The sequence below is a fragment of the Zootoca vivipara genome, chromosome 2, assembly GCF_965207765.1.
Source record: "Zootoca vivipara chromosome 2, rZooViv2.hap1.1, whole genome shotgun sequence".
Classification (NCBI taxonomy): Eukaryota; Metazoa; Chordata; class Lepidosauria; order Squamata; family Lacertidae; genus Zootoca; species Zootoca vivipara.
The window spans coordinates 66,320,817-66,455,826 of NC_142584.1; the positions used below are offsets into that span (position 1 = coordinate 66,320,817).

The 135,010-nt window shown below is 47.7% G+C and overlaps 5 protein-coding genes and 1 long non-coding RNA gene across 19 annotated transcripts; 4 read left to right on the forward strand and 2 right to left on the reverse strand.

Moving 5' to 3' along the window:
* Positions 1-224: 224 nt before the first annotated feature.
* DBN1 (drebrin 1) lies at positions 225-40,379 on the forward strand. Of its 6 annotated transcripts, XM_088662105.1 has the most exons (15): positions 225-432; positions 24,212-24,267; positions 25,229-25,341; positions 27,035-27,109; positions 28,108-28,254; positions 29,003-29,080; positions 29,346-29,497; positions 32,574-32,637; positions 32,925-32,984; positions 33,569-33,680; positions 35,878-36,021; positions 37,442-37,576; positions 37,692-38,437; positions 39,108-39,210; positions 39,382-40,379. In XM_088662105.1, the coding sequence occupies exons 1-15, from the start codon at positions 347-349 to the stop codon at positions 39,450-39,452; spliced, it is 2,142 nt and encodes a 713-aa protein (XP_088518231.1). In that variant the 5' UTR covers positions 225-346; the 3' UTR covers positions 39,453-40,379. The 6 variants fall into 6 exon arrangements, with proteins under 6 accessions (XP_088518231.1, XP_034961750.1, XP_088518229.1 ...); XM_035105859.3 differs by lacking the exon at positions 35,878-36,021; XM_088662100.1 differs by lacking the exons at positions 225-432; positions 35,878-36,021 and adding an exon at positions 11,706-11,908.
* A 501-nt stretch (positions 40,380-40,880) lies between these two features.
* On the reverse strand, positions 40,881-52,060 carry PRR7 (proline rich 7, synaptic). 6 transcript variants are annotated; one of them, XM_088662117.1, is made up of 3 exons: positions 51,782-52,060; positions 42,893-43,128; positions 40,881-41,614 (listed from the first exon to the last, which is right to left on the reverse strand). In XM_088662117.1, the coding sequence occupies exons 2-3, from the start codon at positions 43,110-43,112 to the stop codon at positions 41,226-41,228; spliced, it is 609 nt and encodes a 202-aa protein (XP_088518243.1). In that variant the 5' UTR covers positions 43,113-43,128; positions 51,782-52,060; the 3' UTR covers positions 40,881-41,225. The 6 variants fall into 6 exon arrangements, with proteins under 6 accessions (XP_088518243.1, XP_060127575.1, XP_034961754.1 ...); XM_060271592.2 differs by having other exon boundaries at positions 42,815-43,128; XM_035105863.3 differs by having other exon boundaries at positions 42,893-43,903.
* Positions 52,061-52,571: 511 nt separating this feature from the next.
* On the forward strand, positions 52,572-60,694 carry LOC148686897 (uncharacterized). The gene is made up of 3 exons (XR_015948207.1): positions 52,572-52,705; positions 52,923-53,001; positions 60,561-60,694. It is a non-coding gene; the product is annotated as an uncharacterized LOC148686897 (long non-coding RNA).
* Positions 60,695-67,366: 6,672 nt separating this feature from the next.
* Positions 67,367-100,374, reverse strand: GRK6 (G protein-coupled receptor kinase 6). Of its 2 annotated transcripts, none has more exons than XM_035105865.3 (16): positions 100,106-100,374; positions 91,319-91,414; positions 84,535-84,647; positions 84,158-84,235; positions 83,079-83,179; positions 81,886-81,978; positions 81,299-81,362; positions 80,609-80,749; positions 79,323-79,513; positions 78,845-78,882; positions 78,627-78,716; positions 76,712-76,920; positions 74,699-74,836; positions 74,455-74,592; positions 74,107-74,241; positions 67,367-71,780 (listed from the first exon to the last, which is right to left on the reverse strand). In XM_035105865.3, the coding sequence occupies exons 1-16, from the start codon at positions 100,155-100,157 to the stop codon at positions 71,730-71,732; spliced, it is 1,728 nt and encodes a 575-aa protein (XP_034961756.1). In that variant the 5' UTR covers positions 100,158-100,374; the 3' UTR covers positions 67,367-71,729. The 2 variants fall into 2 exon arrangements, with proteins under 2 accessions (XP_034961756.1, XP_088518232.1); XM_088662106.1 differs by having other exon boundaries at positions 71,315-72,722.
* An 11,372-nt stretch (positions 100,375-111,746) lies between these two features.
* On the forward strand, positions 111,747-113,279 carry LOC118080038 (lysophosphatidic acid receptor 6-like). Its single transcript, XM_035104969.3, has one exon. It carries the CDS (start codon positions 112,077-112,079, stop codon positions 113,103-113,105), a length of 1,029 nt encoding a protein of 342 aa, XP_034960860.2. The 5' UTR covers positions 111,747-112,076; the 3' UTR covers positions 113,106-113,279.
* Positions 113,280-116,532: 3,253 nt separating this feature from the next.
* Positions 116,533-130,331, forward strand: F12 (coagulation factor XII). 3 transcript variants are annotated; one of them, XM_035105868.3, is made up of 14 exons: positions 116,533-116,742; positions 119,293-119,332; positions 120,460-120,562; positions 120,762-120,832; positions 121,652-121,759; positions 122,230-122,361; positions 124,291-124,395; positions 124,858-125,029; positions 125,677-125,777; positions 125,861-126,170; positions 126,697-126,833; positions 127,449-127,592; positions 128,034-128,182; positions 129,438-130,331. In XM_035105868.3, exons 1-14 carry the CDS (start codon positions 116,677-116,679, stop codon positions 129,549-129,551), a joined length of 1,752 nt encoding a protein of 583 aa, XP_034961759.2. In that variant the 5' UTR covers positions 116,533-116,676; the 3' UTR covers positions 129,552-130,331. The 3 variants fall into 3 exon arrangements, with proteins under 3 accessions (XP_034961759.2, XP_034961758.2, XP_034961760.2); XM_035105867.3 differs by lacking the exon at positions 129,438-130,331 and adding an exon at positions 128,855-129,258 and having other exon boundaries at positions 116,535-116,742; XM_035105869.3 differs by lacking the exons at positions 121,652-121,759; positions 129,438-130,331 and adding an exon at positions 128,855-129,258 and having other exon boundaries at positions 116,535-116,742.
* Positions 130,332-135,010: the final 4,679 nt, after the last annotated feature.

A 135,010-nucleotide genomic window follows, 5' to 3' on the forward strand; every position in this document is an offset into this window, starting at 1 on the left:
CCGCCGTCGCACATACGTGTGGTGTCTGAAGTGATCCAGCTCAAGATGGCTGATCCCAGGCAACCCACATGTGGACAAATCGAGAGGAGGTGGGCGGCGGCGGCGCTGGAGAGGCGGCCGAGGGGCGGGAGGGGGATGCTGAGCCACGGCAGGCGCTAGGACCGGGTGCGCCAGCAGGCGGAGCCTCCTCTCCTCTCCGCGCCGCCCGGCTCCCTCCCTCGGCTGCTACTGCTGCAGTGTCTCCGAGGCAAGCAGGCAGGCGGCCTGTCTCCATCCAAGCGCGGCTCCCTCGCTGCCCCTCCGCCGACGTCCCGGAAAGCAGCATCCCTCCTTCTCCGCCGCCGACATGGCTGGCGTGAGCTTCGGCGCCAACCGCCTGGAGCTGCTGGCCTCGTACCAGGAGGTGATCGGCGAGGACAGCCCCACCGACTGGTAAGCCCCCCCCGGGGGAGCGGGCTCTTTGTCCCCGCGGTGGGGAGGGGGGCGCTGGCTGCCGCCACTGCTTTGTGCAGGGGGGCGTGGGCGGTGTCTGCCCGCCCGCTTTTCTATGGCAAGTCACTAACAGAGCTCCCCACCCCCGCCCCCCATAGAGGCGATCCGGGAGATTCCTCGCCTCCCAGACCTGGGACATGGCGGGGGGGCGGGGGGGGCAAAGAAGCCATTAGCAACCCAAAATGGTGCATTGGCAACGCGCGGCCAGGCCCGGGAGTTGGGGCGAGGCCTTTTTATGTGGGGCACAAGGAGGGCACAGCCCGAGGATGCTCCGGCAGCCTCTTCAGAGTCCGGGGCGGAGAGCGGCGTCCCGCCCTGCAGCCCCACGGAGCTCTTTTGAGGAGGGGAGCAGTTCAGAGAAGTCCCGACGGCGTTTTCCACCCCTAAAATTGGAGGGTCGGAGGTGTGCCCCAGCCCTGTGGGAGCCACCTCGGTGCCAGGACGCGCCCCCTTTCTTTTCCCTCTACCCTCCCGCAGCATCCTTCCCCGCACCCCATTCCCGGGCGCATCGCTTCGGATGCGGCGGGGGCGGGTCCGCGCGGTGCCTCTTCCACCTGCTCCTCCGCCTGCGACGCCCTCCGGAGCCGGCCCGGGCCGTCCAGCTCGGCGCCCGGTGCCCATCTGCGCTTATCCCGCGCCTCCGGGTACCAGCCTCTCTTCTCCTCCAGTTTTGGGGTGAAAGTTATCTGATAGAGACGCGCTACACAAAGGAAGGTGGGGCTGGCGAGGGGGAGGGGGAGGAGGGGGTCTGGAGGCTGGAGGGGAGGGGCTGGTGGCTGTGAGGAGGAGAAGAGGAGGTGGGGTTGGAGGGGAGGAGAAGGAGAGAGGCAGAGAGGAGCCAAGGGGGCCCTCCGCAGGCAGCCATCCCCACGCAAGGAGGAGGCGTCCAGGGCCCCCAAGTGTCGCATCCTTTTCTTTTGGGCTGCCAAGGCCTGGCTGTGCACAAGGCCGCCTGTCTCTTTGGCAAATGGGCTCTCCTTTCTCTTTGGAGATGGTGGTGGCAGCAGCAGCAGCGAAGGCCCATCCCTGGGACTCTTCCCAGAATAGATTTGGGGAATGTTTTCAGCATGACCCTTTATTTGCAGTTTTCTGGGCCTGCTGCTATGGGGAAGCCTTGATTTGAAGGCTGCCTCCCGAGATGGAATTGCACAGAGGGCTCGAGTGATGCTCCCTAAACATAAGATAGCAGGACTCAGTTGCCAGGAAGCTCCTATAAGATTAATTCACCCTGCAATTATGGAGCACTTAATCTGGTCCTTAATATGCACCACAAGGGGAACTAATTATTTACAAGTGCTTAGACCTAGGTTCAAAACAGTGGCCACCTATAGCCTCTGCGGGATGCTTTTGAACAAGTGACTTTCTTTCAGCATCCGTTCTCCATTTGTAAAATGGGAATCGGAGACCGCCCATATCTTGTTATGCAGATGAGCTGCTTAAATAATACTGTAATGGAAATCACTTTGTACTGTACATGTGCTTGTGTGTGACTGATAATAATTGGAGTCACTGTAGGCTTCCTGGCCTGTTCCAGAACAGCTCTTAGGAAATGTTTTTGCTTTTTAAAAACCTAAATGGCAAGTACTTTATGCTTCTTAAAGAAACCAAGTCCATAGTGTGCTTGGAGAATTGTTGTTGTTTTTCCCCTTCTCCTTCCAGAGTTGCTAACCCAGAATTTGAAATCCTGTGAGATTTCTGCCCTGATCCTCACTTTCTCAGTGTGCACTGACACGCAGTGTTTTCTCTCTCTGCAAATAGTTCCTTGCATCTCCTGGGTCCACTTCATACTATCCCTACCACACCCTGCCCTTTCTGTCTGCCAGGAGCTCTGCTCTCTGTATCGGCTGTTGTGGTTTTTCTCTTCCCACTCAGGTTGCTGAAAGCTCATTTGTCTCCGGAAGGCCAAGATGAAAAAAATGAAAAAGCGCCCTGTGGATGTGAAAGTGCTGTTCTCCCTGTGAGCCACCACTTTCACTTCCAAGGGCCATTTCTGACCTCCTTCCCTGCTAACCTGGGGTGTGCAGGTGTGTAGCATCCTTCTGAGGCAAGGTCTTTTCAAACGATAGTGGCCTTTGGGCGGCATAAAGCTTCTGGTTCAGGAGCTGAAACCCATCACAACTGCTTTCCTTTCAGCCTCTCCTTTCACAATGTGGCTGGAGCTGTCCACATCAGCAGCACATAGATTACAGGGGGACAGAGGAACGAGGCAGTGGTCCTGGTATGCCACTTACTAGCTCCATATCAGCTTGTGGGGAGTCATAGAGCTTGGTTGTGCTCTTTAGATAAAGCTTCATCAGTACTCTTACCTGCTGCAGCTTGACAATTTATAACTTTGCTAGTGCAAATGGAGTAAACTCTGCACTGCTATCTGTTTTCCTCCCCTCCTCCCCGGTGCTTTATTTCGCAGTTGAGGTCCCCTGCTTCTTTGTAGTTTGCTCTTCCCCACCCAGTTTTTCCTCTTCCTTCTAGACCAGAAGGTCTCCAGCTGCTCCTCTTTGCTTGCTTCCGTCTCTTTCAAAGGCCAGGCACTTCAGACAACCCTCTCTTGTTTCCAGCTTGGAAGCCAGGCCTCTTGGTCTGTTCAGCTGGAGACGCATCCCACAAATGATACACACACACACATGAGATGACAATGTGGGTGGAGGGGGTGCAGTTGTGTGCTCAGAAAGGCATGAATTTGAGAGGTGGGAGGACAGGTCACCCTCAAAGACAAAGGCAAGCTAAGGAAGGCAGAGAGTGAAGAGGAAGGAATCTCCCCACTTTCAGACTTAACCTATTGAAAATGCCTAGAAGCAGGGGGCTGTCTTTCCTCCCTGCCCCCCTCCCCACTGTAAAATTGTCAGTATGTCAGGCATATATCTGTGGCCCTCCAGATATTGTCGGACTACAACTCCCATCACCCCTGGCTATAATGGCAATGCTGGCTGGAGCTGATGGGATCTGGAGTCCAAAAATGTATGGAGGGCCGCAGGAGTACAATAATGGTTTGGTTATCAATGATGGTGCATAGGAGATTATTGGGGAAGATTGAGAAGGAAGAGCCAAGCAAAATTAGTGGCACCCATGCTGAGGCACCCGGATCTCCAGGACAATGGACTGTCATTGTGGGATGATGGACAGCGAGTGGCAGATGTCGGCCACAGGTGATGGGGAAAATAATCAGTACTGCTGGCAGGGCCTCAAACGGGGGTGGGGTGGGGGAATCTCTTGAATGGAAAATGGGGTCACTTCAGCAGTGTTGTCTAGTGCTCTGAGTGGGCTGAGTGCTCTGGATGTGCTAATGGATCTGTCTCCCGGGCAATGTTTTCTTGCCTTAAGGAGAAGAGAGCACAAAGAGAATCCAGCCCGAGTGGAACCTAGTGCCCCCTTGGTGAACTGCTCACCAGAGGGCTGTCCTCAACTCACCTGAATCTGATCCTTTCTGAAAAGATGGTGTCTGTCTGGCAATTGCCAGGATGAGAATCTAGCCTTGCAGCCAATAAGATTCTGCGGAGTAAAGGTCCCCAGCGGTTTAGCAATTGGTCTACTAGCCTTTTATGTCTTATTTAGTCTCCAGCCCCAGTTTCTGAGCGGCTTGTGAAAGAGATCTTCCAAGTGAGCAGAGAAAGGTTTAGAGGTTCAGCATATCTTGGATCAGAGTCAAAACATATTCCTGCCAGGGAGCTCTATAGCAGCACTCTGATTTTAGTGCTCTGCCCTCTGTCAGTCTGAAGTGGAAGAAGCTAAACCACCCCCACCGCCTCCACAGATGCAGGATATAAATTACTATGCTGCAAGCTGGCCAGAGACTGGATAGAGAATCTAGCCCCCTAACCAGCTTTGACTGTTCAGACTCACTGCACTAGCTGACTTTACACCTCCCTCATGAAAATATTACTAAAATCTCTCCTACTATGGATCCCAGATTCCCACCTTCCTATAATTATCATTCCTTTTTATGACTTTTCCCCTGCTCCCACTGTTGTGCGAGCTATCTCTATTTTAATCATATTCAAGCTATTTTATTCCATGCTTCCTCCAAGAAGCTTTCTGTGGCATCCTTGGTTTTCCTTCCTCATTTTATCCTCACCACAACCCTATAAGGTGGGGAGAAGGAGAGAGAGGGACTGGCCCAATGGCCTAGCTTTGTGGCTGGGCAGGGATTCCAATCCCGAGCTCCTTGTCCTATCCTGACCCAGGGAGTCAGCATGGTGCCCCCAGATGTTGCTGGACTTCTGCTGCCATCATTCCTGCCCATTGATGGTGCTGGCCGAGTCTGATGAGAGTTGGAGCAATATCTGGAGAGGACCACGTCGGCTTCCCCTCCTCTGACCGCTACACCGAATTGGTTCTTGCCTCCTACTGGAGTCTTTCTCTGCCTTCCTGACACCTTGAAATAAATGAATAAATAAAAATTAAAAGTTATGTGCATGCACACGAAAGCTTATATCCAGAACAAACTTAGTTGGTCTCTAAGTGCTACTGGACAATTTTTAATTTTTTAATTTGTTTCGACTGTGTCAGACCAACACTGCTACCTACCTGAATCTGGATTCCTGCACCTTGTGTACATGTATTTTTGCAACTCAGCTACCCTGCCACAGGATTCCACCTCTGCTGGCTGGCCTTGCTGTATCTGCTTCTGCTTCTTGAGCAGCAGAAGTGCTTGCATCAAGCTGGCCTTGGGAGAGAAAGGAAGTCCCTTCCATCTGGTGGGGGGTTGAAGGTGCTTCCCGTCCCCCTCCCATGCAATGTGCTCTTCTAAGGAGTTTTCTCTCTTGTTGTGGTTAGAGGCTGTCCCCACTTTGGGAGCCCAGGGCAGGCCTCTGATCAATTAGCTGTGCCCAGATCTCTCTGTGTGAAAATCATCGATGGCAAAGAGAGAGGGGAACTCATCAGCGAGGGCCAGAGCAGAAGAACGCTGAACTCTCAGCAGGAGAGGGTTGGGAAGGTATTCAATGGGACCGAGAGATGTGGACTATGGAAGAGGGAAGATTGGGCTGCCCTTTGGAGCAGGCCAAGTCACTGGGTGGGGTTTGGGAAGCCATGCAGCTGAGGAAATGTGTAGAGGGGACCACTGGGATTTGAGCCTAGAGTTGGGAGAACAGGATTTGAAGGTAACAAATATCAAAGGCAAACCTTGTGCAGCCGCCAGTGTCCCACTCCTGCTCTCTGAAGCATTGCAAGAGAACCCCCACTACCTTGTCCTTAAAACCGTCTTGTAAGTGGAGATTCCTGGCTCCCTCTGAATCTCATTTCTGGGAGAGTTTTCCCCAGCTCCAGCGTGGTTTGAGCTCACAAGAGCTGTGGCACGTGGGTGGTCTCTGTAGGTCTAGGGTGCAATGTATGGGGGCGGGCAGCTCTGCTACTTTGGAGAATAAAAAATATCCAGACCATCAAAGTGGCTAACTAAGATCAGACTGTGCAGAGACATAGCATGAAAAAGCCCCGCCCTGCATTTGCCCTGTACTTAATTTATAATAATCCAAAGCCATGCTGCTTCACTCTAAATGTGTTGTTGGGCCGAGTAGGGCATAGGGACGACACATGGCATACGCACAGAGGCATGTTCCAGGATTCAGCCTTGGCACTTAAAAATGAACTTTGGCACAAAGGAAACCCTGCCCGGGCTTCTAGGAAATGGGGTGAAGGAGCCAGCTCATCCCTTCTTCTGGGTCATGTTCCCTGGCAGGAGCTGTGAGAGGCAGCTGGGGGTGAAGGGGTGGGGCGGGGCTGAACAATAACTTCTTTATGCGGGGAGCCCCACCCTGGTGGGCCAGCAGCTGTCAATGCACCAGCGCATGTGGTCTGAGAAATCCAGGCTCCAGAGAAATCCAGTGGGGAGGAGGAGGGGGGGCACCTGGCCAGCTCCTGTAGCTCAAGGTCATTGGGGTGAGACAGCCTGCCTACCTTTGTGGGGAGCAGTAAATCCCCAGACAGGCAGTGCTTGCTTACTGGGCTGTGGGGCATCCATTCAATCACCTGGCAGGAGCGACTCCTGATTGAGAGCCACCAAAAGTGCTGAACATGGTAGAAAAGAAAAACAGCTGGTGGAGGAAGGACAAAGGCCTCTCTCCCTCTCTGCACTGGGTGGGTGGGGTGGAAAGTGCTGGCTCGGCTCTGGCGCTGCTGCCACCTCCCATCCACCTGTGACCTTCTACAGGGCTGGCCCACCAGGGCGGTGGCGAAAAGGCAGGCCACTGGCAGCCCTTGAGGAAGCAGCCCAGTCCGAATTGTGCTTTCTGGAATCGCCAGCCGTAGGGATCACACATGGGGGCCTGCTTGGAAGCTGGTGCCCAGAGAGCTAGCAGGGAGGGGGGAGGTCCTGGGCTACCATGGAGGAAGTGGGGGGGGGTGCTTAGATGTGGACCTTGGATGAGAGGCAGTTGCCCACATTTTGGTTTTCCATTGCCTTGGGATTAAATTAGCCCATGTGCTCTTTGTAAGGCATGCTCCCTGTTACGCAGGTGCGGATTGCATTGGAGCGCACGCCTGCAGAGGCTGCTGCCTAATACTGGGGAATCCAGAGCAAGTTGCGCGCACCGGGGGGGGGGGATGGATGGACGGAAGGAAGGACCCAGAGCTGCAATCCGCCTGATGACAGATAGTCCTTGCATTGCTTTCTCTGAGAATCCCTACATGCGCTCCCCATCCTCAGGCCAAGCTTTGTTTTCCGGCCTTGCCCCTTCCACAAAAGGAGGAGGTTCCATGTGCTTCTTTCCTCCCTCCCTCCCCCTCCCCTTTGCCGAGGGTCTGATGGTCCAAGCTGCCCCTCCCCCACGCGGAGGCTGCTGGGGCCCATTACTCGATCAGAAAGGAATTTGGTGCCGTTTTTCTGCACACGGGTTCCCTGGGGCTCGTGATGCATTAGAAACACATGTGCATGGGCCAGGGGCTGCACAAGGGGGGTGGCGCTGAGGGTGGGGGTCTACTCCTCTCCCTTTCCACTCTAGGGGTGGGGGTGGGGGGTAGGCAGCAGGGATTGGTGTCTTGTTCCTGCTCTGTCTGCAGAAACCTGGTGCTATTGGTGGGCTATGCAGCAGATGCTTGCAGTGGCCCTGGCTGCAGACAGATACTTGGTTGGTGGTTAAAACATTTTTGTTGCCTGATGATTAATCCCTCCCTTAACTGCAGGGACTTGGGATAAGCCATAAGCCATGAGTACAGAAGGCATCCTTTTTGAATTGTGGCCTGGTGGGAGAAGGTGTAGCGAGGGTGTCTCTTTAAACACAAGCTGGTCATGTTTTGAGTATTGTGTGCATGTGTGGTTTATTTTTACTCAGAGACAGAAAAGTAAAATTGATGACGGCCGTGGAATAGGTGAGCTCCCCCTCCTAAGTGGGTGTGGGCGGGTGTAACTTATCTCCTTTTAGTAGAATTGCCTTCCCCCTTTCACATTGCAGGCGTTAGGAAACTCTGGCGTCAGTAAGGATCCAGATGCTCTTGGGTGGGGTTGGGTGGAAGTTCTTCTCTGCTGCCGCCACCTCTCATTTCAGAACATCTGGCTTGGGCAGCCCCTCGTTGCCCCACACTCCTCTCCTTTTGACTAGCCCATGGTGGGGTGGTCCAGAGCAGAGGGTTAGGGCCAGCCTTGCAGCTTCACTCAGTACTAAGAAGCATGCTGCTGCAACCCACCAGCTCTGCAGGAGGAGTGAGGATCAACACACGGATCATTGGACAAGATCCTGGCACTACAAACTACAGAGCTGGCTGGGAGTGCAAGAAAAAAGGCAGCCAGGGTGGTGTAGTGGTTAGAGTGTCAGGCTAGGACAGGCATCCCCAAACTGCGGCCCTCCAGATGTTTTCGCCTACAATTCCCATGATCCCTAGCTAAGAGGACCAGTGGTCAGGGATGATGGGAATTATAGTTCAAAACATCTAGAGGGCTGAAGTTTGGGTATGCCTGGGCTAGGACCTAGGAGACAAGGGTTTGAATCTCCCACTTGGCCACAATGCTCACTGGGTAGCCTTAGGAGGGCCAACCACCAACTCTTAAGCCTAACCTACCTCAGAGGGTTGTTGTGAGGATGATAAGGGGAGAGCCATGTACATCACCTTAGGCTCCTTGCAAAGGTGGGGTATAAACACAATAATAAATAGCGGGAAGGGAAGCCCAGGCTCACCCACCGCTTGCTGGTGGCAATGGTACGTTGTGCTGCTGGGAGGACCTCAGTGGGGCTCTGTTTAGTGAAAGTAAAACAGCTGCTGCTGATCTCCTTCCATTCCCACCCGTGGGGAGCGATTATATTCCGGGGAGAAGTTGTATGCAGCCCCTGCTAGCAGCCTAATTGCTCAGTTTGGAGCCAGGGAATTGAGGGCTTTTCTGCCCCACTCGCATGATAGGGCTGCCAGACATCCCTGTCATTTGTGAAAGGCTCTATCTCTTCCTGTCCACTCAAGTTCAGATGCCAGCTGCTAGCTTGGGGCTTGCTGCGGGGCTGGTGGGGGGGGGGCAAACTAGCAGTGGCTAAAGACTACTAAAATTAGCTACCCATTGTTCGAACGGAGGTGAGTGTGGGTGACTCTGCTTTTAGTGCTAGGCTTGGCTGCTCCACAAGGTCACCTGGGAAAAGGGGACACAGTACCGCTCTGGATTCACACAGATAGCTAGCCAGTTATCCGCCCCATTCATTCCAAAGGTACCAATCATGTTATGCGGTTTCTCTGCTCAATGCAAGGCAGCCCCCTTTCCCCACCAGAGGCCATAGCTGAACAGTTCAGGCAGGAACATGACATTTTGCAGTGTGGTGGGAAGGTTAGAGACCCAGATCTTCGCTTGACTGTGATACTTTCCAGGCCGTGTTCAAAATTCACCAAGCGCATTTTGCTAGTGGTGTGGGTCCAGTTGCAACTACAGTACGTGGAGATTTCTGGGCCCCAGTTTAAAATCCTCTGCCATAGTCCATAGTCAATTCCATTTCCACTGTTTGTGTTTCTCCTTCTTGCATAGCGGGACGAGCAAATTCTTGTAAGAGCAGAAGCTACTGTCAAACGATGTGGTTGAGATCATGGAATCGTAGCGTTGGAAGGGATCCCAAGGGTCATCTAGTCCAGCCCGCTTGCGAACAGACATTCCATTGCGGCAACCATAGCCTACATTTAAGGTGCAATTTGGTGCCTAGCTTATATATCTGAGTTTCAAACACTGTTTCCAGGTGACTTTGGGCCGGCTTCTAGCCATCAGCCCAAAGTGGGAAGGAAGGGGCACATACCCCAAGCTCATTGTTAAAGGAAGGGCTGCATAAAAACACATTAGCTAAACTTCTACTGACTTTTTGTTGGATGCTGTGATGTAGAGCTCAAAGCATCCTTCCTTCCCCCCTCCCCTTCACTTGCTTTTCTGACTTGGGCCATATTTCTCACCGTTTTGTTTTTTAACTGCTTCCCCTGCCCCCATCTCCTTAGTGGGAGCATTGTGGCCATCCTTAATGCTGCTGTTATAGCATGACAAACCCCACTGCCGAGGATATAGACATTTCGTTACATTCCAGAAAGTCTATTTGTGGCTCTTCCTATTTTTATTTGCTTTTAAAAAAAACCACACACACAAAGCATAAGGGTGCACATGCATTTCAGCCCTTACCAGAGGCAGTGTGCAGTGGTCGTATCTTAAAGTGAGAAGGGGTGGGGGTTAAATAAAAAGACAAAACCATTCAGTTGGGAATGGTGGGTAATGTCTGCAATGGAGAAGAGAGAAGGGATGCAGGTTTCCTGTTTCCTTCCTCCCAGACTGTAAAAGTATAGCAAGCACTCCCTGCTGCATTGGCACGGGGCGTTTTGCATCTGCAAAAGTAAAAAAAAATAAATAAAACAAGTCATTTGTTTTTAAAAAATAGAATACCAAGTGTTCTTGCTTGGGCTCTGAGGATGTCTCATGGTCCTGTGAGCTGGTTTTTTTACTTCCCTGCCTCCTGTGTCAAGAAAACCCCTTTCCCCAGCTACTTAGAGGGACACCAGTTCTATAAGTAGTAAGGTCCTCCAAAATTGATAAGCCCATGTCAGCCCCCCCCCCAAACAAGCAAAAGTTTCAAGAATGAATGTTTACTGTTTCTCTGCTAGACAGAACACTAGGCCAGATACCAGCTGGGTGAGACCATTTCTAGAAAGCAGAACTGGATAATGCCATTTTTAGAAAGTAAGCCCAGTTCAAACACTAGGCTCTGTCCTAAAAAGCTAATGCCTTCTCTGTGTCCTCATCCTCAAGCTAATTCAAGATGAAGGAGACCAGAACCTGCCTTTGTTCCAGCACAACCCTTCTGTTTTGTCCATTCTTCTGAAGTTTTGATGGTTCTACCAAATTTTAGTTTCTAAACTGTTTGCCTCGCTGTGTGCTACGGTAATCTTCCTCCTGCTTCTCCTCCAATACACATTTCAGCCCTTAGCCCAAGGTAAAGGGGGTCGGTTGTTAGCCCCAGCCCTTCTGCCCCTAGATGTCTTTCTTGGCACTGAGATTTCTTGGATAAGGAAATAACTCATTTAATCCAGTTTTCCAAACTGGGTTTGCTGCCTGGATAACAGGGTTGGGTTTTTTCATTTGTTTTTTGGAGGATGACACAGGTGCACGATGTGGAGTCCAGCCTATAATGAGGCGCGCAATAGATCATGTCATAGGCGGCAATGAATAACTTCCCCCGCTACTCCTGCAACAGCCACCAAACCCACAGTACTTTCCAATGCAGCCGGTGTGCTTCCCTGGGAAAAGAATCTCAGATTCCTAGCAGTTGAACTGAGTGGGTTGAGTTCTGGGGAACTACGATTCTTCCCTACCTTCGGCAAGAGATAACTCGCTGGGGCGACATCATCTGGCAGGAGCCCAGTAAATTAGTAAGCAGAACTCGTTACCCTTCTGAAAGCCACATTGTCTGGAAAGCCCCTAAATCCCCTTGCTTTCTGATGCGCTCCCACCCCGAGCTGCCCTGCCAGCCCCTGGTCCGTTGTTTCTTCGTTCTGCAATGCCACATGCGCCGACGTGCTCTTTGTCGGTGTTTAGCTGCCCTTTGGTGGTTCAGCCTCATTGTTACCATCAAAACGGCAGCGACTTCACGGCTGCGAGGACATTCCGCCCAACTAATCTCTGGCTTTTGATTCCATGTTTGTGTGTGTGTAATATATAGTATAATTTGCGGGCTATATATATATCTCATTTGTAAGCTGGAAGCCAACATGAAATAAGACGGCCCAGGCTGACGTTGAAGGTGTTCTTTCCCCCGATTGCTGTGAACTGTCTTTCACAGTGATGGACCTTCTGTGAGCCGTGGAACCACAATCACATAATTTCCTTAAGGAAGCTGCTTTCACAGGGAGTGTGTCCAGTTTCCATGAGGAATCAGCAATGTGCATGCGAGCTAATGAATTCTCCAGCGACAGAATAATTCAAACTGATAAACCCGGAGCACAGATTGATGTGGTCCCCATCTCCTAAGCCATATAAATCTAGGTAAGAACCCCACAGCCACTTTCTCACTTGCTATTGACCCTGGTGAATATCCACACAGGACCCCCATTAGGATGCTAGAGGTTCCTGAGCATCAGAATACCCCTATAGTTCCTTAACCAGTGAGATATAACTATACAGGACAGATATTATACAGGAAAGCAAGGACACCCTTGTTGCCTTTTCCTAGCTTCCTCAGCCCTTGTTGGCCTCCATCTTGCCACCTTCTGGAGCTGGCTTTGAGTATCCTGGCATATTTGCTGGCACTGCCTAATTGCCCTCGTGGGCTGGGCCAGTAAGACATGTGCCCACAAAGGGGCCTCGAGTTCACATCCTGCCTTTGTCGCTTGCTGGGCCCAGAGGTGTGCCTGATCACGGTCTTCTCCGAAAGCAGCTGCAGCTACATTCCCGGAAAGAGCCTGGCCATGAGCTGCCAATTAGCGGATTTGGCTTTTTGGATTAGAGTCAATCTCATTTGTGCCATTATCTGCATCCGGCTCCCTGCAGTGTGGCTGTTGCCTTGCCTAGCCAGCCATGGGAAGGGTGCTACATGGCACCATGCCTTCCCACTATGGGGATGGTGGCTGTACGACCCTTGCAGGACAAATTGGGTTTGGTGTGAGCCAGAAGCTTAGCATCCCACTATTAAGCTGCTTTTTATGTTGACACCTCTTCTTCAGTCCTCTGCTATTCCCACCTTGGACAGCTTAGTTGCTCCTTTTCCATGCCAATCCCTGCCCCTGTTGTGCCACCCACAGCTCTCTCCCCAGAGTTCTTCCAGAGAGGCATGAGCTTTGCAGAGGCTGAAAAGGATGGCCATGAGTGTGTTAGGTTCTCTTGCCAGTGGTTAACTCATTAGATTTTCTTCTTTTCATACATGAGGGGCTGAGAAGGGATTGTCCATAGCTTGTTTCCCTTCTCTCCTGGCTTGGGCTGGGTGCAGTGCCCACCTAACGCAGAAATGCTTAGCCAGCACATTCTCCTTCCAGTGCGCTAGTTGGTGCTGCTGCAGCTCTTCTGGTGCATTCACTGAAGGTGGGGAGAAGAGCAATGGAGTGTTGCACCTTTTCCAACTGCACTAGCACATGCTTGTTCCTGGATGTGGGGGAAGGACCCACCAACTCTGAAGGCTTTGGATCATGGATGGGGAACATGAGGGCCTTCCAAATGTTGCTGGACTCCAACTCCCATCAGCCTCAGCCAGCGTCACCAATGGTCATGGTTGATGAGAGTTGGAGTCGAGGAACATCTAGGCAGCCACAGGGTGCCACCCTATGATGGTTCAGTTGCTACAGTTTGGGGGTAGGTCTTCTATAGCCCTCTCTCCATACAGGTTGCGCCTGGAGGTTTCCCTCTGAATCTGGTCAAAGGTGGAGCTTACGGACACCACACATTACTTCAACAAAAACCTGTTTCTCAGATGTGGATTTGCAAAGGTCATGCAGAGGGAGCTATTTGTAAGGGAGAAACAGCTGGGGGTGGGGGTGCCTAACGCTACCTGAAGATGCTGATTTCTACCTATATGTACCCTGGGGTGCAGGATGGGTTGTTTTTCTTCCAGCTGGTTTTCTAGCCTCTGGTGTGGAGTAAAAAGCAGGGGGGAACTGTTGGGGGTTTGCGTCGAGTTGGCACTGAAACACCAGTTTGCAATGGAGAAGTGATGTTGGCTGGAAGGGGTAGTCAGCCCCTACCAATTCTTCCCTGAAAATGCCCCTACCTCCTGAAAATGAATGTTACAGGGCAGAGACCCCTGTGTTTGCATTGCAGTGGGTAGTTTCGCCCTAAATTGCTTCGCAGCGTCTCGCGACGGATGGTGCTATGTGCGCTTGATACCAAAGAGGCATAAATTATATTGCGTGGAAAATAATTTATGCAAATCAAACTATTTGCATTCTTCTATTTTGCATATTTCCCCTTCTGCAATGAACAAGTTCTGAAAAGGATTTAGAGTCCTCGGGCAAGAGCTCGGGTGGCAGAAAAGAGAAGTGGGAAGGGATCTGAGAGAAGGGGGAAGAGGGGGCTTGGAGCGGGTGGGCAGAGCACAAGGAGGTAGGTGGCGCCATTTTGATATCCTGTACACACCACTAATCAGCAGAAGTGCAGCCTATGAATATCAGACTGCCGACGTCATTCCAAATGCGTGCCTGCAATCATGAGAGCTAGAATCTTTTGTTATTCTTAAAAAGCAGCTTGCTAGCAAATTCTGCATATGTGCAGAATGCGCATTATGCTCTTGTACACAGAGCTTACAAAACCCAGTATACCTTCTGAAGCACACCCAGTGATGGGGTGGTTTTGCTACATGAAGCAGAGCCAAGTGCTGTGCGCATACATATGCCTTCTTTGTTTCGGGTCTAACATCTTAAAATGTCCTGCTGATGAACCATTCATCAGTTCCTGCTTTCACCAGCCATCACCACCATGCCAGAAGCTGATCACCCTGCTGCATAGCAGGGTCTGCCTTGGGTACATAGATGCAGGAATGTTGAAGGGCAATCCAGAGTGCTATATAGCTCCTGGTGCATTTCCTGTTTTTTTCCGACAGGTCTGAACTCACTTGCAACAGTAATCATAAGCAGGAGAGAAATTCTGACAAAACCATTTAAAGCTGGGTTAGGGAACCAGACTCCTGGGAATGGCATGTGGTCCTTGCCCTGATTTCAGGCAGCCTTCAGCATCCTCCAGCCCTTCTGCTTCCTGAAGCCCCTCTTCTGTTCTCCAGCACACCGTCCATCTGTCCGCCCCCCATGGCATAAAAACCTTGGCATTGCTTCTGCTTTGGGAAAGGTAGAGTGGGAATGGGGTGGTAAAAAAAGAGTGCTATGCCTTCCTGCAGACCCCACCCTGCTCTTGATGATGGCTCTCCCCACCATTGACTGTGGCCCCTGTTTGACTTCTCATGTGACCCAATGAACCTTCATCAGAAGAAGGTTCCCCACCTCTGATTTAAAGTAATACACTGGGCAGGAAAAGCATATTGGATCTCTGCTCTCCATGTCCCCATTGCAGATGTTCCACACTGTTTGTACTATGCAAGAAACTGGTAAAGTTTCCAGAAGGCAGACTATTGACATTCTGGCACAGGATCTAGTCAAACAGACATGCAAAATTAGGGCACTTTCTGTTTAGAAAACAAAAAGGGTTTGTTTGTTTTTTTAAAAAAATTGCTGACAGTTGTATAATTTATCAAGTTTTTGTGTCCCAGTTTTCCTCCAAGGAACTTTGTGTACAGTAGAGGCTGGTCCATAAGAATGAATAGGGCTTTGCCCCACTAATCTCAGTCTGGCCTCAGCCAAACCCCAAAGCTCTGGTTCCATCTACTATTGACCTCCTGTCCTTTGCCCTACCCATCTCAATGGGCATCAGCCTCCATTGTCAGTGTGGTACCATATATGGAAGGTTATCCTATTTAATCCCCTGTCGTGTATAAACAGTGGCAAACCCCAATTTGCTTAGGATAATATGGTGATAAATAACAGAACAGTTTAGTTCAGCCTTGCCAACCCTGGCGCCCTCCAGATGTTTTGTACTACAATTCCCATCAGCTCAAGCCACAGTGACTGATGGGAGTTGTAGTCCAAAACATCTGGAGGGTGCCAGGGTTGGCAAGGCTTGTATAGTCTCTTCTGTTTCTGAAATTCTTGTTATCTGAGGGTATAAAGTGAAAGCCAGTGTGGTAGCATAGGGGGTTGAGTGCTGGGCTTGGATAAAGGAAATCTGGGTTCTGATCCATATCCAGCCAAGCAGCTCATTGGATGACCTTTAGCCAATCATCCTTACTTGGTCTGCAGTGTCTCCACAAATTCATTAATGAGGATAACACCAGATAGCTCACATATAGGCTGCACGAGCTCCTTAGAGCAGAGTTGTGGAACCTCTGACCATTCTTGACACACCAAGGGTTCCATTTTGATGCCAAGTCAATCAGCAGATACCACTCATTGACACCAACTGATAAGCAGAAGGATAGGGTTTTAATTCTGCAATGGCTGAGCAGTTGCCCCTGCATGGCTGAGTTTGCCTTTAAATCCCTGCTAAAACAAAAAGAGGATAGTGAATTAGCTACATGTTGCTGCTTCCAAGGCAAAATCCTGACTTGGGTACTTCAAAGCACCAAATGACATACAATTGACAGGTGGGCAGCCCCATAGAGCCAAAAAGGTTATCCAGCTCTGCCTTGGAGCAGAGCTTTTCAACCTTTTTGAGTCCACGGCTCCCTTGACCAACTACATTTTTTTCTGCAGCACCCCTGTGGGGCTCAGGAGCCCAGTGATGTCACCTCTGCAGAGCTGGTGGTCTCTTGCTCTTTTTTGAACACCCTTCCTTGTGGAGTGTTTCCTCAGCCTCCTCCCCTCTCCTTGGGAGTCCTCTGAGCAGCTGCTGCTGCTGCTGCCCCTGGTCTCTGAGCTGCCACCTCAAAGAGAGGTGCCTCCTCACACTGCCCCACAGGGGCCTGGGAAGATGATGCCCCCAGCCTTACAGGCCCAACGGAGACTGGCCAAAGGTGAATGTGAGGCCAGAACCTCACCTTTGCCTGGCGGAAAGGCTCCCCTTCAGCATTGGGTACTCAGCTCTCAGGCAGGCCTTGCAAACAGCAAGCACAAGAAAGGCCAGCACAGCGTCTGCCTGCCACTAGTCTGTCCATTTCCAACAGCAAGGGCTGGCTGGGCTCCCTCATCCGCTTGCTTGCTTAACTCCAAGGCCACCTCAGCACCTTGCAACCAGCACCCCCTGGCCAGCCTCAGAGGCACCATTCACCTGGGAAGTTTGTAGCCAGGGCTGCTGCAACGAACAGCTGTGCAAGCCTTTGGGAGGCAGAGACGTGAGAGGGCATCAGAGGAAGGATGGAAGGAAAGAAGGACAGAGGCCAGTGTTGCCCACGGCACCCCTGACAATCATTCAAGGCACCCCCAGGGTGCCACGGCACACTGGTTGAAAGCCACTTGCCTTAGAGGAAGGGCAGGCATAAGAAGCTCCCTCTATATAACGTCTCTCTATTTGTCCTTCCAGCTCAGTATGTGTTTACTTTGACTGGCAATGGCTCTTTAGGGGCTTCTCCAGGCAGACTTCTATCACCTGCTATCTGACTCCTGGAGAAGCCAGGAGTTCAACCTGGGATCATCTGTGTGCAAAGCATGTACTCTACAGGAGTGTCCTCCAACCTTGGGTGCCCACATGTTATTGGACTACAACTCCCATCATCCCTGGCCATTGGCTCAGCTATCTGGGGATGGTGGGAGTTGGAGTCCAACAACAAATAGGCACCCAAGGTTGAAGAACACTGCTCTATATCACAAAGCCATGGCCCCGCCTGTCGCAATTAGACAGATAGATAAATAAATTCAGTGTATGCTTCATGTGACTCCATGTCTGCATAAGCCATAGTTACCAGACGTCCTTTGTTTCAAGAGATGACCTTTATATCAGAGCATCAGAGCTGTATTGAACAGCATAGAATTGGCACCACAGTCCCCAAGTCTCTTCCCTTGCCCCTTAAAAAAAAATCCTTTGGCAAATCAATTGCAATACTGTTTATAACATCATTCTCATTTAATCTCATCCAAACATTTGAGTGTCCCTTCAGGTTGTTTGGATAAAAATATGCTATTCTAAGAACCAACAGGCAGCTTACTTTTGGCTGACGTGGGTGCTTTCAGCACACAGATGAACTGTCTAACCATTTGCTGCAGCAATAGCCAGTAAACTCTGCTTATAATGCTATGAAATGCTGATGGCTTTGGAAGGCTAAAAAAGACCCATAGGCAAATATTCCTTCCCAATTTTATGAAATCCATGGGTGCCCTCTTTCATCCAGTTCCATAGATGTGTAGAAAAAGCTTAATAATTGGGATTCTTTTTCTATAGGTTTCTTTTCCAACACTTCCTTAATATACATGTAGTAGGAGCTTAAGAATAGTATTGTTCCTCCTCCCTTCCCCTCCCCCCAATCAATTTGGCTGAAGGTACAGTCAAACAACAGATGTCATGTTTTTCCCCCAGTTTGGTCACAGTAAAAAGTAAAGGACCCTTGGATGGATAAGTCCAGTCAAAGGCGACTATGGGGTTGCGGTGCTCATCTTGCTTTCAGACCGAGGGAGCCGGTGTTTGTCCACAGACAGCTTTCTAGATCATGTGGCCAGCATGACTAAACCGCTTCTGGCGCAACGGAACACCGTGATGGAAGCCAGAGCACACGGAAACGCCATTTACCTTCCTGTAGCAGCGATACCTATTTATCTACTTGCACTGGTGTGCTTTCGAACTGATAGGTTGGCAGGAGTTGGGACAGAGCAACACAAGAGCACACCCCATTGCAGGGATTTGAACTGCCAAGCTTCTGATTGGCAAGCCCCAGAGGCTCAGTGGTTTAGACCACAGCGCCACCCGCGTCACAGTAACCCTCCCCGAGTCATGAAATAAAAATGCTAAGCATCCTCTACCAAGACCTACCAATCAGAAACCTCAGCCCAGGTACAATACCAGATTTAATCAATGGGGAAAGCCCCAAGGAGGGGCAAAGCTTACCCCAAGCTACACCTCTTGCCATATTCCTTCAAGGAACATGGCAACATCGTGCACAGTGATCGGGGGGAAAGGAGTATGAAGGCAGGCTTGTAGTTCCAACATTACTGAATCAGGCCACAGGCCTATCTGGACCAGCATCCTATTCCCCACAGTGGCCAACCAGATGCCTCTGGGAACCCCTTAAGCAGCGCATGAACACAACAGCCTTTTCCTACCCATTTTCCTCAGCAACTTTAGAGTCAACTTAGCATTAGAAATCAGGATAGAAAAGCTAGGAGCCAAATGGCTCCTGGATCCTGGGTTGTGGGCGCCAAAACAGAATATCTAGTCACCTTTGGGGGGTGGGGGGAGTTTGCAACACCTTTTATTTATTATTTTGATAAGCATTATCAAGTGACACCTTGTTAATATCATATGTCTAACATAAATTGTTAATACGTGTCTAATTTGGTGTTTAAATAAAAATATCGGTACCATACTTCAGTTTTCAAAATATTCTACTCTTTATTGTTAAACTCCTTAACATATTGTCTATCCTTAATATATGCTTCAAAGCACATACATTTCAGTAATCCTTGAGTGTCAGCCAGGCGCAAAAAATAAAATGAAAAAAAATGGCACCCAGACTTTTTGAGGTGCTCTCAAATGGAGAATCTTTAGGTGCAAAATGCGCCTGGCTCCCTGCTAATTTCACACCCTGAGAGTCATACTGCCTCTAATCATAGCTGCCAAGTTATCCCTTTTTTTAAGGGATTTTCCCTTATGCTGAATAGGCTTCCTCGTGAGAAAAGGGAAAACTTGGCAGCTATGCCTCTAATACTGGATCCCATTGATAGCCTTATCACCCATGAATTTGTCTAATCCCCTTTCAAAGTTGGTGGTTGTCACCACATACTGTGGGAGTGAATCCCAGTGGCTGGGGAGACCCGGCCAGATGGGCAGGGTATAAATAATAATAATAATAATAATATATTATTATTATTATTATTATTATTATTATTATTATTATTATTATTACCTATGCGCTGTGTGAATCACAACTTCGCTTTTGTCTACCTGAGCCGCCTACCCTTCTGCTTCATTGGGTGGCCCCGAGTTCTAATATTACGAGAGATGGAGATGCTCTTTCTCCACAGCATGCATGATTGTATGCCCCTTCATCCTGTTACACACCCACCCTCTGCTTACTCCCTTGATCTAGCCAAAATGCGTGTGCACGTGAGATGGGGAGATTCGGGGCAGAGCTCTAGCCTCCCTTGGCAACTGTTCACACCCCACTATCGAAGGCAGTCATGTGCTCTGAACGATGTGTCATCTGGTGGGGTCTCTCTTCTGTCAGTGGGTTGGAGGTGGGGGCCTTGCTTGGTTGCGGCGGGCAGCCCAAGAGCTGCATTCTTTTCTGTGGAGCCTTCCAAGGCCTACATGCCAGCAGTAGGAAGTTTATTGTGTGGAAACTACAAAAGTAAACACACCTGACTTTATTCTCCATCCAGGCAAGCAGGAGGCGTTATCACACAAGGACACATCTCTGCCAGGCAAAACACACACTGCGGGTGCAGAAGGACCAGAAGGAGAGGTCTAGAGGGCTGCATTTGGCCCACAGGCCTGAAGTTCACCACCCCTCCTCACACCTACTAATAGGTTGAGGGTGCTGTGGAAAACTAAAAAGGTGCTTGGTGCTGAGCCTGGTAATCTTTAAGGTGAGGGCTCATAAGCAGTAATCAGGATGAGGCCTTACCAGGCCGCTAGACCCTGGCAGGATGCCAGGTGCTGATGGCAGCCTTGCTCCCTCCGATATCAAAGGACCTGACTTATCACAGAGAAACAAAGAGATAACCGATGGTGTAAGCAACTTCTGCTAAAGCCAATATTGTGATGAGATGCGGCTGTGGAAAGTTTGGGGCCAGGGAGTAAAGGCAACCAGTTCATGTTGGGAGTTGAGAACATGTGCCAGGCCTGCTGGATGAGGCCAACAGGCCCATCTAGTCCAGCACCCTGTCCTTGCATGCCTGCGAGTGGGACTTCCATACAAGAGCCCTCTGCCCACCTGCGATTCCCGGCAACCAGCCTCCTTCCTCCTGCCGGCGGAGTTCACCTTCCGACTCTAGCAGGATTCTGGCCCAAGGAACCGAAGTCATATGGCGCCCTGGCCTTTACTGGAATGCAATACAGCCAAAGAATTTGGCAGGTCAGCAAATGGAGCACATGATGCCCAGGAAGAGACACAACTCAGCAAACTCCCACTGTAAGCTGTGGAAAGGCCGGGCAGGGATGGCACCTCCCGATTTGCCATGAGAGGATGGCGGTGGGTGCGCACGGGAGGAACGGCATTTGGGGCCAGCTGCCAGCGAATACCTCCCCCCTCCCTCCCTCCCACCACCCCCCCCAGCCTCCCCTGTAAATCACCTCCTTCCTCCTCATATGAACTGTGTCCCAGCTGGATGGCAGTGTGGTTGCCATGGTGACACAAAGATGCTCGTTCCTTTGATAAGCTGAGGGAATTTGCCCCCCTTTCGGTCTCTTCGCCTACACAACCTGGACCAATTCTCTGTGCTCCATCCTTCCCCCTTCGCATGAGGTCTCGAAATGAGGTTGCAAAGAGAACAGAACCCCCGTGTGCTCTCTCGGCTAGGGTGTGAAAGCCTTTGGTTCTGATTTCTGCTGGCTGATTGGCAAAGGATGGAGGGAGTGGCTATACCCCGGCAGAGATGGAAGAGAGGGTGGTATCTTGGAGACGGTTTCCATGGAGGCCCCTTCACACAAGCCCTGATGGCTCATTGATATGCTGCTACTGCTGCTTTAATTTCACTATTTCTCCCTCTCCGCCTCTTAACACCCCACCCCACTCCACCCCTCACATTCTTATTGGGCAGCAGGCAGTTCACTGCCAGAAAGCGTGAGTGGGTCTTACTCCCCAGGTGGGCAACAATTACACCATCCTGGAGGGGTGAGGCCTCTGCTGCAGCGCATTCATTTCTCCCCATTTAGCAGAAGCTCCTCCCTCATCCTTTTGCATGTGGCCTGCAGGCACATGCAACGTTAAGGAGACAAGGGGATATGGGCGGAGGGGCTCTCTCTCACTTTAGCACAAAGCACCTGGAACTGATACCCACGAAGCTTCTTTCTTGAGCACGGCCTCTGGCGCATCAGCGAAAGGGAGGACAAAGGCAGGTGCTGATTTGCATTTTTAAAAGCCGTGTTCTAATAGTTTTGTAGGGAAGCAAATTTAGAAGTAATTCACTATAATTTAAATAGAAATACAATACAGGCAACTCCCCATTTACGCAGGGGTTACGTTCTGAGGTACCACGCATTTAAGTGCAATTGTGTAATGAGAACACAAATGAAAAAGCTTGCAAACGCCACATAGGCTCCCGCCAAACCTTGCTCAAGCTCCCCACAGGCCTCGATGCAAAGGCTAGTGGGGTTGCTAAGCACTGTTTTGTGCCATTTTTGTGCTTCTTTGGGGCTATTTTTGCCCCTTTTGTGCCACTTCTCTGTTTGCAGCAATTGTGCCTGCCCAGAGGCATAGCTCAGGGGGCGTGGTGGCACACTGGGCACCACACTGCGGGGAGTAGCACTTACCATGGGGCCTGCAGCGCGCCCGAGCCACACATCTCCTGGGAGTGACGCGGTGGCTCAGGCGCCTGCAGGCTCCGTGCTGCCCGAAAAAGCAACACGGGCCTGCTGGGCACAGGAGCAGAACATGGCTCGGGCTCTGGGATTCTGGCGCGCCCTGCCCCGTCCCGTCCCACAGGCACCACACCCACCCACACACCATCTTGGGGTTCTTTTGTCTTTCAATCATACCTAGACCTTAGCAGAGGATCCCCTCAAACAGAAGACTGTCCCCCGTAACGTAGGAGATGTAGCACACCCTCTCTTCATCGCTCTTCCCTGCTGTTCCTCTTCTGGAAGTGAAGTTGGGGCGGATGTACCAGCTGAAACCTTGGGGAGCGCTTCTCCTTATCACGGTATTGCCAGGCAGAATGTGAAACAAAAAGGGCGGGCAGGATGGGATGGGGGCTTTGTTCTGGGCCGGCTGGAGCAGCAGCCGCGTTCTAGAAATGCTTGCTCTACATCATGTTGTGGGGGGCTGGACATTGCAGCGCATGCTGCAATAACCCACATGGGGCCGCTTGTCTGTGGAGACTGAGCCACCAGTGTAGGGAATTTGCCTGCCTTGGTGATATCAAATATGGCAGCCTGCTTGCTTTACCTATCACAAGTTGACAGGAGGAACCGAGAGCCCAGCTGGATCATTCCTGCATGCACAGGCCAGTCCTGGGTTGGGTGAGGAACTTTAGACTCCATGGCTGAATGCAACTCTTCTAGGCTTCTGTATGTGGCCCTCATAGCTCCCTACGCCCTCACTGGCCATCCTTCCCACCCAAGTGCTTTTGCCTGGCTGGAATGAGTCATTGGAGCCTGAGAATGCCCTCTTGCTAGTCGGGGATGAGTGTGTAGAAACAGGCAACCAAAGTGACCAGGAGGCTGGAGCAACTCCCAAATAAGGAAAGATTACAACATTTGGGTCTGGGGCTCTTTAGCGGCAGAAAGTTCAGAACAGACAAAAGGTCTGATTCAGCAGAGCTTTTCTTAGGAAATCTACTGAAAATAGTTTAATTCAAATGACTCTACGTCTGTGCATGCACACAAACCAAATATAGCCCATCTGGGAATCCCACATGAGATAGGCAGTTTGCTGTTGCTCAAGGGCATTTTTAATTTATCTGCTCCAGGCGTGCTCCAGGAGGCCTGGTCCTCTGAGGGTGCCTGCTGTCCAATATATTTGGTGCTTTCTATAAATAATTCTCAAATTTGTGGAGTGTGCCTCTTTGGGGGGACAAGTGGAAGGAGGAGCAAAGTTCCAGGGGTGATAGAATAGGACATGCTGCAGATCTTTCCCCACTAACCAAGACACCGGTAGGTGTATCACCCTATGACAGTGAACATCATCTTGGATTTGTGTGGGTGACCCCATCATTACTTCTCCATGACTCCATGATTTGGAAGGAAGCAAGTTTGGAAATATCTGTTGCTTTCTTTGTGTTTCCTGGGGCACGGTTTTCAGAGGGGTTGAAATATATTATGTTGCAATGCAAGATCTAGGCTTTCTCTGGAATGAGGGGCATTCTCTGGACAAGCCATTGTTGTCCTTTACTCGTTGTTGTTTAGTCGTTTAGTCGTGTCCGACTCTTCGTGACCCCACGGACCAGAGCACGCCAGGCACTCCTGTCTTGCACTGCCTCCCGCAGTTTGGTCAAACTCATGTTGGTAGCTTCGAGAACACTGTCCAATACTCAGGACTGTGTTTATTGTGCATCATGTGCAAGCACCACACAAATACAGAATTCAGCATCCTGAGGGTCAACTTTCATTTTATTAAAATAGTATTTATTGTGTTGGTCCATCGACCATACCAGGAAACTTACGTTTTGTTTTAGAAATCATGTTTGTAGACTTTGGGGGCTAAGAAGAGTGTGTATCTATCCCACCAGGATCTCTGAAGCCCCACAACCGCAGTGACTACGTAGTTGGGCTTTGTGGTTCTGTGCTGTTCCTCTCCCTGCTACTCGAGGGCTACAGGAGCAGGAGCAGTTCGGCAAAATAAGCCAACATGTGCAAATCTGCTTAATCCAAGCCCTAGCCTCCAATTTTTACCTAGCACTATATCTGCATTTCCTCGGTGCAGGAATTGGATAGTGAAGGATGTGCGCAGTCCTGCCCTTATCTGTACATGCCTCTCCTAACCTGTTTGTGTGATTCTCTGACTTGCAGGGCTTTGTACACTTATGAAGATGACTCCGATAACCTGAAACTGGCTGCTTCGGGAAGTGAGTATTCCTGCCCCTGCCCTCTCCTCCTTGCTGGGCAACCTTATGCTGCTTAGCCGATCCAGTCCTGGCAGTTCTCAGTGCTCCACCAAACTTCCCTCTCCTAAAACAAAAATCCCCCCTTTTCTTTTTAAAATATGTTTTTATTTAAGTTTTACATAACAAATTTAAATTCAAACACATCATTCACCTCTTCAATAAGGATTTTCTGAATCCCTTGACTTCCCTCCGCCCTTCCATGGTTACCATTATCAATCTCCCCCCCCCCCTCTTCTGCTTATCTTATTTTCTCTGATTTGTTAAAAAAAGTAGTAATTGTACATTACAAGCATTACTCAAATCGTGCCAAAGTTTTTAGTTGTTTACAGTGTTCTCTTAAATACATTGTAAATTTTTCCCATTCCTTCTTAAAATTCTTCTCTTCCTGGTTTCTGATTTTCCTAGTCAGTTTCGCCATTTCGGCATAGTCCATCATCTTCATCAGCCATTCCTCTCTGATTGGAACTTTGTCTTCTTTCCATCTCTGAGCCAGTAGTATCTTCGCTGCTGTCATTGCATACATGAATAGACGACTAAAAATCCCATTTTTTCCAACAGGGTTAGAGTAGAAGTCGCAAGCGGTGGGGAGATAAATGCCCATGGTCTGAGGCAAGGGCACACCCAGAAAGTTGAGAGATTAGTCCCTTTTATCATGTGTCCCTCTGTCTACTCACTTGAAGGGCCGAAGTTCAGTGCTATATCATCTGCTCTGCATGCAGAGGTCTGTGGTCCAGTCGCTGGCATCTCCAGATACAAAGATTCCCTGCTTGAAACCCCAGAAAGCCTTCTCCAATCTGCGCAGACTGGACCAAGATAGATAAACCAATGCCCTGGCTCTGTGAAAGGCAGTGCCCTATCATGTCCCTAAGGGGAAGAGCAGTGTGGTCTGTGTCCCATAAAATCTGTCTCTTTGCTTCCTCAGCTGGCGGCCTACAAGAACTCTCCAGCCATTTTGAGAACCAGAAAGTGATGTACGGATTCTGCAGTGTCAAAGACCCTCAGGCCACCCTCCCTAAATATGTCCTCATTAACTGGGTAAGTCCAAGAAGAGTCTGGGAGGCAGCTTGCTCTGTGCTGAAGAGGCGCAATATTAAAGTTGACTAGGCCACACAAAAAGACCTTGGTACTGCATAGGAAGGGAAAGTTCCACCAGTTACAGCTTTCCTTCCCACCATGGCGATAAAAGCCAGACAAGGAGAAATTCAGCCTTCTTTATGCACAGGAATCCTCTCAGCGTGTGGAGCTGGCAGTCCTGTACAAACTAGGGTGGAGAGTGAGCCGGGTTGAATTATCTGAAACAGCCAAGTGTTTCTGAAACCTGGGTCTCCAGCTGTTGTTGGACTACAACTCCCATCATCACTAGCTAGCAGGACCAGTGGTCACTGATGATGTGAGTTGTAGTCCAACAACAGCTGGAGACCCAGGTTTGAGAATCACTGAATGGCGAAGACATAGCTGCCAAGTTATCCCTTTTTTTAAGGGAAATTCCCTTATGCTGAATAGGCTTCCTCGTGAGAAAAGGGAAAACTTGGCAGCTATGGGCGAAGGCTGGTGGCAGTTCCCTGGTGTCTCAACCATAGGGCCTAATCGTGCACAGTCTTTTTCTACCTAAAGATAATCTCTGTGTAGGAAAAAGCACCAGGACATCATTTGTGAAGGCTGGCACAAGTGCTATTTGGGCTGTGAATACAGGGGCACATAAAGCTGGCAGGCTCTGAGGAGGCCTGTAATGTGGAGGTTGATCTTTGTAGCTCTAGCAGAACCCTTGCTGACTGCTGGGTTTCCATTGATTTGTCTGCACTGCCCTCTAGTGGAACAAATTTTCCTTAATGAATCTGAAAGGGTCGACCACTCTCACACATTGGGATGGCTCCTTCTCCTTCCTACTTTCTGTCCAGACTTGCTTCCTATCCTACCCGACATATCCCAGCTTGTGACAATCTTTAAATACTGCTTTTGTGGAAAGTTCCTTTCAGTAGGCCTTTTAAAAAATGTCTTTGTAGAAATATGGGTTTAACAGTCTGAAACAGCTTCCTGAATGATCCCCTCCACTACCATTTCCAGCATCCCTGTGTATTGGCCATGGTGGCTAAGGCTGATGGGACTTGTAGTCCAAAAGCATCTGGAGAGAACCAGGTTGGGGAAGGGTGACCTAAAAGAAGAAACACACCACGAAGTGCTGCCCAGGGGTAGAAATGAACAACAAATATCCAGCCATTTGGAAACCGCTGAATATCCCTAGCAAGACCCCCTTCGTTCCCTTGCAAGGGTGAGATCTACTGTGAAGGAGTAGAAGATGTACTCTCTGTGTCATTTGCCAGTCCTTAACAAAAAGACAGCAAAAAAACTCCTGCCAAGCATTGATGCTTGATGCTCCAGGACTTAGAAGAAGCTCTGCAGATTTAGGCATGTGGGGTACTGTTGCTTCCCTACCTTGTTGGCGCAGTGATATGTTTGGTCTACATCTCATCCAAAATTATCGAGGAACATCTTTCTGCAAAGAAAATCCTTGCTGCTCTTGCTTTCCATTCAAAAATCCAGAGGAATGTCGCGTTCTCTTGTGTGCTGGTGCCACCCTTGTCCTCCTCCTGCTGAGCTCTCCAGATGCTCTCCCAAGTAGCCTGTGTCTCTATGTGTGTAGAATAAGATGCTGTCTGCTGCTGTCTCGTGAGAGTGGCGTCTCCCAGCACTAACCTTCCCCGTCCCTGTGCACCTTTATGCCTGGCAGGTGGGAGAGGATGTAGCTGATGCCCGCAAGTGTGCCTGCGCCAGCCATGTGGCCAAAGTTGCGGAATTCTTCCAGGTCAGTGGCAAACTGTTTGGGGAAGGGTGCGCGGGTGGGAGTGCCTAAGCAACAGTCCATTCCCATCTTGTGTCAAAGGGATTTGGACTTTGTGCAAGAGGGAACATGGTTCTCCAGCAATGCAGGGGTGGAAAGACCTGTGGCCCTCCAGATGTGGACAGAGAGTGCAGCCCAATAACATCTGGAAGGGCACGGGTTCTGGTATGGGCAAGGAGTATTGATCACGAGCTGTTGGCAGGAGACCTGTGCCAGCTGCTGGGTCTCCGCTGTTGTCTTCCAGGGCAGCTGCCTTAAATTCTCATCTGACTTCCTGCTCAATGCAAAATGCAGCTTCAAGTGGAGTGGCGAACCTGAGGTCAGGGGGGCCAGATGTGGCCCTCCAGGCCTCTCCGCCCAGCCCTTGAAACTCTTCTTAGTCCTTGCCCCTCATCGGCCTTGTTTGGCTTTTGTCTGGCTGGTATATGTCCTTGAGCCATGACCATGCCTCCTGCTTGCCCAGTTTAGGTAGGCAGGTAGTGGGTGCACAGGTGGGTCTAGGCCCCTGGCTTTTGTGTGGCTGGAGTAGAGCCTGCTCTACAAAGGTAAACGTCACACATCCTTTGCCCTGCTTGCTTTTGCCTCTGGCCCTGCCCGTCACAGGCAAGCAGCCACCCAGAAACCTACCCAAGAGGGACTGCAGGCTCTCTCTGAAAGGGGTTCCCCGCCTTTGAAGCTACAGTATCCCTGACAAATATGCTCATCCAGGCTCCGCTTAAATAGCTCCATTGGAGGAGAGCCCACCTCCTCCCAACACAGTCTTTGTCTATTGTCTTGCAGCTCTCTTACCAATAAATAGGAAGTGTCTTCTGGTGCTGAGCTGAAATATCATTTCCTGTAATTTCCACTCATTGGCCTTAGTCTTGCTCCCTGGAGCCACAGAGGGCAGACAGGTCTATTCCATCTTCTCCAGCTTGGTAGCCAGACCCTCATTTTTCAGTGTGGTTTGAATGTCTCAACAGGGTGTGGATGTCATTGTCAACGCTAGCAGTGTGGAAGACATCGACCCAGGAGCCATTGGGCAGCGGCTCTCCAACGGCCTCGCCCGCATTGCCAGCCCCGTGCTGCACCGTCTCCGCCTGCGTGAGGATGAGAATGCGCAGCCGGTGGTAATGCTCCTTCTTTGCCATGCCCCCTTTCCCCCTGCTGGAGAGAAGCAGCACCAGCCACTTCTGGGCTTGGGTGTGGCTGGTCTGCTGAAAGCAGTTTCTACTTAGGGCACATAGGGCAGCCTTCCCCAGATTTGGACTACAGCTCCCATCAGACCCTGCCAGCATGGCCCAGGGACTAGGGGAAGATGGGAGCTGTAGTCCAACACCATCTGGAGGGCACCAGGTTGGGGAAGGCTGTTGACGCAGGGTAAGAAAGATGGTTACAGTGGAGTGGATGTTTCAGTTAGCAATAATCGCACCTCAGATTAACCTCACTGGCTACGATGGGTGCACTGCAAATCCTCTAGTATATGTTATAATCTTCCTTGAAGAATATTCTGGTCAGTTACCCCCATGCTGTTATAATGAATTGTGAAACACACCAGGGCAGTGAGAACCTGGCAAGTTGTCTTGTTATCTGTGTGTCCTCATTCACACATGTACAGTGGTACCTCGACTTACGAAGGCGATCCGTTTCGCGGCACTCTTTGTAAGTCGAAACCTTCGGATGTCAAAGCGTCCATTTTGCGCATGCGCGAAGCACGATTTTGCGCTTCTGCGCATGCGCATACCACGTGCGCGGTGAAAATACTTCCGGGTTTGCTGACTTTGTAAGTCGAAACCTTTGTAAGTCGAGGCATTCGGGTGTCGAGGTACCACTGTACACATCTCTCTCTCCTGACCTGATTTGATTTCTTTGTTCCAGGGCACCACCTATCAGAAGACTGATGCTGCTGTGGAGATGAAGCGACTCAACCGGGAGCAGTTCTGGGAGCAGGCCAAGGTAGAGAGGCTTTACCAAGGAAGCCCTGTGATTAGCTAGTCTGTGATTAGCTATGACTATCTATCTATCTATCTATCTATCTATCTATCTATCTATCATCTATCATCTCTCTCTCTCTCTCCTCTCTCTCTCTCTCTCTCTCTCTCTCTCTCTCTCTCTCACACACACACACACACACACACGTTTTTCCTTACCTTCATCCCTGTTCCGGCCCTTCTGTGTGAGGTGCAGCACCTACCCTCTCCCTCTTTCCTGTCCCTTGCAGAAAGAGGAGGAGCTGCGCAAGGAGGAGGAGCGGAAGAAGGCCCTGGACGAGCGGCTGCGTTTTGAGCAAGAGCGCATGGAGCAGGAGAGGCAGGAGCAGGAGGAGCGAGAGAAGCGCTACCGGGAGCGCGAGGAGCAGATTGAGGAACACAGGCAAGGGGCGGCCGGGAGGGTCTGGCCGTGGTGTTGTCCGTGTGCAAAGGGAGCCAAGGAGGCAATGCGGGTGGTTGGGCAAATATCGGTTCATCCCACGGGAGGGAGAGGGCTCTTGTGCTCTAATCCTGCTTGCAGGGTTCCCATCAGCATCTGGTTGGTCCCTGTGAAAACAAGATGCAGGACTAGATGGGCCTTTGGCCTGATCCAGCAGGCAGTGTTGGGTTTGGTTGTCCACTACATTCCAGCAGTGTCACATGCTGGGTTTGGGATGTTATGAGGTCTTCCATCCATCTTCCCACTCATGATAGTGTAGCAGGGTGGTTGTCTGTGTTATTCCCCCTTCTCCTAAGGTGAGGCATCCTTTCTTGGATTGGTCATACAAGGGCGCCTCTTCCGCGTTGCTTCCTTGTTGGAAGCAAAAGTGGCCCTGTTTGATTGGCTGCCCTGTTGCTCCTCCCTCTGTTTGGATAGGCCTAAGTGCCTCTCGGTCCTTCCTGAATGTTATGCCACCAGTACTGATGGTGCTGAGAGTCTGCTTGAACTCGCCATAATTATTTAGTGCGGTTGGAGGTATATATCAGCCTCATCTCTTGCTGTTTTGAATTTAATTGCTCGTGTAGCCATACACATGTTTACTGAATGTATTGCGCTGGTAATAGCTGTTTCCTCCAAAACATTCCTAGGAGGTAGGTTCAGCTGGGAGGTAGCGGCTGACCTAAAGTCATTCAGAGCGCTTCATGGGTGAGTGGGGATTGGAACCTCCCCAATCCACATTCTACTTCCTCTCCACCATACCAGTGGTTTTCAAGCTGTGTTTCATGGGATCTTGGGGTTCTTTGAAGACCATGAATGGCAGGCAATTCTCCCTGAAAAATGGCTTGCCCACAGCTGCTGATTGTTCTCTGCCATGTTATGTTGGAGCACAGTCTTGCACTTCACACAGAGTAGATGAGACCCCAAAGTCCTGGCAGAAGCCTGAGTGTGTTCTTCGGGAGGATTTCATGGCAGATTGTGGGGGTGGGGTGTCTAAGCAGTTGAGTTTGGAAAGAGCTCTCCCCTGGAGTCGAGTGCGGGGGAAAGCCACTGGACAGCAGCACCCTGGCACAGTGCCCTTTCCCAGTTGTCCCTTCTTGTTGTAGGTTCATCCAAAGCTTTCAATTTACAACAACAACAAATTATTATTTATACCCTATGCATCTGTCTGGGTTTCCCCAGCCACTCTAGGTGGCTTCCAACAAAATATTAAAATACAATAGTCTGTTAAACATTAAAAGCTTCCCTAAACAGGGCTGCCTTCAGATGTCTTCGAAAAGTCTGGTAGTTGTTTTTCTCTTTGACATCTGGTGGGAGGGTGTTCCACAGGGTGGGTGCCACTACCGAGAAGGCCCTCTGCAACTTGGCTTCTCGCAGCGAGGGAACCGCCAGAAGGCCCTCGGCGCTGGACCTCAGTGTCCGGGCAGAAGAATGTTTACTACTTCTGATGACAGAAGGATTGGCTGCTTTGGTCAAAGCCATACCACTTGCCCTGTGTCCTCCAGAATAGATTGAAGAAACATCAGAAATTATAGGTCTTTGCCACCTCCTGCATATTCATTTGGGGGCAGAAGGAACCATGCAACAGTAGCCAATGTGGCTTTAATGGTTTCATATTCCACGTGTGCAATAAACAGTCCCCGTTCTGTGATTTCCTAGGTTTATCAGGACTCCTGCAGCTCTTTGGAGAGCTGTGTGTCTCGGATGGCAGTGCTGTTTCATAACTGCTGAATGATGACGGTCTCTGAAGTGAAGCACTTAAATCATTTTGCATTTGCATAAGTGGCAGTGATGAAATTTTAATAGAGATATAGACTGGACCCAGCCTGGGTAGGACATATTTGTGCATATTTTCTCATGTTGTGGTTTATATCCGAAGAGCTATGGTAGGCTGGATTAAGAGTACAAACACGCCGTCACTCTCATACACAACAGTGGTTCCTAGGTAGGTGAACAGGCAGAAGACAGAATGCCAAATGGTAGGATAAGAAATTGGAACACCTTGGTGAGCGGACAAGATATGGAATGCAATAGGCGAACATGTAAAGTGTAACACCTAAGAAAGGAAGCTCAGAAGATAACCATTTAAAGGTGGGAGGCAGAAACTGGATGTGATTTGCAACTGGACACACTTGCAAAACATGGAGTTACAGAGGAGGCAGGGCAGCTCCCAGAACACAAGGCATAATAGCCGCCCCAAACATCCTTTTTATCACACAATCATGATGATCTGACCTCAAGATGGTATCAGGGCAGCTACATGTGATCCCGCTTTCAATGTTGTTTGGGCCTGAGAAAGTTCAGAGGTGGACATGCTGCTTCATTTCCAGCTGGTGCATGCCCCATCGCTTCCTGCTGAAATCCTGCAACTTCCGGGATGGGTGGGTTGTCCTGCTTTGGTTGTGCTATAGCAAAAGGGTGCCCCTCCTGATGGCAATAATGCAGTAGCACTGCCAAACAACTAATAAAGCGGAATGATGTGTGGACGGTCCAGTGTAAATCCACGGCTAATGCGTTATTATTGCATCAAAGACACGTTGCAGAAAATACCCGAAGGAAACAAAAAAAAGGCCATGCTATCTAGAGGCGCCCAAGAGATTTTCCTGGTTGCTGGCAAAATAGGCACAGAGCAAGCTTTAGAGTGGGCTCTAGAGACCAGTGAAAATGATTTAAGAGGCTTTGAAATAAGAGCTAATGGGGAAATGGTGCATAAAAAGGATTAAGTGAGGGTGCAACAGAAAATTTCAAATGTACACAAGTTTGGAATAAAGCTGGAGGTCAGATGGTTCTCCATGGTTCCTGAATGGATAAGGCTATCTTTTGACTGTTTGGCTGCTTCCTGCTGCTTTGTGAGGAAGGGTGGGGTATTATTATTATTATTATTATTATTATTATTATTATTATTATTATTAATGTTAAATTTTGGAAAGCCAAGTCCGCCTGCAGTCTGTCCTGCCCAGGCCCCTGCATTCCAGTCCTGGGATCTCTCAAGCCTTCTTTTCCTCCTTCTTCTCCTTCTCCTCCTTTCCCTTCCCACCAGGCGGAAGCAGCAGACCCTGGAGGCGGAGGAAGCCAAGCAGCGGTTGAAGGAGCAGTCCATCTTTGTAAGTGATGCTTCAAGAGCTTGGGGGAGGATTGCCCAGTTGTGCCACTGGCTCCCCCAAGGAGGTTGGCAGAGGTAGGGATTCAGCACCAAGGCTGGCTGGTGACATTGGGGACCCACTCTGCAGCCAGGGTGAGGACGCCTTGCTGCCCAAGAGCTCTTCCTCTCTCCAGCTTTATGCTAGGTCAGGAGAATAACAGTAAAGCAAGCAAACAGACAGACAGACAAATGTAGGGTCTTCTGGTGTGGTTGAGGTGCCCTGGGGCTGACGCTGACCTCTCTCCCTAGGGGGAGCAGGAGGACGACGAAGACAGGCAGCAGCCCAAAAAGTCTGAGTCAGAGGTGGAGGTGAGTGCGGCCCCGGGGCACAGCATGCGTTGTGTAGGCAGCAGGACCTCCAGGCACCCTACAGGGCTGTTGCTGCATGAGGGTTGTCGTGTTTGTGTGTGGAGAGTTTTGGCGGGGAGGGGGAGGCCTTCAATTCTGGCGACTGTTGTCCTGTGGAGAAGCTGGAGTGTGCTGTTGATGAGCGGAAGTCTGTGCTTAAGCAAGGCTGGGCATCAGTTCTCTCTCTGGGGAGCAAGGCGGGATCCCGGCTGTCCTCGTCTCTCCTCCTTTGCTTACATACATGTTCCATTTTGTCAGAAGAGGAAGACAGATTGTGGTGCTGTCATTTTTCTTTTTTTCCCGTCACTGTGTGCCATTGCTGTTGCTGTTGGGGTGGGGGGGTGGGGAGGGGGCATGGGGTCAGGAACACTGTTTGTGTGTGGCACGTATCATGTTTTGTCACTGTTGCCCTGGCAACTGCATGGGGAGGGGCGGCGCTGGGTGTGAGGGGGTCCGGGCTGGGTTTATGACGGGGTCTGTGTAGGCCTGTGGACTAGGCTGCCCTTGACCATCCTCTCTCGCCTCTTACCCTCGCATCCTGACAGGAGGCGGCTGCCATCATTGCTCAGAGGGCCGAGAACCCCCGCGAGTTCTTCAGGCAGCAAGAGCGAGTGGCTTCGGCCAGTTCAGAGACACCCCCGCCCATCAACAGAACAGGTAGAGAGCCCTCACCAACGCTGCTTCAGGCAGGGAGTACAGAAAATGGGGGAATGAGGGTTGGTGGGGAAGCGGGTAGGGAAATTTCAGCAACCTGGTTTTGGTTTTGAATGGAAGGCGGGGCAGTACACATCTCAGGGCAAGGCAGTGGGAGCATCTAGACACTTGGGAATTTCTGCTACGGATGATACGAGCATTGTTTTAAGTTCCTTGTTTAAGGAAGCAAAAGCAAAGTGCAAAAACCTCAAAAACATGACCAGAGGTCAGTTGAACACAGAATGAGGTGCAGAGAAGAGAGATTCCCTGCTGCTGAGTCTCACCATCAGAAAAACAGCCAGCATCCTATGAAAGCCTGAAAAGTAGCAAATGCCTAACTATAACAAAAGACGTATGTCCTTTCATATTACATATAACCAAGTTTTGCGTCCAATAATTTGATTGGGTGTTGTTGTTGGATGGATGGATATATATTCTCTAGTTCATATCTATTTCGTTGTCCAAAACGGCAACAGTTTTGCCAGTTTTGGAGAACAGTAGAAATGAGATCTTCAGGTTTATACTAAGTCATTATCTAGCACATGGGGCTTAGAGTGAGACATCTGTGGCCTTTCTCTTGCACAAGGCTCACAATATCGCTCCTGGATCAGGGGTTGCTGCTGATGCCAACTGTGGATCAAACCTAGCATAGCTTGATTTTCAAGACAGGGTCTGGGGGATCATCTGTCTTTGAGGATGTGATAGTGAACCTCTCACCCTTTGAGAATTTATCGTGGAAGCAAAAGATCATTTCACATGTAGTCATTGATGTAGAAAACGTTCCATTCTGGGCTAAGTCTGTATTGGCAGCCCGTCATCACCACACCCTGCTTTCACGGTGCCTGGATCCGGCAGACAATTGGCTTCCCTTCTGGGAAGTTTCCAAGTGGTGTCCATGATGCAGCAAAGTGGTCCTCCATCACCACAGTTGCATCATCCCAGTATACAAGTGGGTCTGGTGTTAGCTAGGCAGCAGGAGCTCTCAGTGTTATTTATAGAATTGGCCAGCCTTGCTCAGGCCTAGCAGCCTGTTTCTGCCCTTGACAGTGCTGTCTGAAGAATGGTACTGCTGGGGTGGGCAGGTGAGCAGAGGGACGCTAGGAATAAGCCAGTGTAAACAATCCTGCCACAGTTTCCATTGCATCAAGCGAGTCTGTGTCTCTGTAGCCAGGAGGGAGAACCTGTGGCCCTCCGGGAGGTGTTGGGCTCCTTCAGCCTCAGCCAGCGTGGCTGATGATCAGAAGGGATGGGATATGTAGCCTGATATTGTCTGGGAGGCCACAGGTTTCCCTATGGAAGGAACCGGACAAAAATAAAGCAGGGGCAGCAGCAGCGGGTGAGATTTTCTCTTGTACTCTCTCTCACCCCAATTCCTGGCTGCTGCTTAGGACACACTTCCTTGGCTCTTTGTGAGTTTTGTACTGCCCGCGAGACCTGAGTAGGTCGCAGAACCTCCAGGCATTGTTTTGGCAAGAAGCGCAGAGACTCGATGCTTTGTTTGCAGCAGCCTCCACGGGTGGTTCATGCTGGAGAACTCCTTTGCACCTCTGCTGTGGCTTCTTCTGGCTCCTTGGGCTGCCCACTGCAGAGGATGGAGGAGTCGTGACTATCCCTGCCTCAGGGCTAAGGCATGAACTCTGCTCTCTGGAGCCCTCTGCATTACGCCTTTGGGTTCACACTTCTGTTTGATAGTTTGTGTCAGCTCTCTACTGGGGACCAGGTTGCCTGTTGACGTAGGGACCTTGGCATGAACTCGTCTTCCCCAGCACCACTTGCGTATCCTGCCTCCAAGCTTCCTCTTTCTCTCCCGCTTCACTTTCTTGCACCGCCCAGCCTTCCTGATGCCATCCTGTCCCCTCCACCCTGCTCTAGCCTGGCCCTCGTGACCCACCCCCACCCCCAGCCGCTGCCTTTGCTTTTCCCCAGCCTCCCACCCTGCACTGCTGCCCCCAGGAGCCTCCTCCCACCCTCCTCCTTGCCTCTGCAGAGACCCACCTCCCTCACAGTCTTCCCCTGCCTCCACAGCCCCTCACGTGGGCCTTGCTTGCCCAGTGGCATGAGCAGGGGGGCGGGCGGGAGATGGAGCGGGCAGCTGGAGGGGAGACTGATCATTCTCTTCTGCTTTCTCTGTCTCCGTCCGTCTGTCTTGTCTTTCTCTCAGCAGGTCGTCTGCACTGTCCTTTCATAAAGACACCTGACAGTGGGCCGCCTTCCTTCTCCTCCTCCTCCTCCTCCTCCCCTCCACGGACTCCCTTCCCCTATATCTCTTGCCACCGCACACCAAACCTCTCCTCCTTCTTCCCATGTAGGTAGCCAGGCCCCGACCGGGCTTTGGGGAGTCGGTTGGGGAGGCAACTGCTTTGGGGGCCTTGCCAACCCCACCCCCCGCACCTTCTACCTTTGGCCACGTCCAATCTCACTCCGCAGGCATCTCTGAAAGGAAGGACTAAGAGTCCATGAGTGTCCGAGAAACACTGGCCCCACAGACTGGACCAGGGAAGACTCAGGGTGCGGCCTGCTCTCTCTCGTGCTCACTGCATGGCAGGAGTGTAGCCCCAGAAGAGTGGAGAGGGACCACCCTCAGGAGGGCTGGCTTTGTATATAAGATGAAAACTTCCCCTTTGGCGCCCCACATCTATGCCCTCACCCATTCACCTTTTAAAAAAAACAGCTTCGGTTAGGTAGGTCGCAACAGGGACTTCTCAACATCAGTAGCTACACCGTAAATCCAAGCATGGATTTGCAGGCCAGTGTATTGATGCCCTATAGGCAGGGTGGAGGCAGTGAACAGAAAGCCTCAAATGAAAACTAGTTAGGCCAATTGTGACTGTAGAACAGAGCATCCGTTTCCCCAGATTAGAAAAGGGGGAGCCTAAATCTATGCAAACAGAAGATGAACCACACACACATATACACACACAGAGAGACAAACAGTATGCACACAGGCACACATAAACACACACACCATCCTGCAGGGGGGCATGTTTCTGCTGGACCAGTTGCACTGCAGCAGAACAGGGGATATCTCTGAACCAGGGTGTAGGATGGATATACTAGGCGATCTGGGTTGGGGATGGGAATACTAAGTCTGGGACACAGATGACCTTCTAAAGTTGTCCCTGCACCTGATGTTTGCAGTGGGGAGTGGTGTTGTTTTTTCCTGTAGACTCTGCTTCCAAAGATAGTAAAAAGGGGAGGACACGTCCTATTCTATAAAGGAGGGGGTGGCGAAACTGGCCTCCCAGTGTTGCTGGATTACAACTCCCATCATTCCTGACCGTTGGCCATGATGGCTGTGGACAATGGGAGCTGGAAGAGCCACGGTTTCCTCATTCCTAATTTTAAGTGCCATTTAACATAGAGAACTTCAGAGCCCCCATGGTTGTACATGACACAAGAGTTCTGCCTCCACCCACCGCAAAAGAGGGCTTTTTTTTCCTTCTTCACTCCTTCAGTTTCCAGCACATTTGTCAGCAAAAGCATCTAACTTGCTATAGGATTGGGGTCGCTTAAGGGCAGCCAGTTAATTTTGTCGACTGGGTAAGTTGGGGAAATGACACATTTCAGGAGGAGTCGGATCTTGATGCCTTGTTGCCGTTGCTGTTGTTCAAACGAAGCTGCCCTGCGTGCTTGGGAGCGCAGCTGGTGGGCCCTGTGGCTAGGGGGGTGTCATGGCCTTTGACTTGTGGGCTCCCCACCTGAGTGCCCGTGTGGCTCCTTCACAGGCAGCCAGTCGGAAACACACAGAAAGGTCTCTGCCTCCGCCAGTAGCCCCTGCGACTCCAGCACAGCCTCGACGCCTATTGGGGAGCAGATTGAGCGGGCCCTGGATGAGGTAACGCAGCAGGGTCCATTGAAAGGTACGAGCAGCCCCCTCGCCCCTATGGCTTGCCCCTCTCCCGGGTCCTCAGGCTGTGGACTCCCTCCCTCCAGGTCTGCTGAGGAACCTCCTCTCTCGCTTCCTCCCTGCTGCAGACTCCTCCAGCCCCAGCAGCGACGAGACAGCGGTGGCATCCGCAATGAGCTGGGCCCCTGCCAGCGTGGAGCCTCCGGTGGAGAAGGCCGAGGAGCCCCCTGTGGGGGCAACAGCCTGGCAGGCAGCGGACTGGGCAGAGCCGCAGCAAGGCGGGGCTGGCCCCACGGAAGACCTGGTGTTTCCAGAGCCCAAAGACGAGCCTCTGTTCCCAGATGCCCCGCCTCCCAAAGAAGAGCCTCTGTTCCCAGCAGCCCCTCTGCCCATGCAGAGCGAAGGTGCCCTGGATCTGGGCGAGGCCTTTGGCTTCTCCCAGCCCCCCGCCCCGCCATCAGAGAACATCCTTGACCTGTGGCAGAACGACAGCGCCGCTGCCGAGCCCACCCCTCCTGACGCCTGGGAGCTCCAGGGTGGCGGGCCCCCCACCCCAGCCCCGTGGGACCTTCATGATGGGCCTCCCGCCGCCGCGCCCATGCTGGTCGAGGTGGATGCCCCTCCAGGGGCAGTGGAGCCCCCGCCCTCCGCCAGCCTCATGGAAGATAACCTGTTGAACTTCAACGACCTGCCCGAGCCCCCGGCCACCTTCTGCGACGCTGAGCAGGACGAAGAGCCGGCCAGCATCATTGCCATCGAGGGGCTGCACCAGATGACCCTCAGCTACCAGCACGCCCTGCAGGAAGCTTCCGGGGTGCACCAAGAGCCCCAGCTGCTCACCAATGGAGAGACAGCCCAAAAGGAAAGCACGCAGGTGAGGAGGGGGGCCCTCAGGCTGGCAGCAGGGCCTGGGGAGCGCTTCTGAAAGTTCCTGGCCCTGCCTTGCAGATCAGAACTGGGCCCAGAGGATCGTGAGGTACCACAGCTTGCCGCTGTGTGCTCAGTCAAAGTGTGTCTCCTTTGGGCCCTGCCACTAGAGAATAATAATAATAATAATAATAATAATAATAATAATAATAATAATAATAATAATAATTTTGTTACTTATATGCTGCCCAACAGACTGGGTTGCCCCAGCCACCCTGGGTGGCTTCCAACAAATTAAAACACCAAGCACAGTAAAACATCAAACATTAAAAACTTCCCTATTCAGGACACATCATCTTTCATGTCTTATTTATACACACAGAGACAAAATATTTGTTTATTAATGTTGAAGAAGAATGATGGTGAACAACTTAATATATGCACCTTGCTGCAGTCTTTAGACCATGCCTGTTCCACAGGCATGGAACTTTTTGACCACTTTTTGACCCTTTCACACGTGCTAGCTCATGGGTAGCTTGAGCAGTTTACTCCTCAGGCCTTTGTTGTCTGAGAGTACAAAACCAGAAAGTGATTGTTGCTCTGGGTTAACTGGGAAGGAAAGAATAGGGACACCTTCCAAAGCACAGCACATGCCACGTTTTGCTTTTCTCTTCCAGACCAGCGAGGGTTATTTCAGCCAATCACAAGATGAAGACTTTAACCAATCAGAAGAACCATCTGCTAAAGCTCCTCCTCCAGTGTTCTACAATAAGCCCCCAGGTGAGGATCAGGGATGGATGGGCAGGTGGGAGAGAGGATGGGAAGATCCACCTTTGTGCTTCCTCTTATGGGGACCCCTAGAAGAGCGGGCTTTGGGGACCAACCCTTTTCAAAGGGGGGAAAGAGCCAGCCACCCTCCCTCACGGGTCATGCATTTGATTCCCCCCTCAGAGATTGATATCACTTGTTGGGATGCGGACCCAGTGCCAGAAGACGAGGAGAACTTTGGGGGCAGCGTTTAAGGCCAGCTCCCCTGCCCGACTCCTGTATCCTGCACCCAGCGAGCCCAGCGAGTGCAAGCCTGGAGCAACCGCAGTGAAGGCCTGGTGCCTGCTTGCTCCGTATTGTAGGCCTGCGGTCCAGGGCCTAAGATTGTGCCCCAGCCAGACAGGATATTCTCCATGGTACTCCGGGGTTACTTTTTCCAGCTCTCTTTCTCTTTCTCTCTCTCTCTTCTCTCCCTGTTTTTCTAATGTTGTCAAATAGGAAATGTGTAAATCTGCCTGGTCCCCCTCTTTGTTGGTAGCTTCCCTGCAATTCCTTCCCCCTCCCAATTGCCTCTGCCCATTGGGTATTTTCTGACACACACACCCAATTCCATGTATACCATCTGGGTTGATCTCCTGCGAGTGCTGCTCTTGGGGGTGGGTGGGGAGGGTCGCTTCCTCCTCTCAGACTCTGCCCAGAGTTTTGAGTATTTTGCACGAATTTAAAATAAAATATGGCAATAAAATGGCCCTTGTGTGGGCAAGGCTCTGGCTCCCATCCCCCCACTTCTCTGTTTGGTCCCCCCAACACACACCTGAGGCACCCAGGGAAGCAAAGGAGAGCCCCGTCCATCTCTGGGCTCTAGCAGCAAGGAAGTTCCCCCCACCCTCCAGAGTTCTGCGCCCAAATGCCCCTCTTGTTTCAGAAATAAGCCCATTTCAGACCCTTCTCCTTAGGCCTTTATTTGCCCTGAGAGCCTGGGACAAGGGGAGACTCTGGGTGGGCTCTTCCCGCCCCCTCCAAAAAAAAACCCCTTTCCTCTTTCCCCACCCTCTTTCCTCTTTCATTCCATGCTTGGTTTCCTTTCTCTCACGTACAGTAATTGTTTTTTTGAAAGCACAAATTCTGTAACAGCAATGTGCTTATGTATGTTAATAAATAAATTGATTCCAAGCAGGGCAGCTGGCTTTGTAGTACAGGGTGCCTTCTTTTGCTTTCAAAGGTGGGGGAGGGAGATTAATGAGGCAACGCAAGACCACCGGCGGGGGGGGGGCATATTCCACGGACACAAAACGGCTGGTCTCTTATTCAGAGTTTTTTCAGTAGCTGCTTTTAAGGGCCAAAAATGTACTTTGATTTGGTAGGGGTATGAAAGCTGAGAGGAATTATTATTTTAAGCAATTGGAACACTTTGAACATGGCATTGTGTGGTCTGTGGTGGGCCCTGCCTGCATGAAGTCATAGCCTGAGCAGGAGAACTCACCACTAGATGTCGCTGCCAACAAAGGAATGTGTTTCTGGAACATGCCTAGGCCTCCATCCTCCTAATTCTGTGGGATTATTTAGGAATGGGATTGCTTCACTTCCTGCCACAGTGCACACGGGACTCTTTAAAAGCACAGCACAGCCACCATTTCCGTGGCACCCACTCATCAACCACCCAGCACCAGGTTTGTAATAAATCAGGTTCCACAAACTTTTATTATTTTCAAAATGTAACAAACAAAAAATAGGAAACGAACCCAAAGGCCCCCTTGCAGTCAGCACCAACAGAGCCTGTAGCGGGCCCAGAAAAAGGGAAGTGGGCGAGATGGGGAGACCAGCCCCAATCTCACCCTGGCCAGGAGGTCAAAGAGCAACTGGGGGGGTGGATCTTTGCACTGCGAGGGCTCATGGCCCAGACATGGCTGGAAGGCTCGGACTGAGAGGCTTGGTGGCTCCCACAGACCAAGGGAACAAACAGGCTGCTGGGATCCTCCAGCTTGTGTGCAGCAGCAGCAGCAGCCACAGTCCCACCCAGGGCGCAGCTAAACTGCCGTAGTCCTGCCAAACAAAGGCATTGAGACCGGCAGGTGCCAGGGGCCTGGCTCATAGCTGTCTCTGGCGCTGAATTCTGAGTCTGTCCAGCTGGGGAAGATGCGCTGCGAGTGCTCAGCCTCCAAGTAGAGGTTGGTGCAGGTGGGGCCCCGGCTGGCTGTGCTGGGCAGGTGGAGCGCTGAGCTGTAGCCCCGGTCCAGGAAGAGGGGCTTGTAGCTGGGCGGCTGCTCCTGCTTCTCCGGCTGCTCGTGGCTCAGGAAGGGGGTGGTGATCTTGCGGTACAAGCCGCGCGTGTCCGTCAGCACTTCGCTGTAAGGCGGTGGCGGCTCAGCCATCAGCACTGCTTCCTCGTAGCAAGGTGGCTTGGATGGATCTGGCTCTGCAAGCAAAGCAATCACAGTGACCGAGTGCAAGGAACTGATACAGTTAAGCGTGCCATCCCACCATTGCTTGCTCTCTTCCCCCAGGCATACAAAATACAAGCTCCCCTGTCCCGAGCAAGGTTTGGGGAGAGACAGAGACACAAACACCCTAAGCTCTATTATCACAACCCAAGAGCTGGCTACAACCACAGACCTACACTTCACAGGCAAGCAAATGGGATCGGGGATGGTGCAAGACTTTGGATACACGGAATGGGCATTCTGACCCCACCTTCCCCTTAAATAAACCTCCTGAGATCCTGCCCACTTCAGCAGGGGCGTAGGAATGGGGTGGTGGTGGAGGGGGCGGGCCACCCTGGGTGCCACTCTGGGAGGGGTGGCAAGATGGCCTCTCACTCCCCCCAGCTGTAGAGCGGTCGAGGGCGCACGCAGTCCGTATAGACTGCACATGTGCAGCATCCCGTACAGTTGCCGCACATGCACAGTCTATGGGATGCCGCTCACGCAGCATCCCGTACGGAGTGCGCATGTGCGGCATCCCGTACGAAGTGCACATGCACAGGGTGCCACATATGCACACTCCGTATGGGCTGCGCCACCCTGGGTGCCGGAGAGGGTTCCTCCGCCACTGCACTTCAGCCCTGCGTACCTAAAAGAGCTTCTGCAGCCCTATCATACAGCCCAGACACAGGTCTAGCTCTAAGGGCCTTCTGGCAGTTCCCTCACTGCGAGATGTGAACAGGGAACCAGAGAGAGGGCCATTTCTGCAGTGGCACCCACCCTGCGGAAGACTCTAGTGTCAGATGTCAAGGAAATAAACAACTATCTGACTTTTAGAAGACTTCTGAAGGCAGCCCAAAGCAATGTTTTGTTTCATTCCTTTATATTTTGTTGGATGCTGTCATTAAGGGAGCTGAAGCTTTGCAAGCTCTGGGTGAATACCGTAGCAGCTCGGTCTGAAGGCTGAACCCTTTCAGCCTGCTGGAGGCAGCTTTGGCTCCCTTAACTGTAGCTCAGTGGTGGGGCATATGCCTTGCATGCAGAAGGTTGCAGGTTCAATCCCCAGCATCTCCAGAGAGGGAGGGGAGAGACTCCTGTGTGAAACCCTGGGGAGCCCCTGCCAGCCACTGCAGCCTGACCTATGCTAGATGGACCAATGACTTGACTTCCTCTGTTCTCGCCGGCCAGCTACCCACCTGCAGAAGCAGCGCTCCTCCCAAATGCGACCGTATTCTGCACCAGGAGTGGGCTCAGTCCCCTTCGGGTGCCCTTACCATGCCTGCAGCTCCAGGGCCTCGGGGGTGGGAGGTGAGGGCGATGGGGCTCGATCCGGAGTCGGTGAGGTACCGCAATGCCCGGTGGGTTCCTGATGTACCCGCCCCCGTAGCCGGAGCCCCCGTAAGCAGGGCCCCCATAGCCTTCGTAGTGGAGGGGCTCCATCTCCAGGGTGCGCAGGTGCTGCTCTCGCAGCCGCTCCTCCTGCCGCCGCTTCATGCGCCGCCGCAGGTAGCTGCAGAAGCAACATAGCAACACAATGAGCCCCCAGATCAGCCAGAAGCCAGCAAAGCAGGTGAGGAAGGTGTAGGTGCCGTGGGACATCACCATCTTCGCTCTGGAGGACTGGCAGAGGTTTTGCCCTACGAGCTTTGAAGCCAAGGATTCAGTTCCAGCTGGGGGGGGGCAGGAGACTCTTCTCTCTTTCCCCCACTTTTGGGTGTTCTGCAAAGAGGCAGGGACTAGGCTTAGTTCTGCAGGTGCCTTTGCCTGTTCTGCTTCCTCCCTTGCTGCCCAGTCATATTGATGGGATCACAAGCCTCCCCTCTGCTCTCCTTGTACGTCCAGTTTCGCCTTTCCCCCAAAGATTGTGCAGGGTACTCTCTTTCAGCTGCAGTACAATCCAGGGCCACCACCAACAGGGCCCTGCTTCAGTCAAGGCAGTGGAAGCGGGAAGCAGGGTCTGCAGCAGCTCAGCCCCTTGTGAGTTATGCGGCCTCCTAGAAGTGCTCTGCAACTGCTGCCATGGAAGAGGTTGGCCGGAGACCGGGGGTGGCAGGCTTGAGCCTTTCACAGAGAGGGGGAAGTTCTGGCTCCTAAAGGAGCCCAAGGGAGGAAAGGAGAGTGCTGGGAAGGCTCATGGGCACGGCCTCTGCTCTCTTCTTCAAACGCCCGAGTTCTTGGATACTTGGGGTAACACGACCAGTAACACCAGCACCCGGCCCAACTTCTTCCCATCGCTGGCTTGGGGCTTTGCAGGGCCAACAGCACTTCCGACAGGAGCTCGCTCCCTGCAAACAGACAGACAATACCATTGATTGTAGGAGGCGACAGACAAGCGCTATTTTGCAGAACCCACCCTGCCTGCTCTAAGCCCTTCCCCAGCTAACAAGAGCACAAGCCACTGGTGGTCCAATGGAGGAGTGTAGAGCTTAGAGACCCTGACTGCAAACACTGCCTTCCCCGTGGACATACAAGCCTGCGGCTTGGCTTGGCTTCCCTCCAGTTGCAACTGCAAAGTAGAGGGGAGGAAAGCTTTTGGTTAAATGGGTGTATTGTACAGCCTCCATCCCCTGTCCATCACTCTAAGCCTGTGACTACCAAGTGGGCATGTGCCCCCTTTCATGCAGCCACAGTACTGCCCACACACCACCACATGCGCCCACTCTCATTCATGCACTGAACACTCGCAGACCAGGCTGGGCTTATGGCATTCAGGCATGCTCTTTGCACATGTTGCAACCAAAGCTGTGGGCCCCCATCACCATGGCCATTTCCAACCGAGGTGATAAACTGCCTGGGATGGAGCGAACCCAAATTCCAGACCTGCTGCTGCTGTGGCATTGAAGGGGAGGACTCACAAAAGAAGCAGGGCACAAAAGCACCGGGAGAGGTCGAGAGAAGACAGCGAAGCACAAGTGCCAGAGCACTACCTCACTTCTCCTCCTGATGGCACTGCTAGCCCAACAGCACTCCTCTGCTCATCCACAAATCATTGCAGAAGTCTCCTGCCCACACATGTCACAGCTTCACCCCTCAAGGGACTGCTCTCCACATGGCGCATCACACGCCAGTGCCAAGATGTGTGTTGATTCCTCCTTCTCTGCCTTCGCTTGCCCCCTACCTCCAGGTTATGGATGCCAACCAACAACCTCCCATTCATATCAAAGCTGTTTCTGATGCAGCTTAGGGACCACTAAGTGTGGAGCAGGTCGCCCTGAGCTGAAACTGAACTTTGACACTTGCATCAGGTAAAGGCCCCACCATCAGCTACATCTCCACCCTCCTCCTGCCTGCTTAGTTCATTGCTTGTTAGTTCTGATCCTTGCCAGTAGCTACACCACCATAATCTAAGGCAAGGAAGTATGATTCCCAGGATATTTCATAAATGGACTGATCCTAGAACCCCATTTCAGGAAATCACAATCACTCCAGAGGGAGAATTCCTCCTGGATGTATACTGCAGCAGATCACAAGCTGTGGGGATGCTGTCACTGGGCACACCTTAGTCCTTGGCACATGCTACGCATGAGGCTAAGGCAGGAGGTGGCATGCATGAGGTGGGTGGGGCCAGAGGCAAAAGTGGGCGAGGCTATGATCTGAGTCTTGCCTTTGTACACTTAGTCTGCATTCTACTGTAGGCAGGCAGAAGCCAGGCACAGACGCAGCAAGAGGTATTCCACATTCCCACCCAAGCAAACACACTTGAGGAGGCTGCAGAACAGGGCAGCAGGGGGCGTGGCCTAGGTAGCGAGGGTGCAACCAAGGGCCAGGTAGAGAGGCCTGCCTGTTGTTGCCCACTTTGGGCTAGTGTGCACCCTATTTAACTTTGGAATCTCTGTAAGCACCGTTCATAGAATGGCCTTTCAAAATGTCATCAAAGCTTCCCCAAATGTTAACAGGACCTATTTGGGATTAGACCTTTCTGAGGAACTCTGTACTGAGGAACAACTCCATTTCCCCTTACTGGGGAGCCTTTAAGTATCTCACTGTCACCTCAAACACAGCTGAGAGGGTATTCCCCACTGTATCAAGGCATTAAGAGATAAGCCTGCAAGCTTTTATTATTGCTTATGCTAAGCCAGCCTTGTTATCAGAGCCCAAACCCAGCCGCTAAAACTTAAGAAGTGGGCTGAGCTTCAGCCTTGTGGGGATCTCCACGTTACTGAGAGTCCCTGTCAGCTGCCAACCCATGTGTTTTAAATGTACAGAGCCAGACTCAGAGTGCATGATTAGCAGCCATTAATAGTTAGGATTAACAGCTAGCAACTAAGCTGTGTTCCTGGATCTGGTCTCTTGCTTCACATCAGGTCAGATCAAGGTCAAGTGTTCTTTGTAAGAAGCCCATCAGTCAACAAGCACTGAGTGGTCTGTCAGAAATGGACCCTGGCCTGAGTAGGCTGCTGTTTACCTTCCACCTGTCTGCCATACATCATAAGGCAGGTGCAAATCAATACCAGTAAGCATTATACTATTTAGTCAAAAGAGATACCACAGGCCAGCCAATCACAGAAAATGCCTGAAATGTCAATACAGTTGACCACTGCTTTACGTCTTCCTCATAATGGCCCTATAATAAAGTTTTGGGTTTGAATGGACTCTTTTGCCACCTGTGTGGTGCTTGTCTGGATCCTTTCCTTTGTTCTTATCCATAGTCTAAGGCAGTAGCCCCAAAATATTCCATCTGGGACTCAGCCAGGGCTAAACTAAACTATATATTCCCTTGAGCTATAGGCCTTCTGAATCTTTGACAAGGCACATAAGTAAGCCTTTCTACTTACTGGTATTTATGTGCAGGCCCATTATTAAAAACACACATTACATTAAGACTAGTTACAGGCAGGTAGCTGTGTTGGTCTGACATAGTCAAAACAACATTAAAAAATTCCTTCTAGTAGCACCTTAGAGACCAACTAAGTTTGTCATTGGTATGAGCTTTCATGTGCATGCATTCTTGTGTGCATTCTTCAGATATACTTCGTGTATCTGAAGAAGTGTGCATGCGTACGAAAGCTCATGCCAATGACAAACTTAGCTGGTCTCTAAGGTGCTACTAGAAGGAATTTTTTAAATTTTGTTTCGACTACATTAAGACTGTCAAGTTTACATTCAGAAGTGGTGGCCACAAGTTAGAAGAGAAAAGGAAGTGTTACTGGGAAAGCAGGTGGGTGGCTGAATCCACACAGGAAATGAAGCAGCCCGTGAAACATGGGTTGAGTGGGAATGTCCTTTGTCCCTTCTTTGAATGCACTTGTCCCAGTTGGTGGCTCCATCAAGGAAGTGTGATTGAGCTAAAACAAGCCCAGGAAGAACAACTTTGCAGCTGCCAATATGGCAGCAACAGGGGAGATTGCCAAGATGAAGTCAAGCTCTCCCTGCCCCCCCCCTGCTCCTCCTGGTTTACGCTTCCCCAAAATCTGCTAATTAAAAACAGGATTTTCTAAGGAACTACAAAATTTCAGCATGATTAGGTCAACAGCAAGCTGACATTTACTAAATGCCCACAAAAAGGCTGCAAATGATCACGTACAAGGGTGAAATTTGTTAATAGGCACTGAATTCAGCTTTCCGGGAAGACCAGATTTTATGTTTAAAGTATGTTTCTAACCTTTATTGCTGTGAAGGCAGGCTTGTAAGGTTAAGCAATGTGTCATGATAGACTGGTTAATTGGTTAGAGTACTGGGATAGGACCAGAGAAATCAGGGTTCAAATCTACGCTCAGTCATGAAACTCGCTGAGTGATCTTGGTTCAATTACTATTCAATTACTAGTAGCCTATCAATAGCCTAGCCTAGCCCACGGGTTGTTGTGAAGAAAAAATAGCAGAGGGGCAAGGTATGTGGCCCTGAGTAACGCGGAGTAAAGCAGGGGCATAAATGTAATGAATAGAAGGGGGGGGGGAATCCATGAAATTTCAAAAGCCACAGTGGGAGATGAACAAGATATTCAGTTGCCAGGGAGAAGATTTACAGGGTTGTGCACAGCTCTCTGCACCTTCCCATTGGTTAGAAGAAAGTATAATGCAAAATGACCCAAAAATCTCCCGAGAGATCTAAAAAAAGAAAAACGGCAATAAGAAAACCACTGACAATTTGGTTCCCCTTGATGGTACCTCAAAATATGCCAGCTGAGAGAGCCTACCTCATCTTATCCAATTTTGGCTCAACCGGGTGCTTGCTTTGATTTGCATAATTGTACAAAGATTCAGCTTTCCTAGAATTAACAAAAACATACACACACACACACACCCTGCTTCCGAAGAAGTATAGAATTGCAGACACTTTCTAAATGCAGAGCACAGAGAACTCTGTAACAAAGACAAGGTTGCAGTGCCAGACCTCCACCTGGGACAACCTTGGTACTCAGTGAGATTGCTGGTTGCTGGCCAGAAGGAAGAGGTCACAGAGCTGCCTAGATCTCCCTGAATATTCTGCTGTACATGAGAACAGTATAATCCCAGCAGAGACCAGTGCAATATTCATACACCTGCAGGACAAAAAAAGCTCTAGTTATAGGTGGCCATAAACCAGTGACCAATATATGCCTCTGCTGGGAGGCAACAGCGGGCATTGCCCTGATGTCCAGCTTGTGAGCTTCCCAAAAGCAACTGGGTGGCTACTGTGAGAACAGGAAGCTAGAGTTGATAGGCCTCTGGTCTGATCCAGCAGGGATCTACTTGTGTTCCAAGTGAACCTACTAAATGACCCTGTCTTATTGAGCCCATGGTCCTCAGTGCCAAGGTATTCTCAAGGCAATGCCACCACCAGTGGCCTTAACATCCTGTTTAAGATACCAAATAAAAATCATGCATTCCAGCAGAGAAGGCCAGGATGGTTCTTCCAAATGTAGCTCATCTTTACCTTCTTCCAAATGTAGCTCATCATCCAATGACTTGGATGATGGGCTTGAGAGCATCCTGAGCAAGTTTGCAGACGACACCAAATTGGGAGGGGTGGCTAATACCCCAGAGGACAGGATCACACTTCAAAATGACCTTAACAGATTAGACAACTGGGCCAAAGCAAACAAGATGAATTTTAACAAGGAGAAATGTAAAGTACTACACTTGGGCAAAAAAAATGAAAGGCACAAATGCAGGATGGGAGACACCCGGCTTGAGAGCAGTACATGTGAAAAGGATCTAGGAGTCTTGGTAGACCACAAACTTGACATGAGTCAACAGTGTGATGCAGCAGCTAAAAAAGCCAATGCAATTCAGGGCTGCATCAATAGGGGTATAGCATCTAGATCAAGGGAAGTAATAGTACCACTCTATTCTGCTCTGGTCAGACCTCACCTGGAGTACTGTGTCCAGTTCTGGGCACCACAGTTCAAGAAGGATACTGACAAGCTGGAACGTGTCCAGAAGAGGGCAACCAAAATGGTCAAAGGCCTGGAAACGATGCCTTATGAGGAACGGCTTAGGGAGCTGGGTATGTTTAGCCTGGAGAAGAGAAGGTTAAGGGGTGATATGATAGCCATGTTCAAATATATAAAAGGATGTCATATAGAGGAGGGAGAAAGGTTGTTTTCTGCTGCTCCAGAGAAGCGGACACGGAGCAATGAATTCAAACTACAAGAAAGAAGATTCCACCTAAACATTAGGAAGAACTTCCTGACAGTAAGAGCTGTTCGGCAGTGGAATTTGCTACCAAGGAGTGTGGTGGAGTCTCCTTCTTTGGAGGTCTTTAAGCAGAGGCTTGACAGCCATCTGTCAGGAATGCTTTGATGGTGTTTCCTGCTTGGCAGGGGGTTGGACTGGATGGCCCTTGTGGTCTCTTCCAACTCTATGATTCTATGATTCTACCTAATAAATATCCTTTCTGTGTGTGTTTTTAGAAGTCCCTAATAAGATGAGGATGGGTATGGATACATGCACCTCAGTGTGTTATTAAGGGTTTCTGCATAGAAAGCATTGCAACTGGCGATGTGGGAGGGAATTGCAACAGGGCCTGTGCACAGCTCCCAGAGACTCCAGTACCTCCCCTCCTCCTCAAATAGGAAAGAACAGCTACGCCTGTGCTGGGCAATGCAGATCCCAGCCTCAAATCACGACAATAAATGTCAAAGTAAAGACTTAGCAGCACCTTGGCAAGGACTCCTCCACAGCATGAATCTGGCCTCGTGCAAGGCTGGCATCTACGGGACACTGAGATGACTGGTGTGCTGTGTTGGCTGCGGCTGCTGGAGGGGTGGGGGTTGGGAGGAAGGAGCATTGCATCAAAAGGACTAGTCCACCTTAAAAGCACAGGCTGCCATCCATCCAGAACAGAGACCTCTGGTGATTCTGGAGCACTGGGCTTCCTTGCCTCTCCAACGTCAGATCCACCATTTGTGGTCATGAGGCCTGCCCTTCCCCGTTCATCTTCAGACATATGCTCAGGACACATGTTGGCTTCTGAAGATAGGGTGCCTTTACAGGTAATATATGTCCCTACCAGGACTGTGACAGGCTGTAGCTTCTTCTTGCACACCAGCTTTGCTCATCCATGCAGATGACACCAATAGCCCTTGTGCACAAGTAGGTTACATACATTCCTATGCAGCAGTTTGTGTGTGTGTGTGTGTCCACACTGAATGGGAAACTGAACAAGCTCTCAATTATTTTCTCTGATAGCACAGAAGGCACCTCAGATTCAATGCAAGCACTTCTTACAAAGACATTTTCCTACCTAGCCACCACTACAGAAGCTCCCAGCCTTAATTTAAATTAAAGCTGATACACATGAAGTCAAACAGACCACTGAGCATGTCCATCTGACCCTCTGGCAATCCACAGCCAGGCATGCATCCACTCCTAAAGTGGGCATCCAGGAACCACTATGGCTTTCAGGGGCACTTAATTTCTGCTGTCTCCTGCCTGATAAGCTTTACAGGTTGCCCTAAAAGTCCTGACTCCTGATCGTGACCACGTGAGGCAGCCTGCAAAGGTTAATGGTGTCCTGCTTTTCCAACTTATGGTCCAGGATCAAGATGCAGCCTAGAAAGCAAATTCCAGGGCTGAGCCCGGGCATAAATTAAACCCTGGAGGTCAAGTTTAACAGACTGACATCTTTTTAGCCACTGCCTGTCACTCAAAGGAAGCTGCCTTATACTAAAATCAGACCACTGATCTGGCTCAGTGTTGCCTTCGCAGACTGACAGTAGCCAAAGTTCCTTGGCCCAGTGTTTTGGTGGGGCACAGAAATTAGTATCAGAGCAAGAATAACTGGGGAACAAGGACCGTGGCCTGATCTCTCAACTGAGCTGTGGTGCCTCCTTCTCTCGAAGGATTGGGGGGGGGCATTTGTCTGTTTTGTTTTTTTAGAAGGCCGATTAACCCTGCCCACTCAAAACACTAAAGCAACCTTCTGCCACTGCTTGCATTCCGGGAAACCCAGTGGGCCTATGCAAGGCCCTCCGACTCTCCCCCCGTCTTGGGGCATGAGGATCTCCGGTGCTTACAGCTAGCTTAAGATGCTTCCCACCTCTCCGAATAGCGTCTCTACCGTGGGAGTGCCCATTATCGATGCTGGGGCAGCAGCTCGTCCCGCCGCCATCCACTCTACCCCGCAAAACACAGCAGCTCCAGCCAACATGAGAGGCACCGATCCTGAGCTGAATCCACCTACCAAGCTGGCGCTGCGAAGAGGCGGCTTTTGCGCGCGCACAGACACACCAAACGCACGCACGCACACCCCACAACGCAGAGATGGGTGCGCGCTCAACCCAGGCAGGCGAGAGCGCGCAGGACTTCTCTCCTGCCCCCCCCCCCCGCGTTCCTTCCCCAACCTGCCAACCGCCTCCTAGCAAGTCCATTGCCAGCGCCGGGTGATGCCGCCACGTCCCCCAGCTATGCCAAGCCCCCAGGTCCCCAAGCAACAGGAGGCGCCGAAGCTGCAACCCCGGGGGTCTTACCTGGGGTCGCCCCGCTCGCTTGGGGGCGAGCAGACCATCAGTCCTCCTATCTGCTGGCACCTTAAGGGGTAGCTGCACGTGGGGAAGGGGCGGCCAGCCGGGGCCCTTCCACCAGTTGTGGGCAGCTGAGGGGTGGGGGAGAAGAGAGCAGGAGACAGGCAGCTAGCTAAGCACAGAGGAGCCTCGGTTGGCAGGTCGCTGGTGCTGCCGCCGCCGCCTCGATGGGCCCCCGGTGACTCCCAACAGGGTCTCTCGCCTTTTTCGTTCTCACCGTCACTTCCAGCGTCGAGATCAGGGATCGCCCGCAGGAGCCCCATCTCGGGAAGCCGGCAGAGCCATCCCCTTCAGCTTCGGTGTGGGGTGGAGCGGGGCTGGGGCTGAGGCAGGCGCGGCCAGGAGAGCGGGGCGTCAGGCGTGTGGGCTGCCTCTCGCCTTGCCCATTGCCCGACGCGGCAGCTCCACGCGGGCGGTGCCGGGCTCTCCCTTTGTCTACTCCGCCGCAAGCGCTCGCGCGTCTCTTCCTTTCTTCTTTCTTCTCTCTCCAGCTCCTGCCTCACTCGCTCCCTCGCTTGCTCTGCCGGCCCCGCCCTCTGGCTCCTCCCTCCGGCGGCGGTGGCCCTCGCCAGCCTCTTCCTGCCCACTTCGGGGGGCTTGCAGCCTCGTGGGGAAGGCGCGCGAGTCTTTCCTGGGAGAAACCCCGGGACTCCAAGGCCGTCCGGAGTGGGGTGCGGTGGGTTGCCGGGAGGGGGACCTAACTAGCGCCAAACAGCAGTGGCAGCAGTGCCTGGGGCTCGCTGATCTTGGGGGCTCCTTTGCTTGCTTGCTTTTTTTTTTTTTCCTCCTCGTTGGAATTTCCTGCCGGGATTTGCTTGGCTCCCTCGCTTTCCTTTCCGATCCGGGCGGGCTTCTCCCTCTCCTTCCGACGTCACGACTGTAGCCTCGGCACGTCAGGGCCAAAGCGGGGGGCGCAGAGGTGGGGAGAACGCCAGGCAGCAGGGAAAGTCCGGCAAAAGCACCTCCGAGGCCTGGTCCCTCCCAGCCCCCCTAAGAGAAAGACGTGATGTCTCCCTCCTCGCTTCCCGAGCCAAGAATAGTCCCTGGAACCTAGGCCTTGATTCATAGCCTGCTTCCCCCACCTCCGCCACCCTAACGCACACAGACGCAAGAGGAAATCTATTCCTAGGCTCTTGTCTTGGTGAGCAGCAGCACAGCAAAGCCTCAAGAAAGCAGAAAAGGCTTGGGTTGGGGGAGACCCCCGGGTTACCTAAAACCGCACGTGCCGCTCTGATGTGTGTGCTGGGAAGACGCGCATGCTGCAGGTCCCCCGCTATTCTCAGATCTGGGTTCTGGAGGCCCCCTGTAGATAGACAGATGCCGTCTTAATGTGGCATGGCCTTTCCTTCCTCTTCTAGAATGCCCAGTGCAGGTGTCCACCAGGGGACCCAGTTAAGTGAATCATAGGTTGAAAGTCTCTCCTTAAAATCGTGCAAGGTAAGGGTTAACAATGGAAAGCCCATGCCCAAATTTGCCCTTCCCCTACCAGGCCCCCTCTCCTTCCTAACCCAAATGTGAAGGGTGAGTATGAAAGGAGGGGTGCGTGTAGCAAAGGGAAGCCTCCAGTGGGATGTGGCATGGCTTGGCCAGCAATCAGACACCTTGTTCAGGAGAGGGTGCTTCCCAAGTGCTGCCGTTGTGCTGTGGGATAGTCATACCCTGTACTGGCACAAATCCCAGGTCATGCAGTTAAAGCTGGAGATCTTGTGCAACAGATCCACTCCCCCCAAAGATGGTGACTTATTGCTATAAAGAACAAGTCAGGAATTTCAATAACCCTTGCTTTGTGGTTTTCAGCCACCATTTCTGCCCATTGTCAAACCTCCCTGCAGATCGTCTGGGAGGTGTGAGGGATATTTACTAACTAGGGGTTGTAAAGTCTTTCTTCACCCCTTACAAATACCCAACCTACCAGCACGGCAGAGCCTGGCCTACTTGCACACCATCAAGCGCAGACTTTTTTAATGTTTCGTTTGTAAAGACCCAAATAGCTGTTTGGAAGGGTCACTGCACCACACTCCCTGGGTGCTCTGTTCCTCATTGATGACGCCGGCTGTGTTTTATGCTAGGCCCTTTCACCCCATGGACCAGAGAGGGCTGGCAATACGGTAGTGCCTGGAAGGGCTGCCTGGGTCATTGTTACTGGAGGATTTGCAAGGAGCCCTGTGGAAGAGCCTGGGGCTGGTCAGCAATGCCTCCTCCCCTCAGCCATGTGCTCTCTGCAGAGAGCTGACAGTTGTCATTCCTGACTGCAGAGAAGCAAGCAGGGTGGGGTGTGGGGGGTGCGCACACACCATGGCAGCAATAATGCAGCCTGCAGGCCTCTCTGTGCTGCTGTCATGGTGACAGAGCCGGGAGAAACACACGAAGCTGCCACTCAGTAGTAGTTAATGAAAAGTGTCGTGCCTGCCTGGCGAAGCCTGGGGAAGGGGAGCTGTGAGGAGTCCTGTCAGGGAAATGGAAGTGGACAGATAACCTTGTCACCTCACCACAGGGCAGGGGCAAAGCAAGGGTATTGGGACTTGGGTATGGATCACCCTAAGGAAATGGCGAGGAAGGGAGACAGTGGACACACATAGGAAGCTGGCTTGAAACCTGAGTCAGGCTATTGGTCCCTCTAGCTCAGTGTTGACTGGCAGTGGCTCTCCAGGCTTTTAGATGAGGGACAGTCCCTCAGGGTGCTAGGAATTGAACCTGGGGCATTCTGCATGCACAGCAGATGCTCTTCCACTGAGCTGCATCCTCAAAAAGGCACGACCACTTGATAGACCCACAGGATGTGCCTAGGCAAGCATGCTGTCACATCACCCAGGTGTCCACATTATCCCAGTCTTGAGAGAGCTCATCCCAGGGCACCAATATGAAATCTCTCTAAAGTCCTGCTTTCTGGTGCTGAGAATGTTACCACCTCCCTGCTGCCTAAGGTGTCTGGACAACATGGGTGTGATATATTTAAAAAATCCCTTGCCACCTAGCAAGACAGCATTGGCAAGCAGCTTACCAAGTGGTTACATGCAGCATACCAGGCAAAGTCAGCAGCCATGTTGGGCATGGGGAGCTGTGTGATGCAAGAAATAGATGTCAAGTGTTCTCAGTTGCTAAGGGTCCTGATGTACCTACCTGACTGCTGCCTTTGCTACAGAAGAATGAACACTCCTTGTCATCACCGAGTTGTCCAGGAATCTTCACTTGCACCATGGGATAGACTCTGAGAGAGCAAACAGTTACATGTCATGAGTCAGCTCTGTTGTGCTGTGGCTGTTGCCCCCTGTGGAATGTGACCCAGAATGGCACTTCCTGTGTGTGGGTAGGAACTGGGACTTACTCAGCGTTGTGCATGGAACATTGTATTCCTACTGGAACAGGCCACTTGCGGATGCCCATTCTTCAGCAAAAATCTACTGAACATTAGAGCCTTCTAGCCTTTTCCCCTGGTTTTACTAGCATACTTTAGTTATGTTAGACCCTGCCTCATATCGGAATCGAGAATAAAATTGCCAGTATCATCATGCCGTTATACAAATCTATGGTGTGACCATACAGTATTTGGAATAATGTGTACAGTTCTGGTTGCCTCACCTCAAAAAGGATATTGTAGAACTGGAAACAGTTGAAAAAAAGGGCAAACCATATGATCAAGGGAATGAAATGGGGGGAGGGCATGACAAAGGTTGCAGCATTTGGGACTTTTTAGTTGAGTGAAAAAGTGAGTAAGAGGCTACAGGACAGAAGTTTATAAAATTATGCATGGCTTAGAGAAAGTGGATAGAGAAAAAAAAATTTCTCCCTCTTTCACAATACTAAAAGTCATGCACATCCAGTAAAGCTGGATGGTTTGACAATTCAGGACAGATAAAAGAAATTACTTCTTTACACATCGCAGACCACCAATTTGGATGGTTTAAAAAGAGGACTGGACAAATTCATGGAGGAGAAGGCTATCAATGGCTACTTCTCAGTCAGAGGCAGTAATGCAACTAAATACCAGTTGCCGAAAGCCACTGGAAGGGAGAGCGCTCTTGTGTTCCGGTCTTGCTTGTAGCTTTCCCACAGGTATCTGGGTGGCCACGGTGGGAATAGGATGCTCTCCACACACACACCCCATGCCTCTCAAAATATTTTCATTCATCTCCTGCAATTTCTTCCCTGTTACACTTGTACTATATCTTCCACCCAAGCTGCCACTATCTTTCATTCCTCGTCCTTCTTCCCTCATAACAGTTTCTTGTGTCCCCTTTCTTTCTACCCCCCATTTCGTATTATTCTTAAACAAAGATTAACCTTTTATTTCTCCAATTTTGTTCAACAACATCTCTGGCCTTCACCCCTTAAAAGAGGGGCCCTCACACCCTCACCTCTACACAATATGTGGGGGAATCTGCTGGTGCTCATCTTGCTCCAGGCCTCCAGCCAAAATATTACACCACCGTGAAGGGGTGGTATGGGCAAGTGAGGGAGGCACTGAGTAAATTGTGGCACTGAGGCCTATCTGGAAGTGGGCAGATCTCCACTTGGCTCTGGCCTACTGTTTGAGAAACACTGACACTGAAGGAAGATCACACTAAGGGAAACTCGATTTTTACCACTCATTCGGAGCAAATGTCAATCAGGTTTTCTGTGGAATGACATTTGCTCAAATTCAGCACCAAAGAATGGATTTTAATGGGGAAACAGAAAACTGCTTGGATGGACCCATCCATGCTTCCTAGAAGGGTGCACAACTCCCAAGACTCTGGGGGCCTGCAGATGTGCCGTACTGTAGGATGACACAGTCTCAAAATACTCTGGACTTTGGCACTTTGGAACACGACACTTGCGACTGCAACTCCACCACAACCCAGTTAAAAAATCAGGTTTGCTGGCTAGATTCTTAACTGCACAGGTCATGGCTAGAATCGAGAGAAAGGAGGGAGTATCCAAAAAAGCTGCTGCCATCAGCCGCGTGTTGTGCGGGGTGAGGAGCTGTTTCCTAGCAACAGCTAAGAGCGCTGCTCACCCTGAAAAGAAGCCTCCCACAGTTCATCCCAGGAAAAGAAGCAGGACATCAGGTTGCTGCAGGGATAAGAGGGCAGCATAGGCCCAGTTTAATTGAGAGTCAAGGGAAGGGGAGCTCAGTTTTGAAATACCTTTATGGGAGTCACATTGCCAGGCCAGCAGTGAACAGTTGGTGGGGGGCAGTCCATTGGCTGGGCTTGGAATAAAGCAGATTTGGGATCTGGGGGACATTTTGAACTCTGTCCAGATTTCCAGTTTTAGCATTGGGATTCTAACTGCAGTATTCTGCCTCAACATTTAAAGCGTGGCAGATTGTAAGAACTTTCGACTGCTGAGCAGTCTCTTTAAATGGTTGTTGTCAGACATTTAATAGGCTATGTTGGAAGTGGCAATCTAATCAATAAATGGTAAACCCTCTGGCTGTAGATGTGGAGGGGCTTGCATGTACCACCCTGTCAGTGGTAAAGAGAGGTGTAGCCGTTTCTATGCTTTGCCATCATGTTTACACCTATGGCTGTGACAATAAAAAGAGGCTTCTCCACATTTGGTGCATTCAGTTAAGAAGTAGCTTGTTCCCAAACAGCGCCAACCTACCCATGAGGCAAGGTGAGGAGACCGCATCAGGTGGCAGGATCCACCAGGACAGCAGATCCTGATGTAGATCTTTATTCCTCTTTGTTCCCGATGCCGATCTTCACTCCCTGTTTCTTCCCTGGTGGGGAGCAGGGTGCCATTTTGTGGTTCACCTCAGGTACAAAAATGTCTGGGGCTGGCCCTCTTTCAAAATTACCACTGCTATGTTGACAGCACATTGTTCCTCATAGGGCAGGGATGGGCAACCTGTGGCTCACAGCCTAATTTCAAATGCCCTTTGCAAGTGAACACTTCAGACCTCAGCTGCATGACAAAGGGGTGACAGAAATAAAAGGGGCTGCTCAGTTGTGGCTCTGTCCCTAGCCACAAATTATCTCTGATGGAATGTGTCTTGTGTCCTAGGGCTTTTGAGTGAGACTTGTACTTATTCCATTTTCAGGCAGTTTTAATTTTCTAAGTGTACTGTGTCAAGAGCTTGTTTCACCTTTGCCCAGGTGTCTTGTTAAAGAGAAAGCTGTTACAGCACTCCAACCCAGGTCATTAAAATATCTATTTAATTGTTTATTAAATTTATATCCCACCCTTCCTACCAAAGAAGTTCAGATAATTTTTTTTCCTCCATAGTGAACTACTGTATATATTTTGGACAGAAAAAGTATGCTATCTGCATGGAACTGCCTGGGAGAATAGCAACTTAAGGGGCAATTATATCATGTTGGGACTTTCTAGCGCCCGCTAAGGACAAATTTACTTTTATTCCTCTCTTTGTTTTCTTGATCAGTCATTTGCCGTTATGAATTCATGAAAATCTATCTTAGTAAACAATTATTGTCAAGAACAGATAAAAAATGATTGCAATATTGCAAAGAATTAACTGAAGTCCTTTGGAGTGTAGATTTTAAACATGAACATATGTAGATAATTGTCAACTGATGTTGACTATCAGCTATCAAATGATGAACATATAGATATATTAATAGTGGAGAAAATTATACAAGATTTTTATATAGAGAGAACATCAGATACCACTGATAATGTCATATAGACTATTTCAGTGAAATATTAAGCAGTCGTCTGCAATGTGTCCAATAGTTGGAATCAACTATATTGCCAAACCCTGACATCCAATGTTAGTTATCAAAAATCTAGTGGATATCAAAAGACACCGAGTTGCTTCTTAGGACAGTTTATTAGGACAATTTTATTTTAGCTCTAGCCTTTCACCTCTGTTAGACTGGTCCTCGTTAGGTTCATGTATGAGAGCTGAAGGATAGTTTCCTCTAGAATTAGGAGCAAGTAGTTAATGCAATATCACACTTGGCTATTCTTTTCAGGATTCACTGCTAGATGCTGCCCTCTTTTCATCTCATAGGCTAACAGTGATCCCCAGTGTTTCTGATCATCATTTTGAGACCTTCTGAGGAGGGACTGTTCCATTCAAAAAGATAGTAGAAACCTCTTTAGGGAATGATTTACCTAAATAAACTCACTTGGTTAGTTGACTGAGTCAATTTAAACCATTTAAGAGGATGACATTTGGATGAATCGCCCATTGGATAAATGGTCCATTGCTACTTCTGTGACTTCCTTTTATTGCTATCAAGGTTTTGTGATTCTTGTGTGTTATTTACGCTGAAATTTATTTGTATTTTAACTTGGTGTCTATTAGCTGACACAAGAGCCTTTTGCCTGAGTAGCAACATTTGTTGGAAAAAAATGACCAGTTCAATGCATACTTGACATCATTTGTAGAACTGGGATCAAAAAGAGAAGAACAAGGCTTGGGGAGGAGGGGAGATGTGACCCTGTCAAAGGCCATAGAGAACTGCCAGTCAAGGTACACAATATCAGTCCTACTGGTCTGCATCAGTACAAAGCAGCTTCAAATATTTTACCCCATCAAGTATTAAGGCTAGTGCAGGTGTGATATTATGGGTGTCCAGGGAGTGGGAATAAGTTCATAGGGAATGGATAACAATAACATATGGAACACAAAGATTGCTGTGACCCCATTTGCAGGCAACTCCCTTCCCTATTTTTGTTCCTGCTGTGGATGCATTGTACTTCTCCAGGAGACCAAATATCCCGTGTTGGACCTCCTCTCTGGGACTGAGAGTTTGGTTCTGCTGAGTCTCCACAGTTAAAATATTCGAAGGGATTTTAGCCTAAAATGCCCCCTTTTCTTGCTGGCTGGGGGAAAAAATCCATCCACCTCCGCCTGTTTCTATGGCAACTGTTCCCAAGATAACAAACTGCACTCACCAGTCTCATGCAAAGCACTGCAGAAAATGTAGCTGGGACATGGTTCTTAGACTTGGGATCAATCCCCCCTCACCCAATCTCAAACAATTGTTTGCAAGGAGTGTCAGAACTTCATACAATAATGCTCAATGGCCCCATCCTCAAAAGGAAGCCCAGTTCAGTTGTCAGTTCATAAAACACACTCCAGCAAAAGTTCAGCTCATCTAAACCCAATTGTGTTGAACTCAGCTGTTTCTCTCCCATTAACTGCAGTGGAACTAATATCTTGACCTGCTCTGTTCCTTGAGCAAAGTGCATGTTTTTGGGGTGACATCCTTGCAATTTGAAAAAAAAATGTGTACTCATGTGAGGTAGATACCAGATAAGAACTCTGGCAGAAGTAAAATCAGCTAGGTGAGAAGTTGTTGGGGTGTATTTGAGGGGCAGGGGGGAAGACAGTGGACAGCAGAAGGATTAAGCACTCCCTGCCATTCCCATTGCAAAGCATCTCCTCCTGAAGCTGCTTTGGAATGCAGAAGATGCCTTAGAACAGTGTTTCCCAACCAGTGTGCCTCCAGATGTTTTGGGACTACAACTCCCATCATTGCTTGCTAGCTCTTGCTAGCTAGGGATGATGGGAGTTGTAGTCCCAAAACATCTGGAGGCACACTGGTTGGGAAACACTGCCTTAGAAAAGCTTCTTTAGCTGTACCCTGCAGTGAATGAGGTACCACCATGAACATTGACAGCCTAAATCATTGGACCTACAGCCCTCAAGTGTCCTTACACCTGTGCCTTTTTGAAGCTCATCAAATTTTGGTACCCCCTTTAAAATGGCAATCTGAAACCAAAATTCCCACTTAACAATGCTCAATGAAAAGGGAGGTGACAGGATCAGAGCTTCTGTTTTGTTGAGAAATATTTGTGAGTGAAAACACCATGCTATTTTCCCCCTCCCTGCCCCCAGCACTCCTCTAGAGCAGAAGGAGGCAACTACAGCTCCCCTCATCCCTGACCACTGACCATGCTGGCTGGTTAGCTATTCCTACCTTAGAGGTTCAAGTACCCTTCACTCAGCTATAAAAGGGAGCTGTATTTTGCCTTTGTGTAAATTACAAAGCAATAATGGCAAAGGGGCCTTCATCTTTTTCTCTTCTCTCCCACAGCCCTCCCCCTCCCCGTTCTTTTGGAGCCGCAGTTGGCAGATCTGAAGTCAGTGTAAATGATTCCAGAGTTAGGCAGACAGCCTTCCACCCCACATACTGTTCCCGATCGGAGAGGCGGAGCTGTCACTGGGAAGGAAGCGGAGTTGCTAAGCGCCGAGGTAGAGAGATGTGTTCAAATGACCCAGCCAGCGCCAGCCTCTTCCTCCTCCTCTTCCTAACCTCACTTCACCCTCCACTTTCCCTTACAGCAGGGGCAATCCACAATCAGCACGTATAAAGGTACAGTTAAGGAAAAGACAAGCAACACCGAGAGACATTCTCCAAAGAAGCAAAAAGGAAAAATAAAAAGGCTCTTCCTGTTCCATCCTGGTTGGATAGCTCAGGGGTGGAGTGGGGGGAAGAAACACAATGGTTTTTATCACCGTTTCCAAAAGACAGGAAGCTAGATTCTGAGTCAAGATTAGGAAGAACTTCGTCAGGACAAGGGCATTTCAACAATGGAACAACAACGGCCTTTGTGAGCTTGCGAAATGCCCTTCTTTGGAGATTTCCAAGACAAGGCTGGGCGGGCGTCGACCGTGTGGAGCCACGTCCGTTGGAGGTACAGGACGTCCCGTCGTCAAGGCAGGGGGCGGGTCTAGAAAGGGGAAGGAGCCCCCCCCCATTCGGGAGTGGAGCGCCTTGCGCTTTTCGATCCAATCGGGAAGGAGGAAAGCACTCCTCCGCATGCGAGGCTGCTTCCTCTCCTCCTTTTTAACGCATTTCAGCCTCCCACGTGTTTACTTCCCACCCTTCGCGTTGTGCAAGCAAAACCCACCTCGGTTGAGGCGAGTTAAGGGGCCTGTCATGTCGAGACGACGAATCTCGTGTAAACAAGATGAGCCTCTGAAAGAGCAGACAGAGACAGAGCTGCGCACGTGCTGGAAGTGCCGCCTTCAAGCATTTGAGGGGGAAAGACTGGGTGGCTGTGCGTGTTAAAGCAGATTTTCCAAAGGCACCAATTCCCCCCTCCCACCGGCACTGCACAATAAAAGCAACAAAAAATGAACACAAAGCATGCTTTGCTCCGGGCTTATGCCCTCTTTTCAGCGGTCGTTTTCTCCACAGGAGTTAGAAGATCATTCTGAAAGATCCATTCCTGCCCCCTCATCAAACTTGTGCTGCCAGAATTGGCACCTCTCAAACACTGGGCTTCTTCAGCAACACTGCCTGCTAAGCACAACTCAGCTTGTACTGGTCCGTTTCACACCGTGGTCAGTAGTGCCTGCAGTGCAGACTTTCAGTATGGACTGCAGTTAGCTCAGGGTGGAAGCAGGACACCACATGCTATTATTGTTTGAGTGTTTGTGGTCTCAGGGATGAGGGGCATATATATGGGGGGGGGAGCAGGATATATCCCCCTGGTAAATATGTCCCCATACCTTAACAAGTTTCAAACCTTGGTTTGAGCATATCCTAGCCAGCAAGGAACTCCAAAATCTCCAGCAGCTACAGTTCCCCTCTGCCCTTGAGGCCTTTCTTGCTCAGCTCTTCAGGCCAGGCTCTGCTAAGTTCTAAGAGAGACCATTAACTGTTGGTTCTCTCAGTTTTTTAAAAATATATAAACTCTTTACAGGGCCCAACTCTTTCTTCAGGCCTGCAGATTCCTCCTCCCGCCTCCTCTCAATTTACAGCAGCTGCAGCACCCCCATATTGACAGCTACTAGGCCCAACAGACTGAACTAGATAGGCCGAGACACACAGAGCCTCCAAAACAAAGGATATAGCAGGCACCCCCAAACTTCGGCCCTCCAGACGTTTTGGACTACAATTCCCATCATCCCTGACCACTGATCCTGTTAGCTAGGGATCATGGGAGTTGTAGGCCAAAACATCTGGAGGGCCGCAGTTTGGGGATGCCTGGGATATAGCTACTGTAACTTTATTGCCACCTCTGCTGAAACCTCAACAGATCTACTGAAACATAGGCCGACCTGCTGTTTGAAAAACACCTTCAAATGAGACAAATCTACTGATAGCTGATCTTACATGACTCTTTTAAAATGATATAATCCACAACAATGTAGCAAATCTCTTAAAAAACTGAGATGTGTGGCCAAAAAGTAAAGCAACCCCTTTTTTGTTCCATTCGATCCCAGACACAAAGGAAACCTAAGCATGTTCCAGGCATAGAGACGTAGAATAGGACGCACGCTGCCGAAGCCCTCAGGAATCCCACGTGCCATCCGACCACCTCGTGCGCTGCGCACCACCGACCTCCTTTCCCCCTCAAAATATCCCTCAGCCGCAGTTTCCGCTCAACCCCCATCTGCCTCCATCCGCGGTGCAACCCTTGCAAGCAACAGGAGGCTCGAGCGGGAAAGAATCACGCGCCCCCTAGCGAGAGCGCCGACTGCTTCTGCTTGCTCAGCTCATTCTCATCGCCTTGGAAACGTCGTCGGGGAGAAACAGCAGCACGGAGATCGTGTCTCGCTCCTTCTTGGCAGGGTGAAAGAACAGGGAAGAGATCTCTCTCTCCCTCCCCGCCACTTACAGTGAGGATTCTTGATAACAGCTGTCAGCTATTTAACCAAGCCTTGGGCTGAGAAGGGCCATCCTTGGTCTCTTCTGGAAAGAGCTCCCACCTCCAAGAACTGTCAAGACCAGGGCCCTCAACCAATAGTTGTCTGACATACATGCCCTGGAAAGACTTTTTTGCCCCCCCCTAATTAGACAGCTGCATAAACCTCCTCCTATCTCATTATCTGTACTCCATTGCCCACCCCATCCCTGCCAATCCCCCTTTTGCCAAATTAATCTGAACCTTGCATATACCAAAAATAGTGCAAAACTGACATTATGCAAATTAATTAGTTTCAGGATTGACGTAATTTGTTTTAAGCACAAAATGCAAGTTTCCCTGGCACAGAATGTTGATTTTTCTCTTCTTATTTTTAGCTACAGTCAGCCCAACAGAGAGCACTATTACACACCCTCACAATGACTTGTTTTAACATAAACTAAATGTTACCCTGTTAAGCGATTGTGTTATATATGGCAGCAGGCTTACATGCCCATCAACCTCTCTTCTGAAGCTGAAATGTCAAAAGGTAGGCCTGTCGGGGAAATATGGTGTAAGATGTTTTACCTGCTAATCCAGGTGTGAGGGTGGGATGACACAGAACAAGCATCTGTTGCAGCATAGCTGTACAGACACCCAATGACATTAGATGCTAAACTCTGCAGAGGATTGGAAAATGTAAAGCGAACCCAGACTTTAAACACAATAAATGTAGACAAATTATGCAGTGATTCCAGGAGGCAGGTTATGTTCATCAAGAGCACAGGCTATCCAGGCTGAATTTGAGAACATTCAAACTCGGGGTACTATTGATTAAAGGAACCGCAGACTCATTCATACAAATCACAATTTTAGCAGTTTAGTCTGCAAAAGATTGGTTCTGAGAAAGAATAGTTCTGCAGAAAAGATTAGCTTGTTTTTAGATGTGTCGCAGGAGGCATCATCTTAAAAGAAGCAGTTCATTTTCTCTCACCTACGAGGCAATACCTCTTCTAAAGTGTTGCTTGCCATATGCAGCTTCAATTAACACTCTTAGAAACTTATATATATATATATATATAAAGAAATTTCTAACATCTGCCAACTGATTAAATGGGGATCTCATTTTAAGCCATCAAAATGGTTTCCTTCTGATCAATTGGCTAAACATTGCAGCCCTAATTAGAAGTTATGCTCCTGCAGCTGTATTGAGTGAATAAACTATCTTGGGCAGAAAGGGCCTGGGTATTAAAAACCTATCTATTGTGGGTGTCTTTCAGCTCCAAAGCTGCTGCTTTCTCAACAGCTTGCTACTCCTTCAGTTGCAGCCTGGAGATATTTCCAATGTATCCTTTTTGCTAGTTAAACAAAGAAAGCTGAATCAACATGTATGATTTATCCAATTGTAATTTCAGAGAACCTTATAAGTTCAGTGGCTCACTCTTACCAAGAAGAGTGACAACACACCATAAATCGCATGGGCCCCGATTCAATTAAACCTGTGTCTGTGCAAGGAATCCTGCTAGTGAAGAGCATAGCTGCCAAGTTTTCCCTTTTCTCACGAGGAAGCCTATTCAGCATAATGGAATTTCCCTTAAAAAAAAGGGATAACTTGGCAGCTATGGTGAAGAGTGTGATGCTGAATTCCCACCCTGGATTAGTGCTGTTAAATGCAAAACACCAGTTTTTCCGTTAGGCAAGAACTGGTTTTGAGCAGTTTCAGCTCCTTTAAGAGTTATTTCACACCTTCTATGCTGACCCAAGTAAGATGCTCAAATAGGTGCCTCCAAGTCAGGGGCAGCAACCTTTTCCAGCCCATGGGCCAGTCCACCGACCCTCAGGCCATGTGGTGGGCCGGACTATATTTTGAAAAAAATAATGAACAAATTCCTATGCCCCACAAATAACACAGAGATGCATTTTAAATAAAAGGACACAGTCTACTCATGTAAAATCACGCTGATTCCCAGACCATCCGCGGGCCGGATTGAGAAGGCAAATGGGGCTGCATCCGGCCCCTGGGCCTTAGGTTACCTAGCCCTGCTCCAAGTAGTGAAGGGCTGGATGAGGGCCACAAAGCACATGCAAGTCCTTGGCTGCAGCAAGTGGGCCTGCTTGCCTGCATTACATTACAAAGGATTCAGGGGCTGCTCAGGGCCAGCCCACCAGAGGCCCAAAGAAGCGACCACAAGGGCAACGAATCCCAACGTTGATCTTTATTCCCTCCTCCGCTTGTTCCTGATGTCATGCTTCTTCCCTGGTGAGGAGGGGCACCACTTTGTGGTTTGCCTGAGGTGCTATAAAATATATTGGGTCAGCTATGGGGATTCCCCTTGTGGTTGAGCAACAGATTCCCACGCATCCTGATGGTAGGGCTAACAAATCAAAGCACAGCTCAAAGAAAGACTGGTTGTGAGTAATTGATCTGACATTGATTAGATGCTTACCCTGTTCAAGGTCAGCTCAGACTTCCAAGAGTTAGCTTGCTGCCTGCTGTACTTTGTTACTGACACAAACAGGGCAGTTACAATTTAGCCACCATAATAATCTCTGGATTAGGTTACTGAAATGTGTTCTACATAGGGCTGTCTCTGAAAAGTATTCACTAGTGCAAACTGTGACTGTTCCCAACAGCTGTTGTTAGCAGAGGCTGCATATAGTATACAGTGGTACCTTGCAAGACGATTTTTTTGCAAGACGAATGCATCTTGCGATCTGATGGTGACTCGCAAGACGAATTCGTTTTGCGAAAAATTTGTCTTGCGAATCGCGGTTTCCCATAGGAATGCATTGAAATTTAATTAATGCGCTCCTATGGGCAAAAAAAGAAATTTCAATGCATTCCTATGGGAAACCGCGATTCGCAAGACAAATTTTTCGCAAAACGAATTGACTCATGGAACGAATTAAATTCGTCTTGCGAGGCACCACTGTATTTTGTAATATTTGCCTTGGGTGTCTGTGTCTTCTGGTTTGAGTCCCAAACCAAAGTGTCTGGGACCATAGTAGTTGGAGGAATCCCTGATCTTAAATGTGCACCCCTCTTGTCTCTTTAACTAATCAAATCTCCAGAGTTAAGCCAATACCATCTTTCTTAGGAAGGCCTTTCAGCCGTAGCAACAAATGGCAAACTCTTTTTCAACCAGCTTGATTTTGGTTTTCTAATTAGCATAATCCAGAGTATATCCTTTTATATTTTTACTGTTTAAGTATTTTATGTGAATCTGAGAAATTCAGAAGCCTCCGGGTTAAGTGCTTCACAAGCAGCAGGGATGTTTTCTTCTATCCTTACTGTTTATTGAATTTTAAGGCATTGGGTTTTAAGGAAAGTTAAGCCAACCCTAATTTTAATACACAACAATAAATTGATACTGTATCAAACTTACTCCATTTAGTGCCTTAAAAAGAAGGAAAGGTAAAAAAAATATTACTAGGGCTATCCCCTCAATAATAGCCTGTCACCCCCCCCCCAATTTTCTGAATAGTGTACACTGCTCTTCTCCAGCTCATATGTTGTTTAAGAGATGAGGGAAGGCCAGCAACAAGTTATTCCTCCACATGCACTACGACTTCCCTTCCTGGCCCACTGCCAATAGAAAAACTACTTCCACCCAGGCATTTTTCATAGGAAATGCAATAGTGTGCTTACTGAAGAGGGCCAGGGCTCAAGAAGTCCTACAAGGCTAAATATTTGGGGGGCAGGGGGTAGCCCTGTTCAGGGAAGTTTTTAATGTGTGACATTTTAATGTATTTTAATTTTTTGTCAGAAGCCGCCCAGAGTGGCTGGGGAAACCCAGCCAGATGGGCGGGGTACACATAATAATAATAATAATAATAATAATAATAATAATAATAATAATAATAATATATTATTATTATGCAGATGCCAACTTGCACTGGAATGGCAACACTGTGTAAAACTGTTCTAATGTGTTCTACAGGCTTCAGCAACGCAAAGCACATTCAGTGCTATCTTTAATCTACAGCTTCTAAAATATGTGTGGTCGCATAAAATGTGGCAGTTGAACTCTTGTGCATTTCACACATACATATCTGTGAAGTTTTATCTTACAGATGAAGGAAAGATATCAGACCCCCCTGATACAGCTACATCTCAGTTAAGATGGCATATACACTAGAAAACCCTGGAGGTGATGCATTTCTACAACAAATACCATGGGATGAAAGTCGAAATAGTACATTTTGAGCCATATTCACAAATCATGTTTCTAAATGCTACTGCAATTATGAATGGGGCACACAGCAGTAATTTTGAAGGAGGTCCTTTTATTCCTGGATTTCCATTGGGTGAGGGGAGACAGAGACACCCCGCTAAAAAAACAATCAATTCCAGAAACACTCTTGCCTAGGCAATGACAGTAGATAGTAGCATGTCCAATTTCCAATTCTTTTAGTGGGCATATCTCCAGCATATACATTTTATAATATCACAATTTCATATCTTTCATACATAAGTTCACTGCTGCTATGGAAAGACAAATCAGACCGGAGTTAGGCTAGAGAAGATTTGCTAACAAACTGCAGCACAGACCTGTTAAGACAGAAGAGAAACAAGCAAAGGTACAAACTTAAAATTTTAAAGGGATGGGGTGGAAGAAAAAGTCAAGGCAGAAGCCTATCCTCAAGAGGCAGGGAGAATGGAGAAGAGACCCAGGCCAACAAGTCCAGGGTTTTGGCAGACACAAAGGACAATTCTGAAGTGCTCATAGAACTGAGCCCAGATGCTCCTGACCTTAGAAGAATATTGCTACAGGAACACTCAGTTCTTGCACATAAAACTAGGGGTGAAAGTCACCTAATGAGTCCCATAAGCATAACAGGGCTTTCCCCTCTGCCCTCTTCCCATGCTCCTCAAAATTGGCTTGGGAGTTGGGAGAACCCCCACAGCAGCACTGGTGTGCGGGACAAGAGGTGGAATTGTTCTGTCTCACAAGCTACAATACTTGCACTGATGAGACATTCACCATAGTGCAACCCTGAATTCCACCCTAGTCCTCAAGCTTTGATTTAGGCTGCAATCTTCATCCTACTTACCTGGGAATAAGCTCCATTAAATAGGACTTACTTCTGAGTAGACATGATTAGAATTGCACTGCTAATCAAGCAAGCTTTTAAAATACGGGGGGGGGGGGGGAAGATTCCTAATTAGAGAGGCTGCCAACAAGGGAATATCTTTTTCTAATTGGTATTCTGGAAGTCCAAGGCCCATGAAAAACAACTGAGTAGCAGGTGCTGGGAAGTTCAGAGACACCTTCCTCTGCCTGAGAACCTAAGAAAGTCACTAGCCAATCAGAGTAGATAATACTGGTCTGGATGGACCATAATCTTACCTGACGCAAGGCAACTTCCTAACAGGCACCTACCACCACACAGATAATTGGAGACAATTAATTCCTCCTTCCAGATTTGATGAAGAAAGACACTTGAAACTTAATTTCTTTCTCTCCACTACTTCAGTTCAAAAACCAGAACACAAAATGTGCCACTGTGTTTTAACACCAATAACTACACTTAAATATTTATAATACTGATGGAACATTAACTTTTATTTCTTTTTTTTAAAGGGTGTTTTTTTTGTTAAGGAGGGAATATTCTATATTTCCAAATTAGATTAAATGTAAAATATTAAGATGGCATTTCCTACTGGCCATAGATTTTATTAAATCATGTAATCTTGCACTTAAGGGAATCTGAGCTTTTTATTATTCTTTTGCATTATGTACCTTTAACAAGTCTTAGGGATGTCACACTTAAACATTACCAAAAGGACTCAAGTTTAAATGACAGAACTACAGGTTTCCCTATCAATTGTGAACAGCACACAGGAGTTTAAAAAACATGGATTCCCTGCAGTAACATCTGGAACTGGGACTGACATCCATATTTATTGGACTGAAATCTGCCCATGTTCTATTTACAGTTGCAGTCCACTTTCCATTTTTAAACTCTGCCTTTCAGGTTGCGTCTACAAATGTACATCAGCTCTAAGATATGATGTGGGATGAAGTGACTAATGATATTCTCAGACAATTTTTCAGATGATCAGAAATATTTTCAAAAGTATTTGAAAGAGGCAGAATAAAATTAAAAGATAGGGAAGACAGGGAAAAGACACAATGAAGAAGTCTGTAAATAAAATATCACATTCAACTGGAGTTTCTAAGGAAAGAAATGAGAAAGCCTTACTGAATTGCTAGCTGGATGTTAACTGACAGGCTGCAAGAGGTATGTGAGAGTGTGCAGAGCAGACAAGGATGGAAGGCAGTAACAAAAGATCTATTTGCTACACAGAAAACAATGAAGAGAAGCTGCTCTTTTCTAATTCAGGGACATGCTGACTGATGCTCCACATTCAGGAGCATCAGCATGAAACTGCCCAGCACCTGGCAATGTGTTCACTGCATCCACTTCTGTACCACAGCAATGAATCATCAGGACACACAGTTAGCAAACAAGTTCAAAATAGTTCCAATATTATCAAGAACAGTGCAACACTAGCATGAGATACCATAGGTGAACTGGCAGATGAGGTTAACTGCCCAGGAGCAAGGCAGATCACACACACACCACTCACACACAATCTCCAGGTTAGAAATAACTGCTGGGAGACTGAAGAAGTGCACACTAGATATAGAATAAGGGGAATTATTTGAGATTGGAAATCTTTAGTCCAGGCAATAAATAGGTCTACTCATCAGAGCTTCATGAAGGCACAAATGCAGCTCTGTGGGTGCCTTGGGCTCCCAGCCATGGAAGACTGTAGAAGAGATTCCTATGGAGAAAGATGACCAGGACTTTCAGCCTAGCTACACCAGACAGAGAAAATCTAAACTAATGTTTTCTGAGCTCTTCACCAAAAGAGCCAAGCTTTACCTGGACAGAGCTGCTATTTTTCTACTCTAAGGCTAACAAGCAGCTTTGTGGTGCGATGTGATTAGGAAAATTGTGCAAGGGAAAAGGGTGAACCCTACACTTTCAATGCTGCTGTTCCAAAGTCAGAGAACTAGCACCTGCTTTACATTAAAAATGAAGACACCAGGAGGTTTTATTAGAGACCTCTCACTTTTCATGAAGTTTAACCCTTTGAAAAAAGTGCAGAGGGCTCAAGATTCTAGGCTCTAATCCATGCATGCTCCCACATTGGCACAGTTGGCAGGTGAACTCTGTAGAAAACATTACTAGGACAAACAATAGAATCACATCATTTCTTGGGGGAGAAAAATAGGGCACAGTAGTCCAGAAAATAAAATAAATAAAAATACAGACTCAACTTTTATAAGGTTCCCAAGGTAAATGTCAAAGCCTCCCCAGCTTTCCTTGTCAACTCATACTGGCGTTATTGAAGTTTCAATAAAGAAATTAAAGCTAGAAACCAGTTTGCTGCCACCAGCTTCCATTTAACCTGTGTGATCACAAGCTTTATGTGCTTGGCCGAAGAAAAGGGAGCAGCAGGGATAAATGGCAGAAGGTGGTGGAGAGGAAACATTGGCAATCCCACCAACCATTGCACTCACCCTGGGAGATTGTTTGGAGGTGCAGGGAGAGTCTGTAGCAACCTTGAGAGGGAGTGTGCAGCCTTCGGATAGAATGTAGAGGTGGTTGGAGAGTGCTGGGATATGCCTTTTACTGTTTTTAAAGGGATGTTTTGATTATACATTATTTTGGCTTTATGCGCTATCCCTGGAATGAAACCCCTGTGTAAGTTGAGAGTCAACTGTAATGCTATTCTAGTGTTTGAAAACTTCCTTACTTTAATTAAGCCATGTTAAAAACCAACCAACCAAAAACCCACAGACTGTCATCTCAGAAAAACCTGCAGGTATTATTTTGACATGTCTACGAGCCTTAGCATCTCTCCATCACTCTCATTGTGCATTACGGTAACAAAGCAAGTCATCTGGGGGAAGTCTTGGACACACACAGGTTATCCCAATTGTGTCCCTGCAAACTAGATATGCCAGTGGAGGCTGCTCTTGCATTGCAGCTGCCATTCCTGAGCTTCTCCTACTACCCATTTCCACCGGCAGAACAGAATGGTGGCTATTCCACAGGGAACTTAAAAGGGCCAGGATCCATTGCTTGGGGAACAGAGCCGCTTACTTGTTTCTTAGAAGTTACTGGTGCACAGTGTTCACTAGGGTGAAGCATGGACGCTGGGGTGAGGAAGAGAGAGAGATGCAGAAGGACCTCCATCCCCAACAATTAAAAATTTACATATGCTATATACATACATTCATAGATATATCAATATAAATATATAAAACAAACTCCAGCAGGTGAGCAGATGGGAGGCCAAAGGCCAGGATCAGGGCCAGCCCTGGAATGTTTCACTAGCTCCTGCCATCATCTCTCCGCTATGGAAAAGGTTTGGCAGGATGATCCCTTGGCAGTACACTGAAGACCTTTGCAGAGGTGTCTACTTTCCCCCGTCCTGGAGCATTTCCTCTGTAGGGTGGAGTCTGCTGCCACCCCGAAACGATGATCCCACACTTATACAGCTAGCATGTGCGCTAGATTGTAAGCCAAGCCAGTGCTAGGCCAGTACCATCTCTTTTGTTGAGTCAGCTGGTTGCTTGGCCAGGCTCATAGAAATAATAGGCTGGCGGGACCTATAGGCGAGTGGGTTCCTCTTCACTTTCACTGCAGTTCCCACAACAGTCCTGGAGAATGAAGGAAGGAGGAGGCGGCAGGAGGAGGAGGGAAGGGTGGGGGAAAGCAAGGGGAAAAGGGAGAGCACACAGCAAGCACAGAGTGAGTACAGTTATTATTCAACACGCAGACATGCCACAGGATTCTATTCCCAGTCCCCACAGAAAAAGAAACCATTGCTTAGAAAAGAACTTTGGGACTCAGCACCAAAACGAAATCTGCTAGTGGAGCTGCAGCCAACCTGCAGGACTAGAGAGGGAGAGAGAGAATATCATGCTGGACCTCCTACCACACTCCCTTATTCACAACCAGACTGTGCCTCTTCCATACCCTTTCAATGCCTATTTATGGGCTGTGAGGAATCTAATTGTACTTGGCCATGGCCAAGTACAGAAGCAGGAACGGAAATTATTCTACATTAGTGAGCCCAGGACAACAGTGGGGTCTTACGTAGGCTTAGTAAAACCACAGCAGGAAACAGATAAACACAGAAAGATGAACCATTACTTCAATGGAACAACTGCAATAAGAGAGGAGCATGACCTAACTGTAGAAAGCAGGACATGTCTAGAACACCAGCAAGCTCTCAAAAAGTGTGCAGGGTTCTTGGGTACATGAGGGAGAGAGAGAAAACTTCCATTCTTAATAGCAAGGCTACATAAAGAAGCCATGGGAGCTGGAGAAAATGGATGTTTAAATAATAATCCAGCTGCTTCCATGGCAAGGGAAGAAGGCAAGACATTCACGATGCTTTGCAGGAAGCAGGATTAGTGGCTTGAAGAACTATTAATGAACAAACAGCATATTTTTGAGAGGGGAGAGAGGGGGAGGGAGAGGGAGGCACTGAAGAGGTAGAGTCCTCATCCCCTTGTCTTGTCATGTCCGCCAGGGGAGTTTGGGGCACCAGGTAGTCATTTTCCTGAGCAGAGCAGCAGAGAAGAGGTTGCTCACCTCTGGAAAGAGAAAACATGCTGTGAGAGCCCCGGCCAGAAATAGCCATGCCCTCTCCTAAGGCCTCTCCTGGCCTACAGGGATAACTACCACCAAACAGAGCAGCCAGAACAAGACCCAGAGGAAGTGCCAGGTGAGGGATACTGGAAAATGATGAGCCCACAGAAAGGAGGGAAGGTGCCAATTCAAATGGGCTCTCATTCACACAACACACCAAAATAAGGTCAGGCTCCTAACACTGGGAGTGAACACTTTTTTCTAAGCAAAAAGCACCGCAAACACATGTGCTGTGCAAGAAGCTATATTTCTAAATCATGAAGACATAAGGGGGTTAAGGGACTATGGTAGTTTCTGAGAAGAACAAATGACACTATCAAGTGTTTCTCTCCCACAGCTGCCTTACGACGTTTTGGGATGGGAAACAGCCAGGCTGGACTGGCCATGACAAGAGGCATTTAGGTGCATGGGGGACTACATTGCTTTCCAACTATCTGTCCAGAGCCAAAAGGAGCAAGGCTGCCTAAAGCCAATAATTATTAGACTATGCTTCCAGCCACCCACAAATCCATGTCAAGTACCAAACCCCAAGACGTCCTTCCGGTTATTCAGAGAGAAAGTTGCTCTGGTAGTGGGAAGTCACATCTGGATAGTTTATGGAGCTTATAATAGTAAACTGAACTAGCTGAGCTCAAGTGCCACTACAGCAGCCGGCCTGCTAATGGGTCTGAGGTGTATAGGTACAGAAAGATCTGTGGTGCTAGGAGTGGCATAAGACATGGTACCACTTGAGGAAAGCTGCTACCCTCTCCTCTCACACCTTCACCCCCTCCTCCTCTACCACCTCTTCTCCTCTTCTCTTTTTATGTTTTGCTGGTGTTAATGCAGCAGCAGCAGCAGCATGCCTCCACCTCCTCTCTGCCTCAGGAAAATAAGGGGGTTCTTCCCCAGAGCAAGACATACTGAGAGAGGTGGAAAGTGCCTATACTACTGCTGTGTTTAAACTTTTAAATAATGTTAAAAGACCACCCCAGGAAAGTGGCAGTGGTACAGGCACTCTCCTGGGTTGCTCGGAGGAAGGACACCCCTACCCTTCCTAAATGCAAGGCAGAGAGGATGGAGACGCTGAGCATGCTGCCACCGTGTAAGGAACAGCAAAACATGGAAAGCCTGGGAAGTAGGGACAGAGAAAGAAGGGCAGATGAAGCAAGCAGGCGGCACTCATTTACTGCCCCATCATCAGACAATGCTTCCCAAGAAAATTCCTTCATTTTGCCCCATGGATGGGCCAGCCCTGTGCAGTGCAAAGAGAGGGCAGAGAGCATTCCAGAACTGGTTTCTGACCCCCATGTCAAAACAAAGCTGCTTCCCACATTTCAGGCAAGTTACCTGTCTGCTGAAGAGACGCTGGAGGAGACCCTTTTTGGGCTGGATGGGTTGTTGTCCCTTCCAGTCCAGATCAGGCGGTATGGCTCCATCTGAACCAAAAACATTCAGCTCTTTGAAACACTCTGTGTCTATCATCTAGGGGAGAATAAAAAGACTATTGGTCTTCCCTGCTCAGGTCCTCATTGACAGGGTGTCTCCATGACACTTGTCCCAAATTAGCTACTTATACAATACCTCAGCCAGTCATTTATGGAACAGCTTTGCACCCCACCCCCAGCAAGTGCAGATGACTCAGCGTGTCTTCCCTTCAGAAGCAGAAATTCTCCTAAAGAGTAGAAGAGCACCTACCTCATTCTGCCAGGGAATAGGGACGCTTCCTGTTGCAAACTTATGGTAGAAGTCATGGTCGGTGGGCTCCAGCTCTACCCCCTTGACTGTAGAGAACTGTTCAATGTCCAATACATCCTTGCAATAAATAGCCTGGGGCTAAGAAGAATGCAGAAAAAGGAGCACAATGAAAGGGCTATTCTCCTACACCTGAACACAGATGATAAGAGGAAGACTCTGCTACACACGTGCATTCTGAACTCACATCGGGTTTGAATGGTGGGTCGAGCATCCCTGCTTCCAACCGCTTGAAATTCAAGTGTTTAAAGAGAGGGTGCTCTTTCACTTCCTGAGCACCAGCACCTCGACATCCCAGCCGTTCCAGTGGGTCTTTACACAGGAGCTGTAACACAGCACAGGGGGTCACACGAAAGCCTCTGTACTGCCAGACAGGCACGTAGCAAGGGAGGGGCATAGAGGGTGGGCTGCCTCTAGCTCCAGTCTGGCAGGGGCAGCGCAGGGGTAGCACCGCCAGCCCCTCGGCCGCGCATGCCGCTGCCCTTGCCTGAGCACACCGCCCTTGCCCAAGCGCGCCGCCGCCCAAACGCCACCATGGACGGACTGTGCATGTGCGGACATGCTCAGTCCGTCCTGGTGCATTGTGACGTTACTACGCATGCGCTAGGACAGACTGCGTATGTGCCGCCCCGGGCAGCCAAGCGGCACCGTTCACCACTGCTGCCAGAAGGCTTTAGTTACAAAGGGCAACAGCCCCAGCCTCCAGGAAGATGAAACAAAACCTAAGCTGAAAATTGCTTTAAATGTTATTTTTGAACAATATTCTGGAACAGAACTTGAACCATCATTGGTAGAATGGTGTTTTTTTCCAACTGAACCCAAAACACAGCTTACGTTACTGGTTCTGAATAACTGAATAAAAGCTGATAGGATATCAGCTCTTGACTGCACTGTGGCCTTCTAAATCCCCACATATGACAACTCTAAAGTAAAAAGACATCAAAATCATCTGGGAGGATTTTATTTTAATATTATGCTCTTTTTTGCTCAGATTTCTCAGTCCTCTTAAAAGGCAGTAAACAGCAAGAAGGATCCCTGTTGCTTTATTTCTGAGACGTATACCCTGTCCTCCACTAGCCAATCAGAAATCCCATGGCTTTAAGACAACAATCCACAGAAGTTACAATACAGAATGAATGTATCTTGTACACTGAGAGACAAAAAGAAGGCTGCTGGAGGGGAAGGGTCTAGTCCAATAGCTGCATTCTAGGGTATCCTGGATAATCACAGGAAGCATGGATTATCGTACATATCAATCTGCATATTGAAGGACATAAAAGTTTCTTACATGAGCAAGCAACCTCCCTCCCAACCAACCATTGCTTATTCAAGCCTCTTGCAAAATGTGAAAACTCTTAGCTATGTAAAGTGAGTTATAGTGTGGAGGAAAGAAGTAAATAAGGCTTGCTAATTCTTCCAAACATCTGAGACTGTTATGTATGCAACAAGATTGATGACTGGGACACAGAGCACTCACATGATTTCATACCCCACCCTCAGTTCTTCTACCAATCTCTTTACATTTACTAAAAAATGAGAAGGGATTTTTGAAAATATTGATGTGTATTTAATTGGTAAGTGACACTTCGGAGACCTCCTGCTTGAATGGAACCCTCTGCATTGGTTATGACTGAGGTTTCCTTTAATTGTTTAAGCTCCCATAAGCTAACTGAGAGAATAAATTAACAGGATGAGACAAGGGAAAGCTTAAAATATTTAACTGCTTGATGCCAGGTAGGTAGGTATTCTAGGAAGGGATCTAGGATCATGTCACAGTTGCTGCTAGGCCATATTGCACCATACCCTACTCTTATTGCAAATAAAAATGTTCCAGGAGCCAGGTTGAAGAGGGATGAAGAACTATTGAGTACAGATGAGATGGAAGTTTTCTGAGTCCGACTCTAAACTTCTACCGAGCTACAACTGCCCTGAACAGAAGTATTTTTACAATTTTTGTTCATATCACAAAGGTACACTGCCTTAATTTCCTGGCTGCACCTGGCTCTGGAGATGTCATATACACAAAATGAGATCTAGTACCAAAACAAAAGTTATGGTGTACTGCACTACTCTGAAGTTAGTGTCCAGTGAGCAGGTACAGCTTTCTCAACGTACCCAGAGCCCTCTCAGAAGTGAGCAGGCACCCCCTTTAAATGCTAAAAGGAGGGTAACTAGCTGAAGGATGAGACAATATATGTACCATGGAACAGAGAGAACGGGAAGCAGGTGAGAACTTCTCAGAATACTCTTCCTGCACATCCTTCACCAGGCGTTCCACTTCTTCACGCTTAATCTTCTTCCTGCGCTGCTGAAATGGAGACTGGCCCTCAATCATCTCATATAGCAAGCATCCTAAGGCCCACCAGTCAGGGCTGAATGTGTACCGCTCATTCTTCACAACTTCAGGAGCTGCAAAAGTAAGAACCATTTGAACAGGCCTGTGGATATTCTTCAAATGCATGGTACTGAGTGTTAAGGGAAAGTTTGTAGCTCAGTGAAGGGGAACATGATTTGCACACAACAGGTCCCAGATTCAGATCCTAGTATCTCCATGTACAGCTGGGAAAATCTGTAACCCTAGTGAGCCATTGCCCATCAACATAGATAGCATTGAGGCAATGTTCAGGCAGCTAGCCATGAGCTCAATAGAACTGGTCAAACTTATGCTTGTGTTGCCAAGCACAATTCCAAATCTCATGTTTAATGTAGTGGCAGTGTAAGTACAGCACTTGCAACTGCTTTAAGAAGCAGCAGCAGACGACAGGAAATGGAATGCTTAACAGTCCCCCAGCTAGGGTTCAGTGATGTGCCACAAAGAGGAGCCATCTCATCCTGTACACCTTTGTGATGTACTTTAGTCCTTGGCAGGATTCACCTAATGATTCCCCATCAGCAGAAGCCCTGTGCAAGGTGCCCCCCCCCCAAAATCCAGAGCCATAGCTATGGTGTGGTGGTGGCGGCTAGCCAGGTTTTTGCCCCAGGTGAAGCTGCCAGAGGGGCACCGTTGAGGCTTCCAGTCTCTCTCTCTCTCTCTCTCTCTCTCTCTCTCTCTCTGTGTGTGTGTGTGTGTGTGTGTGTGTGTATGCAAATGCGTGTGCTTGTGCCAAACTGGGTCTTTGACCTGAGTGAAATAAAGCCTAGTTTCGTCCCTGCCTAGGCACTCCTCAAACTTGGTGGGAGGAGGAGATGGGAGAACCCCCAGAACAGAGGGGGTTGTTCCATCTGGCAAACTTAAAAGGTTGTGCAGATGGAAAGTTCAACAGAGCATGATGTTTAATTCCTCCCTTCATCCTTCCACATTGCCCAACAATGTCTCAAATACCATCCTTTCCCCCCCCTCCTAACAGCCTAACAATGCAAGGAAGAGTCAATGTCTGTAGAACATCTACCAAGATATACTAATTAAGAGAACGTAGGCTAACTGGCACCATACCAATACTGTATTTTCCCCACCACCATGTTTTTGGCTTGCAGTAACTGGAAAGAATTTGTACAGAACATGGCACCACAAGTCAACAGCAACACCGAACTCCACTTGCTTTGCCAGTTCTCCCTAATCCAATGCATCCTTGTTCTGACACTCGAAAGGGGTGCCAATTCTTGCACAATTTTGTTATCTAGACTGCTGCTGTTTGGACATGAGGAAAATGTTAGTCCCAAAGTGTACAAAATTACAGCTTTGCAGAAACAAAGGAGCTTGTTTGTTTTATAAGCACTGTAAAAAGAATTAATTCACCTCCATCTAATTTCCTACAAAACTTAGGGCCCAAATGTAATTGAAGAGAAGGAATGCTTAGGATCAAGTAAGGTATTGCCAAAATAGAAGTAGTGAAATGGATTACACAGCAATGAAGACAAATGCACTTTCTGAGTCAAACTTAAAGATTTAACTGATAATTTATCTTCTTAGGAAACTAATATCTTACCAGAATGTCGAACCTAAGCTTAGGGTTTAAGTTTCACTGGATTTCCAACATACTACAGTAGCACCCACTATTGTTCTGAACTGCAAACTTTGACAAGATGTTGCTTTTACCCAGTGTCCTTAGCTGCTGCGCTTCATGGTCTCCACGTTGACCCCAGTCAATTCAATAGGGCATTTCTTGCATACTCACCCATGTAGCCAACTGTTCCCACCCGACCTTTTATCGTCTGTCCCTCCGGAACATAAACTGCGAGGCCCAGGTCAGAAATGCGGATGTGACCTTATCAAAGGAAAGTGAATCATGCAAGTGTGCAGTTTGCAGATTTCCCTCAACCCAGAACAAAATCTGATATAAAAACTGCAGAGATAGCAGTGAAGCCAGAGTGTTTAGAACAGACATTTACTCACCATGGTCATCCAACAATATATTTTCTGGCTTCAGGTCCCTGATGGAGGAAAATAGATTGTGTAAGACCTCAATGGGTTGCTTCTCCAGGACAAGCAGAGAAGAAGCATCATAAAACATATAAGCAAGAATTAGTGATGCCAATATCACAGGAAAATATGAGCTATATAGCCATACCTTTCACATATGGAAAATTTGTGAGGCAGAGCCACTTTCCCAGTACAATTCCCCCCCCCTTCTTTCTTCCTCTTGAGCATTAATGAGAGTCTGATATGTTTTGGATTCTCAGCTTGGAAGGAGAATGAAAACCTGTGCTGGTGAGTTCTGGGAAACTAGTCCTGCCTCACAGATTTCCTCGCTAAATTCTGAACAACTGCTTTTACAATATAGTAGCAGTGCTTAAGATTTTGCACAAATCCTTGTTAACATAAAACCCCAGTGTGACCCCCAGCTGCACCTGGGAGAAAAGACTGTTCTCACCTGTAAACTATCCTTTCATGGTGGAGGTCTTCCAAGCCACAGCAGATTTCAGCAGCATAGAAAACAGCCCGTGGCTCCTCAAAACCGGCTTCTCCCATGTGGTAAATGTGGAACTTCAGGTCCCCTCCATTCATGAGAGTCAGGACCAAGCACAAGGCATCTTTTGTTTCATATGCATAGGCCAGACTCACCTACAAAACAAGCAGGCCAGTCAACCACTAGAAAAGCAGAACAGCCTTGCACAGCATAGCACCTACATACAACTGGCACAATTCTGCACCAGCTATACACAACAAAATAGATGCTCAAAACAAGATGCAGGATAATTTACGCATCCTGTACACAGGAAGAGTTAACTTTGCATAAAGCTTTTTGGGTAAGAGGTGAGGAGGAGCTGAAAAGTATGGAGGGAGTAGGGTTAATAGCAATGGGTCTCTACATGATAGTAAGTTGCAGATGGAGAGAACAAAAAGAGTAGCCGAGCTACAATTGCTGCCAGGGCACTTTTCAGCCACTGGAGCAGCCTTCCCCAACTCAGTACCCTTCAAATATTTAGGGCTACAACTCCCAGCATTCCTGATTAGCAAAGAGCTGATGGGAGTTGTAGTTGAAAAAATATGGAGGCCACCAGGCTGGGGGGGAATGCACTAAATGAAGCACTATTCCCTTATCACTCTTGTCCCCTTCAGTAAGACAGATAAATCCAGCCAGACCCCAGAGTAATGTACCTTTATTATATCATCACAATTCTTCAAAAAGCCAACTGTGTAGGTTCCTCCCTCCTGATATTTGCCTGGCTAGAAGAGGCAGACAACTGAGTGGGAAAGGCCCACAAAACTGGCCCTGTTCATATGACCATAACTTTCAAGTGTTGCAGTGGCAGTGAGAGACGAAGCCATGGAAAAGCAGCCATGGCACATTTGTGGTCATGCATTAAAGCTTAAAAGGGAGGGAAAGTTTTCTGCATAATATTGTATGAAAAATAATGATTCTCTGTATCTTCCCCACAACATCTCTGGTAAGTGAAGAACCTGCATGAGCTGGCTATTACTAAAGGGATCTCTATACAGCCAGATCCTAGTTTGCAAATGCAGTAATGCAGACTTATGGCCCAGAAATGTAAGTCCAACAGCCTTATCCTTTTCTTGCCATCTGGGTAAGATTCCACATATTGCAGTCCTCCCCTGAATTAGTCACAATTGTTTCACCAGGGTGAGAGAGTCAAAGACATGGCCACGTCCTGTCTCAGCCTCAGTGCAGAAGTAAAGCAGTTCCTATGTACTTACTACAAACCTACTGTTCACTTTCTCCAGTATTTGCTTCTCATTCAAAGCCATGGCTTCCCCCTTCCGCTTTTTTATCCGCTTTTTCTCAAGCTTCTTGCAGGCGTACATCTTCCCGGTGGCCCGCACCTGGCAAGCACACACCTTGAGGGAAGAAGAAAAACAAATAAATTATAATAGGGCAGGTAACTCTTGGAGTATATAGGCTCTGATAAGGGGGTTATTGGATCCCAAAATCATTACTCTCACTTTGAGATACTGAAAGCAAAAGTGATGTGGTACCATAGAGATTAAGTAAATGGTTTATTGTGGCACACCATGAAAGCCCAAACTTTCACTGGAAAAATTGGTTCACAATTGTGTTGCTGTAACAAGAATGTGACAAACTCAGAGCTCAGAATCAAATCCAAAATGAATGGTTGAAGGACTCAGTCCTGTTGAATCACTCCCAAGTCACACCTAGTATTCTTCTGCTTGTGAAGTGCTGCATGTAAAAGGAGCATAAAAGATACTTAACAGTCAGCAAAATGCCACCCAACATTCAGCTAAATAATTCTAGGTATCAGCATCTTAGGTGACCAAGAGTCCCTTCATATAGGACTCTTATTCTGTGTGAGAGAAAATTTTTCCATGCCCTATAGATTCTTGAAGCAGACATGGGGCTACCTTCTCTACATTGCTCAGACTACATACCTCTCCAAAGCCTCCCTTTCCTAGTACGCGATACTGGCGGAAAGTGTTCTTGGTCACATGCTGCCTGAAAAGAGAACAGAGGAAACGAGATGAACTGAAAGTAGTTCACTAAAAACAGTAAAATGGTTATCCTGATCCCCCATGGTGCAAAACTGCTTTGGGGCAGAATCCAACGTGGTGTGAGCAGACTTCTGTCAGCCCTCTGGAGCAGATTCTGGGGTCTGCAAAGGAGAGGAGTCATGAAAGAGCAGAGGAAAGTGAAGTCTCACTACACAAGCATACATGTTTCACTCACACATGGAAAGTGCTGGATTCAGCCCGTTGTTCTGCAGTTTATGCAAGGCATAGTATACACACAAGCTTGACGAACTAGAATATAGCATGGATTAAGACTACATGGTTAGCAAGTTTCAAGGCTGACAAAATGAAAAGCAAAAAGTGATATTGAAGAGGACTTGTTCTCACTATATGACCAGGAGTCACCAGCTAGCATTTTCTCTTTCACTTATCAGTGAAAGTATCAAGGGCATTAGATTGAAAAGCAAAGCTACACTTATCTCTGACCCCATAGCAAAGTGGAGGTTTACCTTTCCAGATATTTCCATTGCAGGAAACGGTTGAAGTAGATGCTGTCAAGGTAGTCAGCAAAAGGCGCCACACTAAGGTAGTCATGGATGAGCCTAGAGGAAGGAAGCGGAACCCATCAGAAACAGTGAGGTTTCCCTGTGCCACAAAATAAAGAGAACAGAACCTGAGGCACCTCTGGGAGAAAAAAAAGCTGAAATGAACATCAAGTTTTAAAGCTTGAGATGCTTCAGGGGCTTTGATCATAAGGCCAGGAGACTGCCAGAGACAGCAGACATTGAGAAGGCTCAGGCAACATGCTATCCAATCTGGAGAGCAATAGGAAGGAATATGATGGTTACTTCCCTTTTCAGAGGCTGCCAGAGAAAGCAGGGCTCCAGATCAGAGGCTCTTTGTTCATACACCACAGCCACGAAGGTCACTGCCAGAGCTTTTTGCACAGCTGCAGCAGCAAGACCTGGGGCCAGAAATCTGAATTATATGGGCAAATGCAGCAAGATGAACAGCACAAAGGCAGGGTACTCTAGGCAAGGCTCACTTTTAAGAAAACTCCTTTTGATACTGCCATAGCTTCCAAGCGCCACCACTGCCATCAGTACAAAGTGCCACCACAATGTTATCTGCAATCATCCAAGCCTGGTCTGATATTTGCTGCCAAGGTAGTGAGAGATGTTTTAAAGGTAGGTCTTATTTAAACCCTGCCTTTCTTCCACTGAAATCAAGATGGTATACATATGGCTCTCAGGCAGCCAGTCTTCCATCTAGGTATTAACCAGATAATACCTGCTTGGCTTCAGCAAAGGCTGCTGCATCATGTGCCTTCAGACTATGCCCTGGGACTTCTAATGAAAGTACATTGTTCCCAAGGGAGACAGAATACAAGCCAAAAGCATCATCACAACAGTCTGGGGTGACTCCTTTTCCATTCACCATCAAGAGCAAGGTAAGCCATCTAGCAACTCAAATATTAATAACCTTATAAGACACCTATACACAACATGATGACACCCACTGGCTCTCCTACAGCAGGGAAATAAACAGTACATATGCAATGAATTCCAAGGCTTGCTGGTGACAACCCAATTACAGATGCAACAGGTTGTCTGCAAAGTTAGCCCCTACTAGACAATCAGCGACTAGTGTCCTGGGAAATGTGCACATCATGAGACAAATTCCTCCCAATCCCCCCACTCACTTGGTAGATTCCTTAAAGAGTTCTTTACCCGGTTCCTGCTCCAGTCGCTTAGAACACAGATTAACTAGCTCCAAGGGCACTTCAGGCACATGATCCACACCCTGAGGGTAGACAGGAAAATCAGAGTTCTGTTGTTTTTTATATCTATGAATTCATACCCTGCCCTTCCCATAAATCCCAGAGCAGGTAACAGCATTATTAATGCAACCAACAATACAAGAAAACAATGAATAGTGAGACCAGATAATCTAACCACAATAATTACATATTCATTACTGCAGCAACTAAGTATTCGTAAATGCCTGGGTAAACCAGGAAGGCCTGAGTCTGACCCTGGAATGTCAATGAAGTTAGCACCAAGTGCCCCTCATGTAAGAAGCTGTTCCAAATTTGGGGCATCACCATGGAGAAGGTACTACTAACAGACTGATAGAGTCAGGTTCAGCACCAGGTTTGAAGGGGGTCCTGGGCAAGGTGCCTCTGGGCCCCTCCAAAGCACCATCCTGGGGTGACCCCCAGCGAGCATACAGAGTGGCAGGGGTGGACAGCACCAGGGGAATGTGGCAGGGTGTGGCTATGGCAGCTGCCCAACCTTGTGCTTTCCCTTCATCACCAGGCCCTGAAAATTTAAAAAGATTGTAATAATGCCAAGCTTGCTGGGGGGTCAGGTTAACACTTGGGGGAGGCAGCAGTGCTGGCACAAATAATTTTTTTCTTCCGAGTACCTGGCAGTGAAAGGACAAGTGCTGGACAGATGCTGCCACTACTACCTTTCCTCCCAAATGCCTCTGGCTCCAGACATAGTATTGCTCTATTATGGGGAGAGCCTGTGGGACATGGTGGATGCTTCTTATTCTTGGTATTAGCTCTTGGAGTGCCAGGCACTTAAAATTAAACCTGGTGTAAGTCCTCGGAGGTCCGCAGCTCCCCACCCCTGCTGCGAGCTAATGCCAGGCCCAGGTTCCAATGTTTACTCCCTGTTGGTAATATTTAGGCGTGTCCTTGACCCAGCTTGGTCTAGGGCAAGTGCAGCTCTCATTAAGGCAACTTTCCCTTTGTTTAGCTATTGCAAAACTTACCTTAGGGGTCAAATACTTCTCAATCAGGAGCTGCCCACACTCTTTTAGTTTTTCATCAGGGGTTACTTCATACTCTGCCTATGTAAGAATGAGGATAAGAAAGAAATATTCAATTATTCTACATACCTCTCCCAAGAATAAAAAGGCAGATGATGCAAACCAACCACATATTCTTGTATAGTCCAAGAACCACCACCACCTATTCCAGACTCTACTATGAGCAGAATATGAGTACTATGAAAGTAATGAGGTAAGAATAAGGCCACCTCCATACACTCGGATTTGCAATAGGCCACACACCAGGGTCCCTTCCTTCAAAACTTAATCAGCTCCCATGCTTAATCCCCAGGAAGGGGTTCTCACACAGGTGGGCTTACCACAGCATCCAGGAACTTGACGCAGTGCATAAGCTCAAGCCGTGTTTCACAAAACAGTCTGAAAAGCAAACGGCCAATGGGCTGCTTCTCACACAAACTGTGGTAGTCCCGCTCTGGAAAGAAAAGAAGCATTAGTCAACGGCTACTAACCCATACCACAATCAGGGACCATTTAAGAGAGGACACTAAATCCATTTTCAAAAGAATTTACTTGGATCTGATCTGAAGCAACCACTTTAGCAATCAAAGATTAGGAGGAGAGTCCATTCCAGGTTCTGAAAGCTATTCAATGGAGCAGATAACCTGTGTGTGTGACTCATTTTAATTCCCAGCCATAAGATCTTCATGTTAAATCTTTATCTTCAAGAATTTAAGTGCTCTCTTGAGTAACTGACATTTCCTTCTGGCCACTGCACAGAACTAATTTTGCAAAGTCACTCAACTGCTTATCAGAAAGTTTAGGAACCTGCATGGCCACAGATGAATCAATCAATATATCTTGTAACTCATATAGCAGGAATGGAGAACTTGTCGCTTTCCTGATGATGTTGAACTCCAAACCCCCATCATCCACAGCCAGCCATGTGGCCCAGCAACATCTGGAGAGTTACAGGTTACTCACATCTATACAACAGGATATTAAATCTCTTTGCAGCAGGATGGAAACATCCACTGCAGCATATCTTCTCTAGCAGGATGTCAATAAACCTTTTTCTTCTTTTTCTATGTAACAGAATCACCACAACTCATTGCTCCCTAGGAAGGTGCTGCTGGTATTTTAAATCAAAGTACAGACTATTTAACACTTGTTCAGAAAAGGAGGGGAGATCTTATCATGCACCAGCTTAAGGCTTGCTTCTTTTCACGTTTTTTACCTTTTGAGGCGTCATAGGTTTGTTCGAGTGGATGAGCCCCCCCCCCATTTTGGCTATAACAATAAAGACAGGTCAACTTGTCCACCAGAGGAGTTACCTGGCACAACTACAAGTCAGACATACCAAGTCCCCACATTTAGGTTAATTTTTCATGGCTTGATTTTATGCTCTTAACCTGAAGTCTATACACCAGAGGTGTTGTTCCCTCTCCTTCACATCACTGACATAATTGGAGGGAGTAGGGAAAAGAGGAGTGACATTATTTTTAAATTTTACATTTTATTGCTTTCAATTATTCATACAGAAAGACAATGATCAACAATTTTACTCTCTCTCTCTCTCTTTCTCACCACAGGAGGAATGACATTATTAAATCATGTTAAAAGGATGCCCCTGATCTGGGCATGTCTTCTAATCTGAACAAAGCTAGAGAAGTGACATCAACAGCGAAGCAACAGGTCAGCCTCCTTAGGGTAACTTAATTCAGCTGTATTAGGTATAACTGAACAGTTAGTTCACACAAGATGCAGAGCTATGGAAGAATTAATGAGTAGAGGCTAACAGAAGGCAGCGAGGCCAGAACAGCAATATCATGCAGAGAAGCAGTAGGCAGTCTCCATCTGTAGGCAAGTGCTTTGGGTTCGCAGAATCCTTTAATTATTAATTTCTTGAAGCACACAGAAAAACCACAATGGTTATGGAGAGGTAGGTTATGGCTGTGGGGTACAGACTGACTAGTGTAGCTAATGGTCCCTTTCCAGGGCCCCCAATTCTCCTTCTAATCAAGATTCATGCTCAGATCAAGAGGCGTGTGCAGAAATACAGGACCTTGTAACTTTGCAAGAAAGAAACAGGCCAGCTATGCTTCCATCCCTATGATGGAGGTGAGGAACCTCAAGCCCAGGTGCCAATACAGCCTCCCAAGCCTCTACCCCAGGCACCCCCAAACTGCGGCCCTCCAGATGTTTTGTCCTACAACTCCCATGATCCCTAGTTAACAGGACCAGTGGTCAGGGATGATGGGGATTGTAGTCCAAAACATCTGGAGGGCCGAAGTTTGGGGATGCCTGCTCTACCCTACCCTCGAGATTCTCCCCATGTCATGTCCCTTCCCCATCCCTGCTTCACACTGTCTTGGAGTGCTTTTGCCTGGCTGAATGGTGTCCCTGAACTGTGATGATGCTTCTTGCAGTTTATGGGTTTGTTTATCTTCCACAGCTGGCAATATTTTGAACGAACCTGGCAGTACTTTGTAGCTCCACCCATAGGTGTAGCCAGGATTTTTTTGGGGGGGACAGGCCTTTTGTTAGGGGGGGCAGAACCTCAGTTAGCTATGTATTTTTATTGATGGGGGGCAACTGCCCCTCCCTGCCCTCCCCCACTATGCCCATGGCCCCACCCACTGTGGTGGAATTAGTTTAATCATCACTTCCTAGGAAGCCTTTCTTCTGTAAATCACCCCACCCCAACTCTCTTATGGAGCATGTTGTAAGTGCTCTCCTCTGTGCAGCAGTTGCTCTAAGGAAGCTGTGGTTTCCTGATGTAAGAATACAGTCGAAGAAAACAAAGCCAATGCAGAAAGTGTGGAGGGGGGAGGGGCCATATGCAAACTGCACCATTTCCTTCTCTTGCAGGAAATGAGTGTATTGAATGAAGGAAGGTGAAGGGGTCAGAGCCTGGCAGGATTAGAGGATTCTTCATAGCTCTAATGGATCATGGACACTTCTGCAGAAAAAATCTTTTCTACCCAGGCCACGTAGAGGCAAGCACTTTGCTCTAGGCAGGCAGCTCTGTGTTAAACCAACCTGGCCCAAGGTCTCCATAATGAGAGGGAGGAAAGGAAATTAACACAAAAGAAGGACAAAAGAGTAGGGAATCTCAAGTTCCCCCCCATTCTTTCAAAGAGAAAGAAGGTCCATACGCAGGGATGGAGAACCTACCATCCAAGTAATGTTGGACCTTAACTCCCAGAAGCCCAAGTCAGCAACATGAATGGCCAGGGTTGATGGAAACCATAGTTTAATAACATCTACCGTGTTTCTCATATTTTAAGGCATCCCCAAAAAATAAGCCATGACAGGATTTCCAAGGGTTGGTGAAAAATAAGGCATACCCCGAAAATAAGCTCTAGCGCAAAGCCCTGACCGAGCGAGAGGCGAAGCCGCGGGACCCAGCAGGAGCCTCGGTTTCCCCTGTGCAAAGCCCTGGGACCCCGCAAGAGCCTCAGCGCGCAGCGCGCTAACCCCCGTGACCCGGCTGGACCCGCAGCTCAAGCTGCGGCAGCTGGCAGGAGCCGCGGCAGCTGGCAGGAGCCGCGGCAAAGCCCTGGGACCCGTCAAGAGCCTCAGCACGCGCGTGCTAACCCCCCGGGAACCGGCTGGAGCCGAAGCTCAAGCCGCGACAGCTGGCAAAAGCCGCGGCGAAGCCCTGGGACCTGGCAAGAGCCTCAGCGCGTGCACACACACTAACCCCCGGGACCCAGCTGGACCCGCAGCTCAAGCCACGGCAGCTGGCAGGAGCCGCGGCGAAGCCCTGGGACCCAGCAAGAGACTCAGCGCGCGCGCGCTAACCCCCGGGACCCGGCTGGACCCGCAGCTCAAGCCGCAGCAGCTGGCAGGAGCCGCGGCGAAGCCCTGGGACCCGACCCGTCTAGAGCCTCAGCGCGCACGCGCGCTAACCCCCAGGACCCGGCTGGAGCCGTAGCTCAAGCCACGGCAGCTGGCAGGAGCCGCGGCGAAGCCCTGGGACCCAGGAACAGCCTCAGCGCGCGCGCGCGCTAACCCCCGGGAACCGGCTGGAGCCGCAGCTCAAGACAGCTGACAGGAGCCGCGGCGAAGCCCTGGGACCCGGCAACAGCCTCAGCGCACGCGCGCTAACCCCCGGGACCTGGCTGGATCCGAACTGAAGCAGCGCTAAGCCCCGGGAGCCGGCAGGAGCCGCGGCGCGTGAAGCCCGAAGCCCTGGGACCTGGCAGTACCCTTAGCACACTGTGCTTGAAGCCCTCGGACTGCAAAAGTACAGTACTTAATTAAAAAAATAAGACATCCCTTGAAAATAAGCCATGGTGTGTTTTTTTGAGGAAAAAATAAATATAAGACGTGTCTTATAATATGAGAAACACGGTAGAGGGCCGCAGACTCCCCTGGAATAGGACTACTTCATACTTCCTGGAAAGCTGCAAACTAGACACTATAAGGAGATAGGAGGAGGACAGGGAAATAACAGGGACTTTTCCCTGAGCAAAGATAGTGAGAAAGAAAAATGTTATGCAAACAAAGCCAGGCCAACTGAGTTCAAAGTGGACAAATGGCTAGGCTATAAAGGAAGAATGCGAGTTTCAAGAGCCAGCACTAGAATACTGGCAGAATACCAGCAGTGATTTTTATCTTCAATCGAACACAAGATAATGAACATTGTAAGGAAATGGAATATTAAAGTGAAACCACTTCACAACTGGGCATTATTGTGCACAACACAAAGAAACCCTGACATAGTCCAGTTTGGATCAACCAGGGGGAGGGGGAAGTATACAGGGAGAGAAACTGAAAAGGACATTGAGCTGAAGGGTCACATTAAGTTATTTCAGGGAAAGGACCATAGTGCAGCAGTAAAGCACATTTTTTCATGCAGGGGGTTCCAGGTTCAATTCCCGATATCTCCAGGCAAAGTTGGGAAAGTGAAACCCCAAAGAGCTGCTAAGTCTGTGTAGTCTAGACAATGCTGAGTTTGATGGGCCAATTGTCTGAATGAGATCCAGAAATCAATATTCAGAGTCTTATGAATAGTAGCCCATAAATCAGCATGACCAGAGTGTAAGCAAATCATCGAGTGTTTAATGGAATGAGTTTCTCTCACTCAACTCAGTAACCTTTTATGGTAAACCCATAACTTGATGTTATAAATTTGAAAAATAACAATGTTACTATTGAATGTTTATTAGAATTAAGGAACATCCTTCTACCAAAAACAAAAAAACCAGTACCACGTAAGACCTATTCAAATTGCCAGTTCTTCTTTAAAGAAGCTATAGTGCCAGAAAATAGATTGCACCATTATTCCAGAAATAATCACCACCAAAAGAAATCCAAATCTAACAGATAAATCTTGATTTAGAGTAGCATTCAAGTCATCTATAAAAGGCCTCTTTTTAAATAATTAATGGTACTGCTGTATCAAGGCACATGATCTTGGGAACAAGAACCACTGTTGTCAACTGCAAGGAAATCTGTACAGCTACCATACACCTTTCTTCTAATGCAGCCAGGCTGAGCAAATCCCGCCAGTAACAAGAAACTCTGTGCAGCATTCTTTTCTGCACCTTGCGCTATTTTCACAATTTTGTCACCCCCAAGAATTCCTTTGTCACCAATAATTTGAAGCCTGTCTGGAGAACATGTGCCTCTCCAACTTCCATTAGCCCTGGTCAGCATGGTCAACAGTCAAAGAGCGGAAACATTTGGAGAGTTGAAAGTGCCCCAGGCTTGATTTGAAGGGAAGCCCTACAGAGAAAGTCAACAACTTTCACCCTGGATAGGTCTGTGGGTTGGCATCCTGATAGTGAGAGAGGCTCCAACTAGCATTTAAGAAGAAAAAGCTTTAACTGCAATTCAGAAACCAAGCTTAAGCTAGAAGACTGTATGATTTCAACTTGCCAGGCAACAGCTCAAGTTTCCCCATACCACATCTAACTGTTCACAGCCTTCTCAATGAGCATTTTTTGTTCACTATAATTAGAGATGAAGAGCTGTATAGTTAATAGGTGGAAGAAAACAAGCAAGCAGGCCAACTTGGAGCAGGAATACAGGCTCTAAAGCAGGGGTAGGCAACCTAAGACTCGGAGGCCAGATGTGGCCCAATCGCCTTCTCAATCTGGCCCACGGACAGTCTGGGAATCAGCATGTTTTTACATGAGTAGAATGTGTCCTTTTATTTCAAATGCATCTCTGGGTTATTTGTGGGGCATAGGAATTCGTTCTTTTTTCTTCTCTTTTTCAAAATATAGTCCGCCCCACCACATGGTCTGAGGGGATGGTGGACTGGCCCACGGCTGAAAAAGGTTGCTGACCCCTGCTCTAAAGGGACATGCAGTTCCCCCACAATATTTCATAAGCACTTCAAAGGGATCAGGGAAGACATGACTGGAGTTCCCCAGGAATGATTAAGCCAGTAGAAGTGGGAGAGGAGACTGCTTGGATTTTGACACAGCTGGAATAAAATCACTGGTTCCCAGGGGGAAAGCAAGTGGAATGTGGAATTAAGGAGAGTAGTAAAGTAGCTGCTTAAAATGAGATCGGGTAAACTTTGCAAGAGGAGAAAGGCACCCCTGAACTTATGAAGATGCCTTGTACCAAGTCTGATCACTGGTCCATCTAGCCCAGGCATCCCCAAACTTTGGCCCTCCAGATGTTTTGGACTACAATTCCCATCATCCCTGACCACTGGTCCTCTTAGCTAGGGATCATGGCAGTTGTAGGCCAAAACATCTGGAGGGCCAAAGTTTGGGGGTGCCTGATCTAGCCCAATACTGCCTACTCTTAAGTAGCAGCTGCTCTACAACATCTCAAGCAGAGGCAGTTCCCAGTTCAGATACCCAAGACTGCATCTGGGACTTAATGCATATAAAGTATTTGCTCTATTACTGAACTAGAACCTCTCACAATGCTGCCAGCGGGTCATGGTGATGCAATATAAGGCAAAATAATTGCACAAGAGTGTTTGGTAATGACAATGCTACCGCGACAAAATCCTGCATAATCAGGCAATCATATGAAGAAGCATAACTTACGAGGGGGTGAATGTACGAGATATTATGCCAAGTACTCGAGGCTTCTTTGCATCCCAGCCACTTCCACTCCACACACAAGAAAGCAGGAAAGACAGCATCTCCCCAGTGCAAGCATGCTCCTTACCCAAAGTACGCCGAAGATCTTCACATTGGCTGATGTGTGGGAACTGTAGCATTTGGCGCCATTTTTTACTCTTGCCTTTTCGGTTTCCTCCTCCACCTGCATGACACAGAATTGGGGGGGGGGGGATCAGCAGGAAAACCAAGAAAAGAAGTTGATCAGTATGTTTACCCTCTGATGTTCTGTTATTAACATTTAAGTCTTATTAGAATTCCTTTTAAAGGTGGCCAGGAAATAATTGGCCAAATTTGCTACAAGATGTTCGTGAGCACTGTCCACATCACCATTTCAGAAAAGTTCAAATATTAAGGTTAAGGTCACAGATCGTCTCCCTGCAACTAACCTTCAGTTGGCTGGATATACAATGCACTGAAATATGATCGTTCAGAGTGTCTTCCATACCATAGTTACAGTCAAGTAACCAAATGCCAAGAAGGAAGAATTTATTGACACAGCCATTCCTAAATTTCAACTTAAGTGCTGAAACTGATTCAAAAGTTAGCCATAAGTTAACCACTTCAGTCTGAAACAGTGCATAAGGATATCTATCGCTTTAGTTCTTTCTTTCAATGAATAAAGGGATAGTTAATTAGCATTTTGAACTAAGGAGGCTAACTGGCACTGCATATTTTACCATGCTAATAGGAGGTATTAGGGCTTCTAGCTTGCCTTCAGGCACTATTGTGCATGATAAGATTTAAGGATTGAAAATACTGCTTGTTCTATACATACCACCTACTTCTATACACACAACATACTATCAGAAGAAAAAGTGAGGGGGGGGGAAGCCACCTCCTTCCCACCCAGCAAGGTTGCATAATTAGGCCTTTTTAACAATCCTGAGCAAAGACTTTCAGACTGCATGAGACTACTTAGGTCTCTTTCCCACACTAACAAAACTGAATCGGAACAAGCATAGTTCTAAAATCTGCAGAGCAAAGGGTCTAGAGGCCAAGAAAAAGTGACATGCCAGACTACCCATTAACTTCCTAACTGAAGAAAGATTTAAATCTGCATTTGCCACATACAATTGCAGCATCGACTCACATTTCTTACTACAATTACTGCTCATACAAGAGCAGAACTGAAGTTTGCTAAGCTGTTCAATCTATACATACCTGTCAGCAGTACAAGACAACTAAAACAAGCCAGCCCTCAGCAACATAGTTAAACTACAGGTTGCCAGCCTGGTTTATTGAGTCTACTTACTGCCACTACAACAGGCTATTCAAATGAGGGTAGGACAAGTAGCCAGCTGCATATAATATAGTGCCTACTACATCTTGGTACTGTACCAGCCAACATGGGTTACTAGTCTGCTAAAGGGTTAGTAATCTGTATTTCCATGCTTATGTGCATGGGGGCTCGGAACGTACCCCCCATGTAACGGGGGGGGGGGGGCTGTATTCACCTACATGGAATTTCTGATAGCCTAGAATAGGGGTGGGGGATGTTTTTCAATGCAAGGGACACCTACCTGTGTGGTGAATGGCAGCTATGGTCACATCATAATAATAATAATAATAATAATAATAATAATAATAATAATAATAATAATAATAATAAATTATTATTTATACCCCGCCCATCTGGCTGGGTTTCCCCAGCCACTCTGGGCGGCTTCCAACAGAAAAATAAAACACAATAGTCTATTAAACATTAAAAGCCTATCTGAACAGGGCTGCCTTCAGATGTCTTCTAAAAGTCTGGTAGTTGTTTTCCTCTTTGACATCTGTTGGGAGGGCGTTCCACAGGGCAGGCGCCACCACCGAGAAGGCCCTCTGCCTAGTTCCCTGCAACTTGGGTTCTCGCAACGAGGGAACTGCCAGAAGGCCCTCGGTGCTGGACCTCAGTGTCCGGGCTGAATGATGGAGCTGGAAGACGCTCCTTCAGGTATACTGGACCGAGGCCATTTAGGGCTTTAAAGGTCAGCACCAACACTTTGAATTGTGCTCAGAAACGTACTGGGAGCCAATGTAGATCTTTCAAGACCGGTGTTATGTGGTCTCGGCGGCCACTCCCAGTCACCAGTCTAGCTGCCGCATTCTGGATTAGTTGTAGTTTCCGAGTCACCTTCAACGGTATCCCCACGTAGAGCACACTGCAGTAGTCCAAGCGGGGGATAACTAGAGCATGCACCACTCTGGCTAGACAGTCTGCAGGCAGGTAGGGTCTGAGCCTGCGTACCAGATGGAGCTGATAGACAGCTGCCCTGGACACAGAGTTGACCTGTGCCTCCATGGACAGCTGTGAGTCCAAAATGACTCCCAGGATGCGCACCTGGTCCTTCAGGGGCACAGTTACCCCATTCAGGACCAGGGAATCCTCCACACCTGCCCGCCTCCTGTCCCCCACGAACAGTACTTCTGTCTTGTCAGGATTCAACCTCAATCTGTTAGCCGCCATCCATCCTCCAACCACCTCCAGGCACTCACACAGGACCTTCACCGCCTTCACTGGTTCTGATTTGAAAGAGAGGTAGAGCACAAACAACCCTCTCCATCCAAGCAAGCAAGTAAGAGGTATTGTTGCAGTTCAAGGACACAAACCACTATAGGAAGATGAAGTGCAAGGCCAGTGAGGGGTGTGACCTGGGGAGGAGGCACTGCATTGGCACAGGCCTGAAGGCTAGATAGAGGTCTGAGGGCAACATTTGGCACCTGGGCCTGAGGTTACCCACCCTCAGCCAACTTATTAAATAAAGGCTATATTCACTACAGCTCCATTATAATCAACAGAAACTGGCTGAATGGGAGGAGATAAGCACTTCTAAGAAACATGGCTCCTACATAACATTATTATATGGAAATAATTGCCAGAGTGCTGTCCATTAGGCATATCATTTAAGACAGAAGGGATAGTGGCTTTGAGACAAGCTCTACTTTAAAACATTTTACATTGGCATCCTGCCGTGGGGAAGGTAGGGGCAGAAAGAACACACATGCATGGTCCATAGCAATTCTTGTCTATGTCCCCCTACCCCTCATAAGAAAAGATGCATTGCCTAAAAGAAGCTAAGAGTTGTGCCATATTATTGACTGTACAAATCTAGGAAGGAAGTGAATCAAGGCAGTATAGCTGCACAATACTTTCTCACTGAAGGAAGGTAGGTGGGGCTTTGAGAGATCTCTGCTGCAAAAAAGCCCCCCCCCCCGTTTCACATCTCAACAAGGCTAGAACTGAAAGTCCACCCCCCCCCCAATACAACTCTGTACAAAGGGAAAGAAAGAACACAGTACAGTATCTCAACCACCACTCTATGCAATTTTATCTCTGCTGGTCAGCGCTACTGCAGCAGAAGCATTTTTAAAGAGAAAAGGCAGAGGGGTACAGTATCTTCTCCTGAATCTTATCTTCTCCTTTATCACCAGTAAATATAGCCAGCCCCTTTCACAAGTATTTGAACATGGGATCCACTATGTATACAATTCATCCACCTAAGAATTTCAGCATTTAAAATATACATAAAAGAAATGAAGTTAGATGATGAATTAACCCTTATGGTTTAAGACTGGCTTCCAAGGTTTTATGTCATTTTTAAACCAGAAGGGGCTTAGCAGGATTTCCAGTTGCCTTGGTGTCATATCTGGTTGCTTCTTCCTTTGACTAGCAGAAACAAAATGATGTAGCAGCAGTAAACATACATAACTGACATAGGTTGTTGAATTCAGAATTTTCTTAGTATAGATTTTTGGCTAGCTTATAACAACAATATGTTTATTTACATGCACAGTACATACAGCCCTGCACTTAAGCTCACCATCTCATACTCATAGGGATCTATACAATTTAAGTGAACACTATAATCAATTCCCTCCTAATTCTGCTGTTATTACCATAAGAGGGTTGCCCTAAAAAGTATGAGAATCTGTTAATGAGGCAGAAGTCGCAGCCCCATAAGTCAGCAGTGAGCCTGCAGACTGAACCAGAATATAGTTTTTTAACAAGCAGTAATAATAATAATTATTTATTTAATTTGTATTCTGCTATACCTGTGGATTCAGGGCAGTTCACAACATTTGAGTTGCGAAACATTTCAGTTTGGAATAAGCCAAGGCTAGAAGCACATGAAGAGGCAATATAGAGTGGTGTGAGGTATTGCTTCTCCTGTAAGTAGCTCTGAACAGAGGAGGATTGGGCAACTTGTTCAGCATCAAAGGCTATTTCAAATGAATAGTTCCTAGACACAGTACTCCCATGTAAGACCATGCAAATGGTGTAAAACAACCAAGTGTATATCTTTTTGTACACAAGCTGCTAAGTGGGTTTCAGTGCATGTACTGAAATATTTGTGTGCTAATAAATGCATGTGCAGCACATCTTCTGTAGCAGATCTCCTCTACCCATGCGTCCATTTCTCTTCCTCCATTGCTTCCCTATGTTTATTTTAGATTATAAGTCCAACTAGGGACCTGTTATCTATTTTTTGTGAAGTGTTCATATGGTGCTAGGTTAATCATCATCATCATCTTGAATGTGTACAGGCACTTTCCTTGCTGTTTTCCTGCACAGAAGTGTTTATTCTATATAGAAAAATGGTCACATTTGGCTTTAAGAGGGCAAGCTGGAAATGTACAATGAGCTCAACGGCTTCATCTAATTTACATAGCTACTTAAACTCAATTGCAGTACAAAACAGTGATAAAAAATTCATGGAAATGGTAGTTCTTAGTGGCTATTGTATATAAAGCAACTTCTAGAATGCTACCATAGCCATTTCTGAGTAGTTGCATTTCCTTCTATGAGATAGATAGAACAACAATCTATACATGGCAAACTTTTATATGCCTGCTTTAAAATAAGATGACTTTTCTTATTGATTTTAGTCTTCACAAGCTTACCTTCCTTGAGGCTGTATACCCAAGAAATAATTCCTGACAAGCTAAAAGGTCAGGGAGAGGGAGAGAATTGAAGTTGTACACAATCTAAGCTTTTCAGCCACCTGGCGCGATCAGGAACTCCAGCCTGCTTAGCTTCATATGTTCACAATTAGGAGCAAGCCCATCGCTTATTATATGGATTCAGAGAGACCCAATTCACAAGATGTAAAAATTGTATATCTTATTGTTCACACCCTGAAGACCTAGTGCCATCAAATTTTCAAAGTACGTACGGTATGTAGAAACTTACTTTTAAGAGTTAAAGCAGATGTCTTCAGGACCTTAAAACCCATGTACAATGCAGAAATGTCTGGTCATCTTCTATTGCCCAGCCAAATGTGAAACATTTAATGGATATTTAAATTGGACCCAATTCCATTTGGACAAAAACTGAATAGAAGAAGTGATGGGGAACCCTAAACTCTTGCCAGAAGGCCTTTCAGCCCTAATGGCCTGGCAGCTTCTCTTAAAAACAAAGGTCAGTAATTCATGGCAAGGAATTCCTAGGCCTCTGTATCAAATACAGATTTCATACAGCCTTAAGTTTATCAATGCTGAACTCAATTTTAATTTCTCATCAAAAAATCCATTCCTCAATTCTCTCATCCCAATCTGATGAGAGAAAGAAGCTGCCCACGTTATTTTCACTTCACAACCCACATCATAAAACTTAGTATAAATAAAAAACTCCAATTTTAATCTTTCACCAAATTATTACTCTTGGCTTCCCATGATTCAGTATATGTATACATGGCAGTACAAAACCCTGTGAATTAAGTACGGTACTTTGAATATACATTTGCTGTAATTCTAAGGTTTAGGGTTTGTTTCTTTTTAACAAGGCCTTTAACAAGAGCAATTCTTAGAAATTCTAACTTTATACAGCTTCTGTGTGTTGAAGTTACCAAATGATCAAGAAACACCTGTTTCTCTAGATGAAAGGAACCCAGATTCATTGCCAAAGAGCCAGAGAGTACAAAGCTCTTAAAACCTCTTTTGATTAGCATTATGTTGTAGCTCTTTCATGCTTGGGCCACTTCCACTATAAAACGTTCTTCATTTAAGACTCTCACTACAGTTTGGTTGATTTACTTTCATTTCACACAAATTATGCATTTAGATGGCTGGTGGGGGGTTGTATATATAACAAAAAAGCTTTTAGAATAATGGCATGTATGGCTGAAAAAGGTAAGGTGGCAAGCTAAGAATGGACGACAATGGTTTTAATATTCACTGTCTTTAGAGTGAAATGCCAGGACAACTTAGGTAGCCAAAACCCACAACAACACAACCTCAGCTATCAATAATTTTGCATTAAAGGCTGAGAATTGTCTGGCTGGAATGAAGATATCAATTAGGCAGTGTGTTTATAGCATATTGTAAAGTAAGCTAATTGAAAACTATGGAGTAGGTGTAATCTACTGTGCTGCCATAACGTTATACAGAATTTGATTCTGAGTTGAGAACTGAGCAACTGGAGGCACCCAGTTTTCATTTACAATACGTAAGTGCTTGGAAGTCTCAGGAACTAAACCAGAGGGGGATAGGAATTCCACATTCAGGTGGTGTGACTTCAGTATTCTCATGCTCCTTCTTAAAAAGGTAAATGGACCCCTGACCATTAGGTCCAGTCGTGACTGACTCTGGGGTTGCGGTGCTCATCTCGCTTTATGGCCGAGGGAGCTGGTGCACAGCTTCCAGGTCATGTGGCCAGCATGACTAAGCCACTTCTGGCGAACCAGAGCAGCACATGGAAATGCCGTTTACCTTCCCGCTTCCCGCCTATGTATCTACTTGCACTTTGACGTGCTTTTGAACTGCTAGGTTGGCAGGAGCTGGGACCGGGCAACGGGAGCTCACCCCATCGCAGGGATTCGAACCGTCGACCTTCTGATCAGCAAGCCTTAGGCTCTGTGGTTTAACCCAAAGCGCCACCCGCCCCTTCTTACTGACTAGCAAAAAGAGGATAAACAATTCAAAATAAGTGGCTCTATAGAGATTCATATGCAACTACAAAATTCTACCAAATCCTGCTGTAGAGGACAGAAATTATCCCTGTAAATTTTAGAGGTCACAAAACACACACAAAGATAGTGACAGGTTTCCAGTTGCAAGTATATAGCTGCATAGTAACACTGTCCATGGGGAAACACAAATATTCTCATGACAAGATCCTTCCCCATCTGTGAGTCCCCAGATATTGTTGACCTACAGCTCCCTTCACCCTCAGCCAGTATAGCCAGCAGTCACGGAATGGATTATGAAAGTTGTAGTCCAGCAACATCTGAAGACCCAAAGTTGGGAAAGCTGCCTTATAGACTATCATTTTTACTATGGAACAAGCTTTTGGGGACAAAAATATAGTCCACAGAAGCTTATGCCATATAATACATGGTTTTTAAGGTGCTACAATACTTTGTTTTTTGTTGCAACAGGTGGTTGTCCCTCTGGAAATTATCAGGTGGTGTTCTACTTACTAAGATATGCAACGAGTAAAGTTGAGGAGCAAACTAAACTGATACTTCTGCTCCAGGATGGTATCTAAGCCTGTGGAAAGAATGTATTCTGCAGTAAGGGAAAAGGTTGCTCCATCTTCTTCCTCATTCATTTTCTTCTCCATGTGCAGATGATCAAAAGAAAGATGGTGATAGAAGCTGCTTTCACATTTCACATTACCTCATTAGTGAGATAAACCCACTGTTTTTCAGACTCTTAAATATAAGCCTGTGTCTGGTTATACACAAAAATGACTCATACTACAAAGCGAAATTATTCCCTTAAATTTAAGGCTTACAATTTTGACACTGAGGAAAATATATGATAACAGAATATCCCAATAAAAAGCATTGCCAAAGTCTGCTAAAGAAAGTGGGGGAAGATTCCAGCACTCAGACCTGTGTTTTTTAATGCAGCAGTCCCTTCTTATGGAATCTCATGCACATATGCCAAGTCAGAAGCCAATTCTAGAAAATCTCTGCTGCTCTATGGCAAGAGAACATTGTACCTGTGAGGAAACCCATTCAAGAGACTTATACTACTACTACTACAATGCTTTTTAAAAACCAACAACTGCTGATGCTCCACCTAGAGTTATGTAGTACAATGGGTAGCACGCCTCTGATTCTACTAGCATCCAAAATCCTGAAGACTTTCAAATCTTGTCAATTTATCTCAGACTAGAGAGGTGAGATGGCAGCCCTATATTTGGGCGAGTGTTTCTTATGAGTGTGAGTGCAAACTTTCACTGATCTCTACATCGGTGCCGGGGAACAAGAACAGTTCAAAGCCTTTATCAAGAGGAAGTTGCCAAATAAAAGCAACGAACCGTGTCTGCAGAAAGCATCATTTGGCCGCAACTCACGTCACTACGTTCCTCGATCTTTTGTGAGTCCTCTATAAGCATGTGCTGGCTGGTCCATAACTCCAAAGCTCCGCAGTTTTTCTACTTTCGATATTACCACCCCCCCCCCCAGCACACAGGGAGGGAGGAAAGAGGGGTGGGGTGGCGGGGGAGGAGGAAGGAGGAGAAAGAGCTCGCGGGCCGGGTCATAACACGCAACGCCGCCTCTCCGCCTCCCTCCCGCGCCTCTGACAGCGGCCACCCATCGCCATCCCACCGCTGCCGGGCATTCAACGCCGGGCTCCGAAGAGCTCAGTCTCAGCAAAGGGAGCGCGCTTCTCGCCTCGCCCAGCCCGCGAACCTCGCTCGCTCGCTGCCTCAGGCGTCGGCGCAGCTCTGCGGCTCGTGCGAAAGGAGTGACCCCAAGCAGGAGGGAAGATGCCCGGGCCGGGAGGGCGCCGCCATGCCCTCGCTCGCCCAACGGCGCCGGGGGCTTCCTGGGCTCCTTCTTCACTCTCCCTCGCTTTCCCTCACGCGCTCGCCCCCTGCGACCCCAGGCCGGCTCCTCACCCTCTCGCGCCTTGAGCAGCACCGTATTGGCCACGATATTCTCGAGCTCCATCGGGGCCCGCCCGCGGCACCTCAGCCGTTCCTGCTGCTGCTGCTGCCGCCGTCACCTCTTACCACTCAGGCTCGGAGGCCCCCCCCCCACACCTCGCTCCGCCCGCTGGGTCCGGCACCTCAGCAACCTCCAACGCCTACCTCCAGCATAGCCCCGCCCACTGCCTGCAGGCCCCGGCCAATGCCCGCTCCGGCACGGCCCGCATCGGCTCCCGGTTGGCCGGGCGGGCCCCCCTCCTCCTTCTCTCTGCCCTTCTTTTTCATTGGAGGGGCAGGAGGGGCGGGCCGGGAGCGCAGAGATCCTCCCTCGCGGGGCGATTGGCTCCAACGGCCTTTTTGGAGGTGGGGTGTGGCGCGGGTGCGGGGGGGAGTCTTGAATAAGGAGCGGCCAATCCGGTCACTTGCAGGGAGGAATTGGACGGGCTTCAGTGGGGAAGCTCGGCTCCACGCGTTCGCCCGCCCTCCCTCGGCTGGAAGCGTTGCCCGTGCAAAAGTGATTGGGGGAGAAGTTGCTCGTCAGAAGTCCTACATGTGGTTCGCGTGCAGATTGCAGAGGAACCAGGATGGGCTCCTTTGGGTCGCCGTTAGGAATAAGGTTGCAGGTGAAACGTATAGGTAGGCCAGGAACGCCCCGATCCTGTAGTGTATACCGGTACGTTCCTTGGAAGTAAAAGCCCCATGAATCCAGTGGGAGTTACTTAATCCAGAATGGATGTGCATTTAGGTCTTCCATTGAGAAGGAATGGAAAATCTCCCAAAGAGAAGGAATGGAAAAACTATCTCCCACACCTCCTTTGAACACTAAACCAATCTTCATTAACTAGTCCACATTATAACTAAGCGTTAGCATTCTCACAGGGCAGGCTATTTAATTTAATTATTTAGATAATTCTTCACCATACCATCATAGTAAAACAAATACATTAACAGAAAATAAAAAGTAAAGTAAAGGAGATCCAGTGTGGTGTAGTGGGTAGTGTGTCATACAAGAACCTGGGAGATCAGTGTTCAAATCCCTACTCAGCCATGAACTTGGGTGAAGTTGGGCCAGTGGCTGCCTCTCAACCTACCTCACAGAGTTTTTATGCTGTGCCCACACCACTCTTCCAAAAGGAGGCGCAGAGGGCATGGTTTTTGTTGGATCAACTTATTTTGTGCTAAGCCATGTATTTATGCCTCTTATATACTTGCTGTACTGTGTAACCTTGCCCATGAACAGTTCTGAATTATGCATTAAAACCTTTGGCAGAAACCAGTATGGGAGTTCTTCATCCAGCAATGAGGGCTAGGACACATTCTGGGGTTCAGTTGACTTATGGAGGCTTCAGTCCTACACCTGCTTACCTGGGAGTAAACCCTATTGAATTCAGTGAGCTTTTGTTCTGAGTTGTCTGGGAATTGGAGAAGCTTTCACTAACTTGAGAGTCCCCTGGGTCAACCAGCCTGACCTAAGGAAGAATCAGGGCATGATGAAAAGGTAAAGGAAAGGAAGAATGATCGCAGATGGTTGAATGATGTGGATAGAGACATACTGTAAGCCGGAGTTCTGGGATTCCATTGACCTTGCATTGAACAGACCTTTGAGCGTGAGGGCTGATTCATACATTGATTTTGACAGATGAAAAACTTATTACATATGCAAAAAAAAACCAATAAATACAAGTACATAAGCAGGAAACTGGGTCTCCACCTGGGTATCAAGAATGAGAAGTACCCTCAAGATAAAAAAGGGAAATGTAACACCACAAAAACCACTGCCCCACATCAAGAGCAGGCAAGTCTATTCTAATCCCACATCATTAACTTCTCTCTTATATTCAACTGAATTCAATGGGACATATTTTAAGTAGGCAGTTGCCACAGAAATTTTAGAAAATAATGGGCTCGCACCACAATGTGAATTTACCCAATGCATAACGCAGAAATATGTTACTAGGCAAGCTCCTTTGTCCCTGAAAAGGGTGTCCTGATCATAATTTAATCAGCATGTGACGAGTTTTATGTGCCTGCGCAATCTGTATTGCCAGGACTAGTTGCTCAATAAGGCAGTTGCTGTGCTGGTGATTGGCACAGGTTCCTTGATGACTGAAACCAACTTGAACTTCTTTAAAATGCGTATGTAATTTGCAAAACAATACTTTGGCTCCTGAGTTCTGGACTTGAGCAATTGTTATGCCCCAAAGGGCAGGGCATGCATCATGTAAATGTTACATTTACAAAAGCAAATCACAAGTCCAATTGTTGTGGAAACAGACCTCTTGAGTCCTACCATTTGGAGGGGAGGGGAGGGGAAACTTGCCTAATTAACAATAAATCTACCAACTTTTTTTTAAAAGTAAGACAAACAAATAAAAAGATTTGCATTCCAACTGGTATAGGTGACATGCAACCAATTGTGGGATCATACAATCAAACTGTATAGTTGGAAGGAATCCCAGAGAGTCATCTAGTCCAATCCCCTGCAATGCAGGAATCTCAACTAGATCATACATGACAGATGGGCATCCAATCTCTGCTTTAAAACCTCCAAGGAAGGAGAGTCCACCACCTGTAGTGGGAGTCTGTTCCACAGCTCTTACTATCAGAAAGTTATTCCTGATGTTTAGTGTAATCTCCTTTCTTGTAACTTGAATCCATTGGTTCAGGTCCTAGCCTCCGGAGCAGGAATAAACATGACAGCCCTTGAGATGGCTATCATATGACCTCTTAGTCTCCTCTCTACCAGGCTAAACATACATAAAGCAAGCTGACAAATTTAAAAATCTTGCATCATAGAATGATAAAGAGTTGAAGGGGGCTTTGTAAGTACAGTAGACCTTTAGTCTCTATCTCTGCTTGAGGCAGAAAAATCATGCTAAAGCATCTTTGTCCAGCTCCTGCTTAAAGACCTCCAGTGAAGAAGAGCCCACCACCCCTTTAGGTAATCGATTCTGTTATTAAACCTCTTATTAGCATCAATATGTGTCTCCTAATGTTCAGATGAAATCTACCTTCTTGTAACTTAAGCCTATTAGATCTAGTCATTCCTTCTGGAGCAGGAGAACAAGACTTTGCCCTCCTGTATGCAGCAGCCCTTTGGGTATTTGAAGAGTGCTAGCATGTCCGCTCTATGCTTTCTCTTCTCCATACCAAATTCTTTCAACCTCCTCTCAAAGGACTTGTTTTCCAGAGGGGGGGGGGAAGAGATTTTTCCAAGCATTCTCAAGCTACACTTGTAATTAGAATAATAGAATTCTAGGATGGTAGAGTTGGACGAGATCCTGAGGATCATGTTGTCCTGCAGTGCAGGAAATGGATGAGTCAATTGTCATTTGAATTGATCCATCACTACTAGGATTGGACCACACATTTGCTTCCTCTCATTTGGCCATAATTCTTTGCAAAACCTGTCCAGTAAATTCACTGGACAGTTAAGCAAAGCACTGAACTCCCATGTCTGAGCCATGGCCATAAAAGATGCAACGTAGGGCTTATCCACACTTACCTTTGCTCTGCATTTCTAGGCACAGGTCCAGGCTATCCGGGTCGGTATCACTTTTTTCCCTTTCCCCCATGAAAACCTGCTCTTTATCACTGAATCAGAACAAATGGCAATCTGCATAAAACTCAAATTGCCATTTGCTCCAATACAATGGTAAAGATTGGGTTTTCCAGGGCAAAAAGAGAGAAAAAAGTTTGTGGACACACACTGGGAAAGTGCAGACATGTGCCTAGAAAGCGCAGGACAAAAGGTACATGTGGATAAGCCATAAGTATAAATATGGGACATGGCTGGTATTAGCAGGCCACATGTGGGAAGTGGTTTTGCTACCTGCATCTGCTTTATACTGGGCGAATCGGTACACATGCCTATATTCCCACTTATAATTGCATAAAGCCTTAACAGTAGGCTTGGTCTCATACCTCCCGATGAATCTAGATGTGATAATGGAGATGTGTGAATGACTCTCCATATTTTAAGTCTGTATATGTTGGATCTGGATTCGGGACAGTGGTGTGGGGTTAACCCTTTTTTCAATGAAAATCAGACTTCTAGGTCTGCTATTTACCCCTAGTTAAGGGAAGGGGGTGTACAAATATGTTTTTCCTGCTTGAGTAAACAGCAACTTAGGAGGATCATTTATCTTCTTTGGGGGCAGGAAGCAGAATAATGAAATGGGAAAGGGCTAAGCATACCACCACCACTGTTGTAATCTGGGTTCTCTCAACCACAGCTGCTACTTGCATAATGTTTTTAAAGACTGAGATGCACCCAAGTATCTGCATGGTAACGCCTTGTAGTGTCATGAACTCCAGAGAATGAGACTTCCCAGGGATAAAAGTCAATGAACTATGGTGCTGTTTCATGCTCTGGCATAGCCAGAGCAGCAGGTGGCACTGCAGGAAAGCAAAAAAGGTTGCTCCAAGTGGTTGGCATATCCTTTTCTTGGAACTCCAGAGCCTCCTGCCTGCTCTATGTTTAGTTCCCATGTATGCAGCTGGGATCAGCTGTTTGCTAACTATATGCTCAGCATTATTGGTCATGGCTTATCAGAGGCCTTGCGGAAGGGCTGATGTGGCAGGAACAGGAAGTGTTTCATTTTCAGACAAAGGTTCCTCTTGAGAGATAAAAACATTTTTTTAAGGAGGTGCTGGCAAAAGGGAAGAAGATGATATGTGATCATTTTAATTCTTAAACAAAAGGCATTACTGAACAGGAGTACAGGGTGAGGCAAGGCAATATGATGGAGTATAGGTATATAATACTACTAGGGAAACCAGAACAATGTTACAGTGCTGAACCCAAACTATATTTCTCTTTAGCATGGGTGTTGTTAAGAGGGTGGTGCAGGAAGCAAAAAGGGGCTTTTTGCCTTGTACTCACATTCCCCTCCTCCTTGAGAGATTCTCATGTTGATTATACATTCTGGTATCTGATCTGAGGGTTGGAGGAAATGTGATCTGAGGGTTGGAGGGGTGAAGAGGCCATGCTCTTGCTTACGGAAGTGCTTGTCACACAGATGGCATGCTAGGGTCCAGGCAGAGCACTCTGGGAAGTGGTGCTTTTCCAGGGACTCATCTAGCAGGAGTCAGGACTTGTCACTTGACTTCAATGTAGCTGAAAGTCACACATCCAAGTCATGTGTACAAGCATGGTTTTATAAGAACAGAATTCAAAAGAACAACTAGCCACCTGGGTAGGCCCACTCATGAGGCCAAGAGGCAATGTGAGGTGATTGTTTCAGGCAGGATCCACCGGGGCAGCAAATCCCAATGTTGATATTTCTTCCCCCCTTGTTCCTGATGTAGATCTTCCCACACCCCTTCTTCCCTGGCGGGGAGAAGGTGAGCCATTTTGGGTTCTGCTTCAGGTGCCAAAATGTCTTGGCCAGCCCTGCTAACCACACAATTATTTCCTCAAAAAGCCCACCCACAACCGGCCAGCACAGGAACCCATGAATATACTGTCACTTTGATAAAAAAAAGAAGCAACCAATAAAAACAAAATGCAAACATTGCACTAGTATCTTGCACACTGCTCAGTTGTGGATATTCTTTCTGTTCTAATTTGCTGCATCCAGAAGATCAGAGGACTGATTTTGCGTAAATATGGGTGAAGTTGAGTGTGAACATTAGAACGAACTCTAAAAAATGAAGGTCCAAGGCTCCAAGCTGAGTCTTAAGACAGCAGAGGCGCAACAGTATTCAAGAGCTAGGCCAGGAGCATAATGCCACCCCTGAAGTCATTGTGGGTAAATGCCAGGATCTGTCCAGGTCTTCTTAGGCCCCTATGCCTGGGCAGGACGTCTGGAACACCTTCAGCATACACCCGGGAATCATGGACTCATAACTGGGCTTTATGAGCACCAAATCAGCAGTGAACAGCAGAAGCATTTGTAGAGGTTTCAAAACATTCCTCATTTATTTCTATTAACTACTGCATATTTACAGATCTGGCTTTGTGAGTGTTACAGCCTCTCACTTAGCCATCTTGTCTACAGAAGATATTAAACTGCACACAGCACACAGCAGAGAGCAGAGTCAGGAATGAAAAACAACAAAGTAACAATTCCTAACTGTTCCCTCCCAACAGCAGATATCACCAGATTTTCAGAATGGGAGGGGTGAAAATGCTCACAACCTCCCCCTTTTCATTCTGACCATTATGAAAATCTAGCACAAAAGCAATTTCTTTACATATATACCAAGTTGTTCCTTATTAACAGCTTTAGTCAAAGCATCAGCAGGTATTTCTTTCCCTGGCATATATGAGACTTTTACAACTCCTTTCTGAATGCATTCTCTGGCACGGTGCAATTTGATTAGCAAATGTTTTGTTCTTTGCTTGCACCCTTCTGAATGGATTAGTTCTATGCAGGCTTTGTTGTCCTGATAAACTTGAACTGGACAACAAATTTTTACTCTCATATCCTCACATAGTTGCAACAACCACTCTACATTCATGAGGGAAAAATTTAAAGCGTTGAGTTCTGCTTCACATGAACTCATGCTTATTGTTGCCTGTTTCTTACAAGACCAATCAAATAGGCACTGATTGTACAAATAACACACACCTGAGGTGCTCTTGCCATCAGTTGTATCACTACCAAAACTGGCATCGGCATAGATCTCAAGACCTCCAGATTTTTGGCTAGTAAGCTTCAACCTGTAATGCATAGTGCCTTTTAAATACCTAACTATGCGTTTCAGTGCCTTCCAGTCTTGCACTGTAGGTTGATTTACATATCTGCTGAGCAAATTTACGCTAACAGCAATGTCTGGTCTTGTGCACCTTGCTATAAAACTAAGTTTACCCAAAACACTTCTGAACAATGTAGTGTCAGGAAAAACATTAGCATTAGTATCATGTTGGTACCCTGTGACCATGGGGGTGTCTACAGAATTGGCATCTGTCAGATTTAATTTTTCAATCACATCATAGATCTTACGTGATTGATGCAGCAAAACATCACCTTGCTTATTTCTCTCTACTTCCAGTGAGAGATAATTGCTGACTTCCCCTAGGTCTTTCATATCAAAATGCTTTTGCAGTTTTGCAAGAGTGGTTTTGTAAATATTTGCATCCTTCCAGAAAAACAAAATATCATCCACAAAACAAATGCAGTACAATTTGTGCTGGTTAGATTCTTTAACAAAAACACAAGAATCAGCCTTTCCTTGCTGGAAACCTAAGGAAAACAGCACTTCTGTCAGCTTAGTGTGCCAGCATTGAGCACTTTGTTTTAGACCATACAGGGATTTTTTTAATTTACACACCATTCCCTTTTTTATCTGCACTCCGTCTGGCGGTGACATGTAAATACTCTCATTGAGAATTCCGTACAAAAACGCAGTATTTACGTCGTGATGAGATATGGTCATGCCCTCTTCTGCAGCAATTTTCATCAACAGCCTAACTGTCTCAAATTTGACTGTCGGTGAATATGTCTCATGATAGTCCTGATCAGGAACTTGAGAAAAACCACGTGCAACTAATCTGGCTTTATATCTGACCACTTTACCAGTCTGATCAGTCTTGGTTTTGTAAATCCACCTGCTGTCTACAAGTTTCATGCCTGGTTCTACTGGAACCAATTCCCACGTGTCATTTTGCTTTAGGGAATTCAATTCAGCTTTCATGGCATTAAGCCAAGGTTCGGCATCTTTTTCAGGTAAATTTTGAACCTCTTTGTAGTTAGTTGGTTCAAAAACTGAGTTTGGATTGCTAGTGACAGCCATATCTGAAATAGCAGCTTTAGCAAATTCTTTAGAAAATCGTTTAGGTGCTTGTCCCTTGGTAGTTCTCTCAGATCTACGCAATACTCTGGGATCCTCTGGGTCTGGTTCCTCCTCCTTGGGAGAATGGTGACCTGTATCTGGCAAAGATTCTACCTCTAGATCAGTGTCAGACCCATCTGATTTCTTAAAAGAGGTCTTTTCATTCTGATCATCTGTATCAGTGTCAGAATCTGTGCTACCATCAGCATCAATTACAGGTTTTGCCTCTTTGTTAATTGGTTTCACCACCTCATCATCTGAAATGGGATGACATTGAAAAATGCCAACTTTGTCCCATTTTGGATTACAATCCATGCTTCTGGTCAGCCTAATTGTGTTTGTGTCTGTCATCAGCACACGATAAGAACCTTTTTCATAACCTAGAAAAATGCCATGTTGACCAGATTTGCTCAGTTTGTCACCTTGCAGAGTGTGCACCCAAACTTCAGAACCGAAAATTTTTAAATGTTTTACAAACGGTTTCCTTTTGAACAGCATTTCGTATGGGGTGCAATCAATGGCTGATTGATACCTGCGGTTGTAAATATAGGTGAAACACGATAGAGCTTCAGCCCAGAAGGGGTTGGGTAGGCCTGAATCATGCAACAGAGTTTTAATTCCTTGTTGCAAGGTCTGGTTTACTCTTTCACATAAACCATTCTGCCATGGAGATCTGGGCGTGGCAGTCATGTGCTCTATGCCCTGTTCTGCAGTAAAGTTTTCAAACTGTTCTGAACAAAATTCTCCACCCCTGTCAGTGAAAAGACAACGTACATGCTCATCGTGAACATTCCTGAGCCATGCACAAAATTTTTGAAACTTAGAGAAGGCTTCAGACTTCTTTTGTAACATATAGACCCAAACATATCTAGAATAGGCATCTATCAGAACCAAAAAATAACATGAGTTTCCTCTAGAGAGCGCTAGAGGTCCAACCAAGTCTGCATGCACAATCTCATAAGGTTTCTTAACCTCCCTCCCAGATTTTGTACCTTTGGGAGCTTGCTTAATTTTGTTCTCTGCACATGAGACACATTTCATATGATAAGGACACTTTTGAACTTTCATGCCCTCAACCATATTTTGCATTTTACCTACTGCCTGGAAATGCAAATGACCAAACAAACGATGATAATCATGAATACAATGGTTATGCAATTTCTCATTCTTATCTACTGATATATTACAGCACGCCTTTTCAGTTTCTTTAGTTGCTCCAGCAGCTGTACCTGTAACAAAAGGCAATACATATAAACCATCAACACACTTAGCATAAAGAATGAGTTTGTTGTCTCGAAGAATTTCACACCGAGAGTTTGCAAACACCACTTTAAATCCTTGAGCGTCTAGCTGAGAAACACTCAAGAGATTATCCTGCAAATGAGGAGCATACATAACATTTTTAACTGTTGCATTAAGGCTCTGCAAAGAAACCGTTCCCTGAGCCAAACTTTTAATAGTCGTTCCATCCGCTTGATGAATTGCTCCTCCCTGTTTCTCAAGATGAAGAAAGAGATTTTTATCATTGGCCACGTGCCTTGTGGCTCCTGAGTCGACAACAAAAACAGAACGTGTGAGTTGATTAGAACTGCGTGAAATCAAAGCCTTTGATGCAGCTGGCCCTTGGGGTTTTCGGCCTCCTCCCCCTTTGCCTTTGAAGTTGCCCTTCTTCTTTGAAGAGTTTTTACACTGATTTTTAAAATGGCCGACCTCTCCGCAAGAAAAACAGCGGCGCATTTTAAGAGCTTTTGCAACACTTTCACTTTCCCCTGTTGAAGGCTTGTAGGCATTTCCAACAGCCTTGTCCCTGCTTTCTCTAGCAGTCTGTCTGCGATCCCACTCATTCAAGAGCACGCTAGACACATAATCTTCTGTTAGACGGTCATTGGGCAAAGACGACAATTGAGCAGCTACAGCATCATAAGATTCATCCAAACTGTTTATGATAAGCATTGCAAAAACAGCTTCTGAAATATTTAAGTCTCGCTGGACAAGATCCTGTCTGAGACGTTTTAATTGGGCTAGATGGCTGGGCAAATCACCATCTTTCTGCAATTCCAGCCTACACAGCTTTTTAAAGAAAAGCACACTGGATCCTGCATTTTGTCTTAGATGCATATCTCGAAGTTTATTCCAAACAGCCCGTGCAGTCTGCTGGTTCTCCAAGTTGACCAACAACTGGTCCTGGACACTCAGAATAATTGTCCCCCTGGCTCTCATGTCTGCCTCATGCCACGCTGGCCATCCATCATCATCCTCATTAGGGGGGTCATCTTCTATAATATGGTAAAGCTTTTCCCTTTGTAAAAGTGCTTTCATTTTGACCTGCCATGTAGGATAGGTCTCTGGTGTAAGGAGAGGAAAAGATAGAGACATCTGGCCAGAATGTGCAGAAGCCATGCCTGTGTTTAGTTAACAGCAAGACACTTCCCTTCATGCACCCCAAATACTCTTGACTCTCTCAGCAACTTCTCTCCCCACTCAGCACAATTAACAGGCAAACTGGAAAAGCGTCTCTGCTGTCTTCCTGGCAGCCAGCAACATACCTTTCTGTAAATCAAACAGCAGCTTGAAAAACAGCTTCAGCTCACAGCTCAACTCCGATGTGCAGCATCAGATGGAAATGGATCAGAAACATCCAATTATCCAACCATCAATAGCCATCTGCAACCACCAGTCTGCTACCAGCAACCATCCGCCTGCTACCATATGTGGGTAAATGCCAGGATCTGTCCAGGTCTTCTTAGGCCCCTATGCCTGGGCAGGACGTCTGGAACACCTTCAGCATACACCCGGGAATCATGGACTCATAACTGGGCTTTATGAGCACCAAATCAGCAGTGAACAGCAGAAGCATTTGTAGAGGTTTCAAAACATTCCTCATTTATTTCTATTAACTACTGCATATTTACAGATCTGGCTTTGTGAGTGTTACAGCCTCTCACTTAGCCATCTTGTCTACAGAAGATATTAAACTGCACACAGCACACAGCAGAGAGCAGAGTCAGGAATGAAAAACAACAAAGTAACAATTCCTAACTGTTCCCTCCCAACAGCAGATATCACCAGATTTTCAGAATGGGAGGGGTGAAAATGCTCACAGTCATGAGCCTCATAACCATGGGCACCCAAAATAAAATTTAATTCTTAAACTGTGCAAGTCTAGGCCAAGAACAGGAAACAAGGACAGGCTGATAGGGGCGCCCACACTTTCCTTCCTGAGCAATTCCAGCTGCATCTCTCTCAAATTCCACAGAACCACCAGAGGAGCAGGCATGTCTCTGGATGTCTGACATACAGATGGTATGAATGACATACCGTAGATTTCTGGGGCTAGCCATATTTGGGTTTTTGGTGTTCTGAACAGCAAATAACAGGACCGGCCCTACCATTAGGCAGACTGAGGTAAGTGTTTTGGGTGGCAAATACTGGGAGTGGGGGCACCCCACATTTGTTTCTCCTCAGCCTCCTGATCATACCCTTCTGTTGGAGCTGTGTTTGCCATTTGGTCTGTCCTGAGCCCCCAGAACTAGCCTGTTGCCCTCAGGTACAGTGCAGGATACTAACCCATTGCCAGTACTGAAATAAGATTCAATCACTAGTCCAGCTGACTTCCAAACATGGAATGTGGGGTGTATATTATTGGCGTTTGCTCCAGGCAGCAAAATGTATTGAGCCAGTGTCCCTGGGGTTGATGAGCAGCATGGGAGCAATAGCACCAGCAAAAAAGATGCCCCAGCACCCGGCGCAAAGGGATACTGAACTCTGCAAAGCCCTAAGGACCTACCCAGAAGTAGGATGTCAAGGGGTTGTGTAGGAAGGAGGGCTGGAATATAGTTTGTGGGATGAGGTGGAAGGCTAAGGATGAGAGCAGCCAGAAGATATCCTTGAGGAGGACATCTAGGTGGATGGTGACTGCCTTTTGAATGCTTGGGATGTGCAGATTCCTTAGAATGTCAGTCATTGAGGGTTTGGTGTTGCACACTGGGGCAAATGGTGCCCTTATCGAATAGCTGATCCTGTCATCTTTCCCTCGGGACAACACTGCCACATTTCTGAGTGTTCTCCAAGATTTAAACTTAGGGGCTTCCTGAAAGGATTCCAAGAATAGCCAACACATGCAGGATTAATCTGACCCGTGGATCTTCTCTTCGCTTTGCAGATGTGGGCAAATGGCACGTACCCCCTAGGCGAGGCCTTCCCTAACCATTCAGCCTCTTTGCAGTGTGCTGCTGAAGCCCAGTTCCAGCACCTGCTCCTGCCGATCACGTACAGCCTGGTTTGCGCCCTGAGCTTGGCCTCCAACACTGTAGCCTTGTGGAGCAGCTGGGCCACCCGGGCCCAGGCACCCCCGATCATGATTTTCACCTACAACCTCATCGTCATCGACCTGCTGTTTGCCCTGTCGCTGCCATTACAGGCCGTGTACCATGCCAGGCGCAACGACTGGCCCTTTGGCGAAGGCCTGTGCAAGGCCACCAACGCCCTCTTTCTGGCCAACATGTTCAGCTGCACGCTTTTCCTGGCCTGCATTTGCCTGGAGCGCTACCTGGCCGTCATCCACCCCATCCTCTACCTGCGCCTGCGGTGGCCCCTCTACCGTGTGCTGATCTCTATGGCTATCTGGTCCGTGGTAGGGATCGGGCTGCTGACCCTTTTCTCCAAGAGCACTGTGACCCGTCGCTTCCCCAACGGGAATACAGCCTGCATGGAGCACTTCCCAGCCCGTGTCTGGAGCGGAGGCCTGGCCGCCATGGTTCTGGTCTCCTCAGTGCTGGGCTTCTTCCTGCCTTTCCTCACCATCATCATCTGCTCCGTCGTGATTGCCCGGCGCATCGTGAACCTGAGCCATGGCTCAGCCCAAGCTTCTTTGCTGCGGAGGAACCCGCTGCACACCCTCCTGATGGTGACCACCCTGCTCACCGTCTGCTTCCTGCCCTTCCATATCATCCACATCCTACACACACTGGGCCGGATTGGGGTCCTGTCTGCTCCATGGTTGCTGCACTTCACTTGTTCAGCCCAGCGGGCTGCCATGGCCCTGGCTAGCATCAACAGTGCTCTTGACCCTCTAGTGTACTATTTCAACATGAAGCCTCCCGACTGGAGGATGCCCTGCTGTGGTGCAAGCAGCCAGAACCTCGTGGATTCAGGCAATCTTGCGGCAGAGGGCCTCAGGAGCATGAGCTAGCTGGAGGTCCTACCTAGGATCCACAGCATTGTCCGACTTCTTGTGGAGTGCTCAACACCAGCACCATCAGATGGTATTTCCCATTGCCTTTTGAAGAACATCAACTACTAGAATGGCCTCCTGGTTCGAATAAGGCAAAAGGATAGAATAATCTTAATGACAAGACACCCTAAACTGGTTGGGTTTTTTGGGGGGGAAGGGGGGGTACAGTGGCAGATGGTATGCCTGTAATTTGGATGTGACTGTTCCAAGCCAAGTTATGAAGGAATGAGTCAGAGTTCAAAGACTGAATCAGGTTTGTAGCCAGAGAGACAATCCAAAGGCAATGGAAGCAGGAACAGCTCTAGAAAGAAGTGCAAGCAGACTGGGAGCCCAGACAGCAGTGTGATTTGGGAAGCAACGCAGAAGTGTGCTTGTTGAAGAGATCAAGGGTAAAAGAGGTGTTTGGCAGACAGGAATCAGAAATCAAGGGAAATAATAGTAGTAGTAGTAGTAATAATAATAATAATACCGGTATAATTTATTACTTATACCCCGCCCACTCTGGGCAGCTCCTAATAGAATATTAAAAACACAATAAAACATCAAACACCAAACATCAATAACTTCCCTAAACAGGACTGCCTTCAGATAAAACAGCATGTAATGGTCCTTGCAATATTTGTTTGGCTAAGTGGGATAAATTCCTGCTCAAAATTATATTGGACATTATATTGAGGTACAATCTGCTGTATGTCCACTGGGACATGAAGAACCTTAGGGCAAACCTTAATCCCTAGGCACTGCTGTACATATGTGGTACATTCAAAGAAGCTGGCAGCCATAGGAAGTCACTCACCCCATAGTTCCCAGCTTTCCTTGACACACTGTAAACAAGTAGCAACAACTCGGCTCTCAGAAGCCACTGTGATATACCTGGCCCAAATGGAACCCTCCACCTCTGCAACCTATAGGGCTTTTCCTGCCTGTGTTAAAACTCACAAGCTAGAACACTTCTAAGTTTTCTATGTGATTACTGTGAATGGATCTACAGCACTATGTTTTGCCAAACGTTACTTAGGCTGTGATCCTGTATTCAGTGAAGAGTAAGCCCCATTGAAATTAATGGATGTAGTTTTTGGTAGACAGTTTGGAGATTGTACCATCAGGGTAGGAATTGGTGATTGAGCAAATGAACCTGATGACTCTGGATGTTTCTTGAATCAACAGTTCACCCGCAGGTCTGTTTTGAGTAGGGGTTGGCAGATTTTGTGTAAGTATGAGAAACAGCAGATTTGAAGCTGGGGTTACAGAGACAGAGGGAGTCGTGGCCTGGCAAACACCAGAAACTCTCTGATGTGGATGGGGAAACTGCTTCCTTATGTGAGTGCCTGTTTGTCTCCACTTATGCGCCAATTTTGTATTAGTAAATAAAGCAAATGTTACAAAGACAATAAAAGATTCCAATGCTTTCTGCGTGGCTCTGGGGGCTTCTTGCTGCTTCGGAAAGTGGGGAGATGATAATGATACCAACAGGAGCCCCAAAGACACACCCCTACTTTGAACCTGCATACTACCACTTCCACTTTTGCATGTGCCATCTTTACCTCTTCTTGTTATGCACACAAAATAGTCTGTCTTTCATTCATTCATTCTCACCATTCCATAGGTGAGGCTACAGTTCTGAACAGGTATACCTGCAAAACAAACTTAAGATCCTGTGTGCAATTACTGAGAAGTAAATTCCACTGTTAGATAAATACAGAATTACAATTGCTTCAATAGGCAGAAAAATAATTAAGTGGACCACCCAGAACCTCAGCATTTTTAAAGTGGCCCATTGGAGGAAGGGAAAAGTATGGGAACCACTGAACAAGAAAAAATAAAAACAATAAACTCCAGTGGAAGCATGCCATATAATTTAAACTTAAAAAAAAGAAGAAGCTTTCATCCCATTCTGTGCACACCCTTGCACACTCCATGATAGACAGTTATACAATAGATGATTGTGTCCCTACATATGCCTACTTAGAAGTAAGCCTCAGTGAGTTTAATGGATCGTTCTGTATGCTTTTATAAGGTTATCTCCAAGCATCACCTCATTCTCAGGGACTGGGTACTTTCAAAACAAATATGCAGCTCCAGTCAGATTGAGTAAATAATGAAGAATCACCCACAACAATAATCAGAAAGCTCACAGCTTTCGAGTCACTACAGATTTTGCATGGGCAGGGCAAAAGGAAGGATCAAAGGATCACATGTTCCTGACTATATACCCTTGAAATATGCTGGATGAAGCTGGCTGTTTTGCTGTGTTACAAAAACCAGGCGATCAGTTGGAGAGCAAGACCTCAGTGGGAAGATGTTGCTGCTGCAAACAAAGCATCTGTGATGTTTAGTGGAAAGAGCTCAGAGGCTGGAGCCCTTGCTGACTGATTGCAGCACCACTGTTTGTATCCAAAATACTGTAGCTGTAGCCAGAGTGAACCTGTCAGACCTCTCCTCATTGCACTGCTTATTTTGTATTAAAGGCCCATCAAGTTTGACAGGTAGCTAAAAGCCCATTATGCTTGGAAGATGGGGAAGTATGGCAAGTTCCTGTTCTTTCCCCCAAAATGTAGCCCTGACCTGTGCCCCACTCCCCACAAAATGCTCACTGTCCCTACAAAAGCATGGTGTGAATGAAAGATCACCACAACAAACAAGTAGCTATTGAGCATCTTTTATATGAAAAGGCCAATCAACCTCTAGTATCTTCCTCAATAATGCTCAGTTCTCACCAACAAGCCCTGTATGTGTTACTTTGGAGAGATTTGTAGAGATGCAAAGATTGCAAGGGAGAGAGGCTCTTGCTATTCAAGTGGGGGTTTAAGAAGAACTGAAAAATGTCCCCAAATGCTCTTTTAATGGGTTCAGGGCCATTCCTCTTTGCCTTCCTGATGCAACACCACCAACTGGTACTGCTCTACTTTTAATAGATATTCTACTATAAATGGTACTTTTGTATTTAATTATTCTTGTAAACTGCTTTGGGATTCCTTCTGTGAAGTGATATATAAATCTACTAAACTAATTAGCCACGGAGGAGGAAACACATTCAGGCATGATATGGCTAGATGGGGTAAAGGCCAAAGAGAGAGTGAGCCAGATAAAATCTTTGGCCAATGTAACTTCCACAGTGATGCCCCCTTCAGTAACTGAAATTAAGCAGACCCACTTCCAAGTGTTCCTTTGCAATAGCATGTTTTTCTCCACCACCCCCTCTAGGAAAAAAAGGCAATCAACTAACATTCTCACAATACTTGACATCTGGTTTTTGTGCTGGCTGAAGAGATGTTGTGGACACAGAAAACAGACACATGGATCCGTAGGGGGAGTCCAACCATATTTTAAATTTCTGGCTCCCAGCTCTATCCTTCTATTTTAGTCTAGTCTAGTATAGTCTAGTGTTTGTTTCCATGCTGCAATCCCTACACTGCTGATTAAATCCCACCTAAAGACCTTTGCTTTGAGCTGCATCGATCCGGGGCTGTTTGCTTTGCCAGAAGCAAAGGAACAAAGATCACCATTTTGTCCTTCCCCAGGTGCCGCCATGACATCCCTGCTGCTTCTGCTTCTGCTGATCTTTGTGGTCCTTATTCCAGGGCAACCATTCCAGGTGAGACTCCTGTATCCCTATTTTCCAGGGACAGTCCTGAATTTACAGAGGCCACCCTGGTTTCTGATTTGATCTCATAATGTCCCACTTTCCCTTAGGATGTCCCTATTTTCATCGGAGAAATGCTGGAGGGTAGGGTAAAGGTAAAGGGACCCCTGACCATTAGGTCCAGTCGTGACCGACTCTGGGGTTGCGGTGCTCATCTCCCGTTATTGGCCGAGGGAGCTGGCGTACAGCTTCCAGGTCATGTGGCCAGCATGACAAAACCGCTTCTGGCGAACCAGAGCAGTACACAGAAAGGCCGTTTACCTTCCCGCTGTAGTGGTACCTATTTATCTACTTGCACTTTGATGTGCTTTCGAACTGCTAGGTTGGCAGGAGCAGGGACCGAACAACGGGAGCTCACCCCATTGCAGGGATTCGAACCGCCGACCTTCTGATCGGCAAGCCCTAGGCTCTGTGGTTTAACCCACAGCGCCACCCGCGCCCCACATAGAGCGCATTGCAGTAATCCGAGAGATAACCAGAGCATGCACCACTCTGGTGAGGCAGTCCGCCGGCAGGTAGGGTCTCAGCCTGCGCACCAGATGGAGCTGATAGACAGCTGCCCTGGACACAGAATTGACCTGCGCCTCCATGGACAGCTGTGAGTCCAAAATGACTCCCAGGCTGCACACCTGGTCTTTCAGGGGCAAAGTTACCTCATTTAGGACCAGGGAGTCCTCCACACCTGCCCGCCTCCTGTCCCCCACAAACAGTACTTCTGTCTTGTCAGGATTCAATCTCAAATGAATGGGATATGTGGTTCACCCACCCACTGCTTGAAGTCAATTTGCGAAACCATGGGAGCTCTGTGGGTTAGCGGCAAGCAACACATTCCGATCCTTTCCCAATGCCTGCGCAAAATGATGTGAAAGATTTTAAGAGCTTCATGTTTATTTTTTCTGGCTTTAGAGGACGAGCAGTCCCCCTTTACTGCTCCCAAGGGAGTCCCAGTGTAGCCATGGTGGGAGAGGGAAATCTCCCCTACACCCCCCTAAAATCTGGAAAACATGTGCAAGGCTGCTTCCTCCCTCACAGAATTGCCTCAGCCATTTTTGCATACCCCTCCCCAAAAAATGTATTTATAGGGCATAGCTGCCAAGTTTTCACTTTTCTCGCGAGGAAGCCTATTCAGCATAAGGGAAAATCCCTGTAAAAAAGGGATAACTTGGCAGCTATGTTATAGGGTTGTGTTTCCTTCTGCACAGGAAACATGTCTATTGTGCCATTTAAAACAGAAAGCAGCTGACAAGCCGTCCTTCAGGGTTGCTACAACCCCCCATCTCACACATGCTTTATGATGAGGGGGCTTCCACTCACTCCTATCATCCCTGCTGTGGGCTGTGTGTGTATCAATACATCAGGGTAACCAATGCTGATTCCATCTCCCAGCATTCCTAGCAAGCGTGGCAAATGGTCAGGGATGCTGGGAATTGTACCTGGAAGCAACATGCTGGCAACCCAGATGTATACATTATGTGAGAATAGAAGCCATTCCTTTTGCCTTCATTCCCATTCCTCCTTCAAGTTACCATTTCGTCATGGGTCTCGGCCCTCAGCTGGAAGGAAGAGGAAATTTTCTACCACCTTGTCATATTACAATTAGCTGTGCACAAGTTTTTAATTCCCTCCCTGATCCTCTCTCTCACTCTCCACTTTTATACCTCCACTTTACAGGCATCCCTAAGGATTTTTAGACAGATTTTACTTATTTGCTAAGGCATGACAGCTTCCAAAACAATGACACAATCAGTCAAAACACGTTGAAAATAAAATAATGCAGAATAAGTATGAAAACTAGGGCTTCATTTGAAATGATTAACTGATTAAATAATTTTTAAAAATAAAACAAATTATTTTCTAAGCACAAGGACTTATAAAAGCTGCATATGGCAAGCACCCCACCTTTCATACACAGGAGGAGATACCTTTCCTAAGACGATGCTTCATACAAAACACATCAATATAATCTAAAAAGAAAAAAGTGGAAGCTTTTGGCTTCAGAGCCATGATTCATATATAAATTTAGGCTATAAACACTTAGCTGGGATTAAGTTGCACTGACCTCTGGGGCTTACTTCTGAATAGACCTACCAAGCACTGCACTGTTAATTGATTAATTAACTAAATCAAAATTATGATGAATAAACAAAGATTTCTTTAATCAGATGACAAATAAAATTCATTAAAATAAAAAAATCACAAATAAAATTCATTAAAAGGGTAGCCTGCCTCTCACACTATCCCTTTACAATATAGAGGTGTTGTAGAATGGAAAAGGAAAGATATTTTATAAATTATTTATATTACTTTAAAAATGGTCTAAAAGCTTTTAAGGATGCATATGCTATACAGAATATATGTATATGTAGAATAGAAAGGCTCATTTGAGCCTTCTGGGGCTTGTTGAATGCAAGCCCCAAATGGGCCTTTGAGGTGTTTATGTCGCAGAACAGAAAATGGTATGTTTAAACCTGCTGCAACACATCCGTTTTCTTTTCCGAGTAGGATCCGCATCATGGCAGGCCGTTTAGGAGGATGCATGAAGGTGAGTTTCAACTCTGTGCTTGTGCCAATGAAAGGAACAGTAGCCACAACATGAACTATACCTTCCAAGCACATTCAAAGCATTCTCTGCCCCCAAGAATTGTGGGAACTTTAGTACTTATGTTAAGGACACTTAGTAGTTGTAGCTCTGTGAGATCCCAGGATTATTTTTATGCAGTGCTTTTTTTCTTAAAAAGTGTTTAGGGGTACTCTTATTTTGACTCGTTTTTATGTGTTTTGAATGTGCTGTAAAAGTATGCTGTGTACACAGTCTAGGATTCCAAGATTGGGATCCTACGGTCTTAGCCAGGAGGCACTATCCCCTCTCTCCCTGCCTTTGCACTTAAGTAGTGCAATAGTCTTTCACCTTGCAATAGAAGTGAAGGAATGGGAGGCTGGTTTCTGGATTAATAACCATGCCTGGGATGGAAGAGAATTGGTTATTTCCCTGCAATAGAAGTGCTCATTTGAGGAAAGAAGCCTAGAGTCCATGGCACAATTGCATGAAAAGTGTAGGTGTCTTCTATCAGCTTAGAAAGCACATGGATGTGACTCCTGCCAGGTGGCCAGGCAGGACAGAAGTGTGATTTGCCAGCATTTATATTATTGCACACCACCTCAATCTCCAAGCGGTGCAAGAGCCCAGGGATCCCAGGGTTCGCGTTTCCTTTTGGGAGTGAGGCACAGCAGGGACAGTGCTGTCTTTATGGTACATGGTTTATTAACACATATATACAACCTGAGCCTACAATGGAGGGGTTTATAACATTAGCACCCCAAAGGGTCTTGTTTCTCCCATAGCCGCAGCCTTGGATTCAAACAGAAAGCAAACATGGCTCTCAAGCGTTCCTCTGACTTTCTCTCCAACTTATGCTTTACCTCTCAGTCACATCGCTGCAAAACTCAGCCTTTGGCCATCTTGCCATCTTGCACAGAGATCCTTTTCCTTTGTTCTCTTAATAGCCCACCCAGGCAATTACCACAACACAGGAAGTTAGCCTGGCTTATATTTTAACACTTGCTGGTTCCAGGGGTTAGAAGGGTCTCAGCTCCCCCTATCCAAACTCATAACAATATTTCTGAGCCTGTATCTTCAGTGGAAGCAGCCCATTTATTTTTGCCTTGCAGAGACAGCACTCAGTGAGCACATGCCCTGCCATTTCCCTTTCCGCTTCCAACGTGAAATGCACCATTCTTGCATCCCGAGTTTTTCCGTATTTCATAAGCACTGGTAAGCTTCTCTTCTTCACGAGAAAGAGTCGTAGGGGGAGTACAAACAGTAGAACACGCTAGGGGAACGGGGACGGTGGACTTTGAGGTGGTATGTGGGGAAAGGCACGATGGCCTGCAGCTTCCCGCTTTGGATCAGGCTTTGGATCAGGCCCAGCTTCTAGGTTTTCCTTCCATGACTCAAAACGTTTCTCTGTCAGGTGCGCCACCACAGAGAACTATGACCGAGATGGGGAATGGAGGTACTGTGGGAAAGAGGAGAGGCCAAGAGGTGAGTCAGTAGGGGGAAGTGGGAATGATCTGCTCAAACCACAGCAGGCAGTGAGGGGAGAAGCTTCACCAAGGTGTGCAAGCCCCCCCCCCCTCTTCCCCAGTTGTTGAGCCTAAAGTGATGCTGGTCCTCAAGAAAGCAATAAATAAATTTGTACAGCCTCCAGCGGTGCCAGTCTTTACAGCCAGCAGCATGCAGCACCCAGGCACTTACTCCAACATCCACATAGCCCACAGGTTGAAAAGCTCAGGCCCACCGGCCAAACACAGAATTATCCTCAGCCCTCAGGGCTCTTCCTGGGCTAAGCCACACCTACTCTCCCTAAGTCAAACCCCTCACAATCCCTCCTTCACACTCCGTGTTTTTGCCCGGCTTAAATGTGCCCTTGAACTCTGAGAACGCCTCTTGCTTGTCGGGATGGAGGATAGAGAGGGGTGTGTGAATGTGTGTAGAAACCAACCTAGGGGCAAAATTCATTTGTTCCAACCTTTAGTACTTATGACCTTCACAGAATCACAGAATTGTAAAATTGGCAGGGACCCTGAGGATCATCTAGTTCAGGCATCCCCAAACTGCGGCCCTCCAGATGTTTTGGCCTACAACTCCCATGATCCCTAGCTAACAGGACCAGTGGTCGGGGAAGATGGGAACTGTAGTCCAAAACATCTGGAGGGCCGAAGTTTGGGGATGCCTGATCTAGTTCAACCCTCTGAAGAGAACATAACTCTTGGGCTGAAAAAAATTCTCTGTCCCCGACATAGCCCAAAGCCTGAGACTTCCAGCCATGACTGACTACTGGATTTATTTATTTATTGGCAGGACACTGTGACCCTAACCCATGCCAGAATGGTGGGGACTGTGAAGCTAGGCGAATGGGATTCCATTGTATCTGTGCAGCTGGCTTCCATGGGAAACACTGTGAGAAAGGTATCTGAGGCTGGTTCCTGGAACTATAGACCCTCCTTAGCACATGGAGACCTGGCCTTGGATATCTGCCCTCTCTCCCTGGCACCCTGGCCAACTTAAGAAGGTCTTTACTCTGGGGCAAACCTGATCTTATGTCTCCTCCCTAAGACTGAGAACCGGCAGCACATCAAGCAACATGGCTGACAGCCATGCCTCCATTACGAAAGGGGCTGGTGGACCTCCAGAACCTCACAGTGTTAGGTTGGGTAGCTCTTTTTTACTCCTGGTACATAAAAACTCACTATGGAGATTATTAAGGACCATGACATCATATTGGCACATATGGTGACCTGGCTGTTTCCACGCCCCATGAGATACTCTATGAATCAACCTTTGCCAACTTGATGCCCTTCAGATGTTTTGAACCACAGCTCCTATCAGTCCCGCCAGCTGTGCTCTGGTCCATAACACCCCATCACTTTATTTTGCAGAAGACTGCTTTGGAACTAAAGGACTGCTGCACATTGGCAGGAAGGACACCTGGGTGCGGCACCGGCCCACTGGACCAGAGGAGTGCCATTGCGCATGGAAGAAGCTTGTCTGCAAGCCCATGCATGGAAAGGGTCAGAGCTGAGCAGAAGTTGACATAAAGTGGGGGTGGGTGGGTGGGGCAAAACAAGGCAGATAGGTGTGTGGTCACTACGTTGCCTGGGCTTCATTTGAAATAACTATCAACAAAGGTAATAGTTTCTAATTCACTTCCCTGACAAAGACAGACAACACAAAGTGTCATCACTGAGTATCGCTCACTATATCATATCTAGATTTCCGATTTTTCACTGGATAAAATTAAGCATTGCACACAAGTGCATGTAACAAATCTTCAATAATGAAAAAACCAAACGAAACCAGAAAAGCTGCTTGTGGAAACTTTGATTTGGGGTGGGGGTGGGGTGTTGCAGGGAGATGCATAAACCTTTCTTTGCCTGTCTGTTATTTTTCTGTTCCAGGGGCTTTGGGAGCACCTTTTCCTTTAGAAAAATTAAAAAAAGGCTGCTAGCATTTTGTTACATGCATCTGTATGTAATATTTAGTTAGGTCCTTGGTATCCCAGTGATGCTGCATCTAAAAGGCTTGAGGCACAGTCTTTTCATGCCCACCCTTGGTTGCAGCCACTGTAATTCTAAAATGATTAGAACTCCTATAATCTTTTGAACCTCATCAAAACAAAATATAAACTCCTCCAAGCAGGTATCTTTGTATTGTTGTCATGAGGGTTCTTATATCCTCATCATCCCTAGAGCCTGTAATATAGTAATGGTACGTGAGGTTGGATCCAGTCTATCTTAGAGTGCATTCCTATATATGCCTACACAGATATAAGTTTCATTGATTTCCAGTGAGGCTTACTCCCGGGAAAGTTGGTACAGGATTGTGACCTTGGTTGAACTTAGGTTCCATTGAAATCAATAGAATGAGTGACATTTGACTATTTGCCAATGGATTTCAACGGGAACTAGGTTCAACTAACATGTTCTGGCTTCAACCCATAAAGATCATAGTCCTGCATTTTAAGCCCAACACAATATGTATTATTTTAATCAAAACACAATTTTTAAGAAATCACAACACATTAGAGCCATGGCTCACAGGGAATTTACACAAGAGGCTGTTTTCAACGCAAGACTTGAGTCTGAGGGCTCATCCATGCTTCCTCTTGTCTTGCTGCTTCCCTCCCCCCAAAATTCAACTCTTTAGAAAAACATGTTCCCTCCTGCCTCTGTGACTGTAAAAGCTGCTTGATATTCATATCTATATCACTGAATCCTTTCACAGCTTGGAGATAAGCAGTGTCTCATGCTAACCTCTGCACATGAAACAACTTTTAAAGGCATGGACAGAAGCAGAGGCCAGTCATTAGACCTGGAACGTTAAAACTAAAACCAGTGTGTCGTATGGATGGCCCAAACCAAAGCCCACTCCCATGCATCTGGAATTAGGAAGAATGGCTTCTGGGGACCCAGCAATGCTGGTGCCTGCATTATAGGTGGTGGACTTGTCTCATAATGCACAAGGCAAAGATGAAAGATGGGCATAGAGAGGTAATCTTGTCATGCCAGAGCACAAGGGATGCAGCTGTCACACTGTATATGGAACGAGAGATAGGATTATCCCTTAGTTGATGGGTCAGCAGGTCAAAAACATCATAGCAGGGAAGGGAAGGAGTTATAGTAGGCTGTTAAGCAGATACTAGATTGATGGAGTCTCAACGGCACTGTTAATTCTTGAACCAGACCTTGCTCTCAGTTGTCTCTGAGGGTCAATAGCTCATTGGCAGAGCGTATGATTTGTATGCAGAGGGTTCCAGGTTCAATCCCTGGCGTTAGGGGATCAGATAGTCTCTGGATATAAAAGATCCCTGCCTAAGACCCTAGACTGGTGCTGCTGCCAGTCAGAGCAGAGTAAGACAATGTTGGGCTACATGGGGCAAAACAGTCTGACCTCATACAAGGCAACTTCCTGTGATCTATATCACTTTCTCTGACCCACAGCATGTGCAACAAACCCTTGTATGAATGGAGGCCGCTGTCTACAAGTGAAGCACAACTTGGTGTGCAGCTGCCCTGAAGGGTTTTCTGGGCCACTGTGTGATATAGGTATGTTTCTATTTTTAAAATATTTAAGAATCCTACAGTTATAAATCCTACAGTTGTAAGTGGTTTACAACAGAATAAAATGCACCATGAATGCCGTATTAAAAATAGTAAAGTAGTAAAATATATCAGTTTGCATGTATGCATGTTTAAAACTGCCCAACTTTGAAAACCAGTGTTGGCTAATGAAATGGAAAGTGGGAACTGCTGCTGTTGGCAAAATAAAAGCAAAAACATGCACACCGGGTAAAGTTACTTCAGTCACATACTTAATGACCTATTCTTCAATTCTGAATGTTGTATGTGGCCCTTGAACTGAAACATAGATTCCTCACCCCTGAGGCAATAGTGAGAAGGGGCTGTTCTCTTTGGAGAGGGTAGACAGGGGCATACAAATATTACCTTATTCAAGACCTAACCTTTTCTCCAAAGCACCTGAGGGTCCCTGGTCTTTTTATTCCCTAGAGCACACCCAGACCTGCTACAGAGAGAATGGGCGGCTATACCGAGGCATGGCCCACTACACTGTCTCAGGGGCACCGTGCCTGCCCTGGGACTCTCCACTCCTGTTAAATGAGTACTCCAGCAGTATGAACAACGCATCCCTCTTTGGCCTGGGGCCACACGCCTTTTGCAGGTGAGATATGTTTTTTAGCATGGGAAACGGGGATGCTTGCCACAGAACACAGGAAATGTTAGTGAGAGGCAGCGCCGGCTCTACCAATTGACAAAGTAAGGCAGCTGCCTCAGGCAGCAGATGTTGGGGGGTGGGAGTCAGGGAGTGGTGGCATGAGATTGAAGGACAGAATAGTCTGTGCCACACACAGTCTGCCCTGTGCCTCCTACACCCCTCAGATGCAGCAGAAGATACTGTCCTGTTGTAAGCGCTGAAGTATAATTCAGCAGGTGTGATTCCAGATGGCTTTTGGAAGTGAGAGAGGAGCACCATACAGTATTGGCTTTTGCCTCAGGCAGCAAAATGCCTTGGTCTGGCACTGGTTCAGAGGGTATCTGGGGGGAAGTGTCCAGGTATGGGAAGGGCCACAACTAACATCCAAGGAGTAGAGCAGATGAGAGGAAATTAAAATGCTAGGGGGTGGGGTGAGGTGATGTGATGTGATGTAAAGGAATGCAGCTGGCACATGGACAGGGGACAGATTGGGGGTACACAAAATATAATAATAATAATAATAATAATAATAATAATAATAATAATAATAATAATTGCAAGGTTGCTGAGCATTGCCCTTGCTTAAGAGAGGACTGGGCCTTTTTTTTGTGCAGAAACCCAGACGGTGACAGCCAGCCATGGTGTTATGTGCTGCGCAATATGCAGCTCAGCTGGGAATTCTGCAATATCACCAGCTGCCCTCCCCAATATACAGGTGAGGCATACCATTCGCTCTGGAAGAAACGGCGTGTGTGGCTGAACCCGACATGAATGAGAGCTAAACTGTTTTCTCCCCAGGTACCATGGCAGCACCGACAGCAGAACAGCCTCTGGCACCTTTGGAAACAGAGTCAATGGCTCAGAAGAAGCCCGAGAGCGTCAGGCCAACAACTGGACCAACCCAAACTGTCCCCATCCCAGCTCCAGTGTGTGGGCTGCGCTTTCCCAAGACCACCACCTCCTCACGCAGTCGTGTAGTGAGAGGCATGGTGGCACTTCGTGGCTCCCACCCCTACATGGCTGCCATCTACATAGGGGATCAGTTCTGTGGAGGAAGCCTCATTGCTTCCTGCTGGGTCCTGACTGCTGCACACTGCCTAGAGTTCAGGTAAGTCTTACCATCCATCCCAAAGGCCACTGACACTAGGCTGCATCCAGGCTACTTGAACATAGTGCACAATGAAATCAGTGAAAGTTAGGTTGTGGCTAGCTTGCCCCACTGAGGTACATTAGGCCAGAGTTTGGAATGATGGTAGAAATCCTTATCAGCTTGATGGAGGTAACAAGACATGTTAATTTATTGATGGTCACTCATTTAATGCTCTCCCCACCCCCCACTGCATCTCATGTTATGTGGCCCAATCCTATGTCTGTTCAATGAGACATGTCTCACTAAGCTCAGTGAGATATACTACCAAGTTAGTGTGCATAGGATTGTTGGGAAACTTGCGTCTCTCCACATGTTGTTTGACCACCACTCTCATCCTCCCTGGCTGTTGGACATGCTGGCTGGGGCTGATAGGAATTGGGAGTCCAACAACATTTGGAGAAAACCATGTTGGCTGCACCAAAATCTGGAGAATCCTGTTCTGAGCCATGAAAGGCTCTGCTGACCACAGATCTTGTACCATTAGGCCAGATGTTTCCAAGATTTCAGTGGTGCTGGGCCAGACCCAATACAACAGAAGCACAGATGGCTCCGTGAAGTTCCAAGTACAGAATTATCTACTGCATGAGCATTATTCTGAGATCACCAAACGCCATGACATTGGTGAGAGCCTCTTTTAATGTCCTGCACCCCCTCACCACCACAAGGTAGCCAGACTTGCCTGAGCCTTTGTTGGCCACAACAACCAGTCCAATCTCCTCTGCCCAAGTTGCTCATGAAACATTTTGGGGGCTCTATATGGCATTCAACCTCACCAAGACCCACCCAGAAGAGCCCCTAGTCTTTCTAGACTTGTGTGTCTCTCTCAAGGACATGAACTGCAAGGCCCTAATCTGGTGCTGGGGGACCTGAGGCCCTCCAAATGTTGTTGGACTCCATCTCCCATCATCCCTGACAATTGGATAAGAGGTGGTGGGAGTTGGGAGCCCAGCAATATTTGAAAGGCCACAGGTTGACCATTTCTGCCATGATCCATGCCATGCTGTCCCAGGAGGGAGTGGAAAATATGATATTGGATTATGGTAGGCCAGGTGTCTGCTCACCTGCCTTGTTGGTGGGAGTCTTCATTCTAAGTCTCTGTTCCCAGCCTCAGCCCAGAATCCATCAAGGAAGAGAAGGCTTTCATCCACTCCTCACTGCCTACCTGTCTGCCCGCCCACCCCTGCAAGCCTTTTCCCTGAGCCCTAATTCTAACCTGCTCTCTTGTACTCTCCCCAGCACTGGTGCGATTGAAGGAAAAGGCGCCAGGACACTGTGCTGAGTTGTCACACTCCATCTTGCCAGTGTGCCTACCAAATTCAACAAAGACATTTGACACCAGCAAGCCATGCCAGATCGCAGGATGGGGACATATGTATGAAGGTGAGAAGGGAGTAGTCAGATGAAGACATGAAGTTTAGGCAGGCCTTATTATAGTTCCCTTAAACATCCACGCCTGCTGCCTGGCCACCTTTTCCCACAGAGAGGGAGGGCATGATGCTGTCTCATATTCTTCCCTACCCCTCCCTTATCAGACATTTCTGAAATCCACATTCATATTGGAGGAGGATAAACAAAGTACCAGGTGGTCCCTGCAAGTCCTTAGCATCTTTTCCATCTTGATCTACCATATTGAGCAGGGGTTTTTCACTGATCAGCAAAGGCAGCCCACAGCTAAACTCTTCCGTACAAGAGGGATTGTTTGGGATTGGCAGCAGACTCGTGAGGTCTCAGGATGCCCAGTTTTCTCAATGGCCACAAGGCCAAACTTGGATTGTGCGCTTGGATGGATTGGTTCACTGGGGCCATCTTCTTTCCCTGCAGGAGCCGACAAACTCTCTGTGTACCTGCAGGAGGCAGATATGCCTATTATTCCTCATGAGCAGTGTCGTTCCAAAGAGGTCCATGGGACCCACATTGCAGAAGACATGTTGTGTGCTGGGTACATGGATGGAAGAGCTGATGCTTGTCAGGTGAGCCTATTTTGAATTACCGGCAGCACAGGGAGATCTCTGGCACACAGAACAGAGCAGGCTTTGTGGTGGAGACAAGCATTCATGTTTGCGAATTCATTCATTTACTGTATTCCATTTATATCCCACCCATAGGAGCCAACTCCTAGGGGCCAAGGTCCCTTTAACTCCCCCCCCCCATAAAATATTTGAGGAGGCATTGCCATTCAAAAGGTGTGCATATGCAGCATCATGTGATTGATTATGCAGGGTGGGGCTTGTACCCGATCCCACCTTTTTCTCCAAGGAGTTCAAGGTGGCATACATCAGAAGGCAAGATACCGGCCCATTAGGCTAGGAGCAAGTGTGAAGGCTAAAACCTTGAATTTATGTTCTGTTCCTCCTACCCCCATGCTCTTCCTATGCTCTGCTATTAATCTCTGTACCTTCCCTGTATGAAGTACCAGAGGCATTTGTAACAAGAATGGTCTCCCTTGGAAGGTGGTGGATGTTTCAGCTGAGATTCCTGCATCTGAACAGTTGGACGGATGAGCCTTGTGTGATCCCTTCTAACTCTACAATTCTATGATTCTATGATGTGTTGATCTCAATATCAAAGCGTGAAGTGGGAAGGGGATGGGTTTGATTCTGGCCTCTGCTTATGTATTCACACCCCTGCTTTCTATGTTGCAGGGAGATTCTGGTGGGCCCCTGGTGTGTAATGAGCAAGGCAAGGCCACCCTGCATGGCATCATCAGCTGGGGCACAGGCTGTGCGTTGGAGAACAAGCCTGGGGTCTATACCAGTGTCACTCACTATCTTGACTGGATCCAAAACCACATGCGTTAGCAAGCTGCAGATGGCAGTTTCACAAAGCCAAAACCTATGCAGCTGCCTTTTGCGGGGGTGGGGGGCGTGCAGTGTCTTTCTCTGCAGCTATTGATCTGCTCTGTGTATGTATGTAAGCATGTGTGTGTGCAATTCTGCAAGACTAGACAGTGAGCATTTCAGATTTTTTTTTTGAAGTCAGATAATGTCTGTGTCATTTACCCACCATAAAATAAACCAAATTCCCAACAAAGGGAAATTGTCAATTGTCCAATATTGGCACTATCATTTCTGAGGAAACGCTACCTGGGATTTTAGTGCTACCTGACATTGATTGGTCCAGCTGATTGCCCCTCATCTCCACTAGGAGACTGTTTTCATGCTCTTTGTCTTGCCTTCTCCCCTGAACACCTCACATTTCTCCTCCTCACTTCCATCTTCCTCACAGAACACTGGCATGTTTCTCCCACCCCCGCCGTACAGCCCATATTCTTCAGCTCCAGGCAACACCGTCTGCATTATTCTTGAGGGGGATGAAGAGCCTGAGCAGGTGTGGTTTTGAATGCTCACAGAGCTATGGAAGCTGCGTCCTGTGGCCAAGCCCATGGCCGCTCAAAACTGGCTCTCAGAAGAAGAGCTTCTAGGAAAGGAGTGCCAAGATCACAGGCCTAATTTGAGCATGTTAGTATCTTGTGCACGTGCTCCCCCAAGAGGAATAAATAAACAAAAACATGTTGAAGCGTTTGGGGGGGGGGTTTAAGAAGTTTTATTAATTTCTGAACACCAGAGGGCAGCCCATGTCCTCACTATCTCCAGTAAGAGACTCCAGAGCATGGACGGCAAATTTGCATTGGCTGAGACTAGGAAAGTCATTGAACATAATTTTTATCACCACTTTATGACATACACTAGGTAAGAAAGCCCAGAGATTGGTGGGATGACAAGCAAGGGCATGCCCAGCCTACCAGGATTCAAGCAGCATAGAAATTGGGACACAGTGACAGAGACCAGCTAGAAAAAGAAACCTGCATGTGCTATTTGCACAATGCAGAAGGACTAAAGAGTTTGTTACAGAACTTATATTCTCAGAAGAAAGTACACAGTACACTGCACTGGGCCCTTTTCAACTACAGTACATGTTCTTAGCCTGGCAGAGAACCAAAGCATTATACAGGGCATGGCAAAGCACGTGTCTCAGGGCTCATCTCATCTCATCTCATCATTTTATTTGTATGCTGCCTTTCCGTAGTTAAAACCATGCTCAAGACAGCTCACAACATGGGAGAAACCCACCTAATTACAAACATAGTTGTAAACAATAAAAAGTGCACTAAGTTTCCACAAAAATCGTAAGATCTAAACAATTTCATTGTTGTTGGCATTCCTGTGTCTAAAATAAAACTATAAAAAATGAAGATCAATAATAACAACAACAACCTCCCTCCCCCTCACAAAACCCTCTGAACAAAACCCCAGCGCAACAGTCTGTTTGGCAGCCTCAGCTTCTGTAGCTGGGGTCAGTCAGGGTCTTCCCCTCCCAGGCCAGGTGGAAAAAGACCTGAAAGGCAGGGGGCAGGTCTTCTAGGACTCACAGCCAGGATGGGCTGGCTCATTCTCCTTAACATGTAAGACATGTAGCACTTCAGATGTTGCTGCACTACAAGTCTCTTTGTCCATCAACATCTGGACAGCCACCGGTTCCTCATCCCTGACTTCATGTCTCCTTGAGAAATGTGTGTGTTACAAGGACCTAGGCTGCCAAGGGACCCATGTTTTACACATAACTCTGTGTACAAATCACCGTTAATTGAGGCTCACGTATTTCTTTGACACAACAGTAACTGAAAGCTTACATTTCTGACTAGCAAATCATCCTAACCTATATGTACAAGATATGCCTGCATCATCTTCATGATGTTCAAGCTTGTGATAATACAGACCTCTGGTAACCAGCTCTGAATATATCTGTCTGTCAATCCCTGAACCTTTTTAAACAGAAAGCCAGACTATGTGCCATAGAATTTGGGGTGTCAAGTCTTCAGGTTCTGCCAAAGGCATCCTAAATCCCTGCATTACAAGGAGTTGGACTAGACAAACACTACAATTCTGATTCTATGAAAACTCTTTAAAGATGTGGCAGTGCTACTCTATGCCAGGACTGGCTATGATGGGCTTGCCAACAAATCAATATTGTGAAAGCGAAGTTCACACAGGGGCACCCTATCAAGGCAGCGGTCTGCTGTCTGTTGTCTAAACATGTGGAGGAGGCCCAAAGTTTCTTTACAGACACAATGATGGGACAGTCTTCTTTTCAACACCTTCCAAGGATCTATCTGGCATTAAAATCAACTCAGCCACTTTGACAGTACCTCTCCACCTGTGACTTTGTGGCTGTTTTCTCAGATTGCCCCCTGGATCCCTGGTACTGCCAGCATTATCCTGTGTGGCTCAAGGTACCCTAGGTCAGTGTTTCTCAACCTTTTTGGGGCCACGGCACACTTGTTCCGTGAAAAAAATCACGAGGCACACCACCATTAAAAAAGTTAACTCTGTGCCGCCCTATATTATAATTATGACTGTAAGAAACACTTGCCAAATATTGCTTTCCGGTGGGTCAGCGCTGTGTATTGGCAGCTGCCAGGCTCGTTTGCACTGAGCTTTGGGAAAGAGGAGGAGAAATATTGCTTTCCGGCGGGTTAGTGCTGTATATTGGCAGCCGCCAGGCACGTGTCAACGCAAATCACCCTTCTCGTCGCCGCACGTCGCGGCACACCAGCCAGCGTCTCGCGGCACACTAGTGTGCCACGGAACAGTGGTTGAGAAACGCTGCCCTAGGTTAAGGTTACCAGATTTTTTTTCAATGAATCTGGGGACACTTTAATTAATTAAGTAATTAAATTCTACATGTTCAGGATGGTGGCAGAGGGGTGGCCGCTGCCTTGACCTCAGCCGCCATGTTTCCCCTTCCTGTGAGGCTTCTATCTCCTTTCTCTATGAGCCTGGGCAGCCCCTGAGTTGTTGGTTCTTCAGTGGTGGTGGTGGGGAAGCAGTATGCAGTGGGTCAGGCATGGAAGGCAGAGAAGGAGGGCCAAGAGTGGCAATGGCAAGGCTTGGGCAGCATGATGCCTCCTTTCCCATCGGAGCAGCCCCATTCCCATTCCTACTTGCATGCAAGCAGGAGGGGGCGGGGATCCCTCAGCTGGGGAGGCTTCCCATTGCCTAACTGAGAGATCCCTGCCCCCTCCTGCTTGCATGCAAGCTCTGATAGCCTCCCTTCACAGCTGAGAGATCCCTGTCCTGCTCCTGCTTGCATGCAAGTAGGAGTTGGGAGGCTGCTCCGATAGACAGCATGAAGCCTCCCTTCACAGCTTAGTTGCTGGAGTCAGGGAAGGTGGAGGCAGCCCAGAAGCTGCATCTTAGAGCCCCTGCACCACCATCATATGGGGACTTCCGAGCAGCTCCTGAAGCCAGCCAGAGCTAACTGCTCCAGGCTGCTGAGACTGCCACTGCTGCATTTCCCGGGGACATTAGATGAAATCCGGGGACATTCCGGGGATGAAATTTGTCCGGGGACTTATTCACAAATCTGTGGACTGTCTCTGGGAAACGGGGACGTCTGATAACCCTACCCTAGGTGGACTAGCTAGGAGACCATGAGCAGCCAGGGCTTACAATTTTGCATGTACTTTACTACTGAGCTGTAGTCCTCCTGCAAAGAGTTGAAAGCAGCATGAAAGATGCATCGTTTTCCATGGACAGATCCAACCCACTCCTGTGTTGCTCCAATCAAACAGGCTTTAAAAACTGGGGGAAACAGTCCAGAACCTATTTCCAGGGGCAACAAATCAGCAGCAGCAACCCATTTTTCAAGCCACTTCCAACTCATGGGTCAGGGTGGAGGCGGGAAACTGCGGCGTGCCTCCAGCCTCAATCAGTGTTCCTGAGCGCTGGAAATGTTACCGAGGAATGCTGGCTGCAGATTCTATTCAGAGCCACAGGAAGAGAGTGGAGACCATCAAACCCTCTCCCCCACCCCCCACGAGCCTGTGCCAGACCACAGCTATGATGGAGGCTTGGCCCAGCGTCCCCTTGAGAACTGGTGCCTGATGGTTCTGGGCCTGTCTCCTTATCGCACAGCATCACTGGGCTTGGAAGCTAAAGGGAGTGCAGAAGTTTGGAGCTGGGCCCCAGGCCTTGTGGAGTCCAGCTCCCATGGCGCCAACAGCTGTTTTTAGATGGGTGAAGGGTCAATGTTTCAAGTTTTTCTATTTTGAGCCACAAAGCTGGGGAAATTAGTCAGCCTCTGGCCTCTGCGTGTCTGAGCCAAGCAGCCCGGCCAGCCTGGCTTGAGATTCCCATCCTAGCTCATGAGCAGACTCACCCTCCTCTGTCCCCTAATCCTCTCAGCGCCCCCCCCCCACCTTCCCCCATCTCCAAGGCCTTAGCTGCAGCTTGGCTACGTTCATCTGCTGAGCCAGGATGGAATTTTTGCACAAACAGGTTCCGTATCAGCTCAGCTCCTGCTCCCTCAGAGTCCACACTTCCGCTGGTCCTGCGCCTAGAAAGCACGGGTCCAAGTACGTTTCAGCTTCTCCTGTGCTTTCTGGGCATAGGCGTGAGCGGTTTTGCATTTGCCCTGCCGCTCCCCCCCCCTAAACTGCTCTTTAGCTCTAAATCGGGGCAGAGAAAACTTGATTGATGTTTGCTTTGACTTGGCAGCAAACACCAGGTTTCCCCAGGGAAAGTGGAAATGTGGATGAGCCCTCAGTTCTGGGTTGCCTTTTGTCACCCCTGTACAAATAGGGCTATACCGCACCCGTGGCAAAGCTACTACAGTAGGTGTACTGAACATTTGGCCTTCCAGGTGTTGCTGCACTACAATTCCCATCAGCCCCAGCAAGCATGGTCAATGGCCAAGGATGATTAGTAACATCTGGGGGAGCAAAGGTTCCCCTCTGTACTACAGCCTGTCCCTTTGCACTTCCAGCAGCAAAATGCAACGCCAAATCCCCTTCCCCCCGCCTCTCATAGTTGTGGCACCCATGAAGCCCTGCACCCAGTGCGACTGAATAGATTGTGCTCTCCTATATCCACCTTTGATGTTGCAGTTACCCTTCTGAAAGTTCTGCTCTGGACTTGACCTGCACCTCTCAGGTGGGCGCCATTGCCGTTCTAAGAGAACGAGGAAAGAGTTTGTGGTGAGTTCTGGCACCTCTCTCTCTAGAAAAATAACACTGCCTACTACAGTGCATTTTTATAAGTTATTTTCATTAATGCAAGCATTTTTGCTCACATATCACCCTAGTACCCTGTTTCTCATATTTTAAGACATACCCATAAAATAAGCCATAGCAAGATTTTAAGCATTCGAGGAATATAAGCCATACCCCGAAAATAAGACATAGTGATAGGCGCAGCAGCAATGCCGGCCGCGGCAGGAGGAAAAAAATAAGACATCCCTTGAAAATAAGTCATAGTGTGTTTTTTTGAGGAAAAAATAAATATAAGACATGTCTTATAATATGAGAAACACGGTACATGCATTTCTTTACACACTACTTGGCTAAAGAACAGCACTGCAAAATTTGGAGAAGTGTGAATTTTCTTCCAGTGTGTGAACTGTTTCAGAAAGTGCACATCTGATAGGTTCACCCTTAAGTGCAAACTGAATCCAGTTTCTCCCCCATCGCAAATGGGGGCATTAAACTTTCAGAACTTTTGGAAACATAGGACAGGGCTAGACTTTGGTCTTTCAAATTTCAGTGGCACTCTGTGTGAGGCCAGAATTCAGCACCCTTTGCCTCTTGACTTCTGTTCTGCTCAATTCACTATGTCACATTTATGGTACCCTGCAGCACCCCCTAGGCTCAGTGCCCAGTGCAGTGCAACCAGTCGCGGTCCCCTAAATCCACCTCTGCCTACGTAGGACTGAAGTCCAAAGAAGAGCTCAGTTAGTGCAGTGAATTTTTCCTGTCTCCAGCTTTGAGACGGCAGGAAGGCTCAGTTCAGGACATCTTTTTC

Bases quoted from the DNA above. Each gene is read 5' to 3' on its own strand.
- F12 (XM_035105867.3), top strand. From the start codon at position 116,677: ATGACATCCCTGCTGCTTCTGCTTCTGCTGATCTTTGTGGTCCTTATT. The intron at 120,563-120,761 runs GTAAGCTTCTCT...TTTCTCTGTCAG, and splicing joins TCCGTATTTCATAAGCACTG to GTGCGCCACCACAGAGAACT. The intron at 126,171-126,696 runs GTAAGTCTTACC...TTGTACCATTAG, and splicing joins GCACACTGCCTAGAGTTCAG to GCCAGATGTTTCCAAGATTT.
- GRK6 (XM_035105865.3), bottom strand. From the start codon at position 100,157: ATGGAGCTCGAGAATATCGTGGCCAATACGGTGCTGCTCAAGGCGCGA. The intron at 91,415-100,105 runs GTGAGGAGCCGG...TGTGTCATGCAG, and splicing joins GCTGCTCAAGGCGCGAGAGG to GTGGAGGAGGAAACCGAAAA. The intron at 74,242-74,454 runs GTAGGTGCTCTT...ATTCTCCCCTAG, and splicing joins CTATTCCCTGGCAGAATGAG to ATGATAGACACAGAGTGTTT.
- LOC118080038 (XM_035104969.3), top strand. From the start codon at position 112,077: ATGTGGGCAAATGGCACGTACCCCCTAGGCGAGGCCTTCCCTAACCAT.
- DBN1 (XM_088662105.1), top strand. From the start codon at position 347: ATGGCTGGCGTGAGCTTCGGCGCCAACCGCCTGGAGCTGCTGGCCTCG. The intron at 32,985-33,568 runs GTGAGTGCGGCC...GCATCCTGACAG, and splicing joins AGTCTGAGTCAGAGGTGGAG to GAGGCGGCTGCCATCATTGC. The intron at 38,438-39,107 runs GTGAGGAGGGGG...TTTCTCTTCCAG, and splicing joins CCCAAAAGGAAAGCACGCAG to ACCAGCGAGGGTTATTTCAG.
- PRR7 (XM_035105861.3), bottom strand. From the start codon at position 43,223: ATGGTGATGTCCCACGGCACCTACACCTTCCTCACCTGCTTTGCTGGC. The intron at 41,615-42,814 runs GTGGGTAGCTGG...CTTTGCTTGCAG, and splicing joins GAGGAGCGCTGCTTCTGCAG to AGCCAGATCCATCCAAGCCA.